Source organism: Abramis brama (assembly GCF_963993115.1).
Source record: "Abramis brama genome assembly, chromosome: 16".
Lineage (NCBI taxonomy): Eukaryota > Metazoa > Chordata > Actinopteri > Cypriniformes > Leuciscidae > Abramis > Abramis brama.
The window spans coordinates 5,560,746-5,678,503 of NC_139978.1; the positions used below are offsets into that span (position 1 = coordinate 5,560,746).

Consider the following 117,758-nt stretch of genomic DNA (forward strand, 5'->3'; position numbering starts at 1 on the left):
GGAATCTTTACAAGAGTTTTCTCATGCTTTGATGGCTCTTATGGACAGGGTACGAAAAGCTAACCCTAATGCTGTGTCTGACTATCAGGTGGTTCTGCGAGATCAATTTTGTGAGAATGTTCAGGACCATACCCTTCGTAGAGAACTAAAGAGGTTGGTGAGGCAGAATTTTTCTTTGACTCTCCTTGACTTGCACAAGGAGGCAATGTGTTGGGTGGAGGAGGAACAGCCTCAAAGAAATAGGTCAAGTAGAGTAATTCCTCATTCATTTGAAACTCAAGCTGTTGCTACATGTGAAGAGAATCGGGTGGTTGCTTCTGAATTTGCAGAATTGAAAGAGCTGGTCCTACGACAACAGGCACAATTGGATTTGATTCTTAAGACTTTGAGTACTCCAGAAGGGGCTGCACGTAATGTTAACAGAACTAGTAGATTTCGTAGAGCACCTGATGGCCAACCCATATGTATCAAATGTAATCAAGCTGGTCATATAGCAAGATATTGTGTAACCAATATGCAAACTAGGTCGGTGCCTGCTTTAGGGTCTAATGGGGGGGCAGTGGCTGAGTCTGTCTCGTCTGCGGAAAACTAGAGCCCTCCAGGGTGCAGAGCCACACACTGGAGATGAGGACACTAGGCTCAAGTGATTCTCAAGCTTTTTCTAGTTTGGTAGGGTCTTGTCCAACATTAATTGTTAAAATGGGAACAGTTGATGTGTTGTGCTTACTGGACACAGGGTCTATGGTTACCACTGTAACAGAGAGTTATTTTAACCATTATTTTTCGGATTTGGGGAAAGGTGGTCTCCGTGAATGTGCATGGTTAGCATTGAAAGCTGCAAATGGCATGGATATTCCATGTGTGGGGTATGTAGAACTTGATGTCAGTTTATTTGGGGTAACGTTACCCAGGAAAGGGATTTTGATTGTAAAAGATGCCTGTTCCCCTAGTATGTATGCTCAGAAGGAGAAGATTCCAGCTGTGTTGGGTATGAATATTATCCGAGAGTGTTATGTTAATCTATTCAATGAACATGGTACTGAGCTCTTTCAGATTCCCCAAATACGAGCAGCTACCCCAGCATGGAAACAGGTGCTCCGCTGTTGTCAAAAAATTGAAGCTGTCTCAAATTCTTCTGAATTTAAGGTGAGAGTTCAGGGTAAAAACCCTGTCCGTGTTGCTGCAGGTACCATGACCATGGTTCCGGTGACCTGTCCCCAAGTTTCAGGTGCTGTGATAGTTTCTTTTAGAACCTTTGGGGCCAGAGGAAAATGCCCTTCCAGAGGGTTTGCTGTTGTCTCCCTCTTTGGTATATGCAGAGAGGGGGTTAGTGTATGCACCAATTGTTAATGAAGGTAGTACGGTGGTATGGGTGGCACCACGTCATATTATAGGTACAGTCCAAGCGGTGAACGTGGTTACTGCCCCAGGGCCTACATTACAAATATGTCCTGAAAATGTGTATAGTGCTCAGGTGTCTGGTCATGTGGCTGAGCAGTTGTCTAGTGGCGACATTGACCTTCCTTCCTGTAAAGGACTTACTGAACAGGAAGCAGAGCTGGCAAAGCAGCTATTAAATAAATATCAGATCATTTTTTCCACTACTGAGGGCGATATAGGTTGTACAGCTCTGATTAAACATGAGATTCCATTGGAAGACGATAAACCAGTTAGACAGCCATATAGACAAATTCCTCCCTCTCAGTATGAGTCCGTAAGGTCTCATATTCAACAGCTTTTGGACAGTAAGGTGATAAGGGAGAGTAGTAGTCCTTACTCGTCCCCGATTGTCCTGGTGCAGAAGCGGGATGGAACCATTAGGATGTGTGTTGACTATCGTCAATTGAATTCAAAAACTAGAAAGGACACTTATCCACTGCCGAGAATTGAGGAGTCCTTGGATGCTCTGACTGGGGCAAGGTGGTTTTCCACCTTAGATTTAGTAAGTGGGTATAATCAGGTTGAGGTAGCTGAGGCAGACAAGACAAAGACAGCTTTTTGTACTCCATTTGGGCTGTTTGAATTTAACCGTATGCCCTTTGGGCTGTGTAATGCCCCAGGGACATTCCAAAGACTCATGGAACGGCTGTTTGAGGATAAGCGGTTCTCTTCTTTGCTTTTATATCTGGATGATATAATTGTGTTTTCCTCTTCTGTACAGGAGAATTTATCACGGCTGGAGGAGGTCTTTAAGCGATTGCAGCAGGAAGGTCTTAAGATTAAATTGAGCAAATGCAGTTTTTTTCAGAAGCAGGTGAAGTATTTGGGGCACCTAGTGTCTGAGCAGGGGGTTTCTACTGACCCTGACAAAGTGGCAGCAGTAAAAGAATGGAGTCGTCCAGTACACTTGGCAGAGCTTTGTTCATTTTTAGGTTTTGCCAGCTATTATCGCCGGTTTATTGATGGATTTGCTAAGCTGGCCAGGCCTCTTCATGAATTGGTAACAAGACTGAGTGGCTCTGCAAGAAAGGGTAAGACCCCAAGGCTCCTGTTAGCTTCTGTGTGGGATGCAGAGTGTGAGAACAGTTTCCAAACATTAAAGACAAAGTTGGTTACTGCACCTGTGCTCGCTTATGCAGATTTCCGTAAGCCGTTTGTTCTGGAGATAGACGCAAGCCATCAAGGTTTGGGGGCAGTTTTATCCCAGGAGCAGGGTGGTAAGCTTCGTCCCATTGCCTATGCCAGTAGGGGTCTGCGGAGGACAGAGTGGAACATGGAGAACTATAGCTCCATGAAACTGGAGTGTCTTGCCCTAAAATGGGCTGTATGTGATAAGTTTAGAGAGTATTTGTTGGGGAATGACTTTGTTATTTATACAGACAATAATCCTCTCTGTCACCTGCAGACCTCAAAGTTGGGTGCTCTGGAACAGCGATGGTTATCACCAGGGCCTGAAATTAACACCCGACCACGCGCCAAATGTGGGTGAATTTTGCAATTGGCGGGTAAAACTGTCAATCTACCTGCCACATTGGCGGGTAGCCAATGAGAATTGAGTGATTCATTAGTTGTTGTTTTTTTTGCGTCTGTTTTTTTTTTTTTTTTTAAGTCCGCGACGTAAAAGACAACGTTTTGGATGTGCGAGTAACAGTATTAAACTGTTGGTGAGATGGGATGAGATGAGATAAAGCAAAGCTGACTTTACGGTACAATGACAATGTATGTTGGGAGTTGGGAACCAGTGAGAAAATGTCCGGTACCCGGTAACTTTACCATTAATATTAATTTAGTTCTGCTTAACGGTTCCTGAAGGCTGTAATTAACAGTTGCCAGGAACTGTCTACTGACTAAATCAGCCATCAACACAGCCATGTGTGATTTGTTTACATACGAGCTGCGGTAACTTAGGTCTATATCTGTTGAGTTAGCACGGTGTGTGTGTGTGTGTGTGTGTGTGTACGTGCGTGCGTACATGCGCTGGCATGCATGTGTTATCAAGCTTACTGTAGGGATGGCCGATACCACACTTTTAGGATTCGATACGATACCGATACTTTTTCTTGCATTTTCAGCGATATCGATACCGTTAATTTCCTTTTTTTTTCCTTCTTTTTTTCTTTCATTTTTGTCAGTAAAAATATTATTACATTTAAGACAAATCACAAGACAAATACAGACCATTTATACAAAATGTATTATGGTCAATACATAATAAAATTAAAATAAATTTGAATGAAATAAATTAAATAGGAACAAAAACTTACACATTTTCACTTTTCTTATTTCTCAAAAAAAAATAAATAAAAAAAAATACCAATCTTGGTAGAAAAAGCTAAAAGGGAAAAAAACTAAAACAAACAAACAAAAAAACTAATACATCATAACGATGTTATGTTTCGATCCTCTTTGTAGAAGTAAACGTAACACTTCACTGAAGCAAAAACAAGACGTCATAAAGATCCTAATAAACTAGGATTTACTTATCCTATAAACCTGCATAACAAAGTTGTTCCCTGAGAAAATGAACTTGGAAAAATGAACTAGAAAACGGTCTGACACCATCACGCCTTTAGTGCACTCGAGATATGTCGTCACACTTTACTGGGCTGGTGGCCTTGTTTGGCTGTGTGTGTGTGTGTGTGTGTGTGTCGTTGTTGGCTGTGTCGCACAATGTCGCTCATTCGCTCGTCTCCTGTCACGTGATATGGGCCAGCTCAATACGCCGCCAGGTACAGCCAGCCAGGGGTGTCCCGGTACATAGTAATTTAAAGAAGTAATCTAAAACAGCTGAAAGTGATACATACACCCCCAATTAAATTTTTTTAGTTTATATCGATATTTTTTTAAGGAAATCGATGCCAAATGAGTAGCGTGAGTATATCGATCTATCGATACCACAGGATCGATACGCCCATCCCTAGCTTACTGTGAATTGTCATTATTTATGTAGGGTGGATGAACAGAAAGGGTTAGCTGTAGCAGGGAAGACATACAGAAATGCAAACCAAGCGCGCGTCCGAGTGAAGAAAGTGCGGCGTGTGCGCGAGCCACACGAGAAAAAAACACTATCCGCGCCTCTGATCGCAGCGGCAACGAGCACTTTGATCACTTGATTTAAAAAACACATTTCAGCGCTAGATCGCCTCTTATTTAAAAAACGAACGAAATTAATGCTCTGCCAGTTAACTGGAGATGTTTTATTTATTTGAATTGGCACATTCGTGCCGCGAGATGTTTTAAAAAGTGCAGGGGACAATATCGACCCTGGCAAAAAGTGGTGGGGACATGTCAAGGAGACCAGACCTCATGGAAGATGCAGCTGCAGTGGAGGAAGAGGAGTGCATCTGCTCCTTTTTTGTGGACTCAGATTAGCAGCAGTCAGTATATATGAATATGACATATGACTATGTCTGTGACACAGCAAATCAATGAATAAAAAGATAAAAAAATTATAGTCTAAGAGTTATTATTACTTATAATGAGTTCGTTAATAACTTGACAGCACTTAAATGTGTATTCTTACAAGTTAAAGAACAATAAAAAAAAACAAAAAAAAAACAAAAAAAAACTGGCTGGTAAAAAGTTACTGTGGCAGGTGGATTTTTAAATCCACCTGCCACAGTGGCTGGTGGTCAAAAAAGTTAACTTCAGGCCCTGGTTATCACAGTTAGCTTCTTTCAATTTTGTGATTAAGTAACGCCCGGGAAGGGTGAATCGAAATGCTGATGCAATGTCTCGGCAGGCCATGAACAATGTGTTTCCAGGAACAGAACCTCCCCAAGTGTTACAGCAGCAGGTGAGGGGAAGATCTCCAGAGCGGGTAGTGGTGAGTGCCAGTGAAGTTGCTGCATTGCCTGGATGTTCACAGGTAGATCTTACTCATTTGCAGAAGGCAGATCCAGTCATTGGACCTATTGCCAAGGCCTGGGAGGCAGGTAGTGTTTTGCGTTCTTCAGAGTTGACCGGTAGGGATCGAGCTGTAAAGGAGCTGGCTAGGCAGTGGGACCGATTGCGTGAAAAGGATGGGTGCCTCTATCGCTTAGCGTACACACCTGATGGTCATCGAGAGATATATCAGTTATTGTTACCTCATAAACTTCAAAGGGAGGTGTTTTGTAGTTTGCATGACAGTCATGGACATTAAGGAAAGGACCGAACCGTGGAATTAGTGAAGCGCCGTTGTTATTGGCCAGGGATGGTGAGCGATGTGGAACAGTGGTGTCGGGAGTGTCAGCGGTGCATTCTCGCTAAAGCGGTTCAACCAAAGGTGAGGTCTTTTATGGGAACACTACAAGCATCCCGGCCTCATGAAATTTTGGCTGTTGATTTTACCGTGTTGGAGCCGGCAAGTGATGGGAGGGAGAATGTGTTGGTGCTCACTGATGTTTTTTCTAAGTTCACTCAGGCCATCCCTACTCGGGATCAGCGAGCGAGTACTGTAGCGGAGGTGTTGGTCCGGCATTGGTTCCATTTGTTCGGGGTCCCATGTCGTCTGCATTCAGACCAAGGGCGAAATTTTGAAAGTAACCTTATTAGCCAGTTATGTAAGGTTTATGGTGTACAGAAGAGTCGCACTACCCCGTACCATCCGCAGGGTAATGGGCAGTGTGAACGTTTTAATCGTACTCTCCATGATTTATTGCAGACTTTGGCCCCAGAGAAAAAAAGGCGGTGGCCTCAACATCTGCCACAGCTTGTTTATGCTTACAACACCACAGTGCATTACTCCACAGGTATGAGCCCGTATTTTTTAATGTTTGGATGTGAACCCAAATTACCAGTTGATTTCTTGTTAAATAATCAGTTGGAAGAGACTGCAGAGACACCTGATCAGTGGATTGTGGAACATCAAGGTAGGCTTCAGGCAGCATATGGGGAGGTACAGGAGAGACTGAGAGAAAAGGTTGCTCGTCGTAACAGACGTGATGAGGGTAGAGTAAATGATACGCGTTTTGGAGAAGGCGAGTTGGTCTATCTCAAAAGCCATCACCGTGGACGACATAAAATTCAGGATGTGTATGATTCATGTCTGTATAAGGTGGTGCGTGAACCAGGAGAGCAGGGCGTTGTGTATTCTGTTGCTCCTGTGTTTCAGGCAGGGCCTGTGAAGCAGGTCCATCGGATGGAAATGCGTAAGGCGTTTATTGACCCTGTCTTAGGTGATGTAGACTCGACTGTGTCTGAAGCAGTTGGCTCGAATAGTGGGTCTACCACCGATTCAGATAGTGATTCGGCATCATGTGTATTATTGCAAGATGATTGTGATCTGTTACCACCTAGGACAGGTGAGTATAGTACCTTGGAGAGATCTCCTGTATCAGAGGCCCAACCCTTAGAGCCAAGGCGTTCTAGGAGGAGTACAGCAGGTCAGCATTCAAACCCTTATAGATTGCCTCAGGCTGCCATTGCACCAGTAGTTGGGGAGGAGTTGTAGTCCTAGAGACAGATTTGATATGCTGTTTACTATGGTGATGAGAACACTTCTTTGTGTGTGCATCGGCGGATCGCCGATTAATTTCTGGGGGGAAGAATGTAGCCGGTGAGATGGCAATTAGTAGAGGGCGTGGCCAGGTAGGTAGAGGGTTTTTAAGCAGGCACCTCTAGGGAGGCCTAGAGAGGAGGTCCAATCTTTTGTGTGGAATTGTGCTGTTTGGTAGCCTTTCCTTGTGTGTTGGTGCACAGACATGGTCTGGGTGAGAAGGTAGGCCAAACAAATATTGACTTTTGTTTTATATTTACAAAGCCTTTTTCACTGAATTAGATGTTTTTAATGCAGACACAAACATTGTGCGGTCCGGTGACAGGTCCATGTTGGTTTGTGCGTGAACGGTTTGGTGAGCAGGTAGGCTAAATAAATAGTGATTGCTATGTTTCATATTTATGAAGACTTTTACTTAATTAGGGAATTGTTTTTAATGCAGACACCAAACAGTGTGGATTTGTAGGCCGTTGGTCACGCCCGTTTCTATCTTGGAAGTTAGACCAGGATTAGTGGCTGTGTTGCAGGTAATTTGAGGTTTTTTTATACAGTTTGTAAATGTCTTGATTTTATTTTCTAATGAGATTAAATAAATATGTTTTGTGGTCATTTTGTGTGTATTGGTAATTTGTATTGCTAATTATGTTTTTGTTTTTGTATTAGGTTTAGTTGATCGCTGTTCCTCTTGAGTTTGTTTTGTTTTTGATTTTCCCCATCTAGCCAGTACCGACATGTGCGCGCTGTATGCCTCCAGCGCAATGAGTGTATAGATGTTGTGAATTGTACTGGCTAGTGGGGTGGTTTTTTTATTTATTTTTTTAAACTTTTTTTTCCTTGTTTGTATGTCACTTCCCAGCCTTGTGTTGCCAACCAACCCTTGTACTCCCTGTACTATATTGATGCTTTAAAACACATGAACTCTTTATTTGCATGAGATTTAAGTTTGCCGTGGACTTGATTTATTTGTGTTGGTTTGAGTATGTTATACTTATTTAATATGATTTTGGGGTTGTTTGTGTCAGTTACTTTGTGCTTTATTTTTGAATTGTTCTGTGTGACAAAGTTGGGATTGTATTGGGGTTTGTAGAAGGTTGGCTGGTTAGTAATATCCTTTGAGGGGGGATGAGTTTTTGTGTTCTACAATGTATTTCTTTGACTTGATGTATGTATTGTCATATTGGTTTATCTGTCAATAAATCTGTTTATTTTTGGTGAGTACATTGTAGTTAGTTTTTGTTTTCCCCTTTGCTTAAAGGAATGGTTACCTTAGGTGCCGTTGGTAACACCACAATGTTTTTGATTAACTTACATAGATTGTGTCATGTGTTTATGAATGTTTATGATTCAAACATTTTGCTGATCTGACAGAAGAAAAAAGTAAATGAGGCAAACTCATACTGTGGAATTCATGGGCTGCATCCAAAATCGCATACTTCCCTATATAGTAGGCGAAAAATAGTATGCCTATAGGCTATGACGAAAGAAGTATGTCTGTATTTACAGTACTCATAAAAGAGTCGGCTAAAGTACTCGGATGATCAGGTGAGATTCTGAAGTGTGTATATGATGGACACGTTAAGTTACCCATGAGGCCACAGGAGAGGATTTATGAATGACAGTGAAGCGACGCTGGTAGGTCACGTGATAATGACAACATGGCGAATGTAGTAGGCCTACGTCCGGATTGCGATCATGCTACACTCATCCATACAATATACAGAACATACTTTTTTTTGCGGCCGTGGAGTAATTTTTTTATTCAAAATCAGCACCTACTCAATAGAGTATGTATGCGATTTCGGACGCAGCCATGGTCAAAAACTATCCATGATCCTGTACAGAAAATTCCACTTAATAGAGTCGTCTCACAACACTCAGTCAGAATACTTAAACATTTATATATGCATATTTTGTAATAAACTGAAAATATATTGTTTCTATAGATATAATCAACAACTTTAAATTAATAGTTCTACATTTCTCCATCGTTCTCCACTATGAAATCAAAATGAACAGTTCTTGTTTTTTATGGAAAATTGCTGTATTTATTATAAATGATTCATTTGTGCACATCATTAGCCTATCTTTTTAAATTCACGTTCCTTGTAATCTTTAATCAAAATAACTTTCCCTCCCTCTTGCAGCAACATCTCTTCTCTTCTCTGATGACGTGTTTACTGGCGTGAGGGCGGGGCAACCTGTCACTCACATCATGAGATGACCAATAGCAAACCACGACCATCCAATCAAAACAGAGAAGAAATTTGAATCAGAAAAATTGTATTTCCCAATTTTAATGATAGTCCATCCTCAAAAAATCAGTATCACTTTCCATAAACAAGACCATTGTGTCGGTTATTGTATTGAAAAACATCAGAAATAAATAATGAAACTTGCTCTGAATCTTGCTGATTCCCTATGTAAATTTGAAAGAAACAAAAAAGCAATTAAAACATCCCAGATATTAAACGATAAATGTTTAATATTTTAAAGATAAAAAACTCAGCACACCATTACATGATTCCAGGAATAAGCCTATGTGGACAAAATTAAGAAAGTGTCTTACAAAATACTTCACAGAATTTATCCTGCTCAGCATGTTTTGGAAAGATTTAACCTTAAAATTTCATATAGGCTACCTGTGAATTTTGTGCACTAGAAAAACTATCTGTTTTTTCACTGTATTTAGATTATTAGATTTAGATTTTTCACTCAAGATTATTTTGGAAAGACTTAGAAACCTGAAGTGTATGATAGAAATGTGTGTATTTGATGTGCTTTGTTAAACTCAGAATGACCATTTAGAATGTAAAGAACAACATATTATACAGTTATTTATTTTGTTAGGAAAATACCATATACATAAAAAGAAGTGGGCTCAATGCAAACCACATTTTTCACATTTTAAAAATGACTTTAAATTATATGTAAATCTTTTTTTTTTAAAAAGCGCTGAAAACATGTAATGCTTTGAAAGCACTGGATTTTATGTAATTTTTCTATTTTCCCCCTCTATTTTTATTTATTTATTTATTTTCTTTCCATTTCTGGCAGCTAATGTAATGTGAATATGTAATACCTCTTGTTCTCATGGCATTGCATTAAAAATAATAATAATAAAAAAGAATAGGCCTATATGCACAGATTCTCGTCTGGGGATTTAATTGTGTATATTTTCATATGCGTATTATTGTTCCATACTTGAGTTTGTATATTACGGAAGCCCTGAACAGCAACGTAAAAAATAAATAAATAAATAAATAAATAAAAAAATCCGTAAAAAAATAAATAAAATTCTAGCATTTCGAGATTAAAGTCGAAATATTTTTTCGAGATTCCGGCGCAGTAGTATATTTTGTAACGTCCTAAAACAAATGCTAATGCCATGTTGGTAGATTGGCACCTGTAGAATTTCCTTTTGTTGAAAGCCCAGATAAAGGTAAAAAGCTACTATTTTGATTAGATCCATGTCCGAGACAGTTCGACTTCACAAACGCATTTTCTTTCTATTTTTTTTTTTACAGACTTTAATCTCGAAATGTTTCGACTTTATTCTCGTAATTTTAGATTTTTATTTTATTTATTTATTTTTTTACGTTGCGGTTCAGGGCTTCCGTAGTACATTTATATTGTTTAATAAAATAAATAAAAAGCAGAGGAAAGAAAAAAAAAATTCGTCAGCAGAGGGCAGTGTCGCGAGGGTTGTTCGTCAGCAGAGGGCAGTGTCGCACAGGCAGAGCATCATCAGTGAACATGCGAAGAACCTCCCCGTCCCTCCAGTGATGTTTATTTCAGGAAACGGGACACTCAGTAGTAAGTCCAACAACACTGTCGGGTGCTCCAGGAATCGCAGACGAAGGAAAGCATGCTGATGGTTGTGTGAGCAGCGCATAAAAATGGTGTTCGAGTCAGTGGTGGTCGATGTCTTGAACAGGTTTCTGGGCGATTATGTGGTGAACCTCGACAGCTCGCAGCTCAGCCTCGGCATATGGGGAGGTAACGTACAGTAAACGTGTCAGCTGTCAAATACAAACGTGTGTTTGCTGATAAAAACACCTTTATGTCCATTCATGAACACACACAACACAGATATAGGGTCGTTTACGTTAAAAGAGTCAGCTGACCTTACACTGGAATCTGACAGATTTGAACATGCGTTTTACAGTAACCCTTAACTAAAAGCTAACTCAGTATTACATGCATAATCTGCTCTTCTGGGTTAAATCTATTGTAGGGATGTTGGTTAGCTCCACTGTCTAGTTATATATGTTACTCTGAATGAGTATGGTATCACCTTGATCGGGATAGTTCACCCCACATGTAAACTCTGTTCACTCTCATGTGGCTTAAAACATGTCCAGTAACATTCTTACAGTGGAAGATAATGGGATTTCCGCTGTCCAGCTTCAAGCTTGCCCTGCCATTCAAGACATTCATGACACAGTTCTCACTTTTAGATGAACTGTGGAGAGACGGCTTCACTTTCATTCTGAGATCCGGGAGACGGCTTCAGTTTATATTCATTTCACTGGGTCTTGACTGTCAAACATTAATCAGAGATTATGACTACAATATTATTTAACACGGATGTACCATTTCATTCAGTTTCTCTTGATTTTTATCAACATTATGATTATAAATATGTATCTTTTACTACTACATTGTGAGAAAATGAAGAGGTTAATTTATAAAATATTCCTTTTATTAGTTTCCACTGCTGCATCCCTACTTTCTGTCAATACCATCAGATATTTATGAAAACTAACATTAAAAAAACAACAACTAATTTTTAAGTAGGTCTGATTAGTATAAAATCACTTCCTGTAGTCTTGTATTTTATACATCTGAAACCCAAAGTCATTTTACTGACGCCATAAGATTGGTTTGGCTTTGATTGGGCGATATGACAATATTCTTATTTCACAAAATGAGAATTTGTATTTCACGATTATGATATAAATCACAATATAGTTATTTTGTGTTATTTGATATTATATCTGATATTATAATTAAGAAAAAAGAAGCAAATTACAAACAATAAGACAAATACAATATAACAACAAAAGTTTTTCAGGTACAATATACATGTGGTTAGAATTAGTACAGAAATGTAATAATCAAATGTAAAAATAAAATATTGCATAGTCTTCACAGTATGAATTAAATATAAATGTATTCTTATTAAAGCTAATAAAGTTATTCAGTCAAGAGCAGTAAGTTATTTTCTCTTTTGTTTGATTAACATTAATGACACCGAGCAGCGTCAGGTTTATTAGGCTGCTGTCACTTTAAGAACAATTATTCATTATTCAGTATCCATTATACTGACACACATCTGGTTTACACCCAACTGTTTGCTGCCCAGCCCTGTGATGATAATCAATATCTGTGATGGAAAATCACTTTGAAACCGCCCTGTAGTTCTCATCCAGGGGCCCGGGGCCCTCTACAAATTTCTCAAACAAATTTGGAATGTTTTTTTTAAAGAAAAATCCTACCTACCCTGCCTTTAATAAAACGTTTGAAATCAAGCAGAAATACCAGAGGAAATATGGGGCAATACTGGTTGAGAATCACTGCTGTAGTTTGATTCGTTCGTTCATTCATTCAAAGAACTGCATGCTAAATTCATCAACATTTATTTAGTTTTATGATATGCCATATTGCCGTGTGGTTTATTGACTCACTGATAAGTAACTTTCAATACCACTGTAAATATTTGCTCAATGATATGAATTATTGTAGACCAAGCCGGGTAACATAGCAATGTCTCTGTTGCAGGTGCTGCCATATTAAGAAACCTTGAGATAAAAGAAAATGCATTGGTATGTTGCTTTATGCTTCACGTTAGATATGTAATGACATTTAATATCCATTAAGGAAGCCTTTCAATGCATTTATTCTGATGCTTTGTGAACTAGTGCTCTAATGTGAGTTTTATCTCTGTAACAGAGTCAACTGGACATTCCCTTCAAAGTCCGAGCAGGACACATTGGTAAGAGAAGACCGATGTTGGAGTGCAGTGTGCTAATCATGGTTGATGACTTTGTTAAACCAGTATGCACTGTCATATATTATGCATAGGTCTTCCAGTGCTCATATCTGTCTTTGGCAGGTCGTCTGGAGTTGAAGATCCCCTGGAAGAACCTGTACACTCAGTCTGTGGAGGCCACGCTGGATGAAGTGTACCTGCTCATCGTGCCGACCGCTAGTAAGAGCTGGGGCCTGTGCCATGATGGCGGTTCAACAAACTCAGGGTTGCAGGATTAGTTTCGAGTTGACAGAACCAAACATGATGCCGATCATCAACTTTCTCTGTCAACTCAGGCTTTGATCCTGAGTTTAGGAGTGACATCAATAGCGAACAGCCAATCACATGCTGAGAAAGAGTGAAGCTGCGATTCATTTCTCGTGAGAGAAGCAGCGCAATTCACTTATTAAATAAAAGTATTAAAATATTAAGAATTTAAACAAATTTATACGGCAAGAAGAAAATAGCTGTCTATGAAAGAGGACAAATAAAAGAAAAAGTCTTGCTACTGTATGTCAGTGCAAGTAAAAGTTGACAAAATAGGACAAATAGGAATAGGTTGAATAGTAGGGCTGGGTAAAAAAATATAGATTTTTCGATTTTAATCGATTCTCATTTTTACGAAACGATATCGATTCTTAAATCCCAAGAATCAATTAGTCATCCTGTTTTCAGTTGATGAATGAATGGAACATTTTTAATACCAGTTACAGCGTGAAATAAACATGAATGAGCATCTGAAAGTGTGTTAAAAGATAGAGTACAACTTCTCGAAGTCCGTATCATGTCACATGGAATCGCTCAGTGTTTCAACCGTGGAAAGACATCAGTAAAACAGCTTGTGAACAATGTCATGTAACGTCACATTTACCTCTGAAAAACCATATCCAGTGACCATAAACTCTCAGTCAGCTGGAAAAATTAACTCTAGAGAGGAGCATTCTGCTAAATATATGCACCATATTATATATTCATTATAATTTTTAATATTCTTCAATATTTAATGCATGTTTGAATAAATCTGGAAAGTTTTTTATGACAGCCACCATTTAAATTTTTATATAATTTCATATAACTTTATTATTATAAAAATAAATAAGTGTAATTTAAGTGTTTGTATACAAATCAGTTCATTTTTACCTTCAATATTATAGTAGGCTAATGAAGCCTATAGGCTACAACTGACTCCCATAGTTACAGCATTAGTTAAGAGATTTGTTTTCCTTGAGAAAATTTGCAATGTATTGTACCTGATATCCAAAATCATCAATACTGAATCGAATTGTAATCGAAATCGAATCGAGCTTGTGAATCGAAATTGAATCGAATTGTGAAATTTGTGTCAATACCCAGCCCTATTGAATAGTCTTGTTAAGGTGGGAGGAAAGGTCATGGGAGTAAGTCAAATTCAGCCAATTGATATTTATCTTAGACAGGTTTTGAATAAGGCACATTCAATTTTAAGAAATGTAGATCATCTTTTTTGTAAAGAATTTTAATTGTTGCCTTCTGGGCGTCGTTTTAGGGTGTTGGGTGGAAGAACAAAACGTTTTAAGTTTCGGTGGCTGTTGGTTTTATGAACTATTCATACAGTAGGTCGATTTTTGATATGAACTATGACTGTGCGATGTGTTTTATATATCGTTTGTGTATTATGTATTGTTTGTGTGTCTTTTGCTGCAGAACTAGTTTCCTCGAATGGGGACAATAAAGTGTAAACAAACAAAAACAGTTTATTGAAGTGTGATACTTATTTGACTGCCAGGCGTCACAGAAGATCCCTGCATGCGTATGATCCAGCCAGTTTGCTCTGATAACAGGCTTCTTGCGTCTCTTCACGCAGGTATAAAGTACGACGCGGAGAAGGAAGAGCGACAGCTTCAGGAGTCTCGGCAGAGGGAACTCCAGCGCATCGAGGAGACCAAACAGAAAGCAGCAGAAAAAGGTGCAGTAAATCATTCCAGCTCACTTTACTCGTTCATGGAGACGGATGACACACATTTGCATGATTCGTGTTTTTGTATTCAGAGGATCCAAAGGCAGAGAAGCAGGACACATTTGTGGAGAAACTGGTTACACAGGTGATCAAAAACGTGCAGGTGAAAATCTCCAACATACACGTCCGCTATGAGGATGATGTGAGTACTTCTGACGTTTGGAGCTTTTACATGTTAATGTTTCTTTGTGTTTACGCCTCTCCATGTGCTTTATCACTCGTGTGGCATGAGGTGTAGTGCAGACTGTAATGTTAAACATGTTTTTTAGGTCACTAATCCCAATGCTCCGCTCTCATTCGGAGTGTCCCTGCAGAACCTCAGTCTCCAGGTATGCCAATCATTTCATGCAAAATAAAATCATTTATGAATGAATCTCATATAAATCAAGAAATGATAAGAGATAATAGCAATATATATATTTTGCATAAAAACAATAAAGCCTATTTTTATAGTATTTCTTAATACTATAAAATACAATAAATAATATATATTTTATAAATACTGTGAAACAAAATATTAAACAAAAAATATATTAATTTAAAGTGAATTACATGTTATTTTGTAAATATATATATTTATAAAAAATCAATAACTTTTATTTTGACATGTAAATACATTATTTTATATTTACTATAAATAAAAATAGTAAATATAATGTATAATATTAGTGCTGTCAAAAAAAATAACTAATTAATCGCACATTTTTCTGTAATTAATCGCGATTAATAAAACATAACATTACATTTTTTTTATTTATAAATTCACATTTAATCCCCAAATTAACATAGAAACAACACAAAGACAGTAGTCTGTATCTTAAATATTTGTTTAATGGCATATTTTTATTAAAGAAGGCCAGTATCACTGCTACTGATGTCTCTATGAAAGTTATTTTTTGTTTTTAATTTTAGCTATTAATTATAGCCATTCAGCATTAAAGTATAATTGAAAGCTTATCGTTTTTTTAAAACATTTATTAGGCTTTAAAAAATACGTCATCTTTTAATTTAAGTAAACTTGAAACAATCTTCACATAAACCCATTATAATAAATGTCACATACGCTTCATTATATCAGGGCTCAAATATTTCTAGTGACCCAGTCAGACCAGTTCAGATTTTTACTTGCTCTGTCAAAATGCGCAAAAAGTTATTGTTTTCATTGTTTTTGACGAATGTAACCTTGTAAACGGTGCTTTAAGATGTTCAGGTAGGTCTAACATGTACACTTCACAGTCTTCACTGCATAAATTATACATTAAATGTAGATTAATCCTTAGTAAAGCTACAAATGTTATTTAGTCAAGAGCAGTGAGTGATTTGCTCTTTTTCTTTTGTTCTTTGACTATCATTAATAACTGAGATCACAGCAACAGGTCACTTATGGATGAAAAAATGGATGCTGCGTTAATTGCATTAAATATTTTTAATGTGTTAAACTGAAGAAAAAAAATTGCATGCGTTAACGTGTTAAATTTGACAGCCCTAATATATACATTTACAAACTTTTTAGTTAGATGTGATTAATCATAATCACTTCTTTTATCAGGGTTTCCGCATTAAAAAGCATTAAAAGTCATTAAATGAACTTTGCAAAAATTAAGGCCTTAAATAGCATTAAAAAGCATACAATTTTAATCCTACAGGCATTAAAAATGTAGATATATTTTTGAAGAAAATGTTATACTATCAACAATTTTTATCCAGACATCAATATTTGTATTAGTATCAGTGAGACCTTCATTCATAAAAAAAGATGCCATTAGACAAGTATTTAAAATATACTGTATGCTTTTTCTACATTAATTAGGAGATTAACTGTGAAATTATTACACTATAAAATATATAAACTAGATATAAACCTACAAAAATGTAAGTGTTTTTAATTGCGATTAATCACAGAATTTTTTTTAAATAATTGAGTTACTTTTTAAAATCGATTGATATATATATATATATATATATATATATATAAAATATCTGGTTAGTCATGGATCATGTATGGCATTAAAAAGTTAAAAAAAGGCATTAAAAAAGGCATTGAAAAGCATTAAATTTAATTTGAAGAAACCTGCGGAAACCCTGTTTATGCGCCCCACGTTTAATATACTGTTTTATGGATTCAATATATAGTTGTTTGTGGTGAAATACATCCTGGCTATGTGTTTGTCTGTCTGTTTAATACAATTTTTGTTACATTTTCCAGACAGCCGATCAGAATTGGAACCCGTGTCTTCTGGATGAGAAAGCCAAGCTCTTTTTTAAGGTTTAAAACGGGTTTTTTTTACTTTCAGGGTTATGAGTGGCAGAGTTAACCAGTATTGTTCACTAATACCGCTTGTTACTTCATTTAGCTCGTACGTTTGGACAATCTGTTTGCGTACTGGAACGTGAATTCAGAGCTTTACTCCAACCACAACCCTGACGAGGCTCTGGTAGGCCTTCACATCTCCGTTTCATTCATCTGTGAGTCTGAGGAAAAGAGATCTCCCATCTTCATTAATTGTTCTTTTGTATTTTTCACAGCGGTACCTGAAGCACAGTGTAGCTGTCCAGAACGCTATCCCTCAGGATTATCATTTCAGTGAGTTCCGTCTTGCTTTTCATTCTCAAATGTGTATTCAACATACATGATAATACGTGTTTCATGATAATATGTGACCCTGGACCACAAAACCAGTCACAAGGGTCAATTTTTTTAAATTGAGATTTATAAATCATCTGAAAGCTGAATAAATAAGCTTTCCACTGATGTATGGTTTGTTAGGATAGGACAATAAAATATAAAAATATTTAAAATAAAAAAATAAATAAAATATTTATCATATGTGACCCTGGATCACAAAACCAGTCACATGTCGCACGGGTTCATTTGTGGCAATAGCCAACTATACATTGTATGGGTCAAAATGATTGATTTTTCTTTTATGCCAAAAATCATTAGGATATGAAGTAAAGATCATGTTCCATGAAGATATTTTGTAAATATCCTACCGTAAATATATAAAACATTTATTTTTGTGAGTGAATGCAGCACAATCGTGAACATAAATGGACAACTTTAAAGGAGATTTTCTCAATGTTTAGATTTTTTTGCACCCTCAGATTCCAGATGTTCAATAGTTGTATCTCGGCCAAATATTGTCCTATCCTAACAAACCATACATCAATGAAAAGCTTATTTATTCAGCTTCCATATCATGCATAAATCTCAATTTCACCCATGTGACTGGGTTTGTGGTCCAGGGTCACATATTTGCAAATTCTTGTATTTGGATATTGTCTTTCTTCTAAACAAATATAGTATCAAGAAAATACAAACCAACTTTGTTTTTATTCAGTCTTTCGTCCAATATCTGCGAATGCCAAGCTGCGCATGAATCCTCGCTCCGATGTGGACTTCTCCTCGCCGAAAGTGGACCTGGTGGTGAACCTTGCTGAGGTGGCTGTGGAGCTGAGCCGGCCACAGGTGAGGAAAACGTGTTTCGTTTGGTCTAATTCAGCCAACAAATAATGACAAAACATTCATGTGACTTTACGGCGTTTATTTTCTAGTACGTCAGCATTCTGGAGCTGTTGGGCTCGGTGGACATGATGACCCGTAACCTTCCGTACAGGAAATATCGTCCAAATGTGCCGGTTCACACTAACGCTCATCAGTGGTACGTGCATTTGGAGTGTGTGGTCTTGGATAATTAGTGAAACCCTATTGTAATTGTAAGGATTTGTAAAACTGATCGTGCAGGCCAAACCGTAAGGCCTAGAGACTTGAAACCTGGCCAGATGGTAAGCCTCAATTTGGGGAGAACCTATCAGAGTATGACCCCGATTGGCCCATAGGTGGCGCTACAGCAACCAAAAGTGCAAAATCGCTGATAACTCTTAGACCGTTTGTCCTAGACTCAAGTGTCTTACAGCACTGTGATCCAAAATGTGCAATTTCGATTTAGGCAGAAAAAATTTCTAAGACTCTCTAGATCAATAATTATCTAAATAAAGTTGAACTTTTGCATTTGGATGGCTATAATAGGGTGATTTATAAAATGGGCGTGGCAAAACATACTAAAAAGCCTATAAATCCTAAATGAAAACTCAGAACTTCACAAAAATTGGTGGGCATATGTGACATAACATAGTAAACAATCATGCAAAATTGTATGGAGATCGGACCATAGGTGGCGCTATAACTGTAAAAAAGCTTTGAAAACCATATATTTCCTATGGTAAATTGCCTGTATTGGCTGTAAATGGACTTTTCCATCTATTATTTCAGTGGTTAAATGCTTGCTAAACAAAACTTAATGTCTTAAATGCTTATGTGCTTAAAGGCCATAAATGCTTGAACCCCGATAAATGCTGCTTGCAGCTTTAATTCGATTTGTAGTTGTGTAATTCTGTGAGGTTCTGTGCCTTCTGTATGTGTGGTTGTCGTCGCAGGTGGAGATATGTGATCACAGGCGTTTTGGAGGTCAACATCAAGCCCCGCCTTCACATGTGGTCGTGGCAGCATATCCGACGCCATCGGCAACATGTGAAGAAGTACAGAGAGATCTATAAGAGCAAAATCACCAGTAAGAAACCTGCCGAGAGTCTGCTGAAGGAGCTGGAGGTGGGTGAGCGCTGAGCATGGGGGAAGCTTGCTCTCATGTCCTTCCAAACCCGTATGCTGTTATTTTTTTCTGTTGAACACAAAATGAGAGAAATCTCATTTGTTTTTGTTTTATTTATTTCATTGTTTTGACAGGCATGGTCAAGAAATGGACAATAAGTCTGTGGTTTAGTTTTTTGTTTGGTTTTGACAGCCATGGTCACTTTGAAGAGTGAACTAGCAAATATGGCTTTTTTTTGTTTTGTTGTTTTTGTTTAGGAGTTTGGCAGTCATCATCACTATTAACTGTATTTGTGAAATGGCAAATAAGGCTGTGGTTTAGTTTTGTTTTGATAGCCTTGTTCATTTACATTTACATTTATTTTACATTTATTCATTTAGCTGACGCTTTTATCCAAAGCGACTTACAATTGCTATACATGTCAGAGGTCGCACGCCTCTGGAGCAACTAGGGGTTAAGTGTCTTGCTCAGGGACACATTGGTGTCTCACAGTGGATTCGAACCCGGGTCTCTCACACCAAAGGCATGTGTTTTATCCACTGCGCCATCACCACCTCATTGTTCATTATGAATGGTATTTGTGAAATGGGTTGGTTTTGGTTTTGGTTTGTTATTTTGTTTTGACAATTGACAATCACTCAAATATTGTTTTTGTTTGGTTTTGTTTGATTTTGATGTTTTTGTTTTGTTTTGTTGTTTTGGAGTTTGACAGCCATGGTCACTATAAAATGTATTTTTGAAATGGCAAATTAGTTTTTTAGTTTAGTTTTTGTTTTGTTTTGACAGCCATAGTCACTATGAACGGTGAAAATATGGCTGTGTTTTTGTTTAGTTTTGTTTTGGAGTTTGACAGTTGTGGCCACTAAACTGTATTTGTGAAATGGCAAATGATGATGTGCTTTAGTCTTTGTGAACTGGCAAGAACTGCATAAAGACTATTCAGAAAAATTCTCCTTTTATGATAAAAAAAACAGTCACAGCATATTAGTTTGGAATGACGTTTGTGTGTGTTTTTACATTTTTAGGCTAACTTTAGAAGACATATTCTCAAAATCTTGTATATGGATATTGTCTTTCTTCTGAACAAAAGTAGTATACATTACTTTAATATGCTCTGTAATACCTAAATACTGCATTAGATTAAAAAAAACACTTTCAAAGAGAGCATAACGCTACTGCTCTGAAAAAGATTGAGCCTCTGTTGACTGATGCATGATGCTACTTTATTATAAATAATGTAACATACTCAGGTGCTCTTCACATTTCAATTTGCAGTAAAAAGTCCATAAATCTAGTGTGTTCTGTTCAGAATAGATCATTTCTAACACAGTTCATTTTTAACTTTAAGCTTAAAATGTGGCAAAAAAACAGTTAAGCCTGATGTCATTTCCATGACTGCTCTGTTTTGAGCATAACCTTGTTACTTTTGTTCACCCTTAAGCACACGGAAAGAACCCTGGATATATTCAACATCACAATGGCAAGACAGCAAGCTGAGATGGAGGTGACGTGACATCAGTTTCACAGTCGTATAATATTATTAGATCATTTGAATCCTGAATACAGTGTGGCCTATGGATCATATAACTGGAAGTGTGTTCCTGTAGCTCAGCTAGCAAAGTGAAGTTTCTAACTGAACCACACTTGTTGACTTCTTGCATGTTGTGCGTCTGGTGATGTAGGCCTCCAAGGCGGGTCTCAGGATAAACCGCCCCGGTGTGAAGGTTGAGGAGGAACAGTCACAGGGCTGGTTCGGCTGGATGTGGAACTGGTCTGGAGAAAGTGAAACGCAAACCAAAGACGTCAAAACAGGAGGTTTGACTGCGCTCTGTATCTGTTTAGTAAAGCATAACTACAGAATCTGTGGTCTAGAACTCATTTTATTTAAACATGAAATAAACATTAAATGTAACATTTAATTTAATATTCAACAATATTATTGATCGGCCTGCATTGACACCATTATATGAGAACTGAACTGAGCTGGACGATGACATCACTTTTGCGAATTTTTTTTTCTTTTTCTAAATGTCGACAAAAAACTATTGCGAAATGACGGCGTTTCCATTAACCGATGTTATGCGACTAAAACATTCATTTTATCCTCTCGCGATAAGTAAAATCATTCCAAAAATCATGGCAACGGACGTTGGTAGGTTTATGTACTATATCCCAGCCACCGCACTAGCCATTATTATTAATTGAAGGAGATGTATGTGTGTTTTCCAAGCATTAATGGAAGGAACGACCCTTATTATACTTGTGAGCGGCACATATGAGGTGTTTCTGGGTGTTTCTCCCTCATTTTCGAGGTCTTGATTGTGGCATTTATTTGAGGTTTAGAATCCATTATTCCTGTAATTCTTTTGTCTTTTATGAATTTATTAAAGAGCTCTGTCTCGTATTCTGTCCAAACACACCGCGTCATCTACGTCAGGTGACCTGTAAATGCGCAAAAACTGTTTCCATTGCAGTTTTGCGAAATATTCCTTTTTCGAATTGCCTGAAAAACACCTCATGCGAGCGTAAAAACTGTTTTGCGATAAATGGGAGTTTTTGCGAAATTGATGCGTTTCCATTGGGCGTATTTTCAATTCGCAATTGCAATTTGAAGGGTAATGGAAATGTGTCTACTGTTTTCTCCAGAGCGGCTATACATATATATAAATGAACTAAATTAATAACTTTTTTACAACAAAAAAGTTTTTTTTTTAACTTACTTATGCTGGACTGTGACGTTATTTTTTTCTGTAAACATATTTTGTTTTGCATTATTTTCCTGTTATCTCTGTAAAGCTGCTTTGAAACAATCTGTATTGTAAAAAGCGCTATATAAATAAATGTGACTAGAATTCCACAGAACGCTCTGCAGATTCATGTGATTCCTAATATTCCACAGAATCCCACATGTATGTAGATCTGTTTCTGATGGATTTTCTGTTTCATTCACTCTAAGGTTTTGATGGGCTAATGACCCCAGCAGAGAAAGCCAAACTGTACGCTGCCATTGGATACAGCGAGACAGCCGTCAATCCTAACCTGCCAAAAAAGGTTAATGACAAACAATCATAGCATATATAAATCCAGTTTCCTCTTATAGATTTAATTTAGTGTTAATGCATTAGTAGTGCTAATACTTTTAGCCTTCTCACATAAGCAGGACATTCCAGTCAATTAACATGATTCAGCTTAAAGGGATAGTTCACCCAAAAATGAAAATTAGCCCATGATTTACTCACCCTCAAGCTATCCTAGGTGTATATGACATTCTTCTTTCAAACGAATACAATCAGCGTTATATTAAAAAATGTCCTGGCTCTTCCAAGCTTTATAATGGCAGTGAATGGCTGTTTCTGTTTTGAAGTCTATAAAAGTCCAGATGCACTTCTATGATGGATAGATGCACTTTTATGATGGATAGATGCACTTTTATCATGGATAGATGCACTTTTATCATGGATAGATGCACTTTTATGATGGATAGATGCACTTTTATGATGGATAGATGCACTTTTATCATGGATAGATGCACTTTTATCGTGGATAGATGCACTTTTATGATGGATAGATGCACTTTTATGATGGATAGATGCACTTTTATGATGGATAGATGCACTTTTATCATGGATAGATGCACTTTTATGATGGATAGATGCACTTTTATGATGGATAGATGCACTTTTATCGTGGATAGATGCACTTTTATCGTGGATAGATGCACTTTTATCGTGGATAGATGCACTTTTATGGTGGATAGATGCACATTTATGATGGATAGATGCACATTTATCATGGATAGATGCACATTTATCATGGATAGATGCACATTTATCATGGATAGATGCACTTTTATCATGGATAGATGCACTTTTATGATGGATAGATGCACTTTTATCATGGATAGATGCACTTTTATGATGGATAGATGCACTTTTATGATAGATAGATAGATGCACTTTTATCTTTATGATGGATAGATGCACTTTTTACTTTTATGGACTTCTAAACAGAAGCAGCCATTCACTGCCATTATAAAGCTTGTAAGAGCCCGTCTGAAAGAAGAATGTCATATACACCTAGGATGACTTCAGGGTGAGTAAATAATGGGCTAATTTAAATTGTTGGGTGAACTATCCCTGTAAGAGGTTTAACTTTATGTAAGTCATCACCCCTCTGACTTATATTTTTGTTTGCAGTTTGAAAATATGAAGATCAATTTCCAGCTTCTCCGCCTGTCCCTGTCAATCAAAGAGAGCCGAGAGAAGCCGGAGATAATCAAACTGTCCGTCATTGATCTGAAAGCCATGCTGGCTCAAAGACCTGCGGCTCAAGCAATAAAGTACGCCTTCTCTTTTCAATTCATATCATCTCCGTTAAACTGCTACTCTCATTTTTGTTTACCACTTCTTTATTACAGTTATCAAATGCTTGAATCCCACTTTCATTTTATTTGAAGGAATTGTATGTGTTTAATACAACTTAGCTGTTGATTACCCCAGAAAATACTTTTGATTTGTTCCTCAGTTTGTGAAACAAGCACAAAACCTGTTTACTCTAATGCCCTTACAATGGAAGTCTGTAGGGCAAGATTAATAAATCTTGCAGTAACTTTCACATGATTGACACCAGAAAGGGAATTTTAGATAAAATGTACAATTTTAGACAGGTGCACGTTTGGCTTTTTAACTCTTCAGAATGTCTTTCCACACAGACTTCCTTTGTGAGAAAATTAGCGTAAAAAGAATTTTTGTTGATTATGATGTTGAAAAGATGTTTGTGATTTGTGTTTGTCTCAGATGTGTGATATATGTTTGTTTTATTCAGGATCTCTGCTCAGCTGTCATCGTTTGAAGTGTCGGGTCTCCCACGAGGCAATTCGGCCCCTGTCCTGCTGTCGCCACGCCATGTGGACGGGATGAAAGATAAGACTCTTCTGAACCTCATGTTCGAGACGAACCCGCTGGACGCGAGTGCGGACCAGAGACTCCGCATCGAGTCCCAGGCGCTGGAGATCATCTATGACGCTGTGAGTGTCAGGAAGCATCTCTCTATGCCAGGGATTCACAAACTGTTATTTTTTTGTCAGCTGAATCCATCTGTCATACAATATTTTCTTGATTTTCCTGAGATTTTAAGTTAAAAGTTAAATAATTTAACAACACATTTGCATAATCACGGTTCTGTGATGTTGGTTAATGGTCACATGACATGCAGATAAATAAATTATTACATTTTTCTACTTTTAAGGGCTGCACAATTTGGTCAAAAATGTATTATTTTGTCATTGTGATTTGAAAAGCTGATTGATAAACATTTAATCTCATTTGAACATGTCTATATATTGCTGCTGCTGAGACATCCAGGCAAAATGAACTAAGATGCCACGCTCTGATGCCAATAGAAATAGTTGCTTTTTGATGGTGTTTACATACGGAGCACCTAAAGGGGACATGGTGATGGAAAAATAATTTAAAGGACAAGTTTGGTATTTTGCACTTAAAGCCCTGTTTTCAGATCGTTTCTGATGAAATAGAACGGTTAAAATTAAAATTTGGACACATGCTGCTGTCCAGAGAATTTTAGGTTTCTTTCGCTTTCCCCCCCCCCCACCTACAGAATGGAAGCCTATGGGCACTGGAACAATCCTTCCAAAAAACGCATTAAACTTTCATTTACAAAGACGTGAAACTCACCAAGTGGTCAGGGGTGTTCACTGATATGCTCACACAAAAATCGCTGCAAAAGATGCTTTCCAACAGGTTTTATCGTAGTTTTTGTCCGAGTTTTTTTTGTTTGTGTTTGACAAAAACTACGATAAAACCTGTTGGAAAGCATCTTTTGCAGCGATTTTTGTGATAAACTTAAATATATATAATATATATACTGTATATAGTTATTGTAATAATATATATATATATATACACACACACACACATAGGTATATATATATTGTAATAATACAATTGCACTGTTCAATAGAAAAATTATATTGGATAATAAATAACAAGTTACAATACTAATATTTATGTCTTAAATTCTTCACTTTCAAATGTTAAACCCTCAAACTTTTATTTTGGTGGAAAACTGCTGAGAAGGATTAGTTCACTTTCAAAAAATGTTTTGCTGATAATTTACTCACCCCGATGTCATCCAAGATATCCATGTCTTTCTTTCTTCAGTCGAAAAGAAATTAAGGTTTTTGAGGAAAACATTCCAGGATTTTTCTACACAGAATGGACTTAAGTTGCAACCAACTATTCCAATGTTCAAAGAAGGTTCAAATGTCTCAATGCAGCTTCAAAGTCTCGACACGATCCCAGTCGAGAAATATGGGTCTTATCTCGCGAAACGATCAGTCATTATATAAAATATATATATAATATATAAAAAATAAAAAATCTATAATATATATATACTTTTTAACCATATGCTCGTCGTGTACCATCTCTGAGATGCGCCACGCATTGCGTCATCACGTTGGAATGGATGGATCATGGCATGTTTATTAAGTGTGTTTTGTGTTTTTTTGTAGATGACAGTGAACAGTATGTCAGCTTTCTTCATGCCTCCTAAAGACCTGCAGCTGGATGAACTGACCAATGCCACCCTCATGAAGCTGGAGCTGTTCAGAGACAAGACCTCCACAGGTGTGTGTGTGTGTGTGTGTGTGTGTGTGTGTGTGGACTCACATGTTCACTAGACCGTTTTTGGCCAATATAAGCTGCAATGCTGAGCATGTCGATTACAGGCAAGGCCAAGCTATCATAACTGCAGATTTCCTATGCATTTTAGTCTTTTATAAGTTAAAATAACTTCTATTTATTTAAAATAAAATAATTTATCAAAATTGTACCCTTTATCTGTGGTTATTAAATAGTAGCTACAGTAGTACTAAAACAGAATTGTTCATTGTTGACAGGGCTGATGTACATCATTGAGACTCAGAAGGTTCTTGATCTGAAGATAAACTTCAAGGCCTCATATGTCATTGTACCAGAAAACGGCTTTTATGACTCCAAACACAACCTTGCAATTCTGGATTTGGGTAATTTCCAGGTAAAAACGGCTGAAATAACGGCTTCAGAGGAAAGAAAGCTCTTTAAATATTTGTTTTCTTGCACAATATAAATGGTGTTTTATAAATGTAAATATAGCTGTCTTATTATTTTAGAAAGTAATAAATGGTTAAAAGTGTGTGTGTGTTGTGTGCAGATGTCCAGTCAGAGCAGAGCGGACCTGCCTCAGCTGTCTGCGGTCAGCAGCACTATCGAGGACATCATGTCTCGAGCGTATGACAGCTTTGATATCCAGCTGAGCAGTTTACAGTTCCTCTACACCAAAGCAGGTGCGCAGACATGCACAGTAACTGATCAAAAGTAGACGTTACAGCGCTGTGGTTCATCATGCTGTGTGTCGCATCAGGTGGTGACTGGAAGAGGGCTCGTCCGCTGAGACAGTCTGCTTTCCACATCCTCGAGCCTGTAGACCTGAAGGTGGTCTTCAGTCGAGCCATGGTGGTCACGGACTCCAGAATGCCCAAGTAAGCAGGAATCTACATTTACATTTACATTTATGCATTTGCCAGATGCTTTTATCCAAAGCACATCTATTTGCACATCACATATTATTAGGGCTGCCCCCAAATAGTCGACTAACCGTTAGTCGGCTAGAAGAAGCTTTAGTCGACCAAAATTGTATTAGTCGTTTAGTTGCAGAAAAAAAAACATGGAAAAATAGTGGTGAAATCACACGGACAGATCGTTAACGGCAGGAAATCCTAACATTTATCGACCTCAAATATGGCTTATCACTTGAAACATGTAAGAAGCTGCACTTTACACGTCCGCTCGATCTAATGTTAACCTAGACGTGTGCTATTATTAGGCGCATATTCAAGTGTTTGTGTGGAGAGCGCGCTACTCCATGGCATATAGGCGCCAGTCACTTACATTTAACTTAAAATACTCCATCATTTTTGGTCATACAGATAAGAGTAATGCAAACTGTAAAGGGTCTACTTTTATTTCTGTAAACTCACAAAATGTTGTGTTTTTGTAAAATAATGGTGCTTGCTGTCGATTCGGTCTTGAACTTGAGCGCATCACATAAATGAACCGAAACTCATGAGACATGAGAAATATTTCTATAGAAAGCTTGACATTTTTACATTTGAATGAACATAAATATTCTCCGATTATGTAATCTGTATGAAACATGCATATACGCACATCCACTACTGCGAAGACCACTCACCATTGATGACTTAATCCTTGCAGCCGAAAACACAGAAAACATTACCAATAAATGATTAAAATGTTTAGACAGTCTGATTCTGTTTTTTTTTTTACGACACATTCATAATCATTACGTTTGCCGGTGTGCTGTGGCAATTAAAGGCGCTTTATTATGACCGCCGCTAGCGTAGCTAGCGAAAGCGGTCATATAGGGATTGTCAAAGTTTTTTTTTTTTTTTTTTTTCGTCATCTACTGAATTTTTCGTCAACGATACCAGGGACACCGAAACACCGGGGAACATGAAATTTGGTGGGCATGTAGCCCCACTAGACTTTTACGGAAAAATTTCGTTTGGTCCCCGGGGGCCACTCCCCCCCCGTGCTGGGCCCCCCCAAACCCAAAAAATGCAGTTTTTCCTAAATAACTACCTGAACCGTGGCACCGAGGATGAAGAAATTTTTATGGTATGTTGCTCTTAAGGGCCCACATCAACCTAGCCCATAATCACTCATTTGTGATTTGCGCCCCTCCCATAAAAAATGAAAATGCAATATTATTCTGCTTTAATCGCCCCTATCTTCAGTTGAGATGTTCAGAACTGCACCATATTTCATGTGTATGATTAACTTGACATCCTCTGGGGGTATGCTAAGTTTCGTAGAATTTCATCCATGGGGGGGTATAAAATAAATTCATTTATGTGCACATTTAGTGACTGTACACTCATCGGCCTGTAGATGGTGGTGTTGAGCGAAGGGTTGCTGGTTTAGGATGATACTGTCACTAAGGTTGCCAACTGTCCCGAATTAGGCGGGACGTCCCGCATTTTGGGCCTAATTTATTTGTCCCTTGCGTGAACCTCCCGTGTCCCGTTTTTTGACAAGCTGATAAACCACTGACTGATACAACAGCAACAGCAGCAGTGCTGACCACGACACTTGAGAATGATCACCGACACCTGTCATCATCCAATCACAGCTTTTTTTAATCACTGTTTTGAGACAAATCATTGTTTGATTTGCGAACATCCTCTGCCGTCTGGTCGCTTCCGCTTCAAGCCGGACTCGTCTCGCGCTAACGGTAATTTCCTTTCACTGTCCACGTTTTGATTTCGGCTAATCAATTTTGGCGAATGCAAACAACGTGATTATTGTTCATGAGTCTAACATCCAGCCACGCAAGAAAACATGTAATCTACCTGAGGGAATAATATGCTCAAAAAACATTTCTGATTATTATTAATGTTTTAAAGCTTTTAGAAAGTACATTGAAAGCTTTTGTAACATTATCTTAACTGTCACTTTTGATTAATGTAATGCATCCTTGCTGAATAAAAGTAGGCAATTACTTTCTTTATTTTTTTTCCCAAAAAATAATCTTACTAACCCCAAACTTTTGAACTGTAAGCCTAGTGTATAATGTTAAAAAAGCTTTCTATTTTAGATAAATGCTGTTATTTTGAACTATGGTTTGTTTGTAATGTGACTTTTTTCATGTATGACATTAAAATTATTTTTAGAATTAAATACATAAATAGGTTAAGCAATACAAATGTGTTTATGTCTGATAACCTTTTAAACACAAACTTAACTGCAGACACTGAAATGACGTACACTGTGTGATACAGTACAAATATTTTGAGTGTCCCTCATTTTCCTATAAATAACCACGATTGTCCCGCATTTTCCTTTTCTGAAGTTGGCAACCCTAACTGTCACACACACACATGCAGGAATACAAACAAACGCAAGCATGCACACACACTGACATCCACACGCACAGACACACACCCATACACACACACATACAAATCCACATGCACAGACACACACACAAACACACACGCGCACACACATGTACGCACGCATACATACACGCACAGACACACACACACACAGACACACACATACACAAACACACACACATACACACACACACAGACAGACATACACATACTACTACTTTTTTTAGGTATATACATAAACACGCAATACAGCCAAATTGCTCCACGTCATTTCTTTTTGTGGAAAGCCAGTGCAGGCCTGAGCGGCGGTCATATTTTGTACCGCCATGCGGTACATCTAGTTATGATTTATGGCTTATTAAAGGGATATTTCACCGCTGGAAAGATGGATGTGTATTTAAATTGGGTCATTTATGTAGTAGAAATGTGAAATTATTTTAGAAGTTGGAGCCTTCTAGACTGAGAAAAGCCAGAAAATGTATTTCTGGCTCATGTGGATGAAAGACAACAACTCCCAGAATGCACTTGCTTCGCTGCCCTACGAGGCCACTCCCAAGCCACGCCTACCGGTTACAGAGGGCAGTATCGGGAGAAATGATACAACTAGGCGACTAGTCGACTCGAAACTGAAAAGACGGCGTTTTATCGTGAGATCCCCCTATGGGCGGGTTGAAGACATGTGGAACGAGCTCCTCCTACTGGCTGGAGTCTCTCGCCTCTGGACAGAAAAGCCTCCGATGCTAAATGACGATTTTTGGTCATCTGAGGTTTTTTTCCAGACACACAATACAGAAATCTCTCGTCTCAGGGGGACATGAGGGAGGGAAGCATGGTCACTCCAAAATACTACTAGGTTTCTACTGATACAAAGCTTAATGCTAATCGGTGAAGTATCCATTTAATATTAACTCGCGATTAGTCGACTAATGGCTTAAATGAACGACTACTAGTCAAGTAGAAAAATCATGCATAGGTATATTTGTATCTAATGTTTTTTTTTCTTCAGGTTTAAGATTTATGGTGAGCTCCCTCTGCTGTCTCTGCGTATCTCTGATGATAAAGTGCGTGGCGTCCTGGCGTTGCTCAGTAGTATTCCTCTTCCCGAGAGCCGGCCCACTCCTCAGACTAAAGGCCCACAGGTTACACCCAAGGTAATTCAAAGAATGCTTATGGGCAGGGCTGTACGTTAAAGGTGCTGTATGTAACCTTTTTACTCTACTAAAGCATAAAAATACCACAATATGTTTGCAGATATTTAGGAAACATGCTAAGTTCACATACTCGTTTCTCTGAAAAACACTTCTACAGCCAGTTATTTTACTTATTATTTTACACGTTCCGGTTTATTTAATTACTAACCTTGATTTATTAAGATAAATTATGGCGGCAAATCAATGACAAAAAGAATCGAGCGCACAACTGATGCTGGCGCGCGCAGTAAATGACTTCCGCGAGAGCATAACAGATCTACACGCGAGGAAACGGGCTCATTCAAACCCTGCGCGCGCGCATGACATCTCCTCTGCACGCAATACAAGCCCTCGCGCGCGTGCATGATCATTCCCCACGCTCTCGCACTTGATCTCCTCTCGCCTGCTGATTTTGCTCGCTCGAACACTTTTATTTTTGCCAGTCGAGGGGCGGGACTTACTGTTTTAATAACCTCAAATGTCATTGGTTACAATGTCATTGGACATCTGTCCTTGACTTCAGACATGAGACATGTTTTATTTATTTATTTATAATAATGTGTGATGTGATTTAATGCATTGTTAATATAGAATAGATTCTTACCAGATACTTTATTAACAGGAAGTCTTACAAGTGATTGCATTGTGTTGTTAAGAGATATTTACAGACTGTAATGGCACATTTCCATGGTTATTAGCATTGTAAATCTACCACCAAAATTATTATACATTTTTTACGTAATATAAATGGTTCATTAGCCTATTTTCTATTAAATGTAAAAGGGGTTCTGCCTTCTCAAGTTAAGATACAGTACACAGCATTAATTATAGCTTACAAATGCCTTTTCAGAATTTGCTACAGAATACAGAGAACAAAATTGAACCCAGCAAATTATTAAACCCAGCTTAAACCCAGCAAAGTAGATATTACAACATTATATAGTGATATTAATCATCTAACTTTTTGTAAGCGAATAACCAAATAAGATAAAGTATGAGGCAAGTACAGTACACAGCATGAATGATTACACCCCATCTGAACATAAAATATCTACAAAAATAAATAAAAATAAATTCATGCTGCCAGAACCCCTTTTACATTTAATAGAAAATATAATGAACCACTCAAAATTGACATAATAGTAATACACAGGATGATAACAAAAAGCTCTCACAAAAACTCTGGCTTATTGATATAAACAAGTAATTTATCTTTCATCCAAAGCCCTTGTTATATTTACAACTATTTAATGGACACTTTTTACATTTCTGAGGTTCTCAAATCCAATATAATTTTGGTTGGGTAAACGTTAATAGTGGTTAATGGGAGTATAGTGGTAATGTAGTGGTGAACTACAGCAAATATGACTTTGCATTCCCATTTTTCTCCAATTTCTTTTAGATATTTTAATGCCAATAACACAAATCATAGTGTTATAAAAATAAAATGTAAAAATGTATAAGAATTTTGGTAGATTTACAATGCTAATGGAAATGTGTCATTACAGTCTGTAAATATCTCTAAACCACACAATGCAATCACTAGAACGACTTTCTGTTAATAAAGTATCTGGTAAGAATCTATTCTACACTGCTCAAAAAAATAAAGGGAACACTTTTTAATCAGAGAATAGCATCAAGTCAGTTAAACTCCTGGGATATTGATCTGGTCAGTTAAGTAACAGAGGGGGTTGGTAATCAGTTTCAGCTGCTTTAGTGTTAATGAAATTAACAGCAGGTGCACTAGATGGGCAACAGTGAGACAACCCCCAAAACAGGAATGGTTTTACAGGTGGAGGCCACTGACATTTTTTCCCTACTCATCTTTTCAGACTGTTTTTCACCAGTTTTGCATTTGGCTAGGGTCAGTGTCACTACTGGTAGCATGAGGCGATACCTGGACCCTACAGAGGTTGCGCAGGCAGTCCAGCTCCTTCAGGATGGCTTATCAATACGTGCCATTGCCAGAAGGTTTACTGTGTCTCCCAGCACAGTCTCAAGAGCATGGAGGAGATTCCAGGAAGACAGACAGCTACTCTAGGAGAGCTGGACAGGGCGGTAGAAGGTCCTTAACCCATCAGCAGGACCGGTATCTGCTCCTGTGCGAGGAGGAACATGATGAGCACTGCCAGAACCCTACAAAATGACCTCCAGCAGGCCACTGGTGTGAATGTCTCTGACCAAACAATCAGAAACAGACTTCATGAGGGTGGCCTGAGGGCCCGACGTCTTCTAGTGGGCCCTGTGCTCACTGGCCAGCACCAGGGAGCTCGATTGGCATTTCCCATTGAACACCAGAATTGGCAGGTCCGCCACTGGTGCCCTGTGGTTTTCACAAATGAGAGCAGGTTCACCCTGAGCACGTGACAGACAGGAAAGGGTCTGGAGAAGCCGTGGAGAATGTTATGCTGCCTGTAACATCGTTCAGCATGACCGGTTTGGTGGTGGGTCAGTGAGGGTCTGGGGAGGCATATCCATGGAGGGACGCACAGACCTCTGCAGGCTAGACAATGGCACCCTGACTGCCATTAGGTATCGGGATGAAATCCTTGGATCCATTGTCAGACCCTATGCTGGTGCAGTGGGTCCTGGGTTCCTCCTGGTGCACAACAATGCCCGGCCTCATGTGGCGAGAGCATGCAGGCAGTTCCTCGAGGATGAAGGAATGATACCATTGAAGGGCCACCACGCTCACCTGACCTACATCCAATAGAACACCTCTGGGACATTGTGTTTCGGTCCATCTGACATCACCTGGTTGCACCTCAGACTGTCCAGGAGCTCAGTGATGCGCTGGTCCAGATCTGGGAGGAAATACCCCAGGACACCATCCGTCGTCTCAGTAGGAGCATGTCCCGACGTTGTCAGGCATGCATACAAGCACGTGGGGGCCATACAAACTACTGAGAACCATTTTGAGTTGCTGCAATAAAATTTCAGCAAAATTGACAAGCCTGCTGCATCATTTTTTCACTTAGATTTCCGGGGTGTCTTTGAATTCAATCCTCTGTAGGTTGATTATTTTCATTTCCATCAAACGATGTGGCATCCTTTTGTTCATAACACATTACCCAGTTCATATTAGTATAGATATCCAGCATGATATTTTTCCCCATTGAGATCTGATGTGTTTTCAAAGTGTTCCTTTAATTTTTTTGAGCAGTGTATATTACCAATGCATTAAATCACATTAAACATTAATAAATAAAACAAATCTCATGTCTGAAGTCAAGTGAATTACGGGTCATTGGACAGGCGTCAAATCACAACTGACTTCCGGAAAAGGGGGAGAAACCAATGACATTTGAGGTTATTAAAACAGTAAGTCCCGCCCCTCGACTGGCAAAAATAAAAGTGTTCGAGCGAGCAAAATCAGCAGGCAAGAGGAGATCAAGCGCGAGAGCGAGGGCTTGTATTGCGTGCAGAGGAGATGTCATGCGAGGAGATGTCATTTTGTTTGCAAATGAGGTTGTCTAGCGGCTGTGTAATACTTTTTCCTTTTTTCACATCAGTCCTCTAAACAAGGGAACACGCCTCAGCTCACCCCCCGAAGACCAGCCATAGATGACCTGCGTGCATCCATCATATATGGCTCAGGTCAGACACACATCCATACTGTACAAACAGAGACTTACATTTACATGACTGAACCTCAGTGATCAAATACAGAGATCTACTCTATAAACCCAACATCTCCACATTAAAACACTGTGTTTATGTGTTTTTCAGAGGAGGAGTTGTTCTTCGACGCGCCTAGTTCCCCGATAGAGGACCTGCCGTTCTTCGAGGCCTCGTCTGACTCTCTGCAAGGCTCTGCCTCTGATAAACGTCTGGCCATGGTCCTGAAAGACCCCAAGAAGAACATGACCGAGTTCCTCCTGACATTTGAGATCAACAAGGTCTGATTATGTCCTTGTCAACTTAAAGGATTAGTTCACTTCAGAATTACAATTTACTGATAGTTTACTCTCCCCACGTCATCCAAGATGTTCATCTCTTTCTTTCTTCAGTCGAAAGGAAATGAAGGTTTTTGAGGAAAACGTTCCAGGATTTCCAACGTTGTTGAAGGTCCAAATGTGAGTTTCAGTGCAGCTTCAAAGTCTCGACACGATCCAGCCGAGGAATAAGAGTCTTATCTAGACAAACCATCCGCCATTTTATAACAAAAATAAACATATACTTTTTAACCACAAATGCTCGTCTTGCACTAGCTGTGATGCGTCACACATTACGTAATCACGTTGAAAGGTCACGCGTGTTCTGGTTAAAAAATGTAGAGTAGGGCGAAAAACTCCATCTCATTTTCTCCTCCAACTTCAAAATCGCCCGACACTGTTGTTTTGACTTTTTGTTTTGTTTTTGTAAACGGCGTTTGACTTAGTCTTTGCACGTTCTCTTTGTAAACACTAGGTCTGTACCTCCGCCTATGTCACGCGTGACCTTTCAACGTGATTACATAATGTGTGACGCATCACAGCTAGTGCAAGACGAGCATTTGTGGTTAAAAAGTATATAAATGTTTATTTTGTTATAAAATGGCGGATGGTTTGTCTAGATAAGACTCTTATTCCTCGGCTGGGATCGTGTCGAGACTTTGAAGCTGCACTGAAACTCACATTTGGACCTTCAAATCATTGGACCCCATTGAAGTCACTATATGGAGAAAAATCCTGGAACGTTTTCCTCAAAAACCTTCATTTCTTTTCGACTGAAGAAAGAAAGACATGAACATCTTGGATGACGTGGGAGTGAGTAAATTATCAGGACATTTTAATTCTGAAGTGAACCAATCCTTTAAGAAGAGCATCTAATTATCTTTCCTTTCCTTGATGATAACAGATATGAACATTTCAAGGCTCCTCCAATCATTCTTGTCACTCAAGTGACTCTTTTCCCTCGTTTGTTCCTTTGTTCTAGCTTTCCGTTCAGCTGTGTCGTTTGTCAAACAGACAAGAAGTGAGCGTTCTGCATCTGTTCATCGATGGATTAGGGACAGAACTCAATCTTCGCACGTTTGATATGTCGTCATACACTTTCCTGCGTGAGATCTGCCTTGAGTGTTCAGAGTACTTGGGTAAGTGCAATGCGCAAACACTGAAAAAAGTATCCTTTTATTCAGCGTGGGCGCAATAAACAGCGACAGTAGAGACATTTATAATGTTACAAAAGTAGTAACAGTATAAATGCTGTTTTTTTTTTACTTTCTATTCGTCAAAGTATCCTGAAGAAATGCATCACAGATTCCACAAAAAATATTAGGCAACACAACTGTTTTTAATATTGATTTCTGTAAGCAAATCTAAAAGTTATAAGGATTTTGTGTTTGTGTGAAGATTCTGAGGACAAGAAAGTTCACATTATCACCACTCTGGACAATACCGAAGAAGATCTGCTCACTTTGGAGTATGTCAAGGTACATTTGCTTCATCATATTTACATGTCATTTTCCTTTGGTTTCAGGTTCTGTATATGTATAAGAGCTGTTTGTCATCAACATCGCGAAGCATCAATCTCTCTCGGACCGTTTTCTTGGTTGTGGCGGAGTCTCTCAGCTTCTGGGTGTTAAAAGCCATCTTTATGTAGAGGGAATTTTCTAATTTTAGCTTTAATAAGCCAAACATTAACACAAAATTAGACCTAAAAAAAGACTAGTGACTCATGATGCATGACTCATTTTAAAAACAGGCCCACTCTCAGTCAAACTCTGATGACATGAATTTAGACTAATAATGTATAATATCTATTATTTATTAATTGAAGACAATTAGATTTTTTTTCTTCAAATCTTCCTGTAGTCCATGAATTTGACATCTCTTTCCAATGCAATATTTTGAGAATTATAATGACGACATTCAGTACTGTGCAAAAGTCTTGGGTACGTTAGTATTTTCACCCCAAAAAAATGTTTTTAAGCCAGGTATTTATATCTTTTGCTGTAGTGTGTTAGTAGGAAATATAATTTTACATTTCCCAGATGGACTTGATGATGGTGAGATCAGATCATACCGACTGGATTATTACAATTAATGGCAAAAGGAATGTTTTTTGATCATGTAAACTGATATTTCCTACTGACACGCTACAGCAAAAGATATAAATAACTTGCTTAAAACCATTTTTTTTGGGGTGAAAATACTAACGTGCCTAAGACTTTTGCACAGTACTGTATATTGTTATGTGATTGTGTGAGCACAGGCCTATGCATAAGAATATTCCAATAATACCCTGTTCTTTTTTAGGCGGACAAAAATGCACCAGATTTTAAAACGATGTACAAAAATACAGAGCAACTAATCAAGGTAAGCTTGTTCACAAATCAGAGCTCAGAATTACTTTACAGGAAATGCGATAGCCAATCAGATCACAAGGCTTATAAAATTGGATACTAATTTCAAAGTTTATTAAAGGGGTGGTATAATGCCCTTTTCATAAGGTGTAAAATAAGTCTTTGATGTCTCCAGAGTGTGTATGTGAAGTTTTAGCTCAGAATACCCCACAGATATTTTTATATAGCATGTTAAAGTTGTCACTTTTTGAGGGTGAGCAAAAACACATAGTTTTTGTGTCTGTTCCTTTAAATGCAAATGAGCTGCTGCTCCCGGCACAGGGGGCGGAGCTTCAAGAGCTCGTGTGCTTTTACCTCACACACACATGTACTGAAAATTTCAAAAACCTTTAGCCTTTTATGTTCAAACCGAAGTCAGAAAGATGGAGAGAATCGAGAAGAAGTGACAACATTTCACATTTCTGAATGATTAGTAGGTGAATTTATGTAACTTATGTTTAGTTATCTTCTAGTCATTGATTAGCATATTCTGTCTTGATAATCTATAAATCGTGTTCCGGGGGCGGGGTTTATGTAAATTTTAGGGTTCATGATGTCACTAACCCGGGAGGAATGTCGTGTAGTCTCTACCAGCCGTTTGCTGTAGTCCTTAAAAAGCAATTTCTTTTAAAAGCAAATATCTCCCTTTGCTTTGAACTTTGAGCGTTGTAACTTTTCAGATGTTGTTTATGCTCAAACAGCAACATTACACACTAACTAAAGTCAGAAAAGTGAAATCATAATCAACCACCCCTTTAAAACTCTTAATATTTGCACCAGGTGAATTTCTCCTCGCTGGACGTGCACCTGCACACTGAGGCGCTCCTCAACTCCATGAATTTTATAAATAACCTTCTCCCACCCATGAAGAAAGAGGGACAGGAGGAGCAGCCCGTCCTTCCCAAGGAGGAAGAGGAAGAAGAAGAAGAGGAGGCCAAAGTAGAGGATTCTGCTGTTACAAAGAAATCTTGTAAGAAAGTCAGATTTTTTATGGTTCTTTTATATTATCATGATACTATTTTAATCTCATATTTTTGGCTTTTCTGCAGCCTATAAGAAGTCAAAGTTTGAGGATGTGGTGAATTTGCATATCCGAGCAGACCTCAACTGCCTGAAGGTCTTCATAAGAGGAGAGAAAGCCAGGATCTCTGAGATCAGCATAGAGGGTAATACGCATTTCTGTAGGTGCAAATAAATACAATAAAGTTGGGATATGATCCAATACTGCATGTTCTCTTTTTTAACAGGACTAGTTTCTGAAGTTCAGATGAAGAAGTCGTCGGTGGAGATTCTGGCTAACCTGAAGAACATTATAATTCTGGATTGTGACAGAGAGGCACTCTATAAAAAGGTAGAAAATGCTGAACTTTTAAGGATAAATAAATCATAGAATGGGAACTAAATTGGCAAAATGGGGAACTGGAACACATTTTTTTTTAAATATTATGTTAATCAATAATAGTATTACAATAATAATAAACAATAAAATAAGGTTTTTAACCACACATTTTACACTTGACTCACATTTTATTGGTCCAAAATAAAAGTGTTGTTTATTAGATTATTCAATTGTTTATTTCAAATTTTCTGTGTAAAAAAAAGTTAATTAAGAATAATTGTAAAAAATGCTGCCACATTAGTACCATTTTATTTTACACATCATCTTATTGACTGTTTTTAACAGTTTTCATTCATAAGAAGGAAGGAGAGTGTGTGAGTTGAAGTGGATTTAGGCTAATGATGTAATGATGATGACATGTAGGCAGTGTCCATCGCGGATAAGGAGGTGTTTGATTTCCGCATGGTGAACCATGTGGATGCAACGGAGGGGGACGCCTATATGGACATGATCATTGTGGACACCAGTGTCACTTTGACTGTGGGCTGCATTCAGATTATTTTCCTCAACAAGTTTGTGTCCTCGATACTGGTAAGTGTTCATCTCTTACACTACCTCATCCACCATTCTTCCCATACAAAGAAAGTTAGTATAAAAAATAATAATAATACTGATACTGATAATTATTATCTTATTTTATTGTATACATTTTATTTATTTTTAAAATTGTATTTAGCACCTATAACCTATGCATTTAAAAAGAGGAGAGGGCCTAGAACTGAACCTTGGGGGTCGCCCTACTGTGTCTTAAAGGCACAATATGTAGTTTTTCACCACTAGCGCTGTTATATCATTTATATTTGTCTGTTGAAAATAAATGAATGAATCAATTAATTTTAAAACTTATTGTATGATGGAGAAAATGCAGCATTGCATTAAAAATGAAGCTGCATCTGATTATGTTATGTTAGCCGTGCGGAAAATCAAGAAAACAAGTGATTCAAACAAAAAGATTAACATTGTTGAGCTAAATATCAATTATTAGTTTTCTGTCTATAAATGTATCCAAACAGTTGTTCCCTTGTCTAATAAAACATAATATATTAAAGCGTCTTTGGTCAAGGGTAAAGCTGGTACGGCGTCACAATGACACGGTCTATGTTTTGGTTAAAATTGCTTATTTCTCTGGATTTAAACATTCTTAGAAACATCTCGGATAATATTAGTACACAAGCCAACAAAATATATAACACTGTTCTAGTGGTTTTTGGAAGCTTTAATCCAAAAAGCTTACATATTGTGCCTTTAATAGAAACAAATTGCAATTTGGCAAGTAAATCTTGTTTTTCTTTACTTACTCTGTAACTTTAAAAATCACAGCAAGCATGAGAATGATGTAACTTCCTTTTTGAATTTGATTAGCCTCTGTTTGCATTTATTTTTTTATGTCTAATGGTCTCTCCCGCTCTTTATTTTTCCTCTTCAGGCATTTATTAATAATTTCCAGGAGGCTAAAAATGCGTTGGCGGAGGTGACGGCCCAGGCGGCAGAGAAGGCAGCCACGGGGGTGTTGGAGCTGGCAGAGAGAAGTACACGGATCTCCCTGGACGTAGACATCAAAGCTCCAGTTGTCTTCCTCCCACAATCCTCTGTTTCACACAATGTCATTGTGGCAGATCTGGGTTTAGTGACTGTAAAGAACCGCTTTGAAATTGTCTCTTCTCCAACACACACCAAGATCCCCCCTGTCATGGACATCATGGCTGTCGGACTGAGTGATCTTAAAATGTACAGGTTAGGAGAGTATTGCAAATCACTTGTTCTGAATTTTTTCTATTTTGTTCTGACTAATTTGAGTTAATTAATTTGATATAACTGCCCTGAAATTGCTTGATGAATGACTTCTAATATTTTTGTATTTTTTTTTTTCAGGACCACATTCAGTGATGGGCAATTTATAAGTGAGATTCAGTTACTCAAACCGGTCAACATGGACCTGTCAATCAAACGCAATCTCGCTGCCTCCTGGTATCACAGCATTCCTGACATCCAGATCAATGCACACCTCAAACCCATGAGCGTAAGAGCATATAAGTATTTGTGTTTATTTCTGTGTGTGATAATAGGCGTAAGGGATGTTGCAGCTAATATTAATGTGTGTTTCTTGCAGCTGATCTTGAGTCAGGAGGACCTAACTATAGTGCTGAAGACTCTGAGTGAGAATCTGAGTGAGACTTCTGGTGATCCTCCAGCTCCATCCGGCTCTGATAAAGGAGACACCGTTTCTACCAAAGATTCCCAGGGTTCTGGAGGTATAAAAACACACAAACACAGATTGTGAAGCTTTATCGATCGCTACTGCACAGGTTATGTCAAGCACACTTTCTATTTCATTGTCTTTGCATGTTTTCCTGGAATGAATATCCTGCTGTTTAAGCATTAATTAAGGGTCATTTCAAGTATTGCAAATTATGTTATTGCAATTCCAAAAGTCATAAATAAAAATAATTTTAAAGGATTAGGCAAAATAAAAATAAATAACTTTAAAAAAAGTTTTTTGCATGTTTTTGTCAAAATAACAAAGAAACACTGTATAACATTTAATCTTTACCTTAACTCACAACTCACACGCACAGAAAACTGCTTCAGACGGCGTGCCGGCTGCATTTAGTTCTCTTTCACGCTTGAACGAAAAAAAACCCGAGCAAAATTATGCCAAAATTCCCGTTATGTCGAGTATTCTCATAAACACAGTCCTAAATGAGTTAAATAAAGTCTTAAATGAACGCAAAGAGTTGTGAGAAATTGGGATGCGTGTCAGATCTGCGTCATGTCTTAAAGTGACAGCAGCTTAATAAACCTGCTGCTGTCTGTCATTAATGTGAATCAAAGAAAAAGAGAAAATCATTCACTTCTTTTGACTGAAGAACTTTTATAGCTTTAATAAGGATTAATCTATATTTAATTTGTAATTTATGCAGTGAAGACTGTGAAGTGTTTGATAACTTTATTCAATTTCTGTATCCTACCTGTTAGATAAAAACTTTCTTTATGTTGTTTCTACAGTAATTTTTAATAAAAAATGTCATTAATTAAAACTAAAAAAATGTAAAAAAAATCTCACTCTTTTAAATGTATAGATTTGATGTGCTAGTCAAAATAAAGTTCAGAAGTAGTACAAGTAGCATAATTGATATATATATATATATATATATATATATATATATATATATATATATATATATATATGATATGATGATATTGATGTTTATGATATTTATATATTTATTTTATTAAAATAAAATATTATTGTTGTTTTCTCCCATAATTATCACAGAATTGCCCATGTATTTATTAATTCAAACATTTTTTCTTTTTTTAAGTATTGAGATAACATTACAGTACCTTTATTTTGTGGTAGGGAACACAGTTGTGACCGCGGCAGTGGTGGAGGGCCAGAAAACAGGCAAACTAAAGAACACTCTGAAACTGGACTTCAAGTTTGACTCCATGACACTGGTCCTGTACAGCCCGAACAACGAGGTGACGAAATACACTCAACTCACAGTAGATGAAAATTTAATGTTTACATATGAAACTAAGCTTAAATATTTAGCATTCTGGTTCAGTTTATGTAATCTGTTTGTGTATAGATGCAGTTATCAGACTCCCGTGATGAGAGTTTGAAGTTGGCAGAGTTCACGTTGGGCACCATCTCCACCGCTGTGCACATGTTCTCTGACAGCTCCATGAAAGCCTCCCTCAAACTCACAAACTGTCTCCTAGATGACAAGAGACAGAGGGTGAAAATGATCACATCCAGGTAGATCACAGACACTGAAGATGCTCCAGTTTGTGTTTAATGTTGTTTTATATGTACAAATGTAATGTCCTCCTGCCCCATACAATTGACATTAGAGTCATTGCTCATTTTCTGTGACGTAGCTACAACTAATTGATAAAATCAGTAATAATCAAACAATTGAGTTATCGATGATTTGTTTCTGTGCTCTGTGCATGGACAACCTCTATCTTATATCACTAAATTGTAGCATTTATATTTAAAAAAATGTTTGCACAAAACGTTTGCTTACATATACAATTAATAGATTAATTGATGAAATAAACAATTGACTAATCAATGAAAAGTTTCTTTGCTCTGTGCATGCTGAACCTCTTTATCTGAAATCATTAATGTTGAAACATTAATATTTTAAACCTTTTTTGCAGAAAATATACTCTTACCCAATTAATCGATTAACTGAGAAAAAATAAAAATAATTAATCAATTACCCAAAGTTTCTGTGCTCTGTGCATAGAGAACCTCTTTATCAGAAATCACTAATGTTGAAACACTTATATTTTACACCTTTTTTGCACAAAACGTATGCTTACATATCCAATTAATCAACTAATTGAAGAAAGAGTCAATAGATTCATTGATTATGAGAAGTTGTTATTTGCAGCCTTTTGGTAAATAAAGTTGGTCACTGAATGTCTTCTCTCATTTCTTGCTGTTTTAGGATGATGGCGATGCGTCAGGGCAGGGAAGGCAATGTGATGGTAGACGTGAGTTACCGACAAGGCCGGGAATACACCGTCCTGGACACCCTGGTTCAGGACATCTACCTGTGTGCCAGTGTTGAGTTCCTGCTCACAGTAGCTGATGTCTTTCTTAAAGCTATGGCAGACGGCTTCTCTGGTCCTCCTAAGAGCAACAAACAACCCGCCAGTTCCTCTAAAGACCCAGGTTAGTGTTTTGAGGTCCAGGTACCACCTTGTTGAAGTCTAAGTAAGGTTCAATAAACATGTTTTACCTTGCTGTTTGCTGGGTTATTTTCATGTACTAAAACCATAAACATTTTTATTACTTGAAATAAAATGAGCATTAACTGTTGCCAATACAACATTTCTCATTTCATTTAGTTTAAGTTAAAGAACTAAAATTATTAAGAACAAAATTGAAATATAGCTGCAAGCAGCAATTAAGGGGCCTAGGACCAGAGAATGAGGAGATGAAAATCAAGACAGAGAGCATCAAACCAACTGCAAAAAAATTTAACCATGTTCAAAAGTTAAAGGGTTAGTTCACCCAAAAATGAAAATTCTGTCAGTAATTACTCACCCTCATGTTGTTCCAACCGCGTAAGACCTTCGTTCATCTTCGGAACACAAATTAAGATATTTTTGATGAAATCTGAGAGCTGATCACTTGTCCATAGGCTGCTAGGTGACCGAAACTTGCTGGCCCAGAAAAGTTATTAAAGTATAAAAAGTATTCTCGTCGCTTGATATACTTAAGATTAAGCCACTGTAGTCACTTGGACTATATTAACGATCTCTTTAATAACTTTTCTGGGCCAGCAAGTTTCGGTCACCTAGCAGCCTATGGACAAGTGATCCAGCACTCAGATTTCATCAAAAATATCTTAATTTATGTTCCGAAGATGAACGAAGGTCTTACGCGGTTGGAACAACATGAGGGTGAGTAATTACTGACAGAGTTTTCATTTTTGGGTGAACTAACCCTTTAAGACATTTGAACACGGTTTTAAGCAGAATGGTTGAAAGCCCATAAATACAATCACTTGTAATGTGACATAATTGCTTTTTACTTTTGACCAATAGGTGGCTTTGTCACCAATTAATCTGGTGTGGTCATTGTTGGGTGACAATTTTTTTATTTTATTTTTATGGGGGGGGGGATATTTGGTCAAACTGTTCAGAAGTTACAAGCAAAAAATAAATCATATCTCGTGACCACTAGGTGGCACTGTGCTGAAACTGTACAGGTAGTCTCAGGTCATGGTTGTCACCATAGATATCATATATAAACGCTAGATGTCTTATGGCGCAGTCACTTCCGGCATCACCGTTCGGCCATCTTGTCACAGTGAAGCTGTGAATTAAGGTGAGTGATCAGCATGCACACAAATCCTCTTATCTTGCTGAAATCTTGACGGATTTACAAACGGTTTGGTTTCTTACAAATGTTATTAACGTGGCTATAATTCCGAATGCTTGAACATGTATGTTATAATTATTCATATGTATGCAGTGTATGTATGCAGTGTCATAACTACATATCTGACGTTTATAACAAACCAAACCGTTTGAAAATCGGTAGAAAATTGAGCAAGTTATGGTTATTTAAAAGTACATGCACCATGTTACGAGTGAGCAAGCACACTGTGGCAAGATGGCCGCCACGTGCGGACGTCGACCTCCATTGGCCAGCAGCGCGCATGAGACATCTAGCGTTTATATATGATATCTATGGTTGTCACAACACGCACCAAGTTTGGTCAGAATACGCTAAAGCGTTGCAAAGATATAGCCTTACGTCCATGTTGTTGTTTTGACAATTTGTTCTCGCGTTAAATGAGAATGGTTTGACTAATTGACTTGAATTCCATGTTTTTTTTGTCAGCAAGGTCTGAGGATGATCTGATTTATTTTTCATGAAAATCAAAGCAACAGTCAAGTAGGAATTCGAAAAAGTTGTTTTTTAAAGAAAATCAAAATGGCGGACAGGAAGTTCAGTCAACTGTGGCAAAATTGATATCTAGGTTCTCGGCATGACCCAATGAATCTATTAAGACCAGTTTAATTTAAATAGGCAAAATTAATCAAAAGCTATTCGAATATTTTTTATTTTTTTTTTTTTCATTATAATTCTTGACCACAAAGTGACGCTGGCTCAACTTTTTGAGTAACTTCAGGGCAAAATATAGCGTTTTATGACAAAATTCAAAATGGCGGATATGGGAACATTGGTTATCATTATGGCGAAAACATTTTCATGACGGAAATGGCGTCATATGCAATCGATTTGTCTTGAGCCGAGGAATCAGAGGAAAGAATTTAGTTTCTAGCCCTTGCAGTATAAAAGTTATTAGCATAGTGCAAATTTAGACAGTTGGTGGCGCTAGAGGGATTGAGTTAGAGTCTCCAGAATTGCTTTGGTTAAAGTTCTGTCTCTCTATCAGTGTGCCAAACTTCACAACTTTTTACCATACGGTTCTATGGGCTTCCATAGACTCAAGAGTGGAAGAAGAACACTAACGGATACAATAGGTGCTGACACTAAAATAACACTGGCTCTTTGCTTTGTGTCTTTCTTTTGCTAGCGGTTCCTGCTCCACCAGTGGTTGCCAAAACTGAGATTAATGTTGTGGTGAGGAATCCTGAGATCGTTTTTGTGGCCGACCTCACGCGTGCTGAAGCTCCGGCTCTGGTAATGACGACGCAGTGTGAGCTGGTGATGAAGAGCGAGCCCAGCGGTCAGTCAATGACGGCCGCCGTTTCAGATCTGAAGGTGGTGGCGTGTCCGTTTGTGCGAGAGAAGCGCGAGAACAACGTGACGACGGTGCTCCAACCGTGTCAGGTGTTCTTCCAGAGCAACCAATCGCCTTCTCAGCCTCAGTCCATCGAGCTGTCCATCAGCTCCCTTACACTCAAGGTGATTTAGCTTTACATGATGATCAGCTCCCATTTAGAAATCCTTAATAACTTAAAGCTACCGTTGCAGAACGGCCTGTTTAATTCTGAGGGTCAGTTAGACGGTGTGAAACCGTGTCCTTAAAACAGTTTTATCAAATTTAAGGTCATAAAAACTCTTAAATATCTTGAATTGTATAGCAAAAGTCTTAATTTTCATTTTAGAGGTTTAAATTTTGGGCCGGAAGGGCAGTAACCATGATATGGCTTAAAATGATAATCAAACCATTAGACAATATTTCATTTAATTTAATTTTATTTCAGTTCAGTTCATTTCATTTCATTATTTATTTATAAAGCACATTTAAAAACAACCCATGGTTGACCAAAGTGCTGAACAGGACAATATAATCAAAAACAAAAGTTGCAATCGATACAATTACAGACAAGAAATTAAATAATACATTAAATATATTACGATTCAAAATTGAATAATACATTAAAGATCCACATTAAGAAAATGTATTTTAAGCTTTGATTTAAAAGTATAATATTAAACTTCAAAATGTGAGTGATGCAAGTTTCATTGTAAAAACATTCTATAGACTCACGGTTTCAGTGCAGTTACAATAAATACCGCACGTTTATGCCAATATATCTATTGTTGATGAACTATGATAATAATGTACATTTTTTTCCCTAATTTCAATAATTTAGGAGCACATAAAAAACATTGGAGCACAATGAGAATTTATCAAATTATCTGTTTTTCCTTAAAATAATTTAGCTTGCAAATGTCTTATTTTAATACAAACACTAGGTTTTTAAATATTTCTTCCTCAAACTGTATTTATTTAATAATTATGGAATTATGTTTATTCTAAACATTAAATTTAATGCCAGCTAAATTTATTTTGCAAACGAAATCCCAATAGTAACCAGAAAATATTTTTTGTAATGCATAATGCGGGACTTTAAATTATAAACAAGCCCAAAATACACTGGGACTCTTATTTTGAAATGTCTTTATTACTTCTGGCTGCTCATTTAAAAATATAAGGGTGATAAAATATCCACTCTTACAACCATCTAAATCATATTACAATATAAACACCATAAATTAACATCGTCATAACAGAACAAAACATTGAAAAACAAACATACGTTTGCAGTTTTTGTTGTAAGAACATTATTGTCAGACTATTGAAATGAAAGTGAACCTTTTAGTTCCCTGTCTGATACTGGAACCAATTTCTACTGTCTTCCTGTTCCCAAAGGTGTCTCCCATCATCATAAACACGGTCATCACCATTCAGTCAGCGCTGAGCCCTGCAGCCGAGACCCCCGAGGAGATGGAGAGCCCCGTGCCTCAGGACCTGTGGGAACGTCGAACCCTGCGAGACCTGAAGCTCTGGTTCCTGGAGGAAGGAGGAGAAGAGGTCACTCACGCCGTCGTTCCTCTCGTTCCTCACGGAGAGTCTCTGAAGATGAACATCAACTCCATCTGCCTGACGCTGGAGGCCGGCGTGGGCCATCGCACCGTGCCCATGCTCCTGGCCAAAGCCTCGTTCCATGGAGACGTGAAGAACTGGAGTACTCTCATCAACCTGCACTCTCATCTGGACTTGGAGGTCAGAGGGTGTTGTAGTTAGGGTTGGGCGGTATTACGGTAATATCGTATACCGCGGGGTCTTAAAATAGCAACGGTATCAGTTTCGATACCGTCATTACCGGCACTTATATATAATATATAAATATAATTTATTTAATGCTTATGTGTTGTTGTCATCAAGTGACAGTGTGGAGAAAGAGAAGGGAGAGGCGGTAAATACTGACGAGGCAATTTGTAAATTGTGCAATAAAAAGGTGACCGCGAGAGATGGAAACACCTCTAACCTAATGTCGCATCTCTGAAACAACCAGCCACTCACTGCTGCGAGGATGCATTTTGCCCCGAGTTCATTAAATAAGCGCATTAGTTCATATTTGTTAAAATATTATAATGTTATTTTTTCATCTATGTTGATGATGAAAAGTGAACAGCACGAGTAGGGATGCATCGGGAGTCAGACATTTTGACCACTTAATTAAGTTTCATTTTGTAAAAGGCCTTTCTTTAAAGTGAATTTCGTTTTGTATAAATTGTATCTTAATTTGAATAAATTTGTCATCAACCAATTGCCTGGATTTAATAAATAAGAATCAAATATATAGCAGACAATATAATCATGACATGTCATATGCCGCGGTCACTTGCATTGAAATCTCATCATAAATTATCCGAAGCTCAGTGTATGCCTCACAGACATGACAGATAGGCCTATATCTAAATAAAGCTTCATTAAACGAAACAATTCAAAACGAAAAGAAATAGGCCACTCGCTGATTATTTAATCCATGATGTGCATTTCTCTCTATCGTTCACTATGGAGATGGCGATCGTCAATTTCTTTAAACGAAACAATTCAAAACGAAAATAAATATAGTAGGCAGCATCTCTGATTAATCCATGATGTGCATTTCTCTCTATAGGTGCGTTCACTATGGAGATGCCGATCGTCAATTTCTTTAAACGAAACAATTCAAAACGAAAAGAAAAAGGGCTAGCCTATACCTTCTGATTATGTAATCCATGATTTGCATTTCTCTCTATATATGCGCGTTCACTAGGAGATGGCGATCGTCAACTTAGCAGACGTTGACAGAAAAGTTGTATTAATAAAAATCAATGGACGCGTGTCACCGGATTTACAAATGCACTTCTCGCTTGTTGCACGCACACATTTCAAAATAATGAGATATTATGTTGAAAAAAATTATTAATAATAATAAATCTTTAATAATATTTGATTGAATGTTGAATGTTGTGCTTAATTTAATAAAATTAATACTTTAATTGTGATAATTAAAATAATTAAATATATATTAAGTGTCCCATTTTTGCTCATTTATTAATAGTATTTATATCTAGCACCCTCTCAGCACCTGCGTTAAAAAATTATTTGGCCCCGCCATATTATAACGGCCCACATATTAAAAATAGTCATGTCTAAATCGGGCTTGGGCTCATAATTACATTTAATGCCCTCAGCCGGGCTCGGACACAACGTGCACAGGTTGGGCTTGATTTTTTTTTTTTTTTTGGCCCGATCTGGTATTCAGTTTCTGAATGGTGTAGGCACAAGCCAACAGTTTGGTGACGCTGTCTGAGCCTTATGTCATAATTTTTAATTAGTCACGGTAATACCGTATACCCCGGTAAAATAGGAAGGAGGTTTGATGGTATCAAAATTTGGATACCGCCCAAGCCTAGTTGTAGTACAGTATAGGGCTGCGCGATTAATCGGAAATACAGGAGAAATCGCGATATGGCTTATGATCTGCTGGTGTTTTCAGCATTTCAAAGTGGCTCGTTTGTCAGTATATGCTGCTTCTCATATGAGTTTGGGTCACTTATTACGTTCATTTGGGAACGCAAACAAATTTATGCATTTGGCAGATGCTTATTCATAGATGCTAATAGGAATGGCATGAGTACTTGAGTACTTTCAGCTAGGGCTGCACGATTAATCGAAATAGCGAGTACTCTCATTAACCTGCACTGTCATCTGGACTTGGAGGTTGGAGGATGTTGTAGTACTATAGGGGCTTTCGCACCGGGTAGTTCTAGGAACGAGCCACCAGGGTGTTTCCCAGAGAACTAATGGTTCCCTAAGGAACGTTTTCCTGGTTGCGTTCGCACCGCCAGTAGGAACTCTGAAGTGACGTAAGACGCGCTTGTTGTGACTTTTATTTTGACGGCGCTGAGAACGCCAGAGCCTGAGCTCACAGTCGCATTCTCCGTGTTCATTAGTTTTATTTAACAGTCCTGTCTTATACGTTATTAGATAAAACTGTTATACATAGAAAGTAGACAGTAATGTAAAGTTATTAGCGTATGTTGTGTGGTTGATATCCAGTGTTGCTGAGCAGAAATACATAATCATGTTTGTCTTGGTCTCCTCAAAGTTACGTTGGATTTTCTCCTCAGCGTAAAGGTTAAGCGAAAATAAAACCGAAATCGCGATATGGCTTATGATCTGCCGGTGGTTTCAGCTTTTCAGTGGCTCATTTGTCAGTAAATGCTGCTTCTCATATAAAGTTTGGGTCACTTATGGAACCACTTGTAATGAGAAGCGATTACCAACAAAAGAGACACTTCAAGGGCTTCAGGCAGTTTTTTTGTCCAAGTTTTTTATGGTTTAACATTTGAAATGAAGAAATTAAGTATTATATTAATATTAATATTAGTATAATAATTTTACACTTGTACTGTAAAATAATATAAAATAAAATATAGTATTATTTTTCTTAAATACTCATTTTTATTACATTAATATTACAATAGTATTATTTCCTGTTTTTGTTTTTGTTTTTTCATTTTTTTTGAAGATTTTAGTGTCCTATAACAGGTTGTTTGTTTCCTGTAGGTGAATTATTATAATGAGATGATGGGTTTGTGGGAACCGCTGTTGGAGCCGCTGGACGATGAGGAAAAAGATGGCTTTAGACCATGGACTCTTTTATTGAAGGTTACTTTTCATTTCAGGCCTAATCTGTTATTAAAATAACTTTTCATGAGTTCATATGATTAATAATCTTATCTCTACAGATGAAGAAGAAACCAGTAACATATTCTGGGGTATCTGATGAGGTGGACAGCGGTGTGCCTGATTATAAAACGGTCATCAGCTTCACGAGTAAAGACCAGCTTAACATCACCCTTACCAAGTGTGGCCTTCACATGCTCAGCAATCTAGGAACGGTACGAGATCGGGATGATTCCAGTGTGTTAAAGGATTAGTTCACTTCAGAATTCAAATTTCCTGATAGTTTACTCTCCCCCACGTCATATAAGATGTTCTTGTCTTTCTTTCTTTAGTCGAAAAGAAATTAAGATTTTTGAGGAAAACGTTCCAGGATTTTTCTCAATATACTGGACTTCAATGGGGTCCAACGGATTGAATGTTTAAACTGCATTTTCAGTGCAGCTTCAAAGTCTCGACACGATCCAGCCGAGGAATAAGAGTCTTATATAGACAAACCATCAGCCATTTTATAACAAAATAAACATTTATATACTTTTTAACCACTTTGAAGCTGCACTGAAACTCACATTTGGACCTTCAGCCCATTGGACCCCATTGAAGTCACTATATGGAGAAAAATCCTGGAACGTTTTCCTCAAAAACCTTCATTTCTTTTCAACTGAAGAAAGAAAGACATGAACATCTTGGATGGCGTGGGGGAGAGTAAATTATCAGGAAATTTGAATTCTGAAGTGAACTACAGTACTCCTTTAAGATGGTTGAAGAGAGACGTCTTTCTGTTAGAGATAAAATGCATGGATACATCATACAGATGAGTGGTTTCTTCTGTTTGGTTTTCCAGGCATTTGCAGAGGCTGCTAAACAGACCGCTGAGTGCTTTCAGAAGGACCAGGCTCCGTTTGTGGTGAAGAATCACTTGGGTTTGGCGGTGTCGGTGCTGCACAGTGAAGTGTTTCGACCCATCGGTAAAGAGTCTAAGAACCGTGTGGTAGAGCTCCAGGATGGAGAGAGCCTGAATATGCACTACACACTCAGCGCTGAGTCCAGTGACCAGTTCTCAGCCATGACCAGCCTCAGCGCCAAAAACTACATCCAGCCCAGTAAGACTGCGTCACGACCTGTGACCTTTCAGAACATACAGTATATCACAAAATCACTAGCACACAAATAAAGGTTCCAAAAGGGTTATTTCACAGCAATGCTATAGAAGAACCAGTTTGGGTTCCACTAAGAACCTTTCAGTCAACAGTTCTAAAAATTAATCTAATTCTTTTCTTAGTGTAAAGAACATTTAAATAATTTTAAAGGATCTTTTGTGCAGTGGAAAGGTTCCATGGATGTTAAAGGTTCTAATAGAACCATTGATGCCAGTTTTTTTTTAAATAATATAAAGGCATCCATTGTCAAATAACTTTTTTTAAAGGTAAATTAAACAAATAAATAATTAAAACCACATTAATCTCTGTTGAAATTTCTGTTCATCTGAATTTGAAAATATTCCAAATTATAATTTGTCAAATAAATAATTAAGTGATAGTTAAAAAAAAAAAAAAATTAAATATGTAATGAACATCTTAAAGTCCCCCTGTAGTCAATCATTTTATCCCTTAAAACTTATGTTTGGTTACCAAAATTACATATTTAAGCGTTTTTTCCTTGGAAAAAATTCCTTCATGCCTTAAAATAGCTTGCATGTAACTCGACACCCTTGCCTCATTTATTATACGCTGTTCTATGAATATGCAAATGAGCCCCGCCTCCACTCACTCACTCAGCTCAGAGATCCACTGGTTGACGATCACACGTTGATCTGATTGGTTACAAGGTAGTTTGTGACGTCAGAAACACCAGCGATTTCAAAGCGTGTTTTTGAGACTGTCTTTGGTTCACTGCAGTTTTAAGGAGAAAATACTCAGCAATGGTGTCGACTTATGAGTTTACACATGGTTTGTCTTAAAGCGTATTAAAAACACCACATAGACATATTAACAACATTAAAAGCTTGGTTTTCTCCACAGGGGGATTGTTGCGTTCTGCAAAATTTCTAGAAAAAAAAAAAAAAAAAATTCTTTTTCTTTTTCCTCTTCTCCAGCTCCGGTTGGCCACACTACCGCAAGCGTGATCCCACTGATCAAAACGGGACGGGACATGTACAGTGTCATGCACAGTGACTCAGGTGTCACTCGCTTCTTCGTCTGTCAGATTTACACTGTCGAGGGGAGCAAATATGTCAAGATCCGCTCTCCTTTCCAGGTGGATGTTATTTAAAAAACACACATATCAGTCACACACAAAATGTAGACACCCAGGGCTTGACATTAACACCCACGAACCCGCCAAATGCGCGTGTATTTCAGCAGTGGCGTGTAACAGTCACTCCTACTAGACACTTTGGCGGGTTGAATTTAATAAATAATTTTTTTTAGTTGTAGTCTTTTTAAAAGGCATCTGAAATAATAAACTAAGCACAGTGTAGTATTTTTCAGATTTTTTACTGAAATATCTGAAACGCTTCCAATACTCATTTCCCGCCAAAACTGAGTCCCGTCAAACCCGCCTCTCCTCATTCAGTTGTTTCATTTGCTCCAGATCTGTGAGTCAGGTCTTAAAGTGACAGCAGCCTATTATTCCTGCCGCCAAATTATGAGATAATATTAAAAATATTTATATGGCTGTTTTTCCCCATTGTGAAAATGCTGGAAAATAATGCTGAGTGGCTAATAACTTTGGAAAGCCACTGGCCGCAGTGGCTGGTGAGCAAAAATGTTTATGTCAAGCCCTGCAGACTATCATGTGCTTACTCAATACAATATGATCACGACTTTATAGTTTCAATAACTTGTACTCACTCCTTCACCCTCAGACACTCTCAGAATAAGCCCCACCCACTCATTAACATATGATTTGCATACATGTTGACTGAAAATGAAAACGAAAACTGTGAAATAAAAGAGGAAATAAAATGAAAACTTAACTTTACACTTTAATTTTTAATTGTGTCGCTATTATTGCGTGAGCATTAATGAAAAAGCTTTGCAAAAACTGTATTTGCACTTTTTCATGTTTGCCTTTTCAGTTTAATATTGGCAGTCTTGCCTCGAGATTGTAGTGGAAATTAAACGTCAAATTACCAATTGCATTTTATTGTTCAATTTGACATGATGCATGCATTGCCACTGAAAATTTTAATAAAATCATTTCATTTCATTCAAAATTTTGTCACATATTTTGCGTATAGTTTTCTTTAATGTAATGGTTAATCTGGTTTTAGTTTTCATTTTTATCATTTAATTGATTTATTTAAAATTGGCAGAAAATGCCTTCCATAGTATTGTTCATGATGTCATTGCTTTTTCTTGCTTTTTCTAGATTATCAATCACTTTTCGGTGCCGATCCGTGTTTTTGAAGGATCTGAGTGTCTGGGCATCTCTCTGCCGACAGAAGAGTTCTGTGTGCCGCTCGGCTCTTACAGGTCAGTGTCAGATAGGACTCTTTAAAGCAGGGGTTTTCAGACTGTGGGTCGCAGAGTAGCAAATGTTGAGCCACGTAAAGTCACGTCGCTGCAGCTAAATGTCTTTTTTTAAAGGGGTGGTTGAATATGATTTCACTTTTCTAACTTTAGTTAGTGTGTAGTGTTGCTGTTTGAGAATAAACAACATCTGCAAAGTTACGACGCTCAAAGTTCAAAGCAAAGGGAGATATTTGCTTTTTAAGAAATTGCTTTTTAAGGACTACAACAAACGGTTGGTAGGGACATCACTAACCCTAAAATTTACATAAACCCCGCCCCAGGAACACGATTTATAGATTATCAAGACAGAATAAGCTAATCAATGACTAGAAGATAACTGCACATAAGCTACATAAATTCATCAACTAATCATTCAGAAATGTCCTGTTGCTTCTACATGTTGTCACTTCTTCTTGAGTCTTTCCATCTTTCTGACTTCGGTTTGAACATAAAAGGCTAAAAGTTTTCGAAATTTTCAGTGCATGTGTGTGTGAGGTAAAAGGACACAAGCTGTTGTAGCTCCCCCCCCTGTGCCGGGAGCAGCAGCTCATTTGCATTTAAATGAACAGACACAAAACGGTGTGTTTTTGCTCACCCTCAAAAAGTGACAATTTTAACATGCTATATAAAAATATCTGTGGGGTGTTTTGAGCTAAAACTTCACATACACACTCTGGGGATATCAAAGACTTAATTTACATCTTGTGAAAAGGGCATTATACCACCCCTTTAATAAGACCAGGTGTTTTCAATTTCTTTTTCAAACCTTGTCCAGTTTTCTCCTATTTTGACGCAGATCAAAACTAGCATGTCATGGGGGTCAAATAGAGGAAGGAAAATATCCATGAAAAGCTAAAATATTAATATAATTGTAGATTTTAATTTGAGCCTGAATCATTCCTTCATCCTATATGACTTTTATTGTGCTTTTTTTTTTTTATATCACCTTTCATGTAGTGTGTAATATAGCTGTTTGTGAATGTAAACAGTCTGCAAAGTTTCAAAGATCAAAGTGCAGAAAACTGGAGTTATTGTCTTGCAAAAGAAAGAACTGATTCTGAACCGCCTGAAATGAGTCGTCAGTAATTCCTGTCTTACTTTCTGCATGAACCTATGGAGGTTTGTAACAAATTTGCATAATGCCAGGCTATGGTGTTCATTGGCTGCCCATGAAAGATGTCAAGTCAAGTCACCTTTATTTATATAGCGCTTTATATAATACATATTGTTTCAAAGCAGCTTTACAGTGATAAAGAGGAAAATAATGTAATTTCTTCCGATACTGCCCTCTGTAACCGGTAGGCGTGGCTTGGGAGTGTCCTCGTAGGGCATTCTGGGAGTTGTTTTCTTTCATCCACATGAGCCAAAAATACATTTTCTGGCTTTTCTCAGTCTAGAAGGCACCAACTTCTAAAATAATTTCACATTTCTACTACATAAATGACCCAATTTAAATACACATTCATCTTTCCAGCGGTGAAATATCCCTTTAATGTTCGTATCACTGTTTATCATGTGCTTAGAAAGATCCAGAGCTGAAATTCAGATATGATAATGAGTGTTTGGTTTCTGAAACGCTCTGTAAGCGTTCGACCAATCACAACATACTGGAGCATCTGACCAATCAGAGCAGAGCAGGCTCTCGGAAAGGAGGGGCTTAGAGAGACTGAATCCTTTATCAAACTGTTTCAGACACTGTGAGAAAAGAGCTGATGCTGCAACGTATATTATGAGAAGAGTAAAGTGTCTTGGATGCATGTAAACAAAATTAGGAGCCTTTAAAATGGCACAATGGGGGCACTTTAAACCAATAAGCTTTCCATTTTCAAATGTTGGTTGTTTTCAGAGCTGAACTGAGTCTGCAGCCTGTAACTGAAGGCCAGGATCAGTACGGGCGCTCCGATATTTTCACTTATAATGAGGTGATTCAGAAGCCTGGAGAGTGTCTGGTGAAGAGCTGCCATCATCATGAAGACGGCGCCCAGATGCTGAAGGTCAACATGGTTCCTCTTCCAGACGCTGTGATGTCCCACAGCACCGAGGAGGAGTTCGACAAGCCCATCGTTCTGCACCTGTGGCCCACGGTTCTCCTCCGAAACCTTCTGCCGTACCCCATCACCTTCAAGCTGAAGGTACGAGAGCTCACTGAGACAGATATGTTGTAGTTTGGCCTGTCACAGATATTATCTTTTATCACAGATTCCCACTGTAACGGTTCCATATAGTTTGTCTTGCCTATATTAGAGATATTTTAATTTATCGATCAGTTGATATTGGATAGAAATTGGCTGATATTGGATATTTTAATTGTGCATGCTAATTTTCCCTGTTTTAGCATTTATCAGGGGTGTGTTTTCCTTGCCCATATTTTAACGGATTTGCTTATTTTCCGACCTGAAAAGTACGACCCACGTGAATTGTGTAAATCAGAGAAAAAAATGGTTGGGGAGGGGGGTTACTGTATGATGATTGAAATTACGAAATGGCCTTAAAGAATTACTAAATAAACTGCAAAATGTTACGTTTTCTAATACATTTACTTCATGCGCGGATTGCGTATCTGTGGGACAGTTAGTCAGGGTTCACAGAGCCAAATGCGAGTAAAAATCTGCACTGAAACGGTGTTACTCGCCAGTTGCCGGGTAACTTTATATTTTGACAATGCATTGTTGTGAGAATGTGATATGGCTTTGTGCGATCATCAAATCGCAACGGTTGTGATAAAATTACATAAAAATATACTCCGGCCAAACGGCAACCTTCCGGTCTCTCTCTTGAATACAACACTGAAGTGACTTGAACTGCAGTTCATCGACTGGCCACTAGAGACAGGCTGCAGAAGAGAGTCAATCCCATAGACCTGCATGTTAAAATGCCCAACTTTACAGCAGAAAAAAACATGTTTACAGCCTGGAGCAAAAAGTGGTCAAAAATTTTGGTCTATATTGCTAATTTTGCCCTTCATGACGACTGTGAGGGGGGTGAATATTTTTATGACTCATCCGTTTAAATTATATTAAGCCTTAAAATTCTGCATAATTAAGGGCATGGCCACTTGAGTGACAGGTGGATTGCTGCTGATGTCACTACTAGCGTTTGTTTGCTGTCTGTTAGCGTCACGTCACCTCAGCTAATCCGCCTCTTTGACCATTTCTGTGCCCAAAAATGCTCTTAAGAAACCTATGGGTGACGTCACGGACACTACGTCCGTATTATTGTACAGTCTATGACTCTGATGCGCTGCATGTTTCAGAGTAAAGCACAACACTGTGTTCATTTTCAGTTTCTATTCACAGTGAATGCTTCTCTGCAAGTTCTCTCTGTGTTTGAGACGCTTATAGTTTGCATTTGGGAACTCAACAAAGTAATACTACTGAAAAAATACTTTCAGTTATGTAACAGGTATTAAATTCACAGTTAAATATTGTACAAAACTGTTTTGTTTTTGCAGGGCAATGGAGATTTCCCCACTACCTCACTAAAAGAGGGCCACTCCTCCCAGATCCACACAGCCATCATGGATTTCTCCTCTCTGGAGCTGAGGCTTCTGGGATACCTGCAGCAGGACTGGGAGTCCCATTACAGTCTCTGCAACGACCATGAAGAGATCAGCTTCATCAAATTCCACTCGCTGGGATCAGAAGAGGAGCCGGATGCGAGGCCGGAGTTAGACATTGCTGTCCATGTTAAGAAGGAGGAGGGTCAGGTGGTGGTGGCCATTCACTCGCCTTACTGGATGGTGAATAAGACAGGCCGACTGTTACAGTACAAGGCAGATGATATTCATCGCAAACACCCGAAGGATTACGACATGCCCCTCCTCTTCTCCTTCAAGCCACGCAACTTTCTGCAGAACAACAAGGTTGGGAAGAATGTCAAGTGAACATTCAGCTGTTTCATTGATCAGTTATCTAACTTCTCATTCTGTTGTTTTCAGATTCGCTTGATGATTTCAGAAAGTGAACTATCAGACGATTTCTCCATTGACACCGTCGGGAGTTATGGTGACGTCAAATGCAAAGGCAGACAGAAGGATTACATGGTGACCGTTCTTTCATTGAAACCATCACTTTTTAATACAGTCAAAATGAAATCAAAATTTACTTTATTTACTTCCTTAATACATGTTCCTTGTCTTACTATAGACTGTTTAAGGGAGGAGATGGACCACTTTTTAAATAATTAAAAATCACATTTTATATGCCAGCTATAGGAATGGAATCCCCACCTTTCGATTAAATCGGAGAATCACTTTTTCGATGTATTTCAATTATTGATTTTGTTTATATACACAAAAATGTGCTCGTCCATTAACCCGAAAAAAAAGTATATATATAAAAGTTAAGAGGAAAAAAACATATATATATAAAAATATATATGTACAGTGCAATGCATAAGTTAATACACCCATGCTAAAGTTGACTAAAAAGAGGAATAAAAAATCATATTTTGGAAATTGAACTTAATGCCTTAATTTAAAAAATTAGGAAAAATTCAACCTTTTAGGACACCAATTTTCTTTGTGAATGAATAATGTATCGTAAATAAATAAATGTTCTTCCTTAAAATACATGGTGCATAAGTGTGTACACCCCTATGTTAAATGCCCATAGAGGCAGGCAGATTTTTATTTTTAAGTATTTTTTTAAAATTAATTTTTAGGATACTATGCATCCTGATAAAGTTCCCTTGGCCTTTGGAATTAAAATAGCCCCACATCATCACATAGCATTCACCATACCTAGAGATTGGCATGGTTTTATTTCAGTTAGCCTAAAAGCTAGTTTGATTTGCATTGAGAGATGATCTTATGGAAAGTACCCCATGCCAATCTCTAGGTATGGTGAAGGCTATGTGATGATGTGGGGCTATTTTAATTCCAAAGGCCAAGGGAACTTTATCAAGATGCATAGTATCCTAAAAATTAATTTAAAAAAAAATACTTAAAAATAAAAATCTGCCTGCCTCTATGGGAATTTAACATAGGGGTGTACTCACTTATGCACCATGTATTTTAAGGAAGAACATTTATTTATTTACGATACATTATTCATTCACAAAGAAAATTGGTGTCCTAAAAGGTTGGATTTTTCCTATTTTTTTAAATTAAGGCATTAAGTTCAATTTCCAAAATATGATTTTTTTATTCCTCTTTTTAGTCAACTTTAGCATGGGTGTATTAACTTATGCATTGCACTGTATATGTGTGTGCGTGTATAATATATATGTATATGTATATGTATATATAATATAATATAACTTTATGGACCATTTTATTCATTTATTTTTAAGGAAAAAATTCATACAAAATTAACATGAAATCCTAATATACAGTTTTGGAGATTGATGCAGTGTATTTATTTTTAGCTAACACTAATACAATTGTTATTATTAATATATATAAAGCTGAAATCAATTTAAATATAAATATTAAAAGGAAAAACTTAAATGAATTAAAATAAAATAAGTTGAAGTTTAAATAATATTACTTTTACTAAATCTGAAATAATAAATTAAAGCTAAATAGAAATATAAAAATTATAAATAATAAAAAATATTAAAATGTAAAACTGAAAATATAAAAATAATATTCAAAATTAAAAAATGAATGAATGATATAATAGTATATAAATAATTCTAAAATACTGGATTGATCACCACCTTCACAATCTAATCAATTCCCAACGGATAGTCAAGTCCCATCCTACATTGAATCTTCTGTTTCACTCAGAAATATGTCCGTTTACAAAATGAAAATGAGTTGCAAATGCCACAGTGACTTGAGCGGAGTACTTGTTGAGTAATGTGTGGTTTGATGGTAGGTGGGAGTGAAGATCGATGCATCCAGCTTCAGTCTGACACGGTTGGTGACGTTCCTGCCTTTCTACATGCTGGTGAACAGGAGCAAGCATGTGATTCAGGTCTGCGAGGAGGGTCCCGAGCACTGGACTGAGGCACGACCCGGACAGGTCAGGAGAGAAAGCTGCTTCTAACAACAGAAATGTTAATAACTCTCTGAATTATGATATATACAGTCAAAACAAAAAATTATTCAGACACCAGATATCATTTTTGATATTTTTTTACTAGTGGGTGCAGGACACTATAGTTCATTTAAGTGAGGATATCTAAATAAAGTAAACTGAGACATATTATACCCAATAATTCTTCATACAGTGACTACCAGTAAAAATGTGGTACCAAAAATGATTCAGACACTTTGACCTGAGCATGTTTTGCTGAAGTGTTTTTTCTTTAATTGCTAATGTGACCTTTTTACACACAGACTGAACAAAATGAAGCATTGCTTGGTAATTGGTTGACCTAAATTGGTATAATCTAATTGTGTATTTAAATTTAACAGCTGACAGATATTCAACATGATTCATCTGTGAGACAGTCTAACAGAAGGACGGACAAAAAGTGAAATATCAACTGATTTGATAACTCTGAGTTCTTGTCATATATTTTTTGACCATTTAGTGAATAAACTGTGATAATGTGAGAAATGTTGAAGGTGTCTGAAAACATTTTGGTTTGACTGTATATTTATATGTATATCTGTCTGCTCCTTAGGCTGCCGTTCCATTCTGGCCAGAGAAAGACTCAAAGAAACTCAAAGTGAAAGTGGAGGGCTGTCAATCATCGCCACAAGCGTTTGACTTCCACCAACCAGAGAACTGCCTGTTGCTGCACCTGGACAAAACAGTGAGTCCGTGTTTCCCCACACAGCCTGAGATACACAAACACACTCCCCCTCAACTCATCCCTGTCTCATTCCCTCTCGACTCTAGTTGGGTGGTATTATTGTGGACGTGAACCTGACAGAACATTCGGCTGTGATCCGGTTCTCTGATTACCACGATGGTGCCGCTCCCTTCCTCCTCATCAACCACACTAAAGACCAGACGCTGCAGTTCCATCAGAGGTGAGAACCACAAACTCATCAAAGCTCAAAGCATTCCAGAGTTTAAAGGGGTGGCTTACTGCTTTTTTTCTTTGCATGATTGTGTTTATGGGGTGCAATATAACATGTCTTCGTTTTTTTTTTTTTTTTTTTAAGTCTTATTTTTCATAAATTTCACCTTTATTGTAAGCCGCTTTCTCCTCTGTCATTTGAACGACCGGTTGACTTCCTGATTCTATGAAAACACTCCCTCGGAAACAGGCAATGGGCTCAGATTGGTTAGTTGGCCGGTGTGTTGTAATTGGCTAAACTGCGTAGTGCATGTTGTCCGGAAACTTCACGCCCATTACCTTTACGGGCGAAAGTTGCATGTGCTCCGGTCAAATGTAAATATCAGACCCAGAAAGCGACAATGAAGAGAGTCAAGCAACCTCCGAAAACACGGCTCTTACAAAACGTTTCTGAATGGTAAATTTTTTATTATTATTATTCTATTCTAATGTACTATTATATATGTATTTCGATATGCTGTTACTTGAAAATACTGCTGCTTGTTAGCTTTTGAGATACGGTTTTCTCCTGATTAAACATTTAATATAACTGAATAAATGACTGAGTAATACCGTTTTTTAAAGTTATTGTTTTAACTTCATACACGTTTTTCTTATACACACAAAATAGCATCGAACTAACTGGCTATAAACAAACAGCGTTGGCATTGGTTTACGTTCTTGATCAAATCGATCGTCATAAAATATACATGGAAAATACATTTACAAAATTAGTACATAATTACAAATTCAGGTTCAAAATGTTTGTACGCGTTTGTACGTGTAAGTGGCTACTAGCCAGCGCTGGCATTTGTTTACGTCCTTGATAAAACTAAAACATTACGTCTGAAATTATACATGCAAATACATTTAAAATTATTAAGTCTTACTTACAGGTTGTGGCCCAACTGCTGTCTCTGGTTGTAAAGTTGGAACTGCTTCATGTTTTAGTAACAGTTTCTTGTTGAATCCGGCATTGAATTCGTGGAGATTCTGGAAGCTGACTTCCGTAAAATGCGCAGCACAGAGAGCTATTACGATTGAAGTTTTCAGGAACATAATCAAACATAAATTTTAGCCATTGTTGACGAACTACAGCGTCCGTATGAAGCCCGAACACAGAAGACCTGGAAGCTGGGTGAAAATAACACACTTTCGACGGCATGGCTACAGCTCTCCACTATAACTCTTCCTCTTCGACAAAGCCGCAGAAATATGGCCATGCCCCCTTTTTTGCATGGGTTAGCTACGTATAAAACCCGGGAAGTACCTCGTTGTAGTCCCATTCGAGTCGTTTTTGTAGGCATTAAACTTCCTGATTTTTAAAAGTCGATATCTCTGCTTACATTGAACTTTCAGCGCAGCAACTTTGCAGATAATGTTCATGCACCAACAGCAACATTACACACTATTTAAAATGAAAAAAGTGAAATCACAATCAACCACCCCTTTAAAGACAACATGTGGGACAACAAGAAGGATTGTCCGATGGTCTAGGGTCAGTTGTTTTTTGGCCCTCTTCGTCATGTACTGTGTGTTTATATGCCTTGCGTTTAGTTTTTATTGATGAAATGAACATTGTAATTGTGAATTCTTCTGAGTGAAATGTGTCAATTACAAAATCTAGCTGCATTTTATGCATACGTTACATATAATATAACATTATTTATGTAACACATTCACTTTATTTAATTAGTGTTGTAGATTTTTCCCTAAACCTAACTATCTGGGGCGTCTTTCTTTCCTAAACTAGCTTCCTGCACAGGAATAAATCGACAAACAGACTCAAGCAAATGTCCTTTAAATGCTTTAATCATGGCCAGGAGATCTTCCCGAGCAGTTCTCAGGGAATCTCTCCCAAGAAGCAAGGCCGGAGGATCTCAGACAAATTCCATTGAGAATCCCACCAGATAACACAGATACAACAGTTTTTATAGAATCGAGAAAACAAATAAGACTAACATGTCACCTTCAATATGATTGGTTCGATTGGTTCAAAAGCCCCAACCTTTTTCCTCTGTCACTGGCACAAGCAAACTCTGTTTTTGTGATTGCTTATCACAAGGTTTGAGAACTAGTCATCTGTCTAGTTTCACTTCCCCTATTTGTTATTTATACACACACACATACACACTCAAACTAACAAGTTTTCCCCAAAGACTTTGGAAACATTTAAAGCATATGAATGTCATTCCTGCAAGAAAAACAAATGTTAGTTGATTAATTAAAGTTGATTCATTAAAATCCATCACATTAGTTATAGGGAAAAATAACGCGTTAAAATTATGAACGCATTTAACGCCGCCCCAGACCGTAGTTCATCTTACATTATAAGTTGATTGGTGACGATGAAGCAGAGTGATGGAGCCTATATAATGCAGTTAGAATGACCCTAAAATTCAAGATATGAGTTTTTGTCTCATATTTATATCATATAATTATATAACGAGCACAATATCACATGAGTGATATTGATTTTATACAACAGTTCAATGAATAAGAAGTTAAGATTGTTACATTTCAGACACAGTATTGTCTGTTTTGTTATTGTCTCAATTTTGCCAACCAAAATATTACCTTTTAAAGCCAGAGCAGAAAAGGTGTGCGTCTCCGAGCAACACACTCGTGTTTCATTTCTGAATGAATCCGCGTTTTGAGTGAATCAATCGGGTGAACTAATGATTCAATGACTCGCTCATAAAGAGAGCCATTTACTTCATTACTGAATGAATCAGCCATTTGAACGAATCGATCTAAAAGTTTGTGTAATAAATTCTATGTTGAATCAATTAATAAATTTTTTTTTTCTTCTAAAGTTGCTTTTTGTAATGTCTACTTGATGCTTTTCTTATTTAACACAATAATGACTTTAAATCATCCTTAAATTTCTCAGCCAAATTTGACGTGCGACTAATTCGCGATTAATTAGATTAATTAATCGTCACACCGTGTTATTAATTAGATAAAAAAAATGAATCGCTTGACAGCCCTAAATACAATACAATACAATACAATACAATACAATACAATAATTCATGTAGGGGCACGGAAAAATAATGAGTTAAAATGCCATTGAATAGACTGGAGCAGCTAGTGAACCTTCAACCCAATTTTAAGCCACTTTCAAGTTTTTTATTTTTTATTTTATTTTATTATGTTTTTTGCATTTTCATACTTGTTATTGTCTTGTCTACTTTCTAGAGTTTGAATCTGTTGTTAATGCAGTGAAAATGAAACTCAAGCTTTCGTCTACTGAACGCTACAGTCTGTATGAGTGTTTGTAATGGCTTTAACTGTCTGTTTTGTTTGGTTTTATGTTTCTTTCCCTTGTAGCACCAAGAAGCAGAAATGTTCTACTTGGGTTCAGAATGAGATACTGGATATCTCTTTATCACTGGGGGAAGAGGCCGATTCCCTCTGGTACACAAACACACACATAAACACTCACACAGATAAAGTGATATTAGCTGAGACGCATGAAACTATTTCTTTTCCTTGCAATCTTACGCAGGATCTGGTGAAGGGAGACGCACGACTCCATCCTAAACACTTTGAAATGAATAAAAGTTTCTTCTTTAACTTATTTTTCTTCCACAGCTTTTCAGGTTGGAGTCTGAACTGAACCTTGCGCTAATCTTTTTTCTCTTCTGATGATTTTATTTTGTGGACAGGAAAAGGAAATTAGCCAACTTTCTTCCTGTTTCTGTGCTAACAGCTTCATTTCCATTTGCTAACAAATGAACTGTATTGTGTCTTAGTTAAATCAGAACATTTTCTGATGAGAAGTACAGAGCATGAATAATTTTCCTTTTTCCTCTCTTTGGACACTATTGTGACTTTGGCTGCTGTTAAAGGGAAGTTGAACTGCCTGTGCTGTGTATGAAGTGTAAATTACTGTTATTTCTGTGGTTTCTATATGCTATAAAGACACCTGTGAGCTCCTGGCTGCTGTGGCTGCATTGCCGTCATAATTTCAACTTTATCTCTCAAATTATAAAGTGTAGCTTGTGAAGGTGTCTCACATTCATATAGTCTACACAAACTTAAACTCTGTTGCATAAAATAATCTTTTTTGTCTTTTCTTTTTTGCAATACACACTACCGTTCAAAAGTTTGGGCTCTGTAAACGTTTTTCAGTCTCTTCTGCTCATCAAAGCTGCATTTGTTTGATTAAAAATACAGTAAAAACAGTAATATTGTGAAATATTATTACCATTTAAAATAACTCTTTTCTATTTGAATATATTTTAAACTGTAATTTATTCCTGTGATCAAAGCTGAATTTTCAGCATCATTACTTCAGTCTTTAGTCACATGATCCTTCAGAAATCATTCTAATATGATGATTTGATGTTGAAAACAGTTACAATATTTTCGTGGAAACCGTGATCATTTTTTTTATTTATTATTATTAATGGAAAGTTTATTTGAATTCATAATATTTTGTAACGTTATAAATGTCTTTACTGACACATTTAATTACTTAATTAATTTTTGCTGAATAAAAGTATGAATTTGCTATGGAAAGAAAATCATACCCCAAACTTTTTGGCGCTTGTGTGTTTTCAAGTTTCACTGTGATTTTTGTTGTTTTGTACAGAGTTTGTTGAACTTTGTTGCAATTTTTTGGATGTTTTTGTGTGATGTTTGGTCATGTGTAAGTCAGTCTGAACTTATGGTGTGATTCTGGCAGCTCTCAGACAGAAATCGATGAGCTGGGTCCAGGACAGGCCGTCTACTACACTTGGGCTGAACCCACCGGCTCAAGAATCCTGAGCTGGAAATGGGGAAAGTTCAAAGGAGAGCTGAAGAGTGAAGAGGTGAGAACTATAAAAACTAGCCGGTTTAATAATCCATTACAATATTAATAGTTTTCCCCCACACTTTATGGACTTAATCTTGCACTTGATTGAAGACGTGAAGCTGAATGTCCGTCTGGGTCTCTGTTTTCGTTTGTCCTATAGGATCAGTTGTTGGATGTGAACAAGGAGGGAAAGCTTTTCGTCATCTCATTTTATGAAGGCCTCCAGCGTGTGGCACTTTTCACCACAGAGCGGCGTGTCTACAAGAAGATTTGCGAGAGCGAGAAAATTGAGCTGGCTGAACAAGAAATCAGTATCGCGTTACAGAACATGGGCATTTCACTGGTCAACAACACCACCAGCCAAGAAGTGGCTTTCATTGGCATTACCAGGTACTGCTGGGTGTCATGTTGGCACGAAAAAGTGTTAATGTTCAGCTAAACTTAATGTTAAGCATGTTTAAGGCCCTTTCAGACCAAGAACAATAACTATAAAGATAAATATAATGATAACTAGCATCCACACCAGCCATTGTGGGGGAAAAAGTGCACTTAATTGTATTGAATGTGAACTTGTACTGTACTTCAAATCTTAAAAGTATATATTTTTTAAAACTACCTGAAGATCATATAATATTACTGAAATAAAAGGCCACTTAAGTGTACTGACTATATTTCTTAATTCTTATACACTTAAATACACTATATTAAAAAATGCAATAATTTGTAATAATGTCAAATTAAATGTTTTACTTTAAAGTACATTTAAAAATAATAATCTTTTAATGTGCTTGATTTTAATTTTAACTGCAGTGTTATTCATTATTGTTAATATATTTTAAATTGCAACTGCATTATTACAAATGTATTCTTTTGAAAAGTATACCAAAGTGTACTTCTTTTTTGCAAAGTAATGCACAATACTATTTTGTTTATTATAAGCGCTCTGCAATTTTGTCTGTGTTTTTATCAGCTCATCAAATGTTTTTTTCTGAAAGTGATTTTAACGATATTTTTCCTCTGTGCTTTTATCGTTATAGTTGTGGTGTGGGCTCTGCTATTCTCATAGAATTAGAACAATTATTAAAACTTTATATTTGCTGTTTTACTTATTGTCCTTGGTGTAAACATCCCTTTAAAATGGTGTTGGTAAGAGAAAAAGATAATTTGCTTATAGAAATGGATCAAGTTAACTTAATGTGTGTGTGTGTTGGTCAGTTCTGATGTGGTGTGGGAAACAAAGCCTAAGAAGCGGAGCCGATGGAAGGTTTTGAGTGTTAAAGAGGCTACGATGTTGGAGCAGCACTATAGAGATTATATGGAGAGCGGTCCAGTGGACAGCACCATCATTGACCTACAGAACGACTACCAGGTTAGCGCATATAGGAGCCAATTTACAGCTCTACAGGCAAGACGTCTTATTAACAGATGTCATCATTAGAATTAACCTGAGTGTTTTTGTTACTGTACCTTTAAGGCTTCTGCATGTAAACGACCCCTGTTGTGATTGGATCCTTTTTTAGTGGTCGACCGATACATCACCAAGGCTGAAATGTATCGGCCACTATTTGGCATGTTTTAAATCAGGGTCAATATGTTTGTTTTTTTCAGTTTGGCCACACTAAAAGTGCTGGAAGTGGGGTTTTAGCACATTTGAAAAAAAAACAAGAAAAAAAAACTATAGTATTAATGATTACATTTATTTATTTAGCAGACATTTTTATCCAAAGTGACTAACAAAGAGGGAAAAAAGCTAAGCAATTTATCCAACAAAGGGCAATAATAGACAAATTCAAATTAATTTTTTTTTTGAAGATGAAGATGTGTGTTAGTGTTCATGGGTCAAGTGTTCTTTAGCCATGTTTTTTATTTTATTTCAAGAAACCGCTAAAGACACCGCTGCTCGGGTGGATTTAGGCAGGTCATTCCACCAGCAGGGAAAAGTAAAGGTAAATGTCCGCGATAGTGACTTGTGCCTTTTTGGGATGGCACCACAATATGGCGTTCACCCGCAGAACTCAAGCTTCTGGAGGGCACATAGGTCTGAAGTAGTGAGTTTAGGTACAGGGGTGCAGAGCCATTGATTGTTCTGTAGGCAAGTGTCAATACCTTGAATTTATTATAAGCAGCAACTGGCAGCCAGTGCAATTTGATGAAGAGAGATTTCATGATGTATAAGGCAATTCTGCACTGTGGGGCAGTTGTAGCAATATGGTCAATGTAGCTCAACTGATCATAAATCATAACTCCCAATATTCCAGGCTGTACTGGAAAATATGTTTGTTGAAGAGCCTAGCTGAATGGTGAAGTTGTGATGAAGTGTTGTGTTCACTGGAACAGCAACAGTTCTGTGTTTAGCAAGGTTGAGTTGAAGGTGGTGGTCCTTCATCCAGCAAGAAATGTCTGTCAGGCAAGCTGAGATCCATGCAGCTACAATCGGATACAAATGAGAGGTAAAGTTGTGTCTCATCAGCATAGCAGTGATAAAAAAGCCATGTGCATGAATGGCCAATCCTAGTAAGGACATGTAGATCGAGAAGAGGAGTGGTCCCAGTACTGAGCCCTGAGGCACTCCGGTAATTAGTTGGTGATACTTAGACACCTCACCCCTCCAAGAAACCTTGATAGACCTACCTGAGAGGTAAGACTTGAACCAGTGGAGTGCAGTTCACTGAGACACCCATTGTCATGAGGGTTAAGAGGAGAATCTGGTGGTTTACAGTGTCGAAATAAGCAAACAGACTCGGCAGATTGAGTACAGATGATTAGAAGTTGCAAAGAATCATGAAGTTGCTATCTAAAGTGTAAATCAGTTTATTTTACAGATTTAATTTGTCAGATTGATTCATTTTCAAATGATTTATTTCTAATAAAATAAATATAGCATTTTGCTTTCAATTTTGTTATACATGTGTTATTTACTATTTTTATAACAACCATTTTATCTGCTATTGGCCAGCATCAGCAACCCCCTGCCAAGTTGCAAAAGAACACAGACTGCAAGAAGGAGAGAAGTCATGCTTGTTTTAATTTATCTCTGGCTGTACCGTATGTCCATCAGGTGTTGTTTGCTGCAAATGGGTTGGACATGAGGATAATGCAGCCCTTTGATGCTCCTCTCAGGAGGAACTTCTTGCCAGCACTAAAGGTGGAGTACAGTGTCTCCGCCCGTCAGAAAACCTACCGGGTCCAGATCAACAGGATTCAGGTCTGTTTCACACCCAGTAAAGGAATTGGCATAGCTTAGGGCTGCGTTTCCCAAAAGCAACGTGAGCTAAGTTGATCGTAGAGAACATTTGTGGCAATGGTCTAAGGCTCACAATGCTTTTGGGAAACGCAGCCCAGGGGTCCGTTTCCCAAAAGCATCGTTAGCCAACGTTCCGTCGTTATCAGCGTAGTTCAACAAGTCGGTGTTTCCTGAAACCATCGTTCCAACGAACATTCACAAGCAGCGTCTCAAAGTTATGTGGTTGGAACGACAGTGGTTAGAAGCAGTTTCTTGTTTGCATGACATGTGGACTCAATAAATCCTTATCTTGAGCCAAATAAGCAAGCTGACATTCAGTACAATCTATATTTTTTATTTAGAATAAATACAAATGTCATTTGCGTCGTTTTTGAAGAGTGCGCATGTGCAAACGTGCTTTACTACGAAAGAACGACCTTATGATTGAATCTGGAAATAAAGCAAAATAACTGAGAAAAATGAGAAATAGTCCTCAGATGCCATGTCTGTAATTTATAGCAAAACATCTAGCATTAATCTAAACTCAATCAGTTTCATTAAAAGTAGTTATTCCTCCACCACGTGCGTGACATCATTAACCAACGTGGTTGAACGACCATTTTTGCGACAGTACGGTTTCGGGAAACAGTCGTGACTAGCCAGTATATTTCTTCAACGATGCATCGTACTACGGTAGTTAAGCAGCAAGTAATGTCGTTGAACGGGAAACGCGCCCCTGGTCATTTATCTGACTTTTTCATATGTAACACACAAATTCATATATGTATTATGGTCAGTGCACAAAATTTTATAACGCCCCTGTTCACTGATCAGATCCAAAACCAGTTGCCCGGAGCCATATTCCCATTTGTGTTCTACCCCGTCAAACCACCCAAGTCGGTCAGCATGGACTCAGGTCAGTTCATCCACGCAAAATCATCTGAATTTTTTAGTGCTGGGCAAAGATTAATCACATCCAAAATAAAAGTTTGTGTTTAAATAATACATGTTTGTGTACTGTGTATAATTATTTTGTATATATAAAGACACACACATGCATGAATACATTTAAGAAAACATGTTGTTTATATTTAAAATATGTATATTTATATATAAATATATATAAAGTATATACTTGCAAATATTTCTTAAATATATACATGCATGTGTGTGTCCTTATTTATACAAAATAATTATACACAGTAGACAAACATGTATTATTTAAACACAAACATTTATTTTGGATGTGATTAATCTTTGCCCAGCACTAGAATTTTTATTTATTTATAATTATTTTTATTATTATTTAATAGTTTGTTTGTTTGTTTGTTTTGGGTCCAACAAATCTGGAATTATTACATATTAATTTTTATTTTATTTTTTATTAAAGAGCCAAAACCGCTGGCTGACGTCAGCATCATCACCAGAGCAGCCGGACACTCAGACATTCTGCGCATCAAGTGCGTTTCCTCCTCCTACAGTCTCTCCGTTTCATTCCTCTCACTATCTCTTGCTCTCAAACAAATGGCAAAACACGTTTCATTTTTGTCCATACAGGTACTTTAAAGTGTTGATTCAGGAGATGGACCTGCGGATGGATCTCGGGTTCCTCTATGCCATACTTGAGTTTCTCACTGCCGAACACGCCAGTGCTGTCACATCTGAACAGGAGGTAATGCTCCTATAAAACCTCAGAAGTGATCGATATGAAGTGCTCTGAATGGGCTGCAACTCCATTAATGATTAGTCATACACATCACCGGAACAGCTTTCCCCATGAGAGATTTGATGCTTGAAATTTATCCGAACAGTCTAACTTTATTTAAAGGTACTTTAAATGGTGCAGTTTTAATTAGTACATAGCACATAGTATATGATCATCAAATACTTTCACTTCAAGCTCACTAAATCCCAGCCTCAGCCCATTCAGAAATGCCGGTATTTGGGTAGAAACCTATACATGCTGTAGGAGCCTGATAAAAACTTTAGATGGACTTAAGAGGCTTTTGCATCTGAAGTCTTCAATTATGTTTATAATTAACTTTTCCCTCTACTTAACCCACACTTTATCTGGTTATATTTTTATATTACATACACTACCGCTCAAAAGTTTAAAAAATAAAACATTACTTTTATTCTGCAAGGATGCATTAAATTAATCAAAATTGACAGAAAAGACATTTATATGTTGCATAAGATTTCTATTTCAAATAAATGCTGTTATTTTGAACTTTCTATTTCTATCAATGAATCCTGAATAAAAGTGTATCATGGATGCATGAAGCAGCACAACTGTTTTCAATATTGATAATAATCAGAAATGTTTCTTGAGCATCAAATCATCATATTAGAGTGATTTCTGAAGGATCATGTGACACTGAAGACTGGAGTAATGATGCTGAAAATTCAGTCATTGCATGAATACATTTAGTACATTCATAAAATATATTTAAATAGAAAACAGTTATTGTAAATTGTAAAATGGTTTACAGTAAATAAATGCAGCCTTGGTGAGCAAGAGACTTCTTTCAAAAACATTTAAAAAAAAATCATTCTGACCCCAAACTTTTGACCGGTAGTGATTTGATCTCTTGTTGTGTGTCTGTTGTGGTGTTGTACTTTAGGTGGAGTTGATTGAGAAGGACATCGAGTATCTGAAGACTGAGTTGAATCATGTTTCAGCCACAGACACGTCCCCCATCAGCCTGTACGAGTACTTCCACATCTCTCCCATCAAGGTCAGTTACCAAAACCTATTGACATATTCACTGTGACCACACAGAAATATTAAAGGTTTAATATTTATTCATTGAAGGCCAGGGCTTGACATTAACAGACGCCAACACACCAAATGCGGGTGGATTTCAGCATTTTAGCGCAGTCACTCCTACTAGCCACTTTGGCAGGTTAAATTTGATATATAATAAGTACATTTTTCAATTGTAGTCTTTTAAAAAGGCTTCTGAAATAATAAACCAAGTGCAATGTAGTGTTGTCAAAAATATAGATTTTTCTATATCAATACTGAAATATCTGAGACGCTTCCAATACTCATTTTCCGCAGAATAGACACACGATACCAGCGTCTCTTTCTCTCTCTCGTCTCTCCGACAGCGAGTGACACACAAACCCGCCTCTCCTCACTCACTCCTTTCATTTGCTCCGGAGGAATATTGCTGGTGTTACAGAGCTTGTGTTTCGCCGTGGGATTGCGAGTATTATGCATAATTTTACTCATTCCTGCAGATTTTGTGGACAAACACCCAAAGTATGGCACATAAAGTCGCCTCTCAGCACTAAACTGAGTTCTTTTTCGCTGCTATTTGCTCTTAAACAGTCAAATACACACAAAATAATGTCAAAATGCAGGTCTTGGCCAGTATTTACTTAAACACTCTCATTCGCGGTCTTAATTTCGCGTCTTGAGAATGTGGTAGGCATCCATGGTATTGCATTAAAATGGTTTAGGTCATTTCTGACAAACAGAAGGTTTTCAGTTAATCTAGGACATACCTTTTCATCATCTACTTCATTGGACTGTGGTGTTCCGCAGGGATCCATTCTTGCGCCAATGTTATTTGCCCTATACATGCTACCACTAGGGTCTATTTTTCGCAAGTATGGTATTTCCTTTCACTTTTTTGCAGATGATACGCAAATTTATTTGCCTATGAGTAAAAACCTTAAATCATCATTGGATTCACTTAAAGTCTGCTTACAGGAGGTAAAAACTTGGCTGTCAAATAATTTTTTACACTTAAATGAAAGCAAAACTGAGCTTGTCTGGTTTGGAGGTCCTGCCTTGAGTGATCTTCCTATTTTAGGAGAACCGTACCCCTATTGTACACCAGTGGTAAAAGATCTTGGGGTAATGTTGGATTCCTCCTTAAAGTTTGAAAAACAGATAAACTCAGTGGTGAAATCTGCTTTCTTTCATTTAAGACTCGTGGCAAAGGTGAAGCCTTTTTTGACTAAAAAAGATTTAGAGATGTTGATCCATGCTTTTGTGTTTTCAAGACTTGATTATTGTAATTCATTATACATTGGTGTCTCCCAAGCATCTTTACGTCGGCTGCAAGCGGTACAAAATGCTGCAGCCAGACTTTTGACAGGGACCCGTAAATATGATCATATCTCTCCTGTTTTGGCCTCCCTGGGCTGGTTGACCATTCTAGATAGAGTTAGTCTATGCCTATAAGAGCTTAAATGGACTAGCGCCATCATATCTTTCCGAACTTCTTGAGGTCCATAAGCCCTCTAGAGCTTTAAGATCTGCAGAGAAAGGGATTTTGCTGTCTGTACCACGCACAAAATACAAGCAACGGGGTGATAGGGCCTTTGCTGTAGTTGCCCCTAAGCTATGGAATATGTTACCACTTTATATTAGGTCTGCTCCAACTTTAGGCTCTTTTAAAAGCCTTTTGAAAATTCACTTATCTCATATGTCCTCTTTAGGTGTAGAGGGTTGAGCTCTTGTGCATTTATGTTTTACTATGTGGATTTTATTGTGGTGTTGTTTTATTGTGTTTTATTTTATTTTTATTTTATTTTAGAATTGCTTGTACAGCACTTTGGTACAACTTATTGTTGTTGGAATAGTGCTCTATAAAGAAAGAAAGAAAGAAAGAAAGAAACAGTCAGTTTTAAGTGAACATAAACAGTCGAGGAAGAGACGCATGTGTAACAGTATAATGGATCCGTGACAGTAGCCTAATATTCCGGCTGCCAAATTATGAGATATTGGATAATATTAAAAATATCTATATGGCAGTTTTCCCCCATGGTATCGATGTCAAAATTGTGGCCAGTGAAAATGCTGAGTGGCTAGTGACTTCGGAAAACCACTAGACACAGCGGATGCTGAGCAAAAGAGTTAATGTCAAGCCCTGGTGAATGCATTTTTAAAATTAGCACATTTAAGATTAAGATTATATCTGTACATTCAGTTTTGATCAATGCACAAATGTTTAATATTTATGACAAACTTTAGTCACTGAAGACAAAATCTTGTTTTCAAAATCAACACATTTTGAGTGTACAATGTAGTGTGTAACTGTGTGTGTGTGTGTGTGTGTGTGTGTGTTGCAGCTTCACTTGAGTTTCTCTCTGAGCACCGCTGGTGAAGACGGGAATAAGAAAGAGCGAGAGGCCGAGTTCATCCCCGTTCAGTCTCTCCACCTCCTGCTGAAGAGTATCGGAGCGACGCTCACTGACGCTCAGGACGTCCTCTTCAAGTACTTACACTGACTTCACAGCACTCGCTCTTCCCTGCAGTTCCTCATTCTACCCAGACAAACCTCAGATCACACCTGGGTTTTTGTGGATTTCACGGGTGGTTAGAAGCTGTGAAACTGAATCTTCACACGCTCACACTGTCCTCTAGTGGACAGACAAAAACAAGTTAGCTAGAAATGAAGCTTGTAGAAAGGCATCTTGGTCATTAGCTCTACAGTCCTCAGAATGAAATACTAGCATGCTAGTTTTACTGCATACTGAGCACTATGTGTTGTATGCTAGTATTATTTATATACTATTATAGTTTTAGATTAATATTTTTTATTTTATTTTAATTTAAATTTTTAGTAATTTTGGTATGTGCTTTTGTCAATTTTATTAATTTATTTTTAAATAGTACTACACTTAATAATTTTTTTTTATTTTTTTTTAAAAATTAAAAAAATTTGTGTCATTTCAGTTAGTTGGCAAAGCAACATTTTCATTTACTTTAAGTTTTTCCATTTAATATTTGTTTTATTTTAGCTTGACTTTTAAGGTTTTTAATAGTTTTAATAGTAACCCTCAGCTGCTTAATACTTGATAAAATGGTATGTGAAACAATATGCAGTGTGTAATATACATTGTCATATAACCTCGTTATGTGCATGTTTAATCAATTAAGTACTCTCCAGATATCATTTCATATATTTATATGTTTACTTTGTGTTTTTGTCCATTTTTGTGTGAAAATGTCTTTACTCAAAAAAATTAGTTTGATATTGTGGTATAATATGGTTCAAAAGTTAAGGATAGTTAAAAAGTTAAGATAAGTTAAACCCTTTTGATCCTTCAGAAATCCTTCTAATATGCTGATTTGAAGAAACATTTCTGATTTATTATCAATGTTGAAATAATATATTAATATTTTTGAGTTTTTTTATGAATAGAAAGTTCAAAAGAAACTTTTTATTTGAAATAGAAATGTTTTGTATCTTTTTGATCACTTTAGAACACTTTATTGTATCATTGATTGATAAAAGTATACATTTAGTACTGACCTTCATAAAATTGGAAAGGCAAGGCCATTGAATTGTGGGATACGGTACCCAGTGTAGCAGTGTGGCAAATGTACAGTAACAGACCACACATTTTGGCAAATGTAGTAGGTTTTGTGGATATTCCATACATACTGAATTGTACAGTATGCATACGCTGTACTACAAAGATATGAGTAGTATTTATCCAATCCCATTTTTTACATTTAAATGTATGCATTTGTATCCTTTCTTTCTCTAGACTTGCATTTTTTGAGCTGACGTACCAGTTTCGCACCACTCAGCAGCTTCAGTGGGAGGTCGTGCGCCATTACTCCAAACAGGTGACCTTTCACCTTTAACCTTCCCAGACTGCTGCTGATTTCAGTGTGTTTAAAGCATACATCACGCGTACTTGTTTTTATGTGTCTGTGCTTGTGTTTTTTGTGTTTTAGGCCATCAAACAGATGTATGTTCTGGTTTTGGGTTTAGACGTCCTCGGGAATCCATTCGGACTGATCCGCGGTCTGTCTGAAGGAGTCGAGGCCTTCTTTTATGAACCGTATCAGGTGAAACTTTAACACTTCACACACACAGCGATTGATGAGATTCAACATTTGTGACTCTCTAAACTGCAAGTTTTGAAATTACATGAAAGTTCCAAACCCACATTACTTTTTTTTACTGTGCACAAAACTATTCAATTATTTATATATGTTTATATTTATACATAGTTGTATTTCTCCACTGTGTGGAGAGCAGGGTTATAGTTAATTATTACATTTAAATTAGTTAAAACTAAAAAAAAAATGTGTTACTTGAAATAAAATAAATATTTACTGAAATAAAAAATATATACAAAAATTTAATTTATAAAAATTTATTTTATTTCAGCTAGTTGCCAAAGCATAATTTTTTTATCAAAAAATCTACTTTACAAACTCATAAATTTCTTACAACAAAAATAAAGTAAACAAACAGAAAATAAGGTCAAGAAACAGTTAGACAAAAACCAACCAAACAAACTAAAACTGACCTGCTCAAATGAACAAAGCAACAGCTTATAAAGGAAAGGATGGGCCCATTACAAATTAAGAGGGAAAACAATTCAGCTTTACATTCAACATATAACCTTAAGTAAATCAAAATAAAATCAAACATATATATATATATATATATATATATATATATATATATAAAGATAGAGGAAAGCAAAATGTGTGGATAGATAGATAGATAGATAGATAGATAGATAGATAGATAGATAGATAGATAGATAGATAGACTATAATAGTATCTCAATCTGTGTTTCCATCCACCTGTTTTATGCAAATTTTGGATGGAAAATGCACATAAAACACTATGCGTTCAATTGAGGCGGATACATTTTTTTTTTATCCGATAAGAAGACGTGCATAAACTACGATGGAAACACGTTTACTGAATAAATCCCTCGATGTGCATCCAAAAACTCAGGTGATTTTTGCCTCAACAGAGGCTGTGATTGGATAACTGGACTAACCAGCGGACCAATCGCAATCTGTCATCAGAATGATTTGGTTTAATTCCCTCCAGAAGCGTCTCACACAATTGCGTTCCCAAACACCAGAATCCCAACGCAAGAGAACATGACAGCGTTTATTGCATAATAATAATAATAATAATAATAATAACGAAATATATAATTATATAATTATATAATATATAATTATATAATATATAATTATTATATATATAATAATTCATGGTGTAGGAAAAAAGAGCCACAGTGAATTCCTCGAATGCAACATCTTTCATTTTTATTACAGATATTTTGCGCCAATTTACCAGGTAGTGCCGATTTTGTTCTCTTGAACACATGGGATGGAAACGCTGCTTCACAAATGTTTTATGCAATATTCCAATTTTGCTCAACTTTAGATGGAAACAGCTCAACAATACTCAAAACTACACTGGTGAAGAGTGTGTAGTGTGTTTTATTGGCCTCAACCGTTTGTGTGTGTGTGTGTGTGTGTGTTTGTCAGGGTGCTATACAGGGACCAGAGGAGTTCATGGAAGGGATGGCACTCGGGGTGAAGGCTCTGGTCGGAGGGGCTGTGGGTACGTACACTCTTTTTGCAACATGCAAGAATAGTTATCAGTAATCTTTGAAGTTATGAATTCACAGACTTTCCTTAAATGGTTAGTTCACCCAAAAATGAAATTTCTTCGTTCATTTGTCGTTCAAACACAAATTAAGATCTTTTTGATGAAATCCGAGAGCTTTCTGAACCTCCATAGACAGCAAAGTCATAGCAACTTTTAAGGCCCAGAAAGGTAGTAAAGACATCATTAAAATAGTCCATGGGACTACAGGGGTTCAACCTTAATGTTATGAACAGGGTTCCCAAAAAAAAAAAATACTGGAAGGCCCTTGAAAGTTATTGAAAATAAACATGCATAGATACAGGAAAAAATTCCATATTATTCCCTCCGGTCCGCTAATGTGTTATTTCGCCAACACTTCGTGGCCTGTGCACACTAGCTTGCTTGATTTATGTTAGTTTTGTGCATTTACGCGTTACGTCAAGTGTTTCCCATACTTTGTGTTGTACGTTGCCATGACGTTCACACGCGCACGAAACTACTCAAACCTTTGTTGTTGGACACAACAAATATGTCCCCACATTAAGTCCTTATATTTGAGGGTATTGGACCTGGAAAGTCTTTGAAAGGTCCTTGAATTTGAAGTCAACCAAGGTGTGGGAACCCTGTATGAAGTGACGAGAATAATTTTGGTGTGCAAAAACCCCCCAATAAAACGACTTAATTCAACAATCTCTTCCACGTCATTGTACTACGCTGTTGACGGAGTGTAAACAGTGCAGCACTTCCTGGTTCAGCTTATTGAACGGAATGCCAGCTTATTATTGGCCAGCTCCTGCATCAGAATCACACGCATGTTACGTGGTGCTCATGTGACCAGCATCGGCCAATAGTGAGGCGGCGTTCTGACGTAGAACCAGGAAGCGCTGCACTGTTTACACTCGAAACAAAAGTGGTAACATGAGGTTCATATCAAGTATAACCAGCGATGTTCCACTCAAATTCTGACCTTTTTTCTTTTTTCTTTTGGTCGTCCTCTTCTCAGGCGGTCTGGCCGGAGCTGCGTCTCGCATCACGGGAGCGATGGCTAAAGGGGTGGCCGCCATGACCATGGATGAGGAGTACCAGCAGAAGAGACGAGAGGCCATGAACAAGCAGCCCAGCGGACTGAGAGAAGGACTGACGCGAGGAGGGAAAGGCCTGGTGTCTGTGAGTCATTTTATTTCTATAGAAAACACAGGTTGACCAGTGTGCTTTACATAACTTGATACTAAGATACTAACATTAATAATACAATAAATCTGATAAACACTTAGGGTCAGATTTACTGAACAGGGCAAATTAGCGAGAGCACAATCCCATAAAAGCGCAGAAGTCAGTGGAAAGCTCTGCGTGTGATCACACATTAAAGAACACAGAACCAGCCGGATACTTTCCATAATGACCAACGCAACCTATCAAGAGCAGCGCAAATTAGCATCTGGTTTACAACAATGGCGGAATACGTAAATTGATGAAACGCAAACCTTAGTAAATCACCTTGCGTGATTCATTTAAACACTCTCCTCACATAAATACTGCATCTGAAAGGGAAACTCCTACAGATGCATATGCAATAAGATCAGCCACAAAAATAACCCTTTCCACGTCTTTTCGGCGCTAATTAATCGCTAGCCGCGTTTCCATTGCAGATTGGCACAAAACTTTTGCGATATTTTCTAAACGTCGATAAAAAACTATTGCGAAATGACGGCATTTACATTAACTGATGTTATGAGACTAATACGTAATTTTTTTTCTCTGGCGATTAAATTCCAACAATCATTGCAACGGATGTTAGTAGGTTTACGTACATCTCAGCCGCCGCACTAGACATTATTAATGGAAGGAGACGTGTGTGTTATCACAGCATTAATGGCAAGGAAAGCCTCTTATACTTATACTATGAGTGTTTCTCCCTCTTTCTGCTTCAAGCTCTTGATAAATTGTGGTATTTCTTTGTTGTTTTGATTCCAGTATTCCCATAATTCCCACTTTTTTGTGACATACCTGTATGGGAGTTTTTGTGAAATGTACGTGTTTCCATTGGACGTATTTTCAATTCGCAATTTCAATTTACGCAATTTGAATGGTAATGGAAACACGTCTACTTTATTAAATCCTGAAAGTAGATGTTTAACGGCAAAAGAGGGTTTGCTCTGGAACAAGCTGTTAGTAAACCTGGCCTTTAGTCTATTGCGATCTCTAAATTCTGGCCAGTTGATAATACCTACAATATCAGAATCAACTGCAGGCGGGAGATCCTTCTCCTTTTAACTCCCAAACTCTGGAACAGTCTCCCTAACCTCATTCAGGAAGCAGAAACACTGTCAGTTTGGAAATGGATAAATTTGAGAGGTTGTGGAAAGGATTCTTGGAATTTATTCGGCCAATAAGATCAGACTTTGTGTGAAACATAATACCTGAGGCACTCCCCTAGTTTGTTTTGCTACCAGTTTATTTATTTATTTATTTTTGTGTGTGTGTGTGGGGGGGGTGGGGGGTTTAATTTTGTTCTAGGAAAAAAGAAGGTGATGTAAGACAAGATAAAAAATATGTATTATATGACCAAATGAGTCTTTTTTGTTTTGCAACATCAATAAAAATAAAAATAATTTAAAAAAAGAAACACTGTCAGTTTAAATCTAGACTAAAAACACATCTCTTTAACCTGGCAAACACATCACACATTATCACATTTCTGTAATTCAAATCCGTTAAAGGATTGTTCGGCTGCATAAACTAGGAACCAGGAACACTTCCTATAACACCAGATACACTTGTTACGTTGTAAGAAGAATGGCATCTACACTAATATTAGTCTGTCTCATCCTTATCAATTGATCAACATATCATGTTAATAATTTGATTAAATAAAAATGTAATTGACAGCCTACAAGTCAAACTTTGCTTTCACTGCAGTCATGTTATTTGGAGTCTGTCTGTAAATATGATCTCTGTCACACAGGGTTTTGTAAGCGGCATCACTGGCATCGTGACTAAACCAATAAAAGGTAAAGCTACAGACCAGCTGTTGTGTTAGCAGTATTTCAGGGTCAACACTCAGCTTACCTGTGTGTCCAGTTTGATCGGCATGTCATGAGTGTGTGTGTGTGTTCCTGTAGGAGCACAGAAGGAAGGAGCGGCGGGTTTCTTTAAGGGTGTGGGCAAAGGCTTGGTTGGAGCTCTGACCCGACCAACAGGGGGCATCATTGACATGGCCAGCAGCACCTTTCAGGGCATCAAAAGGTTATCCGTGTGTCTGTGTGTCTGTGTGTCTGTGTGCAGTGGAGGGCTGGGTATTGAGTCAGATGTTACAATTCGATTCAATTTCGATTTTTGATTCTAAATTCGATTTCGATTCTTGATTCGACTCAATGAAAATAGATTTAATACAAATCCTATATTTATAAAAAAAAGAACAGTGAACATAAGTTTACAAGTGGTTAATTAATAAAAATAAATTAAGAGCTACAAACCTGTATTTATTTATACCTTATTTTAGGGACACTTGGGTACATTAAAACAGAACCCAACTCTATATTTCAAATGCATACAATGAATAGACAGGATTTTGATGCAAGATGAAAAATTGATGCTGAAAATTGGACAAGTCTGAACAGTCGCATGCCTTGATCAAACAGGATCAGGTTATTTTATGATTAAGATAAAACACACATAAAATCTCCCAGTACGCTGTAACATGGAGTCTGCAAGCCTAGGAACAGTGGAGGAAAACTAATACTGGCTTTTGGGTAATAGATAAATAAATATGGAAAATATATTTATAAATATATTTTATTTATAAATATATTTCGTGGCGTTTGAGAATCAATTTTGAATCGACCACATTTTAAAAAACAATGGTTTTTTTTTGCACAGCCCTAGTGCATTGTCTGGGAAAGAGTCTTCTGTGATTGTGACACATTTTCTGGCATGATTTGCGTTCAGAGCCGCAGAGACGTCTCAGGATGTGGAGAGTTTGCGTCCTCCTCGGTTCATCCACGAGGACGGGGTCATCCGGCCGTACAAGGAGAGAGAGGGAATCGGCAGTCAGATGCTCCAGGTGACCTGAACACTTCTGCCTTCACACTCCTGGGCTCAAGATACTGGCACTGCGTTCACAATGTGTTCATGACACATGACAATAGGCTGACACGACATGTTCAGAAGAGAGCATGCAATTTAAAACCGCAATTTGCAATATTTGTTCTATCGTACTTCTACTAAAATATTAAATCAACAGCACTATTTAAATAAACTACAAAAATGGTGCTTGAAAATGGTAAATATCTGAGAGATATATAAACTATAAAGCAAAAGATTGGAGTCGTTTGGGTCTCTTCTGCTCATTTATGGGATCAAAAATACAGTATTACAATTTCAAATAGCTGTTTTCTATTTGAATGAATTTTAAATGTAATTTATTCCTGTGATCAAAGCTGAATTTTCAGCATCATTACTCCAGTCTTCAGCGTCACATGATCCTTCAGAAATCATTCTGATATGATGATTTGATGCTCAAGCTTATGATTATTATCAATGTTGAAAACAGTTTTCTTGTGGAAACTGATATGTTTTTTTTTTGATGAATACAAAGTTTAAAACGAAGTTTGAAAATAAATCTTTTGTAACATTTGAAATGTCTCTACTGTCACTTTTGAACAGTAGTGTACAAATGTAATATTTAAACAACATCTTGGTAATTTATCCATGTCAGCAACCCAGATACATATATACATAACATATACAGTACATATATACACAATAACATTTATTTGCAGTTGTTTCTTGCTCCAAAATACTTTGCCATTATCTTGAACACCCACCGCTGTCATTGAACAACCAGCTTTGACCAACATGAGTTTTCATGCTTGTCCAGGCTGGGTTATGCTGGTTACATGTTAGTCTAGATTGTGGACCAGTGAAGCTTTCTGGTTTAGCTGGTTGACCAAGGAAATCTTGAAGGTTAAACTAGTTAAGAAGAATTATAGCCCAGCGTTCAAAACACTACAGGAAGCAAAAGACTAACAAGGACCAAAGCATTTGTAATTTTACCATCAGATGTAGTGTTACATTACACACAGTTTTGAATAGGAAAGATTCTACAGGAAAAACTTTGCGATTAAGCTACTTTATGGATGTCAGATCCTTGATGAAAACTTGATGACATTTGTTACAGATCCAGATGAGCATTACTCTGAATCCTTTCTGTTCCCTTAAAGCCAGAAGTGTACTTGTTTTTTTTTACACATACACTATCTTTCAAAGTATACTACATTTGATAGCGTGCGTTAGGGCTGCACGATATTGAAGAAAAATGCGAAATGTGATAACTCATTAAATAATGCGATATTCGATATGCGATTCGATAATGGTTAGTGTGTAAAATAAACTTAAATTATGTTTAAAATATATTTAAAATTATATAACCTATTCGTGTTTCACATTCTTTTAGTGACAAGAAAACATCCCTAAACTTCTGACAGTGAACATCAGTGTTTTACTGTAGCATAAGAAGTGTTATTTTAACATTAGTGTAAACCTCGGGCTTTAGGGGTTCAGGTTATCCTACCTTAGGTGTATTTAACAACAGAAACTGAATAATCAAATGTAAAAATGAAACACTGCTTAGTTTTCACTGTATGAATTAAATATAGATATTGATTCTTATTAAAGCTACAAAAGTTATTCAGCCGAGAGCAGTGAGTGATTTTCTCTTTGTCTTTTGTTCATGAGCCCAGTTATTGCAAGCTGTTGCGATATGCATATCGCGATATATACATTTGCGATATTTCGATAATTTCTATATCACGAACGCAGGTGGTCGACACATGCACTCTTGATAGTTTCATCTTTGTCCAGTTGTGATGTGTTGTGTAGCTTGTGAGAGTTGCAGATATTAGCCTCAGCAGTGTTAAATGTGCTTTACAAAATACTGAAACAACACTACTGTACTTTACTGGTAGTATTAGTGGAGTATTTGCCAGGCGTCCTGATGTTGTTCACACTCTCCTCTCTTGTCATGTTCACAGAGCAGAACGGCCCTCTGTCAGTGGAGTAGCTCTGATACTGATGAGGAGGACGACAATACGCTCACATTTGTGTCCTTTTAATACATATTCAGTTTGATTGTGTAGTTTGCATCTGAATCTGAATAATATACAATGTAGTTAGTGTGCAAAATAGTACATGTAAATATTGCTGTTTTATGATTAGGAATCTTGGTTTTATTCCTTCAGATGTTTTGTCCCACACCATCATCTGTCATTTTCCCTGAATAAAGTCTGTTTCCAAGTGCATTTTTCATCATTAACCCATTCCACACCCATCAATCCCACTATGCATTGCAAAATGATTTGGCTCACAGGCACAAAGTACACTCTGTGCTGGAGCAGGGGTGTGTACTGTGACTTTAGTCTTCTAGAAAACATCGTGACTAAACCTTTGCTTACGCTTTGCATTGAATTAGAGTCTTTTTACTAGGGAAATTCTAGAAATTTTGCATTCTTGCATCCAGAACACGTTCACATAGTCAGTGAGAAACACAGAAACTCAAAACTGAAATATTGAACAGTAAAAAAAACACATTGGTTTTAGGGTTCCTAAAACTAATGTGATGTACAGTGTATGAGTAGATGATGTAGAGGTTTTGTTTTCATCAGTTCTTGTGTCATTATATCCACTCCATCACCATATTCCAGCTCCTCAAATGTCGGAACGTGATTCTACCACCGTAGAAGTTCACATGATTGTGTTTTTTTTAATATATTAATTGGTTTCTCCATTTGGTTTGTAGAGTATTGAAAACGGACGGTTTGCCAAGTACAGGTACTTTGCTCATGCTAAGGTGAACGAATCAGATTTCCTGATGATCACTAAAAGGTAGGTGGATTTATAATGAAAAAACACTAATTTTGCATGATCATTATGTCACAAGAGCACATTTCAGCATACACAAGCACTGTTAAGCATGTCATCCCACTTACTTGTACTCTCGGACATCTGCCTGCAACTCATACTGTGTGTGAAAAGGTGTCGAAGGGCTGTTGATGCAATAATATCACAGAAACACAATCTCACTTTAAAGCAATTTTAAAGAGTTAGCGGCATTAACGCAGGTTTTATTTAACCCTGTGAATCACTCGTAGTTAAAGTCAGGGTTTCCACAAAGTCTCATCAGCTTTCTAATCTCTTCCACTTTACTACAAGATATAGCCCGAAATAAACACCCGAAGGAATGTTGAAAGTACATATTACTAAAATGAATCATGTCTCATGTAATCACTCAATCAGTGTTCCTATCACGGAAAAACATCAGTAAAACAGCTTGTGAGCAGTATGTCACTTAACGTTACATTTACCTCAGAAAAGTTATCTAGTGTTCATAGTTCGTTAGTTAAAAGCAGGTTAAAACCTTAATTACTGTTAATTATTTATGTATATTTGAATAAATCTGTCATGAAGACCTGCCTTATGTGCTATTGAAATGTACAACTCAAGTTTTTATTTGAGTGTGATTTTGTTCTGAAATATATCGAATATAATAGAATATATGATAGTTTGGGCTCTGTTATTAATTTTAACCTGTAATATTATAGTAATGCACCAAAATAGAGGGTTCTCTGTCTAGATTACAGCTTTAGTTGGGAGAGATTTAAAGTTGACATGTAGGCCCACCTGAAATATTTATAGATGAATCATTGAAGATGAAGACATATCTTGCTGTCTTTAGTGCTAGCATTAAACAGCATAAGAACATTTGAATCAAATCTCGAGATATTCCCACCAAACTATCAACATCTGCAGATGTCATAATGAATAATCGGTGTAATGATTTCGTATCGGTGGATCTCTACTTCTTTTTTTGAGCAGTGTGTTTACATGTAGCCTAACCATCAGGAACTGAAATCAGATTGAGGAAAATCAGTGCATCTAAACATTCCTGAGTTTTCAGTGGAAATTATTTTACACAACAAAAAGTTTTGGTTGCTCAAAGGGTTTAGTTCACCTAAAAATTAAACATTTGTCATCATTTACTCACACTCATGTTGTTCCAAACCTGTAAGATTTTCGTTTATCAGGTAAAAAAAAAGTCAGGTAACCAAAACTTTGACAATCCTAGAAAGTCATTAAGGCGTCATATAATGAATCAAGCAGTTTAATCCAAGTCTCCTGGAGAGACATGATCGCTGTATATGACACATGCACAAGCTTCTGTGTGTACCATGTGATGCGATCTGTGAATGTGTTTATACGTAAATAAATTCAGTTGAATCTGTTCATCATAAAGCAATCATATTTCTTCACACGCCTCTATGACTCTTTTTTAGATCTTCTAAGTTTTGGTTATCTGGACTTTCAGTGGAAGGACAGAAATCTCTCAGCTTTCATTTAAAAATATGTTAAATATTGATGGTATAATGACTTTTTCAGAAGATGTAAAATAAGTCTCTGATGTCCCCAGAGTGTGTATGTGAAGTTTTAGCTCAAAATACCCACAGATATTTTTATATAGCATGTTAAAATTGTCACTTTTTGAGGGTGAGCAAAAAGGGTTTTGTGTCTGTTCCTTTAAATGCAAATGAGCCTTTTAGCCTTTTATGTTCAAACTAGAGTCAGACAAAGATGGAGAGACTCAAGAAGAAGTGACAACATGTAGAAGCAACAGGACGTTTCTGAATTGTTAGTTGGTGAATTTATGTAGCTTTGTGCAGTTATCTTCTAGTCATTGATTAGCTTATTCTGTCTTGATAATCTATAAATCGTGTTCCGGGGGCGGGGTTTATGTAAATTCTAGGGTTGGTGATGTCACTAACCCGGGAGGAATGTGGTGTAGTCTCTATCAGCCGTTTGTTGTAGTCCTTAAAAAGCAATTTCTTTAAAAGCAAATATCTCCCTTTGCTTTGAACTTTGAGCGTTGTAACTTTGCAGATGTTGTTTATGCTCAAACAGCAACATTACACACTAACTAAAGTTAGAAAAGTCAAAAGACTTCGAAGACTTCACTAAAGTATTATGGGTTTGGAGTAAATGATGACAGAATTTTCATTTCTTTGAGCAAGCATTTAGTATATTGCTCAAACTCAGGGTCATGAATCTCAACTAACACCTAACCCCAAATATTAAACACAGGCTTATAAAACTTTCCCATATCCCCAAATATTAAACACAGGCTTATAAAACTTTTCCATATCCCCAAATATTAAACACAGGCGTATATAACTTTTCCATATCCCCAAATATTAAACACAGGCTTATAAAACTTTTCCATATCCCCAAATATTAAACACAGGCTTATAAAACTTTTCCATATCCCCAAATATTAAACACAGGCTTATAAAACTTTTCCATATCCCCAAATATTAAACACGGGCATATAAAACTTTCCCATATCCCCAAATATTAAACACAGGCTTATAAAACTTTTCCATATCCCCAAATATTAAACACGGGCATATAAAACTTTCCCATATCCCCAAATATTAAACACAGGCTTATAAAACTTTTCCATATCCCCAAATATTATACATAGGCATATAACACTTTCCCCTATCCCCAAATATTACACTTAGGTGCATAAACTTGCCCCACATTGTACCAAATCATGTGTCATTTTGAGATTATGATTAATAATACAGCAAATATAATCAATCACCCAGAACACAGCACATATTTTCTTCCGACGATGTAAATATGCACGCAACTCCATGTAGTTGAATGATTATAAATGTGCTGCTCTATCATATTGAATGAAGCGGTGTGTCATGTCTGATGCAGTCTGTGTGTTTCCACTCTTGCAGAGGAATATTCTTCGTGACGAAGGGCACGTTTGGGCAGCTGACGTGCGAGTGGCAGTATCTCTTCGATGAGTTCACTAAAGCGCCCATGATCGTGGAGGGCAGGAGACTGCGGATAGAAGCTAAGGTACATCATCATACACACAGCACACAGTTTGATTCATGTGTATTTATAGAACTGCTTTATTTACTTCATGATTGTCACTGGTCTTATTGTGCACGTTGTTTTATAGTATGCACTGACTATAATAACAAGGATCAAACCCTGAAACCAACCCTAAACATTACCATCTCATATTAAGTCTAAGTAGTTAACTTGTATTACTTTTCTTTTCTGATGATGTAAGTGAAGGCTGGGTAGGCGGGGCATTAAAAGACTTTAAAGCATTATTAAAAGCATAATTTTATCCCTTAAAACTCATCTTTGATCACCAAAATTACATATGTAAAAGTTGTTTTTTTTTTATCATGCCTTAAAATATCTTGACTGTAACTCGACACCCTTGCCTCATTTAGTATACGCGGTTCTATGAATATGCAAATGAGCCCCGCCTCCACTCACTCACTCAGCTCAGAGATCCACTGGTTGACGATCACACGTTGATCTGATTGGTTACAAGGTAGTCTGTGACGTCAGAAACACCAGCGATTTAAAAGAGTGTTTTTGAGACTGTCTTTATGGCATTATTTTCCTGTCAAATGTCGAGAGCGCATTATTGTAGCGCGAAAGTACATTAATATAATGTGCGAGCGCGAATCTCTCTGCTCGCGCGCGGAATATAATGTCACGCATGCCTAAGTACTCTTCTCTTCGATTTCTTTCTCTTTGCTCTTGGCATAAACGCTGTCAAAACGGCAACAACCAATCAGAAATAGGCTTCAACGACTGACCAATGAAAACGCGACATCGTACATGGAATCTTGTTAACAATAACAGTATCAAATTAACAATAAAGCTTTTAGCAATAAATAGTACCTAACACTGATTATATGTTTGTTTATTTATTTTCATGATATTTAGTGGTGGATTGATTGACTTGCTGATGACTCTTAAAACGTATGTTTTCATTGCAGTCTTTTCCTGTAGCCACTACTGCTGGATTGTCCTCGGCAGAAGCCAGCACTAGCACTAATAAATCAAACAATGAGGTATCAAATGAACAATACTGCCAGACCACTACTACCCAGCATATAGAGTTCTTTAATCATTAAAGCTGAAGTGTGTTTTTTTTTTTTTTTTTGCACCACTGTATGAACATACAGACAAACTCAAACTCATTTGTTGTGTGCAGATGGATAGGTCACTTAAAACAAATATAGCAATAATAATATTTATTTAGCAATAAAGAGACAATGTGTACAGTTAGCAAAGAAATCAGCTAATGAATTTCATATTTATAGTTTCTACATATGACAATGTGAGTATATGAGTATTTTAACATCGAAAATAATATGCACTTTAGCTTTAAGTGGTATAGTTTTTTGGGGGTTTTTTAGTGGTAATTTGTTTTCTTGGCTGATTGCATTATTGTGTTTTTAGGCTGCCTGTCCACTGTGTCTAAATAATTTTCCAATGGATTATTTAGAAATTCATGCCAGCTTTTGCGGTCTTGATTGAACCAGAGCCCGTCTACGGAGAGCCTTGGCACTCCCTATTAGCCCCATTGTATCGATCTTGGTTGCAGTTCCATTAGAATTCCACTGGAGGTGATCGCGGGCGAGTGCAGACTGAATGGGAGTCTATGGGGCTAGACGGCTAAATGTGTATCTTTCACCCGATTGCCGTTGAGAAATCTCGGATTTGATTGTAGGTTTTGCAAGTTCAACATGGATTATAGGTCGAAAATTGAATGAACAAGTACTTATGTTCTTTCGATTTCTTACAAGTTGAGTTGTTGTTGCCCATTACACGCTAGCATTCTGCTAATGAACGCTGATTGGTCAGTGAAGGACTGATTACGACCAGAGATACCGCTTGATGGCATCGTGGCATCCGAAGCGGGACCAGAAACAAACAAAACAAAAACTCTTCTAGCACGTGTGTTTACCTGTGTCAGCTGTGTTGTCGATGCCTCGAGAGAAAAGAAAGTGCAGAGCGCGAAAGCACCAAAGTGACTGAAGGATTGCCGTAAAGCAGCATCTCTGGTCGTGCGATGTGTATGACGTCATTGACATTTTAAAAGACTTTTTAAAGCAAATAAGTGACTCTAAAAAATCTAACACCCAGCCATGTGTAATCTCCTTTCGAATACAACATTCAAATTACTAGACAAAAAATTATATCCTGAGAAAAGTGGATTTTGAGGGGTATAGCGCCATAGACCTCCATTCATTCTGCACTTGCCTGCAAGCGCCCTCATATGGACAGAGACGTGTTACTGCAGCCAGTCCAGAAACCGGAAGTAAGCAGAGAGTGCCAATTCTCTTCCTATTAGACATTCTCTGACTGAACTTAAGTGAACTTATTCTATGTGCGGTTCAATATCAACCAATAAGATTCCATGTACGATGTCGCGTTTTCATTGGTCAGTCGCTGAAGCCTATTTCTTATTGGTTGTTGCCGTTTTGACAGTTTATGCCAAGAGCAAAGAGAAAGAAATCGAAGAAAAGAGTACTTAGGCATGCGCGAACGCACGGGACACAGTCTAAGCACATACACGCTTACTTTAAGCGAAGAGGAGAGATTCGCGATTGCACTGAACACGTTTTAAGTGCAGGCATATTCTCTGAGCGAGCCCAGAGAAAATTCTTACAAGAGCAGCGTGTATCTGAGAGCGCGCGAGCATAGAGATTCGCGCTCGGCACATTATATTCCGCGCGCGAGCAGAGAGATTCGTGCTCGCGCATTATATTAATGTACATTCGCGCTACAATAATGCGCTCTCGACATTTGACAGGAAAATAACGCCATATGTCTTTGGTTCACTGCAGTTTTAAGGAGAAAATACTCAGCAATGGTGTCGACTTATGAATTTACACATGGTTTGTCTTAAAGCATATTAAAAACACCACATAGACATATAAACAACATTAAAAGCTGGATTTTCACCACAGGGGGACTTTAAAAGTAAAAGCATTAACCAATAAAATCAGAGCCTGACATGTTTAATGCTATTAAATATCTCCTGAACAAGGATTCATTTTGTTCTGATGGAAACGTAATTTATCTTGTTCTGTTTTTCACAGGAGAGAGTCAAGTCAGTGTTTCATGCCAAAGAATTTGGGAAGATCATCAATTTCAAAACCCCAGAACTAGCAAAGGTAGAGTTGCACATTTTTGCTCTAGAAGTTAAAGAACCTAAATAATGTCTATGAGTGTTCAAGCAAAGAGACTGGATGTAAACCTCATTTATGCACAGAAGGGGGTGATGCTGATAGAGTCGGTCCAAACTGAGGGAAAATACATTTAGTGTGAGCATCACTCATTAGGGTTGCAAAAATCATAGTTGGAAACTTTCCATGGGAATTACCTGGAATATATGGGAATAAACTGGAAATGTGCAAAATTGTTGGTTAGCCTATAACAGAAAACATCTTGCAACATAATCTTGGTTAAAACAACCAGGCTTAATGCAAATTCAGTTGGGTTAGAGTTATCACATGCACACAGCACACTACTCACTGCAGGGCTATTGAGGCCACACCCCAAAATCTGATGTCATTTCACATGTTCAATGGGACTTTTATTTCATTAAAAAAGAAAAGAAAATAGGGGATCATAGGGAATATGTTTATTGTATTCAACATTCATGCTTTTTTGTTGTTCAATGAAATAATTGAACTCACAAACAAGTCAAAAAATATTTTTTTTTACATTTTGTATTCGTTTGCATGCTTGACCAAATACATTTTTTAGATTTGTTTGTATATGATACAATTTCCCCAAATTACCAATTAATTCCCTTCAATTCTCATATTAGTCCCATGGAGTTTCCAACTTGGAATATTTCCAAAATTCCCCAGCTTAACTTCCCTTTGCAACCCTAATCGCTTTTCACCACTCACAATCATAAACAGGGTCCTCACGGGTCCATGCAAACTCTAAAATTGAGTTTCATCACATTTAAGGTCATACAAAGTCCATAAAAATGGTATATGAGATGTCTTTTTGATTATTTTAAGAGATTTTCAATTTTGGGAACTGAATCAAGGAATTGCAGTGATTTCATAACCCTCTGGTGCTGTTCACGTGGCCATCAAAAATGACCAACAATTTTCAGTGAAAATATATTTCTATATTTCAGCTTAGATAATGCTTTTTTATTTAATATAATGTATTTTTATGTTATTTTATGATAATTATATTTAAGCAGTAGTTATAGTCCATTTATTCACTTTTTTGAGCACAACATTCAAGATTATGTCAGTTTAAGTTTGGTCTCTTTTTAAAGATGACACTTGGCAGATTATTGCTGAAGTGAAAAAAGTTTACAAAAGTTATAGTATTTATTTATTATGAAAAATGCACAAAAATACTATATATTTTTTTTTTAATGAAATATATATTTTCCAAAACATGTTTTACTGAAAAACTGTGAGAAAATCAAAGCCTAAAAGCATCAATCTAAACAAGCTGTGTTCCAAATTTGAGGTTGATATCTCAAAAAATGAGCTTTCGGTGAGAATAAGTTTCATGTGCGCAGTACCGAACGCTTCCACTAGAGGAAATTTGCCCGATGAAGTAAAAAATTCCAATAACAGAACAAAACGTAACATTTCTTTGGCGTTGCATGTTCAAAGTCAATACTGTACATTTATGCCAAGCGATTGCTTATGATCTACTGTTGATGAATTATGAAAATGTTTACTTTAGGGTGTTTGTATTGTAAGATGTTTTAGAAGATTGTAAGAGTGCATATTTTATCAACATAATTATGTCTACATAGACTTTTCAAAATAAAAGTCCCAGAATGTTTCAAGCTTGTTTATAATTAAAAGTACTATGCATATTTTTCCCATGGTTATTTGTGTTATTTGGTAATACATAAAAATAAAAAATAAAAAAAAAAGTAAAAAATTATCTGTTTATTGTCTTTCAACAGAACATGAATCTCTATTAACCCCCCGCAAAATTAACCCCGGGTCAAATTTGACACGAATCTAATAGGAGTATTCTATTAATTTGAACAAATATTATTAAATCCCTGAAAAAAAATTGTACGTTTATTTTTGCAATGTTTTGGGGAAACCCGAGACATTTTGAACAAACTAAACTGAACAAAATTTTCTTAATTTTAAACTCGACCGCATCAAAAGAGACCCAGAAGCTACACAGGGGTCAAAGGGCTGTATTTGTTTCCACAAACGTTTTGTTTTGCCACATGATTTTTGCAGCTGTAAATGTTTGCATCGTTGCATCAGTTTTAACGCTGTGTTTCCGTCGTCCTCAGTGGGTTCTCTCCAGGCTGGAAGACGCCAGGGAAAGTCTGGCGAAGTGACCAGTTAAAGCTGCTGTGTGCCTTTACGCTGCTGTTGCAGTGCGCCATCTTACAATATACCCACAATGCAACGGTCATCCACTGAACACGGTAATGACTGTTAGACTTAGGATTACATTACATTGTATTTTTCAGTCCTCACCCGCTGTAAGAGCTCAGTCTGTCCAATCCCTAATTTGCAAAACTCATTTCCATATGATGTCCTTTACAATGTGCCTCGACACGCAGTTCAGCGCCTCGAACCACGTGCAAGTCTGACGTCTCTCACACTAAATTAAGGTGTGGTTTTATAAATGTATTAATAAAGACCAATACACTGTATGTACATTAATTGTCTTTACATGTGGCGTTTAAACAAAAGTGTATGAAAATGGTAATCTCTTACTGTATGTACAGGAGAGCAGGAATGTTTTTAATGTGTGGCTTTGCATGAAATGTTATTTTCAGTGTCTATTTAATTGATTCTACAGCTTGTCTTAGTTCTCAACAGTGAAAACTCGATGGCACACCTGTACAACTGTAACATAACACAAATATGCAACCTTTAATATTGATCTGTGGTCCATTTACTTCATGAATGTTGAATTATCTGACATTAAAGTCGACATGAAATGCTATTTATTGACCTTTTGGGTGACCTGTAAATCATGTAAACCAATAGGCAAGTAGAGGTTCAGTCACTGTTTCAGGCAATCTTGCCAATAGTTAATGCAAATATAATAACGGTTACAGCAATAAAATCAAACCGTGGCAAGTTGATGGGTTACATCAGGATTATCTCAAATAAATACGATTTCTGGGACAAAATGTGCATCTTTTGCACATGAATCTGCATACTTTCATTCTACATTTTTATCATGCATATTTAGTTTCAATTGGACATGCATGAAGTTTGAGAATTGTGAACGCCATATCATGTTGACTTTAAAGGCATGACATTTTATTTTCTTGTCATTTTTAATTGATTATGCACATTTAATAAATGTATTTAGAATTTTGACTTTTTTATTGGAATTAATTGAGTAACAACATATGGCTGTATATATCCTTGTTTAATAAATATTATCAAAGCAGATAAAGACATTACAGTTTAAAGGCACTTCAGGTATACATTACAGCTTGAACCTGCTTTCAGCCGCTAGTAAACGAACCGAGGTAAAATAAAGAATCAACTATGACGGAGTTCTGTGTTTTATGGAATATGCATGTTAAGGATGAGAAATATCATTAACCAATGTAAAATCTGACACCACGTAAATGCTTGTAAATTATTTTTTACAAATAATAAAATAAAACAATATTTTAAAATTTCTACGAATGACCAATCATGATTCATGTTTAAAATAACTACATAAGGCAACTTCAGAGCATGTATGCGTTAAAAAAAAGATTTTAAAGACATTAACGTAAACTTTCCCCTCTACTGTGGCTTTAAAAGCTCTTATACAAGTAGTTTTCAAGACTTTGATCTATTTTACATCGCATCCTTTGTAAACTCTACTTGCATGAAGAACACAACGCAGCATCTGTTGTCGACGTAACCTATCCATCTATTACTCGACCTAAAGAAGGCTGATTCTCGTGGTGCTTTAAGAACCCAGTCCACATCTAATCCATTAGACAATCTCCTCCTCTACGTCCTCAGAACAGTGTTAAGATAAAGTGAGCGCTAACTCTAGTGTCGGTCTTAAACCAGGTTGAACTCTTTGAGATTGTGTCTCAGGATGGTGTCTTTGACCGCGGCGAAGATCAGCCGGATGTTCTCCGTGTCCGTGGCACAGGTGAAGTGAGAGTAGATGGTTTTGTCTTTGTCTTCGTTCTCGTCCTGGTACATCTTGAGGATGAATTCCTGCGCTGACTTTGGATCATTTTGGGGGCCTGAAAAACAGAAGTAATATGTGGGTCAATGATGTCATGCTTGGTTTTTGTTCATTTCCATTTATTTTAAAATTCATTAAAATGCAATGGCTTGAATACAAATTTTCTGTGATGAGCGTGTTTTTATTTCTGAATTAAAACTGATTTCAATGTTGTCAACGTTGAAAATGTCAGAGTGATTAAAGGCCTGAAACTCTTCAAATCATATTATCATATTATATTTATTATATTCAAATTTATTAAAAATATTTTCAAAAGATAAAAAAGAAAAAAGAAATTTTAAGAACTATACTGTATATAGAACTATAAATAAATATATATATATAAACTGTTGACTGGGTTCCTGAAACTTCAAACTATATTATTATATTAAAATATATTAAAAACATTTTCAAAAGATAAAAAAGAAAAAATACATTTTAAGAACTATATATAGAATTATATATATAAAAACACTTCACTGGGTTCCTGAAACTTCAAATTCTATTATTATATTATATTATAAACATATATATATAGTTTGAGGTTAGTTCAGGCTGTAAAATATTATGAGGCACAACTTTGTTGAAACTTGATATTTATGACTGAATCATTTATGAAAAATTTACTTTTGGTTACGCCACTTAAAAAAAGTTATAAAAATGTTCCAAACCATATGAAATCATCATGAGACAAATAGTCTCTGGGCCCTATCTTGCACCCAGAGCAACTGACTTTGTACACCGACGCATGTATCATTCCTATTTTGCACCCGCGCACAGCGGACTTTTCCCTCCACAGACGCACGTCGGTTAACTAAGAAATACACTTGCACTCCCCGGGGCGGTTCAGCGCAAAGAGGAGGCGTGTTCCGGCGCAAACGTTCCCTCATGCTATTTTACAGGTTTAGAAAACAATTCCGCCACTAACCGAAAAAAACAGTTTAAAGTCAGTGGCATGTTATTCATATGCTATTTTAAGGGCCATAATCAATGTAGCGTGTGCTCAACGCGCATACACTTTGATTCTCTCATCTACACACAGACGCAGCAGTTCTCATTTTTGCAAATCATACATTATTATGATAGATAGATAGATAGATAGATAGATGATAGATAGATAGATAGATAGATAGATAGATAGATAGATAGATAGATAGATAGATAGACAGTTTATTATAAAAGCATACATCTAGCTTACACATTTACCCAAATTATCATACGCCTGTTTAACCGAAGCTAATTTGGGTGTGTTTCTCCATCCCCAACGTCACTTCTGTGTTTTACGGCCCTGACGAGAACGTCGGTCTCCTCGGCTGTGAACCGCTCCTGGCATGCGCCTGGCAAATCCGCCGTTATAATAGGAATCCGCTATAGAACAAGCGCGCCTGCTCTTAAAGGATGATGCTCTGATTGGTTTATTTCACGTTATGCCCAAACCACACCTATGAATAATGAAGCTACTTCAGACCAACACATTTTAGATTTGCGTCTGGCGCAAGAGTCATTTATCCCGCCAGTATAATAGCAACAGCGCCCGAGACCCGCCCACAAAGATACTTGATACTTGCGTTACAGATCGTTAAAATAGGGCCCTGTATGTTTTAAACTAGATTTATGGACCCCTTTATATGAAATTGATCCATACATTAATAATATTGCAGTTTATCTTTAACACAATATCTGACTGGACAGGATTCATTATTCCTGTCATAAGAGCAATCACATGATGAGGCACCAGGGCTGCGTCTGAAATCACACACTTCCCTACTATATAGTACGCGAAAAGAGAACATACTTTTTTAGCGCTCACGAAGTACTTCAAATAAGTGCTATAGTATGAGATCTTGGGTACGAAAGCCCTCGTCTCGCATATAAACTGCTATCAGTGACTCACCTGTGAATTCTGGGAAGTATGTGGCCAGGTGAGAGTGAACGATCTTCTCCTTCAGGATGTCTGTCTTATTAAGAAAGAGAATCACAGACGACTGCTGGAACCAGGGATAAGTGATGATGGTTTTAAACAAAGCTTTACTCTCCTCCATGCGGTTCTGGGACACAGAAAACAGATCCAGTCAGCTGACGTCAGACAGAACAGAGAGAACAGTGGACCTCAGCGTGAACCTGACCTCATTGTCGCATTCGGCGAGGACCTGATCGTACTCGCTCAGCGCCACCAGGAAGATGATGGAGGTGACGTTCTCAAAGCAGTGGATCCACTTCCTGCGCTCTGACCTCTGACCCCCGACATCCACCATCCTGATGACGTCAGCAGCAGCAATGAGCATTTGAGCAATGAAACATGACATGGATAAAGCTGTTCTGTTATTACACAAATATGCAATGCAAACCAGAAGGCCATGGTCTCCCTTTCATCGGTTTTATATTATAAATATTTGAAAACTTTCATCCGACAAATGAAAATGTCCGTTTAAATAGCAATAGATTCTATAAACACTATGCAAAAACAGCAGTATTTTCTTTGCAATAAGTGTAATGAGTAGCTAGATGCTATTTATACTTATAAATAGTAGCAGACACTATTTGCACCTCAGTGTTGTTGCTCAGGAAACGGTATGCAATAATAACATAGAGTGTATATGATTATATTCATTAAAATTATTAAATGGATGCTGCCTAATTGGGACAATAAAGCCCTCCCTAACCCTAACCGATAAACACTTTATTATTAAACACACATTAAACACTTTATTTCCACTTTTCTTCATTTTTATTGAAAATAAATGACTTTCCCTGTCTGATATGTGATGGGAAAAGGGAGTAGAGCGAGTTCAGCAAAAGGCGGATTTGAACTCAGGTCTATTTGCATCAAAATTTTCTTCCATGTGCCTTATAGCCACACCAGAGCACTTTTGCTCTTCGGTCCCCCTACAGGTTGTAAGCGGAATTGTCCATTACCGCTGTCGTAAATAATTTAGCCTACACAGCCTACCGTCACACGCACGCTATTTGTTTATCCAGCACCAGCTTTGGAAATAACGATGTCCACAGACAAGGTAGAGTATGTTGCATGATTTTATGAAAGCATGATGTATTGTGACATCAGAAACGGCTATTTTTTATATAGGCTCCACCTATCGGCTATAGTAACGGTTGACATAAAGCAAGTCAAATTTGTAGTTTCTTATGTCTCATTCGAACTACAGATCCGCTACCCGATATGAATATTATTTTATATAAAATATATATTTTATGAAACAAGTTGAACTCTAAAACGGCTAGAAAATCAAAGCCATAAATCTAAATAAGTTGTGTTCCAAATTTGAGGTTGATATCTCAAAAAATGAGCTTTCAGTAAGATTTTGTTTGGGCGCAGTACCAAACTTTCCCCATTGGATCCCAGCAAAACTCCACTGGTGAACACCGTGATTGGATGTGTTATTTGCAGTTGAGTTTTTCTCTCTCAATACTACGAACACACACATGCACACAAACACTTTTTGTTTTTTATAACACACATACCAACCACACTCACATCCATACCAACACACGCACACAATTATCATTGCATAATTTATCCAACTGGCTCTATAATAGCTCAAAATTCATGCAGTTAACATTAACAAAAAAAAAAACTTACTCATAGGTCCAAAAGGGACAAAAATGTCCAAGTAAAAAAAACCTCATAAAAATGTTATGCTTGGGAGCAAATACTTAAGTTTGGTCTCATTTTAAAGAAGACCCTTGGCAGATTGTTGTTGAAGTGAAAAAAGTGCAACCAAAAAAATGTTATAGAAGTTTAAGTTTATGAAAAATATTTATGAACATTATAATTAATATTTTATATAAAATATAAATAAGTAATTTTGTGTAAGTAGTGCAAAAAATTTTTTTTTCAAATGAAATGGGGGTGAAATAGTAAAATTACAATAAAAATAGACACCTGTGCCAAAATTCATGCAGTTAACATAAAAAAAAAAAAAAAAACTTACACATAGGTCCAAAAGGGACAAAAATGTCCAAGTCAAAAAACTCTCATAAAAATGTTATGCTTGGGAGAAAATACTTAAGTTTGGTCTCATTTTAAATAAGACCCTTGGCAGATTGTTGTTAAAGTGAAAAAATTGAAAAAAGTGCAACCAAAAAAATGTTATAGAAGTTTAAGTTTCTGAAAAATATTTATGATATACTAGCCTAGAAATCTAGACGCACCCTAGCGGCAGCAAACTTTATTTTGCAGCCAGGGTAGTCTAGCAACTCTCCGTTGACATTCGAGCTGGAAAAACCAAACTCTAGTCAGGCCAATCACATCGTGTATAGAGTCGGTGGGCGGGCTTTACATAATGACGGCAGACTTGTGACGGTTCCGTGTGAATTCCCTGCTACTTGAAAACAAAGAATGGCTGCTGCTGGCGAACAGTCTTTCGAAGCGGCTTTGTCCGCGACTCTGGAGGACTTGGAGTTAAGCTTTTCTTTGAGAAAAGAACAAAGAACGGCACTGAAGTCATTCTTAAAAAAGGAAGATGTGTTCGTAGTTTTGCCGGCCAGATACGGCAAAGTTTAATCTATCAACTAGCTCTGCTGGTGGTAAAATGCTCTAGTTGGTTGTAGCGCTATCCTATTGCGTGCAGAGGGAATTTCAAAGACAACCATTTATCCCGCCCCTCCGATTGAGTCCTGCCAATGGTGAGTTCCCAGACCCAACATCTTGATGTGGGTCTGGCTTGTCAGGCTAAGTATATACAGTATATTCTGTATATGCTAATCAATGACTAGAAGATAACTATAGCTACCTAAATTCATCAACTTACAATTCAGAAATGTTGTCTACATGTTGTCACTTCTTCTTGAGTCTCTCCATCATTGTCTGACTTCGGTTTGAACATAAAAGGCTAAAGGTTTGTGAAATTTTCAGTGCATGTGTGTGTGAGGTAATAGGACACAAGCTGTTGTAGCTCCGCCCCCTGTGCCGGGAGCACCAGCTCATTTGCATTTAAAGGAACAGACACAAAACGAGGCATTTTTGCTCACCCTCAAAAAGTGACAATCAGGGTTCCCACGGGTCATGGAATTTCTGGAATGTCATGGAATTTTAAGAGGTCTATTCCAGACATTGAAAGTCAGGGAATTTTATATATTTTTTGTCCAAGTCATGGAATATCAGGGAATTTAGTTTGTTGCTTTAAATTTTAGTTTCCATTTATCAAAATGTAATTTTTCTATACCGATTTGTTTCACACATCTTTCTGTATTGTTGTGCTTAGGCTATTTTGAGCGCCATATTTATTCCCTTCCCGCTCAATTGGAAATCACTTAGTTAAAGGGATACTCTACCGTTTTTTCATATTAAACTATGTTATTCCCTTATCTAAGACGAGTTGATACATACCTCTCTCATCTCAGTGCGTGCACTTAATCGCTCTAGCGCGCGGTGACACTTTGAAAGTACTTAGCTTAGCCCAGTATATTCAGTGGTATCTAGCAGCAATGAATTTAGAAGTGACCAAACACATCAACGTTTTCCCTATTTAAAAACAGTTACACGAGTAGTTATACGACCAAGTATGGTGACACAAAATAAAACGGTGTGTTTTTCTAAGCGGGTTAAAAAGGATAACTATAATGTATGGCGTAATAGCACTTTTGGAAGTACTTCGACTCGGCGCAGTAAAAAGTCACGCCTGATCCTCTTTCCACTATTGACAGAAGTGAGAGGAAGAGGATCAGACTGCATTCGACTAAGGCAAACATGCCAGGAAAATGTCAATTTCAAGAGCTTTGGCTACAAAATTAACAATTTAAAGACTGGGTGTTAAAAGTAGACGACAGAAAAGCTAAATGTAAAGTTTGTAAAACTACTATTGAGCTATCAAATATGGATGAGGCCATGCAAACAGCAAGAAGCATGCTACTCGTATGAAGCCGACAGGAGCATCATCTTTGGCCCAAGTGCCCATCAGGGCTGGAGAGTGTCTATTATTCAAGCTCTCAACGGAAGAATGTACGGGTGTGAGGCGTTTGGAAAAATAGGTCCACAGTTTTACAACGAATGGTAAAACACCTGTTGGAAAGCATCTTTTGCGGCGATTTTTGCGAACAGAGCCAACACGAGCAGTTATGATTGGCTGTGATTTATGATTGATTTTGTCGTCTTGTAGCTTTGTCACGTCAGGTTAGGACAGGTGGCTGTTTTTTGTCTGCTCGGTGCTCCGCAAAACAGCGGCCTGTTTTGCCGTTCATTATAGGTCATGGAAATTCATCTTTTTAGTCAGTGAAAGTCAGGGAAAAGTCAGGGAATTTGACATTTGGTTTAGAGTGGGAACCCTGGACAATTTTAACATGCTTTATAAAAATATCTGTGGGGTATTTTGAGCTAAAACTTCACACACACACTCTGGGGACATCAGAGACTTATTTTACATCTTGTGAAAAGGGCATTATACCACCCCTTTAAACCAGTCGATCACGTGCAGAACTTTCCACTCCCATCTGTGCTTTTATTGGATTGCGCTCTCCCTGTTTAATAAATCTTGCCCTGAGTGTTGTGGATTTTGATCAAATTGGATGTACAGCAGAAGTGCTGATGCATGACAAAACACTGATGTGGTATATTAAGACTGTTACCTGAAGATGACGTTCTCCAGGTCAAAGGGATACTCGATGATTCCTGTGGTGGGAACCCTGACTCTCAGAATATCCTGCTCTGTGGGAACATACGCAGCATCTGAAATCCGATCCAGATCACTCAGGTAGCTGTTACGGGAAAACGGGAAAAAAACAAATAATGTGGTCAAGTCATGGCCAGAGCTGATGAAAGTGGCACACAGAGAGTTTACATCACAATACCACACACACACACATTCTGGATGTTTAGAGAAATGCAGGTGATTCGATTAAACACACTTCTAATACTCTAATAAAAATAAGTACACTAAATGTATTGAATGCACACTTAGTGCTAAGTACACTTAGGAGTAGTGTACTTCACATCTTAAAAGTGTATTTTTAAACAAACTGTACTTGCACAAAATATAATATTGCTGAAATAAAAGGCCACTGAAGTGTACTTATAGAGAGCACACTTTCACGACTATGTTTAACACACTTAAGTAGAATTAAAAAGTGCAAATAAGGTCAAATAAGGTCAAATAAAAAAAATTTCCTTAAAGTAATCATTATGTTTTAATAATATTTTGCTGTGCTTTACAGAAGTACGCTTATTTTGATGTGTTGACTAACAAACTAAAGCATGTGTAAAGCACTTAATTATAATTTTAACTGTATAACTAGTTATTTGATATTCCATTGAAAGTTAATATATTTTAAATACACTGAATTGTTAAACTGTACTTAAAATGTAACTTATTTTTTACAAATGTGGAATAACAAATATATTTAAGTACATGACACAAAAGTTTCAATAGAAATGTCATTAAAGTGTATTTTAGTTTACCATAAATGCTTGTCAGTACATTTGGCAGTACACTAAACATTTAAAGTACTTAAGTAAACCTCCTAAGTTCAACTAAGTGCATTTAATATTAATTCAATTCAATTAATTGCAAATAGCATGCAATTAAGTGTCAGAAAACATTACATTCAGTTCACACTTAAAGTATATTCTTTTCCAAGTATATTTTTTCCATAATAAGCATTATTTCTAAAATCAGTAACATTTATGACCAAATAACAAACGTAAGTCAAAAACACAGAGATTACAGTTTTAATTGGTTCACAATTACAAGACTGACTATTTGGCAGAGTCAGTCAGCTGGTACTCTCGACGGCGGTCGTAGCATTCCTGAATCCCAGAGTCATTCCATAGACTACGGATGGCGCTCACTTGGTTCTCATCCAAACTCATGATCTTATCCACCTCAATATCATTCGCCAATGTAGCATGAGCCTGTAGAGACAAGCACAGCCAATCAGGATTCACCACCAACTCCCAGGGGACCAATGAGAGTGTGCGGTCAAGAAACCCAATGTAGAAAACAGCCAATTAATGAGAGTTCAAGAGGAGCAGAGCATGTAAACAGGTGAATATAAAAAGCATGATATTGAAGTTTAACAAAACTCCAATTCGTTATTAAATACGCAATGACCAAAATTAATTCCTGATGTTCCTAAGCCAACTTCAAACAAGATAAATATACTGAGAAGCAAAAATTGCATCAGATAATAGATAGAAACATATATTTCGTCTTGTTTCATCAGCAGATTTTTAGGGGTCCTGGCAGCGAAGATTGTGAGCATTATTTTTCAGATTTAAAAACTGCAAACCAAAAAGATTTGGCAGGATGGTGTCCGATCCGACCCACGTGCACAAATCCGTTCAACACTAGGTGGCGCAATAATACGTACATTTATATTTTAGTGGTTATCCATGTTAAAATTTCTAGAAAGAAAAAAGACAATTGTGTCATAATTTACTCAACTCATGCAATTCCAAATTCAATTCTAAATCCTTGTTCCATGGAACACAAAATAAAATATTTTGAACGATGTTTCAACAGTTTTTGTCCAGACAATGAAAGTCAATGGGGTCCAAAACAACATTGGACTTTTTTTTTTTTTTACAGTTTTAGAGAAAGATGAGGGTGAGTAAATGATTACTGATAAATAAATGTTCATTTTTGGGTGAACTATCCCTATGAAGTCCACCCTGTGGTGAAAATCCAGCTTTTAATGTTGTTTATATGTCTATGTGGTGTTTTTAATATGCTTTAAGACAAACCATGTGTAAATTCATAAGTCGACACCATTGCTGAGTATTTTCTCCTTAAAACTGCAGTGAACCAAAGACAGTCTCAAAAACACGCTTTGAAATCGCTGGTGTTTCTGACGTCACAAACTACCTTGTAACCAATCAGATCAACGTGTGATCGTCAACCAGTGGATCTCTGAGCTGAGTGAGTGAGTGGAGGCGGGGCTCATTTGCATATTCATAGAACCGCGTATACTAAATGAGGCAAGGGTGTCGAGTTACATTCAAGATATTTTAAGGCATGAAGATTTTTTTTTTCAAAGAAAAAACTCTTAAATATGTAGTTTTGGTGATCAAAGATGAGTTTTAAGGGATAAATGTATAGCCTACAGGGGGACTTTAACACTTGGGATGTGTCGACATCAGCACGCCAAAAACTGATCAAGAAAGCTTAAAATTGATCTCCACTCTTCAGATGTGTGTGTGTGTGTGTGTGTGTGTGTGGTCCAGTACCTGGTTCTCTGGTTTAGCATAAGCGATCTTGAGCATGTCCATCGCTCTGACCATGGACTGCATGGCGCTGATCACGTTCTGGTGGACGAGTTTAATGAAGCCCTTCTTATCGTCATCAGTATAACCCGAGCCATGAATGATCCTCATCTGTTTAATGAACGTACTCTTGCCACTCTCACCTGTGCCTACAAAAGAGAAACGGCAAATCAATCCTTTTGTTTCTAAACTAAAAAATAAATACAACTGTATTACCATCTTTTTGGACAAATTTCCATGGTAAAATGCCATTGTACATTTTTGTAAGAGTGAAGGTCTTTCTGTTCTAATCTACAAACTATAATTAGTAATAAAAAAAAAGTTTCAAAAAGTTTGTACTGGATAAAAGAAAATAAGTACTTTTATTCGGCAAGGACAAATTAGATACAAAAACTGTTTTCAACAGTGATAATAATCATAAATGTTTCTTGATCATCAAATCATCATATTAGAATGATTTCTGAAGGATCATGTGACTCTGAAGACTGGAGTAATGATGCTGAAAATTCAGCTTTGATCACAGGAATAAATTATATTTCACAATATATTCACATAGAAAACAGCTATTTTAAATTGTAATAATATTTTATAATATTACTGTTTTTACTGTATTTCAGAAGAAACTTCTGTCAAAAAAATGACCTCAAACTTATGAACAGAATATAAAACGAGGGCCATTTTGAAATTATTTCCATCAGTTAATAACTAATATCAGTATCAATAATGCCATAACAATTCCAGAATCCACAAATTAATATAGACCATTATAATAATTAAACTTCAATGCATTCTTTCATAAATGAACAACTATAATGATTTTGCTTTTGTGGCTTTGATTAATAACACAAATGGTTGCATTGAATCTGGCCGCTTCTCATTTGCTTATTTTCCCTCAGAGATGAACAAAAGGTAAATCTGTTTAGTGTTTGGCTACTGTAGCGACAGGACTGAGATGATTATGTTCGACAGACTGAATGTGTGTCTTGCCAGAGCTGTGTTTATATTCTCCAGCTGCTGTGTCTTTACTCAGGACAGCTGTAGGATGGAAATCTGAGGATCGTTTCAAATACTGTAATGTCACAGTGAGGAGAGGGGAATATATGTGCAGCCCGGGTTATTATCGTTAACTAAAACTTAAACAGAAACCATAAAAAATACAATATAAAAAAATTACTAATTTTATTTCAGCTAGTTGCAAAGGCAGAATTTCTCATTTTCATTTAGTACTAAAATGACTAAAACTAAATAAACGGCAAAAACAAACAACAAAATTATTAAAACTTTAACTAAGATTAAAGTGAACATAAGTCAACAGAATTTTTAAATATTAACAAAAAAAATAGTATATCAATGATAATGCATGATAAACTAATTCTAAACTCCCAATCAGCCAGACACAGCAACACTGGCTCAACCAATGGTGTGAGCTGGGGGCGTGGCTGTTTGTTTTTCCGTCCAATGGTGTGAGCTGGGGGCGTGGCCGTTTGTTTTTCCGACCAATGGTGTGAGCTGGGGGCGTGGCCATTTGTTTTTCCGACCAATGGAAGATGGGGGTGTGTTCTGCAACTCTGTTTGGTGAAATTACAGTCTATATTTAAAAAAGGACCTATTTATTATGTCTTGATTTCGTGTTTAGGGTTTACTAGAATACTTGAATGTTGAACATATTTGACATTATTGCAGCACCTCTTTTCCCAGGCTGCGTTTAAGTGGCCATCTTCCCTCTATCGCGTTCATTTGGATGTACTTCATTGCTTTCGAGTGCCCACTACTGGCGAAACCCTTGAAATGTGTGCACTAAGCCCTTGATCACTTGGGATCCGCTATGGAGCTGATTTATTATTTTTTTCCTTATTAATTTGTTTTATGCACCATTCTATAGGCCTGTATGTATGCTTGGGCTGTCTGAGAAAATATAAAACAATTGCAACGATAACAATAAACTATAACTGTGTAAAACAGTCAGGTTGTGGTAGCTAGTACAAGTATTAAGCGGTTAAATGTCAAAATAAGTCAACAATATCATACACTAGAGTTGTGTGGGTGCGATCTGTTGTGACATCACAATCATGGTGCATTGTGGTCTATGGATCTAAGTGTACATATATTGAGTAGACTCGCTCTCTCTGTGAAATTTGAGAGATCGAGGGTCAATCCAAATAAACATCCCTCGTTAACTTGACGAAGTTGAACGCACTTCCAAATGGCGGTGGGGATTCTCCCGAGGGGAAGTGCTTAGGGAAGTTCACGAGTGTATGTCTAAAAGTGGAGTTAAACACAGTCCCAGTCTGTCAGTAATGCTCTGTTTAGTTCCTGTCTCTATGAAGCCCCTCCTTCTGAAAAGCACACTGTGCTCTGATTGGTCGGCTGGATCCGTGTGTTGTGATTGGTCGAGCACTTCGAGTGTGTTTAAGAAATGCCCCGCCCCTTTCCATAACCACCAGTTTAACACACTACTAACTCACTCAACCAGGCCCCGCCCCTTTATTCTGCGTATGAATTATTTAAATGAGGAATATTGAGACGTGTTCGTTCCCGGAAGAAACTCAAGACTACAATGGAGGCGTTTCAGGAAGTTCAGAAACAGACACTGATATAGAGAAGAACTGAAGAACTTTGCAGAGCTTTTTCATTCTCAAACAGCAACATTACACACTAAAGAAAGATGAACATGGAAAAAAACAGAACAGGTCGTCTTTAAATTAACAAATCCAAAATGGTTAAAAATTCTCTCTCTCAGTTCAAAATGTCAAACATGAAATGACAGTGTATATGTTATGGAAAGTAATAATGAACAAATTGCTGTCAGACAGAAAAGACAGAGGGGTGATAGATCGAGACGGAGAAGAGGACACAGATTTGGGGTGTATGTGTTTCAGAGTTTTGTTTAAAGTGTCGTGTGGCAGAATATCTGTCTTGCCCTCGGCCAATAAACAATCCCTGAGTGCACTGAGAGTCTCCGCACTAAAGCCATTCTTCAAACCTCACTACACACTCACTTACTAATAATATTAGCTGCGGCATTATGGTTTGACTACATGAAGACTCAAAATATACAGTGTATGTATATTCCCAGGTCAGATTTAGGCTAAACTGAGACTTCTCAGGGTGATTTACTGACTTGAACGACACATACACTCTAGGTAATGCCTTATAGCCGCACACTTCTTCAACATGCTTTAATGCGTCATGCGGTCTGATAATGAGGCGTGATATAAATGAATAAGAATAAGGAGTGTTTTCTGCTCGCTGGCGCCTGATGTTTGACACTTTTACAGCTGTCTGAGAGAAGTTCACTTTCTGGACGGTGAAGGTTTGTGTTACTTCTGCAGTGTAATGAGTATATCAATCAGACCGTACTTCCATGCATTACATAACGCTCAGTAATCATTCAGAGTTCATATTTCTCGCAGTTTTACCAGCAGTTTTTACACATATTTCTTCAACGATGATTTCAAGTTTTTTAGTGCAAAAATACATCTTGAAATCTTTACTTACCAGCCATTTAACAGAAACTTATGGCCAAAAAACGAATACAACTTTAAATAAAATTAAAATATAAAAATAAAATCTAAATATTAACAATTAACAAAAACTAAAACGGTATATCAATGATAATGCATGATAAATAATGCATGATAAACTCCCAACCAGCCAGACACAGCAACACTGGCTCAACCAATGGTGTGAGTTGGGGGCGTGGCTATTTGTTTTTCTGACCAATGGAAGATGGGGGTGTGTTCTGCAATTTAGTATATCAATAATAATGCATACTTATTCTAGCTTCATGCATGTTCAAATGAAGCTCGATTTTAATTTGCATCCAAAAGCGAGTTAAAACCGTCCTTGCCGATCGATACACTAACAATTACATTTTCTACATTTTTTACATGTTCTGCAACTGAAGAAAAGCTCCTATACTTTTATGTCTTTTACTGAATTTTGCATTGAGCAATAAAGCAAGATTTTTTTTAATGCTGTTTTTTATTACATTTTGTTTTCCATTAAGCAAATCTACGATACATCTCTTAATGAAATAATATAAATTTGTCTGGCAAAAGGTGTGGCAAAAAGTTCATTTTGGGTTCATCCTGCTTTAAAATTTGACATGAAAATGTGCCGTTCTCCATTCAACCATTCTCCACTTTGCATGAATTAGCATCTTGAGAAAGTCGCAGCGACATTGCGATGCTTTACACAAATGAAAATGAGCAGATTTGAATGATTTCACTTTGAAACCAAGAGGCCTGAGATTTATCGGCTTTATAATAATGTTCAATGGAAAAGGGCAGAAATGCATTTCAACATGAAGTCTATAGGAGGTTTACAAAGATGATGTTTTTAAAACCTTGATTGGAATAATAATAATAAGTAGTGACTCGTGACAAAAGTCATGTTGTTCACTTTCACATGTAGAAATGACATATAAAATAATTATCAATATAAACAGTTCAACAGTTTGAAATAGATTTACATTTATTTTTATTTTAAAGGCTATATTTATTTGATCAAACTTTTTTAAATATTATGATAATTTTCGGACAGTTTTTGCTGCGTTATATTTTTGTAGAAACCATAATAAAAGTTTGGGGCAAGTTAGATAAAAAATAAAGAAATGAATGCTTGTATTCAACAAGGATGCAATAAACTGATGCATAAAAACAATTTATAAAACAAAAGATTTCTATATCAAATAAATCCTGTTCTTTTGAACTTTCTATTCATCAAAGAATCCTGAAAAAATGTATCACGGTTTCCACAAAAACAATAAGCATTCACACACTGATAATAATAAGAACCGTTATTAATAATTGAGTACCAATAATAATAAGTAATAGCTGAGCAGCCAATCAGAATGATTTCTGAAGGATCATGTGACACTGAAGACTGGAGTAATGATGCTGAAAATTCAGCTTTGATCACAGGAATAAATTACATTTTACTATATATTCACAGAGAAAACTGTTATTTTAAATTGCAATAATATTTCACAATATCACAGTTTTACTGTATTTTTAATCTTAATTATTCCAAACATACACTATTTAATCTACTTTTTTATTTCCAAACTATCATTTTTTGGAGTAGTATCTGTTGTGTTTATATTACTGTACTGTCATTCCCCAAAGAACAAAGGCTTTCTAATAAAATATGGGTAACACTTTACAATAATCTTCACTTAACTATATTAATTAGAGCTAATAATGAACTCAACTTATGCAGCATTTATTAATCTTTGTTTATTTCAACATTTACAAATACTTTATTAAAATCTTGTTAACATTAGTTAATGCACTGCGAACTAACATGAACAGCTTTATTTTTATTAGCTAACATTAACAAAGATGAACAAATACAGGAACAAATGTATTGCTCATTAGTTCATGTTAGTTAATACATAATGTTAACTAATGAACCTTATTGTAAAGTGTTACCAAAATAGGTTTATAAAGAACTGAATTGTATTGTGCTGGTCACACCTAAAAGTACTTGAGTTTTTGTACACAACACACACACACAACACACACGCACATGACAGCACAATGCAAATGTTTTGTTTTACATATTATAAAACGCATGCATACAATTGACTCATGTTTGACGTAAAGAAAACTCAAAGCTCACGAGTTACAGCTAAAAGCGAGTGTGTGTTGGTGTTGTGTACGTGATTTTGAGCTTTCCGCCGGGTCTGTCTCCAGGGCCGAGCTCTTCATGTGGTCAGTGTAATAATGAATCTACCGGGAGACAGGTTCACTTCACACACTCTGCACAGGTGTGTGTCAATGAGCCACTGTAACAATTATAAATGGCATGCATGACAAAAGCACAACAGCCATTTCTCCGTGCGATAGTGACTCTGGAAATGAGTTTGTTCTGTTGAGGAAAGTTTATTTAGAGTTCACTGCACTTCTGCTTTGCATGCTTTTGCATAGCGAGACCAGAGACAGTGTCCGTGCGGCCAGGAACTGCTGTGTGAAACGGTGTCGCAGCAGCTAAACACACACACACATCTCGTTCTATAAATATAGACAGGCACAGACCCCCCCAAAACACCAAACCATGTGACATAAGCAAATAAATGATGCTAGAGCTTTTTTGAGACATTTTTGATCAATCATTTTTGATTTTTGACTTTTAATGTAGGTTTCACAGTCATCTTGGTTATCCATACACTTTAGCATAGGCCTACTTAAGTGCAAACTGAACCTAATGTTTTCTGAGACTTAATTGAATGTTATTTGCAATTAAATGACAACGCATTATAGTTTAAATTCATATTAAACGCAATTAGTTGAACTCAAGAGTGTTTTTTGACCCATTTAAGCAGGCTACATCTGCATATGTAATTGTATACATCTGTATACTACTAGTGTCTTTGAAATATGGTTAAAGTGTACTGCCGAATGTACTGACAAGCAACTAAACTACAATATATTTAATGTCATTTCTATTGAAACTTGTATGTCATGCATTTGTAATTACACATTTGTAATGATGAAGTTGCCGTTTAGCTCATTTAAAATATATTAACTTTCAATGTATTATTAAATAACACTAAATTGAATATTGAATAGCACTTTCTTTAAAGCACAGCAAAAGATTATGAATTAAAATGTACTTTGAAGTAAAAAATATTAATGTGACATTATTACAAAGTGCCGTTAAGTGTGTTAAGATACAAAGTGTGCTCTCTTTAAGTACACTTAAGTGGCCTTTTATTTCGGTAGTATTATATTATATGAAAGTACAGTTTTTTAATATACTTCCAAGGATTGTAGTACACTACTAGTGCACATTCAATACAGTTAACCCTCTTGTGCTTTTCAGTAAAATTTAACATTTTGTTTTTATTTTTTACTTCATCGTAATGGAACTTGGTAGGCTACTTACTGTGTGAACACACACACACCCCCCCCCCCCCCCCCCACACACACACACAAAATCATGGACATGATTCAAAAAGGTTAATTATGGTCCTGAAAAAACTTGTCACACTTGTATTGATCATGATCAAAAATGAGCGCATTGGAAACTAATGGGAATTTCAAGGCGAGTTTCCTCTAGTGGAAGCGTTCGGTACTGCGCACAAACATGTTCTCACTGAAAGCTCATTTTTTGAGATATCAACCTCAAATTTGGAACACAACTTGTTAAGATTTATGGCTTTGATTTTCTCACAGTTTTAGAGTAAAACGTTTTTTTTTTTAAATAGTTCATAAAAATGCATAACAATACCTAAATGTAAAATTTTATAACTTTTTTTCAAGTTCACTTTTTAAAACTTTTTAAACTTCAGCAATAATCTGCCAAGTGTCTTCTTTAAGAGACCAAACTTAAATATGTGCCCCAAAACATTCAAGATTTATGACAGTTTAAGATAGAAGGTCCATGCTCAAAAAGTGTTTTGGAATATGCTATAACTAGGCTACTGCATAAATATAATTTAGCGCCATAAAATCCCCTAAAAATACAAATTAATATTAAAAATGAATATTAATATTAAATAAAAAACATTATCGAACAAATATATTGTAGCCTACAATCATTTAATTGAACAAAAAGAGAGAAATCGTTCATTTTGACCGCACGCGAGCAGAGCCAGAGGGTTATGCGCACTTCCTTTACACAAATCTGCCGTCACGTTCACACAGGTGTCCTGACAAAGTAATATATATATGTCTATCTATTAGTAAAGCGTCTTTTTCTAATGTTTTTCACACTGTTGTACGATCTTGCACGTGTCGCTCACCCAGCAGCAGCAGCTTGAGTTCTCTCCGCGAGTCTTTCTTGTCTTTCCTCAGTTGTTTGTCGATCTCCTGGTTTATCCTCTGCCTCTCCTTCTCGTCCGCAGACATGCAGCATCCAGCCATGATTCTCTCTCTATCTCTCTCTCTCTCTCTCGATGATCTTCAGCACACTATAGTACAGCTTTAGTTAGATGTAGGCTATTTTCTTCTCCTTTGCTCCACACCACAGTCTGAGAGTTCATGAATGGGCTCCTCCTTTAAAAGTCCACTGAACATAATCTCCAGTTGTGTAGCAGAACTTGTGCCTGGGTGTCCAGAAGTGCAGAAGTGCTGCTCTTCTGTATCAGTCCTGATGAAGGAATGGCAGAGCTGGACACACACGCACGCGACAGCTACATGAACGCGCTCTGTGGAGCGTGCGCGCGCACTGACTCCTCTCCTGCGCGTGACAGTGATGATGATGATGATGATGAGCATCTGCTGTCACTCACACCTGGCCTCCACCCTTCACCTGAACCAAAAAAAGAAAAGAAAAACCCCTTCACCTGCACCAATAGGGAAGTAGGATGCCACCGTACTTTCCAGCTAATCTCTTCAAATAGCCTACTGAATGAATAAGTAATTAAGTAAATAAATAAATACAGTTTCATTATGATGTTTGGTGCATAAGAATCATATGAAAAGATTTTTAAAATATATATAAGATTAACTATATTAGCCTATAGTTAGTGCTGTCAAATCGATTAATCGCAATTAATAGCATCTAAAATAAATATAATTTTTTTTTTAAATTAAATAAATATTCAAATATATTTCGAAATGTAATTCATTCCTTTGATCAAAGCTGAATTTTATATGTAGACACGCACGCACGCACGCACGCGCGCACACACACGCGCGCGCACACACACACACAGCACTCAATCATATTATAGGCCTATTACATTATATATTATATTATATTATATTATATTATATTATATTATATTATATTATATTATATTATATTATATTATATTATATTATATTATATTATATTATTTAAAAACACTCATGCTCACTAGATCTGTTTATGTGATAAAAAACAAATAAAAAATATTAATGTAGTTAAATATTATTTTTATATTATATCAGTTTAAAATATATTTCAAAGTGTAATTTATTCTTGTGATCAAAGCTGAATTTTCAGCATCATTACTCCAGTCTTCAGTGTCACATGATCCTTCAGAAATCACTCTAATATGATGATTTGATGCTCAAGAAACATTTATGATTATTATCAGCAAAAAACTGGTTTCTACATAATAAAACAAACATTATTAATAATTGTATACCAATAATAATTGAGCACCAAAAAATGTTAGAATGATTTCTGAAGGATCATGTGATTTTGTATTTTGCATTATCATACATAATTTCAAACCATTGTTTGGCTCAACAAGAAATTATTAAATATTTTGCTATACAGTCATCTTTAGTTTGCTCACTGGGAGCTCAAGGATGATGAAGCATATTTACTGTAAAGCTTTTGACATGGAAACATCTCTGTAAAGCTGCTTTGAAAATACATGTGTTGTGAAAAGCGATAAAAAAATAAATAACAAGCACATTTAATACAGCTGTGACAACTGATGTCAGCAAACACCTGACGCTTAAACACTCTTGTCCTGAGAGCTTTTTAGTTACTATTCTCCTTCATTATAAAGTTGACTATGAATATGATACCAGTATATTTTGTGCACTTGATATCCAACAGCTAAATAAATCAATTAAATAAATATAAGGTATAACATCATAAAAGAAGAAAGTGAATTACTGGAGTGTACATTCAAACTCACATTGATTTGATATTGTATAGATATAGATAATATTTATAATACATCCTGTGCAAGAGAAAAACAAAACTTAAAGCATTTTTAATAGCATAACTCTTCTAATGTCAGAGGACAAGTTGATAGAATCACGAGAATTCATTTGTTTGGTCCCAATGCTGAATTTACTTCTCTGTATTGTTGCTTTCGTATCTAGAATGGAGTCTATTTATTTATTTATTTATTTATTTATTTATTATTTCACTCATGTATATTTTTCATTGATTTATGCCTGTAGAATCAGCTCAGTTTGCATTACTGAGAGACATAATCCAATCATAGGTTTTATGATGAAACCTAATTTCTATTCTATATTATATTTAATTGTAAACTGACCCAACTCTCATCCATACTGTAATGTGAGTGTACTGTAAAGGACACAGACCCAGGATCAGACAGGGAAGAACTGTCTCTGATTCTGAGATTATTATAATATTAAAAAAAAAAAAAAAAAAAAAAAACTCAATTTGCTTGGAGACACTAAAAGGTCAAACCATGGACACAATTAAGAGAGGTTAAAGATCTGGATTTAAGCAAAAATTTGTCCTTTTTTTGCTGGCTGTATTCAAAATAAGCAAGGACAACATTTGCAACTACTTTCCAAGTAAAAGAGTCAGGAATACGACATCGTATTTCCATGTTTAAAATCAACACATTCTCATCAAGATCATCAGTGGCCAATTTTCCACAGCACAAACTGACACACACATCTTAACAGCAAACACACACATTCTCCCCTCCTTCTCTCCGCTTTCGGAAGCAGAACCCGGCAAGCAATAGCCGTCATTTCACCGTCTAGTTTAACTAAAGACCCGATGTAGTCCGGCTATGAGGAACACACTTCAAGCCAAAATAACCTTGAATTTGGTTACATGTCGTTTTTGCCAAAATGACTTACGAGATGTATGATTTGCTTACATGATGGATTATCATACATGTTTTTGTTTGAATGGATGACTAATGGATGACTAGTCTATTCTTGGGCTATGGTTTAGACGTCTATTACATTTAGCCAGGTTTTAGCCAGACATCTGGTCTTTGTTTGGACGGCTATTAGACGTCTTTTAAACGCATAATTGCTCTCCAAACTCATCCTTTCCAATCAGTTCTACCTGTCCGCTTGATCCGATCCCCACTCATCTCCTTCAGGCTATTTCTTCCTCAGTTTTACCCGCACTCACTCATATGATCAACACCTCTCTTCACACTGATGCCTTTCCCACAGCGGTTAAGCAGGCTCGGGTAACCCCACTGCTTAAAGTCCCCCTGTGGTGAAAATCCAGCTTTTAATGTTGTTTATATGTGGTGATTTTAATATGCTTTCAGACATTGCTGAGTATTTTCTCCTTAAAACTGCAGTGAACCAAAGACAGTCTCAAAAACACGCTTTGAAATCGCTGGTGTTTCTGACGTCACAAACTACCTTGTAACCAATCAGATCAAGGTGTCGGCGGGCTCTAGCATATCATTAACAGTGAACTAGCAGGGGAGATGCCAGGTTATCCTGGTATATTTTTCTGTTTATATGATAAAAGTAGATTTAGCAATATAGCGGGTGTATGATGTATATTACAATGTTATGATGAATTATATGCCTTTCTCCACTGACGTTCTGAGTTGTTTAAAGCGTCTCTGATGATTGTTAGAAGACAGACTGAGATGGCGAACGGGAATATAGTTTGTGTAACATTAGCAACACATTATTAGCTGTTTGATAACAGTCAAGCAAAAGGCTAATCATATTAATTACCACTATGACCGATACCATTGTGCAGCGTTTACCTCAGTAAGTTGGCCGAGTGGATCTGTGAGCTGGAGTGAGTGGAGGCGGGGCTAATTTGCATATTCATAGATCCACCTATACTAAATGAGGCAAGGGTTTCGAGTTACATTCAAGCTATTTTAAGGCATGAAGAATATTTTTTCACAGGAATTTTTTTAAAAATATGTTATTTTGGTGATCAAAGATGAGTTTTAAGGGATACAATTATTTTGATGGGACTTACTCTAAATTACAGACTAGTATCCCTTCTTCCATTCATTGCTAAAACACTTGAACGAATCATGTTCAACCAAGTCTCTACCTTTCTTACACAGAACAACCAGTCTGGTTTCAAAAGTGAACTCTCAACTGAGACTGCTCTCGGTCACTGAAGCTCTGAGACTGGCAAGAGCAGCCTCCAAATCCTCAGTACTCGTCTTGTAATGCTCTTTTGGCAGGCATGTACTGTCAAACCTCTGCAACTGATCCAGCAAGACTGTCTTTAACGAGCCGAAGAGACACACACGTCACTCCTTGCCTATAGAACAACCACTGGCTCTGCTCTTCATATCCCTAAACTCACTACATCAGACTCATATGGCCTCCAGAAGCTTCTGCAAGTGAACGCCATCATCTCAAAGAGGCACTAAATCTCTTTCTCTGACCTTCACCTGGACTGATCTCTGCTGGCGGATTGATTGACCTGCCCAACTCAACACGAGTCTTTAGTCATTTCCAAGAAACAATGTTCCACTTCATCACAATGTTTCATCAACACATACTATTTTATACCTAAAAAAAAAAACTTGCTATATGCATTAATGAGACTAGTCACAGCACCTGCATATTGTTGCCCTATTGTTGGTTTGATTGCTTCTATTGCTCTCCTCATTTGTAAGTCACTTTGGATAAAAGCATCAGCTAAATGATTAGATGTAAATGTGAATGTACGTTCTAAAACCATGAAAAAGTTTGTTTTGTTGATCAAAAAAACAAACTTTTAGCTTTTAGTTGCTATTCCCTCAAGAAAGTCTTTCTAATAATTAAAAAAATAAAATAAAATAAAATATTGAATTATTTTAGGTTATAATATTCCCTGACTTTTAATTTTAAAGTCCCATTGAAGTAACTTGAAATGCACAGCATTATTCAGTGTGTTGATGTAATTTCCACTGAAACAGGAAGACAGGGCGGGGCATATCGAACAGCCCCTCCCCTTTTTTAACTAGCCAATAGCGTTTAGTTTATGTCACAGTTCGGCCAGAGCTGTTGAGCTCAATAAAGCCGCAGTTTCCTCCTAAACTCTAATCGTTTCTCCTCATAATCTCCCTCATATCGTTTTAAAATACAGCATTCTGTGCAGAACTCAAAAGGGTTTGATACGTTTTCTGGTCTGAGCGACTCGATCACAGGTTCGCATGACACTAACGTGAAACCAGACTTCATTCGCCCCAATGGAAAGCATATTTACACCGTCTAAAACATGTGAACAAGCGACTGATTTCAGCCACAGCTTCAGCGTCTATTTATAATGTAGGGGGCGGAGCTTCAGATTCTAGAGAGCATTTGATTGGACAGAAAATCTGATGAGAAGCTGAAGTGCAGAGTGATGTCATCAAAATCATTAATCCATATTGGCGGAAGTGAGAGACTGTATTTTTGAATGCTTATATCTTATTTTTTTGGCATTGTTTTGGAGCACACTAGATTACAGTAAGACTAACATATTCATTGTAAAAGCCAAAAAAAAATTAATGGAAACTTTCATATTATCAAGGTTGCACCCCAAACAACATTTTAAATTCAGTTCTACATTACCATTTCAAGTCGCTTTTTTACATCAGACCTGGTAGCACCTTTTGTTTTTAATCTTATGTCAAAACCATGATGATTTTGAATAACTAATTACTGAATCGTCAACAACAGTAAAGCAAGGACATTCCTGTTTTTCCGAGTAGGGGGAGGCTGCAGACCTGGAGCCGGTAGATCTACGCCCCAAGCAGTTTTACGCCCCAGGCAGTTTTACGCCCCTGCTGTTCCTGATGCGTCCAGTAGGGGGAGACTGTACAGCGACACGAATTGAGGTATATTAAATAATCTGCTAAAGTTATTGTTGTTTAGCAATGATGCAACATTTATTATTTATAAACGATTAGCTTGATAGAGCTAGGTAGATATCAATTCATTTCTATATATCAATGGATGGGTCTGTAGTTTATTTCGAGAGACAAAAAGTTATGGACGCTCAGGTTGATGTTCTGTCTGGCTTCAATTTAGCTAATCACGTGTAGGTTTAGCTGCCCCTGTAGGTTTAGCTGCCCCTCGTCTTTTCTACTCAATTTCAAAATTAATTTTTATTTTGAATTTTCTTTTGTTGCCTGTCTTTATCTTGCGTGAGATGGCCTCTTCTGGTAAGACTGTTTACTCCTTTCTGGTTTGAGTTGTTTCTTATAAATGAGATTATCTAACTATCTAATTTATATCTAAATATACATTTTTCTTAAAATAGCTTACTGATCTGGACTAAAATGTAGGTTGTGTGCACTTAATGTGGGATTTATCATACTCTGTCTTTACCAAGTTCTATTTAACTTGCATCCCATAAAGGTGTGTGTTTGCTTTAGCTACTTAAGGAAATGAAAATCTCTCTCTCTCTCTCTCTCTCTCTCTCTCTCTCTCTCTCTCTCTCTCTCTCTAAACTTGTATAAACTATAAAACACCCATCTCTCTTTTTTAACTGCATTCCAAACCAATAGCTTCTCTAGTAAATAAATGAC

At 36.9% G+C, this 117,758-nt stretch overlaps 2 protein-coding genes across 5 annotated transcripts; one reads left to right on the plus strand and one right to left on the minus strand.

Annotated features, from left to right (window-relative positions):
* Positions 1 to 10,695: 10,695 nt before the first annotated feature.
* Positions 10,696 to 93,527, plus strand: vps13a (vacuolar protein sorting 13 homolog A). 4 transcript variants are annotated; one of them, XM_084138333.1, is made up of 73 exons: positions 10,696 to 10,915; positions 12,701 to 12,744; positions 12,872 to 12,914; positions 13,035 to 13,130; positions 14,794 to 14,895; positions 14,979 to 15,088; positions 15,216 to 15,275; positions 17,153 to 17,212; positions 17,301 to 17,381; positions 17,473 to 17,530; positions 18,288 to 18,415; positions 18,502 to 18,608; positions 19,384 to 19,555; positions 20,998 to 21,060; positions 21,239 to 21,371; positions 22,513 to 22,607; positions 23,753 to 23,895; positions 24,381 to 24,582; positions 26,089 to 26,203; positions 26,476 to 26,612; positions 26,769 to 26,901; positions 26,979 to 27,096; positions 30,542 to 30,686; positions 34,238 to 34,322; positions 34,455 to 34,624; positions 35,643 to 35,799; positions 36,059 to 36,138; positions 36,965 to 37,024; positions 37,831 to 38,020; positions 38,100 to 38,216; positions 38,298 to 38,401; positions 38,813 to 38,980; positions 39,876 to 40,183; positions 40,322 to 40,469; positions 40,560 to 40,701; positions 41,811 to 41,932; positions 42,043 to 42,212; positions 42,913 to 43,139; positions 45,520 to 45,851; positions 47,107 to 47,460; positions 50,299 to 50,400; positions 50,481 to 50,633; positions 51,260 to 51,518; positions 52,511 to 52,671; positions 53,788 to 53,891; positions 55,777 to 56,062; positions 57,382 to 57,792; positions 57,868 to 57,972; positions 59,753 to 59,899; positions 60,507 to 60,638; positions 60,725 to 60,858; positions 64,221 to 64,307; positions 65,581 to 65,707; positions 65,852 to 66,081; positions 66,907 to 67,060; positions 68,750 to 68,896; positions 69,749 to 69,830; positions 70,305 to 70,374; positions 70,472 to 70,586; positions 71,539 to 71,652; positions 74,003 to 74,148; positions 75,428 to 75,509; positions 75,621 to 75,734; positions 77,190 to 77,265; positions 78,296 to 78,459; positions 80,258 to 80,303; positions 80,415 to 80,538; positions 81,241 to 81,355; positions 84,089 to 84,174; positions 87,093 to 87,216; positions 88,164 to 88,238; positions 90,276 to 90,350; positions 92,480 to 93,527. In XM_084138333.1, the coding sequence occupies exons 1-73, from the start codon at positions 10,816 to 10,818 to the stop codon at positions 92,525 to 92,527; spliced, it is 9,774 nt and encodes a 3,257-aa protein (XP_083994459.1). In that variant the 5' UTR covers positions 10,696 to 10,815; the 3' UTR covers positions 92,528 to 93,527. The 4 variants fall into 4 exon arrangements, with proteins under 4 accessions (XP_083994459.1, XP_083994460.1, XP_083994462.1 ...); XM_084138334.1 differs by lacking the exon at positions 88,164 to 88,238; XM_084138336.1 differs by lacking the exons at positions 64,221 to 64,307; positions 88,164 to 88,238.
* Positions 93,528 to 93,560: 33 nt separating this feature from the next.
* Positions 93,561 to 111,757, minus strand: gna14a (guanine nucleotide binding protein (G protein), alpha 14a). The gene is made up of 7 exons (XM_084138337.1): positions 111,351 to 111,757; positions 103,565 to 103,749; positions 102,096 to 102,250; positions 100,969 to 101,097; positions 96,513 to 96,642; positions 96,281 to 96,434; positions 93,561 to 94,405 (listed from the first exon to the last, which is right to left on the minus strand). The coding sequence occupies exons 1-7, from the start codon at positions 111,469 to 111,471 to the stop codon at positions 94,215 to 94,217; spliced, it is 1,065 nt and encodes a 354-aa protein (XP_083994463.1). The 5' UTR covers positions 111,472 to 111,757; the 3' UTR covers positions 93,561 to 94,214.
* Between the last annotated feature and the right edge of the window lie 6,001 nt (positions 111,758 to 117,758).

Bases quoted from the DNA above. Each gene is read 5' to 3' on its own strand.
- vps13a (XM_084138333.1), top strand. From the start codon at position 10,816: ATGGTGTTCGAGTCAGTGGTGGTCGATGTCTTGAACAGGTTTCTGGGC. The intron at 14,896-14,978 runs GTGCAGTAAATC...TTTTGTATTCAG, and splicing joins ACAGAAAGCAGCAGAAAAAG to AGGATCCAAAGGCAGAGAAG. The intron at 40,184-40,321 runs GTTAGGAGAGTA...TTTTTTTTTCAG, and splicing joins AGTGATCTTAAAATGTACAG to GACCACATTCAGTGATGGGC.
- gna14a (XM_084138337.1), bottom strand. From the start codon at position 111,471: ATGGCTGGATGCTGCATGTCTGCGGACGAGAAGGAGAGGCAGAGGATA. The intron at 101,098-102,095 runs GTCAGTCTTGTA...TTCCCGTAACAG, and splicing joins CTGACTGACTCTGCCAAATA to CTACCTGAGTGATCTGGATC. The intron at 96,435-96,512 runs GTCAGGTTCACG...TCTGTGTCCCAG, and splicing joins TCGCCGAATGCGACAATGAG to AACCGCATGGAGGAGAGTAA.